The sequence below is a fragment of the Hibiscus syriacus genome, unplaced genomic scaffold (genome assembly GCF_006381635.1).
Source record: "Hibiscus syriacus cultivar Baekdansim isolate YM2019G1 unplaced genomic scaffold, ASM638163v2 tig00110895_pilon, whole genome shotgun sequence".
Taxonomy (NCBI): Eukaryota; Viridiplantae; Streptophyta; class Magnoliopsida; order Malvales; family Malvaceae; genus Hibiscus; species Hibiscus syriacus.
In genome coordinates this window covers 3,552,489-3,696,667 of record NW_024062903.1, presented here as the reverse complement: position 1 = coordinate 3,696,667, position 144,179 = coordinate 3,552,489, and the positions used below count along the sequence as shown (strand labels likewise).

Here is a 144,179-nt window from a genome sequence, read left to right as displayed (position 1 = left end):
GCACGACTGAAACGTGTTCAAAATGAACCTTTGCTTACATCTACATCAACTCCTGGACCACTGAACTTGCACAACAAAATTTTTGCCATGGATAATACTGATGTAGACAATGTTAAGCCAACCGAGGAATGCCATGAAGTACATAATGTTGATGAATCTGACAGATTGGTTGGTCAGCTCTTCTGTTCACGTGATCAAGCTTGGTACTTTTACAAGGGATTCGCACGGGAACATGGGTTTAGTGCACGTAAGGGAACAACACGGCTTGACGTGGAAGGGAATGTGAAGACACAAGTTTTTTGTTGTTCCAAAGAAGGGTTTCGAGTATCAAAAGTCAATACTGTTGATCGTCAACGTGCTCATACGCCAGTCACAAGAACAGGATGTAAGGCTAGAGTCGTAGTTACAGCAACAAATACAAACGATCAGTGGGTTATAAGTAAGTCTGATCAGAAACATAATCATGCATTGTGCACACCTGCTATGACACCATTTATGCGTTCTAATAGAGCTATAAGTAAGGCTGATATCGATGAGGCAACAACATTGAAAGAGGTCGGTGTTGGCACGTCACAAGTAATGAACTATTTAACGCAGCAGGCATGGGGCTATCATAATGTTGGATTTACACATAAAGACCTCTACAATGCACTTCAAAGAGGTAAAGCAAAGGAAATCGTCGATGGGGATGTGAATGCGCTTATTGCCTACTTTGATTATAAGAAACATGATGATCCCGGGTTTTTTATGACATACTCGGTAGACGAATCGGGAGCATTGTATAATCTTATTTGGTCGGATTCTACATCGAGATCGGATTACACATGCTTCGGTGATGTAATTGCGTTCGACACAACGTACAAAGATAATTTGTATAGTCGACCAATTATGCCTATTGTTGGTGTCAATCATCACCATAACACAATTGTGTTTGCCACTGCCATAATCGCTGACGAGACGTCTCAATCTTTCGAGTGGGTGCTACAGAATTTTTTAGAAGCCATGATGAATAAATCACCTATTTCCGTTGTAACCGATGAGGATAGAGCAATGCAGAGGGCTATCAAATCTGTTATCCCTTATGCTAAGCACATATTATGTTCTTGGCATCTTTCTCGTAATGCACAAGCTAACATTGGTGACCTAAAGTTTACAGCAACATTCTCAAAATGCATGGCTTCCTGGTGGACAACCAAGGAATTTGATATTCAATGGCGTTCGGTTGTTTCAGAATTCAACGTCCAAAAGCATCCATGGGTGATTGAGAAGGGAAATACACGACACTTATGGGCACAAGCATATCTAACCGGTCATTTCTTTGCCAATATTCGCTCAACACAAAGGTGCGAGTCTATGAATGCTTCACTAGCTATTGCACTGAAACACAAGAAGACATATTTAGATGTTGTTCGTGCAATTGAAGATGGAATTAGTAGAATGCGTATGAACGAGTTGAAAGCAGATTACTTAAGTTCCCATACGAAGCCCTTCCAGATCACAAAACTGGTCGACCTTGAAAGCCATGCCGCTGCGATTTTTACCCGCGAATCTTTTCGTGTGTTCCAAGATGAACTTATACGGGAGACATTGTACCGGATTGAGGCAGAGATTAAGTCCTTATCAGATGAATGTCAACATTATATTTTGTCAAAGTACGCAGAAAAAAATAGGAAATTTGAAATTAGTTTTGATTCTCGTACGAAAACTCTAATTTGCTCCTGCAAAAAATTCGAGACCGTTGGACTTCCGTGTCGCCATAAACTTCACATTTTGAAGCAATTGGACTACACATATTTGCCCGGGACCTTGATTCAAAGTAGGTGGACTAATGATGCGAAGGCTTCTGCACCCAGCTATGTTGATTTGAATGTGTCTCCAGAAGTGATGCAAATGGCAAGGTTCGCTGCTCTACGTTCAACGTCAAGTAGGTTATGCTACATTGCATCAAAGACAGACGAGTCTTTCAAAACCGCAAGAGATGAGATGAAAAAACTAATAGAAGAATTAGAAAACTCGTTTAGTTTGAATGATTCAGTCAACCAGAGCATTGTAGTAAACAATGTTCGTGACCCTCAACGAAAACAACGCAAGCGAAAAGAAGTGCCGAAGAACAAGGTCGAGAAGAAAATTAGGCGATGTGGGTACTGCAACGGTGAGGGACATAACAAACTAACATGTCCTCAAGTTAAGCTCAGTTTGAGTACAAGCACACAGCCTACATCAACTGATTTTTTCGAAGACGGAATGGAATGACAACGATCTCCATATATCGTAAAATTCAACATGACTCCTATTGTATGTACATATAAATATTTTGAATGAAGGAAGAAAAACCGCGTTACTTAAAATTACCGACACAATATTAAAACGTGTCGATATAGGTTGTAAGATCTATTCGCTCATAAAACCGGTATATTTATACCGGTTATATTACAAAATTATCTATTACATTATAATTCTGGGTTCCGATTTGTAAATGTCGACACTTTTTTAAATGGTATCGACACATTTTTCTTCCAATCTGACATAAAGTACCGACACAATATTAGAAAGTGTCGATATAGGTTGTAGACCTATTCGCTCATAAAACCGGTATATTTATACCGGTTATATTACAAAATTATCTATTACATTATAAATCTAGGTTCCGATGTGTAAATGTCGACACTTTTTTAAATGGTATCGACACATTTTTCTTCCAATCTGGACATAAAGTACCGACACAATATTAGAAAGTGTCGATATAGGTTGTAGACATATTCGCTCATAAACCGGTATATTTATACCGGTTATATTACAAAATTATCTATTACATTATAATTCTGGGTTCCGATTTGTAAATGTCGACACTTTTTGACAATGTATCGACACATTTTTCTTTCAATCTGGACATAAAGTACCGACACAATATTAGAAAGTGTCGATATAGGTTGTAGACCTATTCGCTCATAAAACCGGTATATTTATACCGGTTATATTACAAAATTATCTATTACATTATAAATCTGGGTTCCGATGTGTAAATGTCGACACTTTTTTAAATGGTATCGACACATTTTTCTTCCAATCTGGACATAAAGTACCAATACAATATTAGAAAGTGTCGATATAGGTTGTAGACATATTCGCTCATAAAACCGGTATATTTATACCGGTTATATTACAAAATTATCTATTACATTATAATTCTGGGTTCCGATGTTTTTTCAATCGACACTTTTTTAAATGGTATCGACACATTTTTCTTCCATTCTGGACATAAAGTACAGACACAATATTAAAAACTGTAAAACTTTGTTGTGGATATCATCGAAAACAATGCTATAGTCATGTGTTTCGATACATTTGCAAGCAGATGTAAAATACATTAGTATTGATATTTCAACAATCCTCAAATGTATATGTACACATAGAAGCAAATATGGAATAATTAATGAAAATATACACACAATATAATCACACTAAAATATAAATACACAAGAATGTTCAAATAATGTACCGACAAACAAAATTAATCCGATGAAAAAGGGTTATTTCTAATGAAGTCAGGAACATTAGAGGCCTTCAACAAATTTTCCAAATACTCTCGTATGTTTCCGCCTTTTTCTGAGGACATACATAAATAATTTCAATTATCAAACTAATGAGGTGCAATTTTACTAACAATAAACTAAATTCGCATAAGCATGAATAAATTTGTGTCATACCTAGAGCATTGTCGTTCGAATGGGAAGCATCGTCAAAGGTATGTGGACATATGTAATTGTATTTCTATATAAACACATAAGTTGTTAAAATAATCAATGTCTGAACACCTGTTCAACTGGAAAAACATATTGCATAAATGCAACTTACTGGATTATAAAACATTTTTTCCGCTGAATCATTGACCAAAAGTGTATTTAGCTCGTTAAAATCTGGACACGCGTTCCAAACATCATTGAGATCTTTACAGTAGGTAACAGAATCGTATGTTTTGCATTTTTTTTGATCCTGTTCACAAACAGTCGAACATAAATATGTAGGAATCATAGACAACGAAAAGTCAGCAAACTGTAATGACATTCATCTTACCCACACGAATAGAAAATGCTCAGAAAATACAGGTAGTTTCTCAAGTACACGGTCGACGTTATGCCTGAGATTGTAATCAAGTTTGAATGTTAACATTCAAATGTATATTAACGATTTTGACTACAGTAATTCAATTGTTCCAAAAATGTTCTAACCTCATCTTTAAAGTCCAAAGGGCAACAACAAAATTGTCGACACAAAATTGCATAAATTCAAATAATCCTCTTCTGAGGACAACATCTACAACATGAAGAAAATGAGATTAAATTTCTACGCTTATATGTTAAAATAATGGATACAAAAGAATAGAATTAAAACCTGCAGGCAGTCTTGGGATGTAGGCAAGGACACCATTGAGATCAAAAATTAAAAGTTTTCTTGAAGGCGACGTTGCAAACACGATATACTTGTTTGGATCATCATCATCATCATCATCATCTTCATCGTCAGCTTCATCATCATCATCATCGTCATCTTCATCGTCAGCTTCATCTTCATTGACCATTTGGTTGTCCACATCTGTTAAAAGAAAATAAAATACAGTTCAGAACGTGTAAATGTTTAGAAACATAAATAATGAGTTACCTAACTCGTTTGATGTCGTTGACGTAATTCGTTACGCAACATGGAGACTTCATGTTGCAATGATGAAATATCGGATTGCATTCCACTCACAAGGGAATCAATATGCTCCCGAAAATTGACCATGTATTCCATCACGGTCTTAATTGTGACATACTCTGCAACTGGAGCTTCTTCCATCATTGCGTCTCCACTTGGTTGCTCTTCTTCATGGCCAACGGGGTCCATTTCCTCCCTCTCTTGATCTAATCTGACCTCCTTGACACGCTTCCAACCGAGTTTTTCAATAAAATCATATCCCTCTTTTTTAATAAATACCATGTCAATCTTGCGGTTTAATCGAACAGGGGCATCATGCGAAAAATCAACTTCCTTCTTCTTCAACAGATGGGTGATGACACATCCATATGGTAGTGTAGTTGAAATTGTTGCTCCCTTTGTGACCATATATACAATTGTATTAAATATGAGTTTTGCAATGTTTGGAGCCGTTTTGGATTTATACTTTCCTATCCACCAATAATCGTTGTCTCGAAGCGTTGAATGTTTTCCCCCACTAGGCCGGATATACCATGTGAGCATTTTGTGAAACACTCTCGACTCTACATCGAGGTGAATTGGGCTATTTCTAGCAACCCGTTTAATTGTAGACCAATCTACACCATTTTCATCTGAATCCCCTTTATTCGCTACACCTAAACCCTCCGCAATAGTTTCTGGAGATATATATATCCTTCCCCATGACATGTGTATTAATTCCTATTATATTAGTCTTATTAGGCTCGTGCTGTAAGGAAGCATTGTTGTAGAAGACTCTAACTAGGTTGGGATAATATCTTGGTTCTACACCAAGGAATTCAAGCCAACCCCAAGATGTAAATGTGGATTTAAAACTAAATGCATATTTATCATCAAACAAGAAACCCAGGTCAATGACACGTTCGGGACGAATCTTCCTTACTTTAAAACTCGTCTGCCATCTTTGTTTCTCCATATCGGATCTAAAGTTCAGAGTTTCGAAGGACTTGATTTCCTCAGAAGAATCGTTTGTTACAGAAGGAGGTTGTGGTTGAGAAGAACTGGGTTGAGAAGAGCTTTGAGAAAGACCGCGCTTCTGACGCTGACGTTTTGGAGCCATTTTGGTTGGATGCTATTACAATGGAACACAAACACATTCAGGAAAAAAACTCCAATATAGAAATCAATCAAACCCATAAAATATCGATAAATTTACCTGAATATCTGATCGTCACTTATGATAACGCTAGAAGAGAGAGGAAGAGTTATTTTCTGCCTGCTTGCCTTTATGTTTAGGGTTTTTCGATTTAGAGTACTATATATAGTGAACGGTGGAAAAACACTTGATATTTAAATTAGTATCGACAAAACATTAAACAGTGTCGATACATATTATATACCAATTCTCTCATAAAACTGGTATACTTGTACCAGTTAGATTGAAAAATTACATATTACATTGTACTTTTGGTTTTCGATGTTTTTGGGATCGACACTTTCTATATATGGATCGACACTTTATGGTTGCACCATGTTTTCCATTCATTCTGGACCAAAAATATCGACACAAACTAAAAAAGTGTCGATACATTATTTAGACATATTTTCTCATAAAACCTGTATACTTGTACCGGTTAGATTGAAAAATTACATATTACATTATACTTTTGGTTTTCGATGTTTTTGGGATCGACACTTTTTATATATGGATCGACACTTTATGGTTGCACCTTGTTTTCCATTCATTCTGGACCAAAAATATCGACACAAACTAAAAAAGTGTTGACACATTATTTAGACATATTCTCTCATAAAACCGGTATACTTGTACCGGTTAGATTGAAAAATTACATATTACATTATACTTTTGGTTTTTGATGTTTTTGGGATCGACACTTTTTATATATGGATCGACACTTTATGGTTGCACCATGTTTTCCATTCATTCTGGACCAAAAATATCGACACAAACTAAAAAAGTGTCGACAAATTATTTAGACATATTCTCTCATAAAACCGGTAAACTTGTACCGGTTAGATTGAAAAATTACATATTACATTATACTTTTGGTTTTCGATGTTTTTGGGATCGACACTTTTTATATATGGATCGACACTTTATGGTTGCACCCTGTTTTCCATTCATTCTGGACCAAAAATATCGACACAAACTAAAAAAGTGTCGACACATTATTTAGACATATTCTCTCATAAAACCGGTATACTTGTACCAGTTAGATTGAAAAATTACATATTACATTATACTTTTGGTTTTCGATGTTTTTGGGATCGACACTTTTTTTATATGGATCGACAGTTTATGGTTGCACCCTGTTTTCCATTCATTCTGGACCAAAAATATCGACACAAACTAAAAAAGTGTCGACACATTATTTAGACATATTCTCTCATAAAACCGGTATACTTGTACCGGTTAGATTGAAAAATTACATATTACATTATACTTTTGGTTTTCGAAGTTTTTGGGATCGACACTTTTTATATATGGTTTGACACTTTATGGTTGCACCCTGTTGGCCATATTGTAAATTTGCCTTTTACTTTAAAGTATCAACATGACCCTTAATGTGTATAAGAAACATGTACAACAACATACTGCTAACTTTTCTCATCTCATTCATAATTATATTCACATACAAAATTATAAATCGTATACAAAATTATAAATCTTATACAAAATTAACCCTACATTTACATCATTGCATCCTTTTGTTATTCTTATGTATCATGGTAGCTTTTGTTATCTCCTGTCTTCGTTCATTTTGATTGTGGCTTACGAGATCGTTTAATATTCGCGATCGATCCCACTCTCCAACAACCTATATTCAAATTGTCAGAACGTTAAGTATTGTAAACTACAACATTCAATCTACGACTTTTAACAATTTTACCACAAACGAATTATTTTTTCCACTTACAAAATCACCAGTTGCCCCTGTAGAACCGATCGATTCCATCCACATCATCACATACATGCCGCAATCATGTCTGTTACAAAATTTGAAAACCACACATGTCAATTATGATGAATACTGCATAAATTAAGCTTTCTATTTGTGATAACATCTCATACCCATTCAATTGCTTATTCTTCTTATGCTCCACAAATTTGAAATTTTTCAAGGGATACTTTCCTAGAGATCCACAGGATTCAACCCAAATGCGTTTCTTATTATAAGAATCTAATATTTTAATCTGCATTGAAATAGAAGAAGTTATGATCCAAAAAAATTATGCATTATAATTTACATAATGTCCTTTCATACATACATACCAATCTCTTAGCATCCTTCACTCTCTGTTTAGCTGCTTCAGTTGTAAACATACTATCATATATTGTTGCAACACGATCTACCATATCCAACACCAACATATACCAATGTGAATTATGGTAGTTTATTGTGATCATGATCTGTAACAAATTTCACACCCAATTTGACAAAATTCAACATTCTATATCCGAAAACATCATTTTCAATTGGTATGGTGTCTTACCTTCTCACAGTCGGTGAATTTCACATAGTTATTCAGTATGGGACCCCAGAAGGTAGCAATACTCTCAACACTTTCTTTGTTGTTGGCATCCAACGCCTGCTGCTGTAATTACGCAACAAACATTATTAATTTATCGTCTATAACACTACTTATCTCCATTTATTAATTTAACTCACCGCTAAGTGGTATGGAAGGTAGCCAATCCTCCGGAATGACTTCTGAGAATCGTAGCATATTGTCCAGGCGAGCAAATCAATAACCTAACAAAACTAATTACACAATCAGAACATATTCAATAAGTTTTAACATTTTCTACTTTCTACTTACCACACCGCCAACCCATTCCGTAGGCTTCAACGTTGCAACGTCGTATACACTAGCGAATTGATTTCCCATTGAGATTACAGAATATCTGTATGAATCATTAGGATTAATATGTTGTCATGAAATATTTAAATATAACCCACAAACCAATATATTTCACTTACTCCGATTCTAACTCACTATTCCATAAATAATCACAAATTGCAGCTTCGATGTCATCAATTCCGCTTGGAATATCCGCTTTTTCAACATACAATTTTGCATACAAATTTTTGTCACAACAACATAATAAAAATCAAATTAAGTTTTCTTTTATTCAACTTACATTCTGCTTCTTCTTCTGGGGTGCAGGACATTCCGAATCCAAATCTGCTGCTATAACACTCTCCGGTGTATAAATGACATCGACTTCCTTCCTCCTCATTTCTTCATCTCTTCTTCTTCCTCCTCCCTATTTTCTTATTCATATTTTTTCAGTTCATCGTATTTTTTTTCTACATAGCTCTTCATCTCTTTTATTTCACCCTTCAATTGATCTCCTTCATCCAAGTATTTATCAACCACCCCCTTCACCCCCGTAAGTTCACTCCTCAATTCCACAACCTCCTTCACCACTCCCTCAAATTTTTCACCCGTCACCATCTTAATATCACCCCTTAACACCCTAACTTCTTTCACCACTTCACCCCTCAACACCTCTACTTCTTTCACCACTCCATCTATTTTTCCTTCCACTACCCCCTTATGCCTCTCAAGTGTATCTTCGACTCTCTCAAGTTTCTCTTCGACTCTTGATTGTCTTTGCATGATATCAAATTGGATTTTTTTTATATCAGCCAATTCAGACATCAAAATGTCGAAGTTACTATGTTTTCCCTCACCGTCGTCCCACTCACCGTCATCCCCCAATACAACCATCCCTTCTTTCTTCTCCTATGCCTCGACTGCCTCCTCTACATCCTTGCCAATAACCTTCAAAATTAAATTACAGTATTAAGACATTGATTATATTCTTAATATTATTTAATTACATTTATTACCCTTTCTTGCTTCTTCGCTCTATCCAGCTTCAACTTCACCATCACTCTAACCACCTCTTCCTTCCCCCATGCATGGATGCGTGCCACTCCGGTTCTTTCATAAGCCGGCATTGCCTCACAGCTCGACCAAAAATCGAACAGTGCAACCTGCATTTATAATAAAATTTATATTTTTATATAAAAACACAAAAAAGTTATTCAACTCATTTACCTCTAAGATTGCTATGCACCCTTTGAGGTATCTCTGACTGCCCTTTTTAAAGGTGATTATTGATTCAATCAATCTCGAATGGATATATTCAGCCCAATTGAATTCACCCTTCAAGCCTTCATCACAAATGAGCTTCATATGTTCCTTGTTCGTTGACGTATTACCCGTTGGACAAAGAAAGATACCGACAAGGTATAATAGAACTCTGGCCTTCAGCTCATCCCCAACGTAAGATCCACTTTTTATTTCCTCTTCAATTTCAGCATATGTCACCTTATTCTTCAAACCATATTTGGAGGCAAGTGCTTTCCAGTCCTTACTCTTACAGACTTCTACAACACTTTTGCCTTCATTTTCTACCCCCAATACGGCTGCAGCACATGGGATCCCGAGAGGAAATGAAAAATCACCATACTTAGTAATACATTGTCTGACATCAAATTGCGCCATCAAGGATCGACATAATTCCCTCCGAATAGGTCGATCCCTTACTCCTACCAACGATCCAAAACCTATTTCTCCCAGCACATTCAACTAACCCTTCTCCTTAAGGTGTTTAATTAATAAATTCACCTTTTTAATGCTGCATCTTGTCGACACTTCCTACATTTTTTAACAATATATAATGTTATAGTTCTTATATATTTTGTATCAACGTATTTACAAGTTTAATGAATACCTTATTTTCATGTGCTTTCCTCCGTTCTTTGTATTCTTTACTATCATTCCTTGACTGTGTGATGTAAGGTTCCTTTTCAGCATCACTCATTGAATTCCATTTGGACCTCACATCTTTTGTCACCTAATATTAAACATAAACGTTTCTTAATCAATACATTAACACTAAATACTACTCAATGTCAATTTCATTTTACATACCAAACCGCTCTGTGTGCCATCTTCCTTCATCCTTTTGCATTCGGCCATACTGTCAACATTTAAAATTTGTAATCAATTTAAAGTTTATCGATACTTTAATCCAATTACCATTTCAACAATAATAACAAAAAGACATTGATACTTACTAGAAGTACATATATCCACCCTTTGGTTGCTTTAGAGTCTCGGCCTCAATTTCAAAGTCATCTGCTCCACCAACAATTTTCCAACCCATTGACTCCATTTTTCCTTCATATATCAGTTTACGCAAATCAAATTATTTTGTTACATACACTTTATTCAATATACAAATATAGATAACTACTCTTGTGGTAAAACGGTTTTCTTCAAAAGAATTTGAATGGCCACACCAAAATGTGTCGGCACATTTATAAAAACCTATAATATCATTTTCTACCTATAATATTTAATAAAAGTATCGACATTTATATTTTTCCTTGAATATCACTTTCTACCTGCAATCGGTCCCAAATGCTTCTTTACTCCAAAACCCCAAACAACACATAAAAACCCTATCGCGATTACTGTAATAATAAAAAATTAGGGTTTCGACAACATACTTTTCGATTCGACTGCAGCAACAAACAAACAAACTTCGCTTTAGAAACGCCTTCTGAAATGCAGCAACAATTACGCTTCAATTTCAAAAACTCGTCCGTTCTATCTATTTTCAGAGGATATTTAGCTTATATTTTCATCGGATATGTTATTTATATTTAATCGATACAAATACAAAAGTGTCGATACTTTTATGTCAGGTGTCGATACTTTCGAAAGGATAATTACCTATTTCTTTGAAAGTGTCGATAATTTATTACACGTACTTACGAAAGTATCGACACTTTCAATATATCCGGTATCATTTTACCGGTTTTATCATTTTGATACATGTTTTATCATATTTTTACCTGTTATATCGTTGTGGATCGATATATTTTTTTAAAGTATCGACACATTATAGGCGCTAAAACTGCTTCTCTTTTAAATTCACAAAGTGTCGATCCTTATATAAAGTATCGACACTTTCAATATATCCGGTAACGTTTTACTAGTTTTATCATTTTCTTACCGGTTTTATCATATTTTTACCTGGTATATCGTTTTGGATCGATACATTTTTTAAAAGTATCGATACTTTATAGGACTTAAAACTGCTTCTCTTTTAAATTCACGAAGTGTCGATCCTTATATTAAAGTACCGCCACTTTAAATGTATCCGGTAGCGCTTTACCGATTTTATCATTTCAATACTGGTTTTGTCATAGTTTTACCTGTTATATCGTTTTGGATCGACACATTTTTAATTTGGATCGACACGAACCGACAAGTTAAGTTTGCCGGTTGCACAATTTTTTAATATTTCTTCATGACTTAGACCTACTACATTATTATTAGACAACATTTCCAATAGCGCTAAACCGAATTTGTTAAATATCTTTTAATGTATCCGGTAACGCCGTATATTAGCCGTATATTAACTTGCCTTTCCTGAGATATTCCGGAGAGAAGAGAGGAGAAAAAAAAGAGTTTGATTGGGAAGTTTTATAGTGGAACATTTTTAATATAAAACTAAAAAAGAAGTTATTGATTTTGTTATTATTTAAATAATAAAATTGATAAAAAATTATTTAAAATATTATTATTTATACATAAAATATTAATATTTTTTAATATTTACAGTAAAATGTCAAATAATAATGAAAATTGTAGAAAAAATAACAAAACTGATAGTATTTTATCTGTTTTGTTAATAAAATCGTTAAAACACTCAATAATAACAAAATCGATAGAAATAATAATATTTTTGATAATTTTTATTGATTTTATTATTTAAATAATAATAAAACCGATAACATTTTTTTTAATTATATATTAAGACTGTTACACGTGATTTTATCTAATTTGTTTTAAATAGAAAATCAAGTTAAAGAAAAGAGGGTCCCACTAAGAAAGAGAAAGCTGGTTATTTGGGTCCCACCGGAAGACCAATTGAATCACGTGCTCTCCTCAATAATTATCGCCATCTCTGCAAGGCACCGCGTTACGCCTTTACTTCCCCAGTCGCTTCTCTCTGCGCGTGCAAACCACTCCCTCGACTCCGTCTTCAAGTTCAAAAAACCAAGTTCACGTTTTGTTGATTGTTTGTTTATTGGGTAAACTACATGCTTAGTGCCTACATTATTACTTTTATTTCATTTTAATATATAAACTTTATTTTATTTTAAATCATACATAACGTTTAGTTAATGTTTTATTTTAGTAGTTGTTAAAAACTTTATGAAATTGTTTTACATGATATTTTTTTATGGGTAATTTATATCGTTCATCAATCAACCATCTTTTTACTTCTATTTTTGTCAGTGAAATTTATTTTTTTTAATTTAATCACTTAATTTTCAAATTACTCATAGTTTAATCATTTTAACTTATTTTATTAATATATGAGGGGTTTGTTTTATAATTTTTGGGTTTGAATATAATCTTAAATTTATTTTTTTATTTTAATTATATATCAATAAAATAATAATAATAATACTGTAATATCACAAAAATATTAATAAAATAAATTAGAATGATTAAAACATAAACAATTTGAAAGTTGAATAATTAAATTGAATTTTTTTAACTTTAATGACCAAAATAAGAGTGAGAAGATAATTGAGTGGTGAATAATATATTTTACCCATAAAAAAAGTCTAGTTTCGTTAAGTTTTCACACTGAATCCAAATAAAACCTAAATTAAATGTTAGGTATCGTTTTGTAAAATATAAAGTTTAAATATCAAAATAGAATAAAAGTAATAATATATGGACTAAACATGTAGTTTACCATTGTTTATTTTGTGTAAGCAATTTCCCGCTCAAAAAAAATTGATTTCTTTCTTTACCTAATCTCCTTTTGTATCTCATTAAGTAATCTTCTCCTCTTGGTCATTGGGTGTTGCAGTGCAGTCGTCACTTTCTTTTCCCTGCAAAGTATTCTTCTCTTTTCTTCAATCAAACCCCTCTTCTTCTTCCTTATATACTACTCATTGCAAACAAATCCCTTGCACACAAAACTCTTTCGTTTCTGTAGAGATTCCATCCCGGTTTCTCTCATAATGGAGAATGCACACTCGCCCGTTTCCATTCCTGAGGCCTCTCCCAAGCCTTATAAGAAAAGCTTTGTTGCTACTTTAATGGAGGCCACCAGCTTCCGCTCCCCTTTCAAGGAAGACACCTACTTCATCTCCCATTTGAAGTCTTCCGAGAAGAAGGCGTTGCAAGAGCTCAAGGACGAGCTCATGGCTTCTTATGGCCCGGACGGGGAATGCACCATGTGGGGTGTCCCTCTTCTTGCCGAAGATGAGAAAGCGGATGTCGTTTTGTTGAAGTTCTTGCGAGCCAGGGACTTCAGGGTTTCGGATTCCTTCAACATGTTGCAAAAGTGTCTTGCTTGGAGGAAAGAGTTCAAGGCCGACGGTGTTGGGGAAGAAGAGTTGGGATTCAAGGAGCTGGATGGCGTTGTTGCTTATATGCATGGCTACGACAGGGAAGGCCACCCTGTTTGCTACAATGCTTATGGAGTTTTTAAAGATAAGGAAATGTATGAGAGAATCTTCGGCGATGAAGAGAAGTTGAACAAGTTTTTGAGATGGAGAATTCAAGTTCTGGAGAGAGGAATCGGTCTCTTGCACTTCAAGCCTGGCGGGGTTAACTCTATTGTTCAGGTCACTGATCTCAAAGACATGCCCAAGAGGGAGCTTAGGCTTGCCTCCAATCACCTCCTCTCCCTCTTTCAAGACAATTACCCTGAAATGGTGGCTCGAAAGGTTATATAATCAGGATTTAAATTATTTTCGATTGAGTTGTTTTTATCGTGACGGTGAACATAAATCCATGATAGATAGTCAGAGAAATGCGTCTCTCTTTCTCTTCTAACTGTTGTGGAGATTCCTTTTGTTTTTCTTAGATTTTCATCAATGTCCCATGGTACTTCAGTGCACTGTACTCGATGTTCAGTCCGTTTCTAACTCAGCGAACTAAGAGCAAGTTTGTGATTTCCAGAGAAGGATACGCTGCCGAAACGCTCTACAAGTGAGTTTTTTTCCCTCCGTTTACTTGTTTACCTTGGGGAACTCGTATGGTAAAATGCTCAAGTTTTGGACAGGTTTATAAGGTCTGAAGATGTTCCAGTGCAGTATGGTGGTCTGAGTGGACCCAACGATTTGCAGAAACCGGCATCGGAGTTCACAGTCAAAGGAGGAGAGAAAGTGAACATCCAAATCCAAGGGATTGAGGGTGGAGCAACCATAACATGGGAGCTGGTAGTGGGGGGATGGGACTTGCAATATAGTGCAGAGTTCGTCCCCTACGCAGAAGGAAGCTACACCATTGCAGTGGAGAAGACGAGGAAAGTAAGTGCTTCAGAGGTGGCCATTCACAACTCCTTCACCTCAAGAGAAGCAGGCAAAATGGTGCTGTCCGTGGAAAATACAACTTCCAGGAGAAAGAAGGCTGGTGCTTATCGATATATTGTACGCAAATGAGGGTTGGAGTAGGTTCAATGAGTAATTTTGGTTAATGGTTTAGAGAAGTACAGTCGTAATGTGATGTATAAATATTGTATGACTTAACATGTAGTTTAAGATGCAGCTGCGATTTCACTTTTGGTTTACAAAGATTGTGTTTTTTTCATCAAGAAAAGGAAGAGGAGAGGATCTCATCTATGTGTAAAGGACTATATCTAGACCTGTTACACGTCATCCTAATATAATTATCTGAATTGGTTTATATTTATTTGAATATGTATGGATGCATGCATGCTATTGCTTTGCAGGACAGCAAAAGACAGACTGTATTGTTAAGAATTGCAAACATGTCAGGAAGTGTTGCCCTTGAATCAGATTTAGAGTTAACGAAGAGGCGAGGAAGGTCCTGCTGTGTGCAACACAACTCACTCACAGGCTCTAGTTTGGACACCGCCCACGCCACCTCATTTATCTCAAACACTCAATTCAGCTATAATCAACACCTCAATTATAATAATAAGTATTATATCATGAATAAGTATTTGAAATGTATTATTTTTTATTTAAATATTTTTAATTAAATAAATGTAACAATCTCAATCTGTACTCGATCTAGATACGGATATGAGGTATCACATTGACTTTTCAAAACTTTGACTCTTTGAAAATTCGTTGAAAATTTAAACTTTTACTTGTATTTTAGTGGTGAACTCATATACAACCGTTAATATTGGAAATTCATAATTCACAATGAATAAATATTTTATATATATTCATAAAACTTAAAATAGTATGGTTACAAAACTGATCAGAGCATTACGATTTAAAACTTTATGATACATGCCAACAAAATTTCAAAATAAAAAAAACACCTACAATTCAAATCGTTTTGATCTGATCGTCTTCAATTGTATGTTGTCATTTACTAGCTTTACTCTTAGCTTTATTCGGATCTCTTTGAACCTACGTGTGAAAACACTCACATTTCATAAACATACTTTTAATGTTATACATTGTTCAATTCATATTAATTTGTTTAAATAGCCCAACACATATCACTAAAAACTCAAGGTATGTGAGTACATTGAGGTTGTGCACTGTAATTGCAGTCGAAATTGTCGCGTAGAATTTGCACCGAAGTGCCACATAGATTTGTCCCAAAGGACCGCGTAGAATTTGTCCTGAAGGACCACATAGAATTGTTCGAAGGGACCGTATAGAACCCTCGACTCTTGACATGCTAACTATATCTCTAATTCTCATAACATATACTTTGGACTTTAACCATATTGGTATTTCATATTACATTATTAAAGTATCATTTATCCACATATAACACATTCACATAGAATATATTCGCATAGAAACTTTTCACGTAAAACACATTCACATATATCATATTCACATACTAATAAAAATCATAACAGTGCTTCAGAAATACAATTATATAAAACATCATAAAAAATATTGCATAAATAAATAAAATTGTTTTCGATTGAAAACCTTCGAGGTTGGCTTATCGCAAGCCATCCTCATATCTAATATAAAATAAATAAATTGCACTCACCTTTGCCTCACGTAAGTCCTACATGAAATCCTTTCAACTTTCGTTCAATCTATTTACTACGTTGATTCGCTCGGTACGTTTTCGATCCAAATCTACACATTAACATGTCCAAGATAAATACCGAATCTCAATTAACAGCTAACTAATTAGCATTTACATAAACGAAATAAAACCCAAAATTTAAATTTTCAGACTGAATAGTATCGGTACTCTACACATTGTACTGATACTTCTCTTCTATGGTACCGATACCTACTTCAGTATCGATACCATTATGATATTCTTGAATTTCATCTTCAATTACAGTATCGATACTGTCGCAATCGTATTGGTATTTCATTTTACATTATTAAAGTATCATTTATCCACATATAACACATTCACATAGAATATATTCGCATAGAAACTTTTCACGTAAAACACATTCACATATATCATATTCACATACTAATAAAAATCATAACAGTGCTTCAGAAATACAATTTATATAAAACATCATAAAAAATATTGCATAAATAAATAAAATTGTTTTCGATTGAAAACCTTCGAGGTTGGCTTATCGCAAGCCATCCTCATATCTAATATAAAATAAATAAATTGCACTCACCTTTGCCTCACGTAAGTCCTACACGAAATCCTTTCAACTTTCGTTCAATCTATTTACTACGTCGATTCGCTCAGTATGTTTTCGATCCAAATCTACACATCAACATGTCCAAGATAAATACCGAATCTCAATTAACAGCTAACTAATTAGCATTTACATAAACGAAATAAAACCCAGAATTTAAATTTTCAGACTGAATAGTATCGGTACTCTACACATTGCACTGATACTTCTCTTCTATGGTACCGATACCTACTTCAGTATCGATACCATTATGATATTCTGGAATTTCATCTTCAATTACAGTATCGATACTGTCGCAATCGTCTTTCGGGTGGGCCCGAAATTGGGCTTCGACTTGAAAAAATGTTAGAGCCGCCACCGACCATTTTAAAAACAATATTTAGGTTGATCGGACACCATTTTACCTGATCTACATTTTACCAGAAATATGTCAGATTCAGGAGTCAGTTACAGTCAATGAAGGGTTAACACCCTTGAACTGTCCTTTTGGTACCATTTAATTTGTCGGTTGTCTTAATTGCGAAAAGTTAAAATTTAAATTTAAATTTGAAAACTCGATTTAAATTACTTACCTTCGATTGATTAAAGTTGTCCCTATTAACCTTTTGTATTTCGGCATTCTCGTTCCTCACGGTGGTGCTTTTCCTCGTGCTAACAGATCTCCTTGTATCTTGATTTTTGCGAAGGATCCTTTGTTATTTTGTTTGTGTAACTTTGATTGGCTTCGATTTTTTTTTGCTTTATATATCTTGCTTTTTATTTTGCTTGTGAAATTGGTGGTTTGGTTGCCTTTTTTCTATTCGATCTTCGATGTGTTGTGTTGTTTTTTCGTTTTCGGATCCCTCTTCAGATCGTTGGTTGTGTGTGTCTTGTTTGACAGATTTGGTGGGGTATTTATACCCCACCGCCGGTGGTTTGTTTTCGCCCTCAACGGGCTGTTCCCGTTCTTTTCGGGCCGTTGCTTGTTTGATCGGCTAAAACGGGATGGGTCAGTCCCGGCTAAGCCGGGACTCACTGCCTTGATTATTTTGTGACTGGTTTTCGATTGGATTTCTCGCTTGGTCTCTCGGTGTTTTCTGACTGCCTTTGTGACCGTTAGATCGGGTGGCCAGATCCAACTATCCTCATGCAAGCGTCACCCTTGCTGAACGTGTAACCCTAATTTTTGGGTTTAGCTCTGAATCGGGTCTGCTGGGTATTCGGGCTTGACCCGATCTTGGCATGCTAGGTTAGGCAGGCCCTGACTTGGACCCTTATTGGACCTTAAACAAAACAAAAAAATAAAATCAGAGAAAGAGAAGGAATAAAAAGGAAAAATATTAATAAAATAATAAATAAAAACAAATAATATTAATATAATATATAATAAAAATAAAAATCATTTTAAAACTATATATTATATATGCTTTTAAAAATTGTTTTCAAAACCATATAATATATATATTTTCAAAAATTGTTTTTAAAACTATATAATATATTTTCAAAAATATTTTCAAAACTATATATTATATACATTTTCAAAAATATTTTTCAAAACTATATATTATATACATTTTCAAAACTATTTTCCAAAACTATATATTATATATATTTTCAAAATATTTTTAAAACTATATATTATATATATTTTTTTTCAAAATGTTTTCAAAAACTATATATTATATATGTTTTCAAAATGCTTTCAAAACTATATAATATATATATTTTCAAAAATGTTTTCAAAACTATATATTATATATATTTTCAAAATGTTTTCAATATATATATATATATATATATATATATATATATATATATATGTTTCAAAAATCGATTTTTTAAAAAAAACTATATTTTTCAAAAAAATTCTTTCAAAAACTATACGATAAAAAAAACTCCGGACAAAAATGAGTGTTTACAGTTGCCCCTATTTGTCCTTTTTTGTGTAACGAAAAATAGGACAAAGATAAAATGACACAAATTTTCATTCGGTATAAAGGGGTCCCTGAGTCTAATATCCTCCATTGTAGAGTTGAAATTGACTCTGATATTGTAATTAAGAATAACTCCCTGTTAAATTGAGCTGCGGATGACTATTCCGTCACGAAGTTGAGTCAGTCTTGAAATGATATACTCTTTCATGAAATTGAAATCGTAGTTTGAAATTTGAATCGAAAGGTGGCTTATTGTAGTCAACCTTGATATTTTTCTCGGTTTAAAGACCTCGGTTTCGAAATTCAATCGAAAGTAGTTCCTTGATGCTACCATGTGGTTGACATTCCCTCGAACTCGAAGGTTTTTGTTGACATATAACTCTTATCACCTTGAGTTATGTTGTACTAAGCTGAGAGATTGCCCCAAATATTTTTCTTGACTTTAAAGACCCTGGTTTAAACTTTAATCGGAAAGTAGTTCCTCGATGCTACCATGTCGTTGATATGCCCTCGAGCTGAATGTAATTGAACTTGAAGGTTTTTGTTGACAGATAACCCTTATCGCCCTGAGTTATTTTGTACTAAGCTGTTGAGTTAATCGATCGGAAGAAATAACCAACATGGGGTGAATTGGCAATTAAAGTTTTGGTGGAAGCTTGGATAGAAAATAGAAAAGATTTGCACGACGATTTAGAGTGGTTCAACTTTCTCAACCAAAGTCTACGTCCACTACCTTAGCTATCCACACTAAGGATTTTCCACAAATTCACTAATTTGTCTTTCTTTTGAGGACAAAGAGTAACCTTACAACTCCCTCAATAATTATACCCCAAATTCTTGAGACACTCTCTTCTCAAAGAGAAAATTACAAACTTTACAAACTTACAAAAAAATCTCACAAGGTAAGATGTTTGCACAATTCTAGAACAAAGAAAGAACACTCAAAGATGAATACGATTGAGCATAAATTGTGTTCTTGAAATCAAAATGAATATTGAATGGATTTTGGCTTGAATTGCTCAAACTTGATGTTTAAGGCTTTCTCTTTTGTTACTCTAGCTTCTCTTGTTTCTTGTTGTTCATCAATGGCTTCAAAACTTGTTTAAATACACCTCTGATCAATTCTAGACGTTGGGGATGATCATTGAGTCAATAGTGCCGTTGTAGTGTGAAATCCATTTGAAAAGGCTGCTGGGAGCGTATGGGTATCAGTACCCCTTTATAGGGGTATCGATACTACCTGTATAAAATTCAAATATTTTGACCGTTGCAAACTTAACGATATCGATACCTCTCATGGTATAGGTACCCATTTTGCATTAGATGTTTGTCTCGGAGTCAAAATTACATAAGTAGTATTGGTACCCATAACCATGGTATCGGTACTACTATATAAGGGTATCAATACCCTATAGGTTATTGGTACCTCTTTTGTATTCGATGTTTGGGGGGTATCAATACTGTCCAAGGAGGTATCAGTACTACCTTATTTAAAACTCAATTTTGACTTGATTATGGTTCGAAATACTTTGTAAAAATTATTTTAAAAATATTTTAAGAGTGAAACATAATTTTTCATTTAAGTAAGGAGTAAAATTGAAATTTGAAGACTTGGAGTAATATTTGTAATAATTGAATAATTGAATCGGATATAATATTTAAATTGAATATAAAATCTTAAAATTACTTAACACTTTATTTGTTATATCGAAATATCAAAATGTTTTCAACAATCTCCCCCTTTTTGATATAACAAAACATTTTTGAAATTTTAAGATTTTCTTTTGAAAAATCATTTTGTAAAATTTACTACTCCCCCTTACTATATTCTCTCCCTTTTTGTTAAATCAAAAAAACTTTATAAATTTTTAAAACAAGATAGCCAATGGATATATATATATATAGCTACTAAGATCAAGCCAAGAGAAATATTAGCCATTAGTCCACATAATCAATATTCATAAACAATATGCAATAGGGATTGGTCATAAGATTTCTAATATGAAATATGCATAAGTGCAATACTAAATTAAACATTTAATTAAGTTCAAAAATACTAATCATTCAAGATCAAACATCCAAAACACAAAATATCCAAACAACATAAATCCATCAAAATGTTAAGACAATGTTTAGGTTCAAAACAAAGATCAACTAAAAGAAAACTAGCAAGAGTGGTCAATCATCCGTAGGAAGATCGAGATCGAATCGATGTGCTCTAAGGAAAGCAACATCGCGAGTGAGTGCGTCAAGCCTCTTATCTACTACATTGAATCTATTTTCCATTGCTTCGCGGTGAGCTCAAATTTCCCTTTGATTCTCCAACTGTTGAGTTCCCATAGCAGTCAAATGGGGCTCTAAGGATACGAACCTCAAGTCCAATATCTCCATAAAAGACTGAAAGTATAGAGGCATTGTACTTTCTTGCCTAGCTGGCTCGTCTTCGGGTTGATTTACGGGATCGTCAACATCCCGTATGAGGTCTTCAAGCTCTTGAGCAGGAGCAGGAGCCGAAGCAGCTCGTGAAGAGCTAGCACCGAGAGTTTTCTTTGTTGAACGAACCTAGTGATCTTTGTCTCCAATCCATCCCAATTTTCGAAGAGATGTGAAGTTGATTTCAGAGGTTAGTGGGATGGCTACATCTAAGTCTACAACATATTACTAAGTAGGCAACCATAAACTAACGTTTCTACTCGCTTTGAAGGAATATTATTTACGGTGTCTACTAGTTCCCCAAAGATAATTTGAGGGAGATTTATTTTCTTATTATGTTGGATACAATGTATCCACCATAAGTCAAGAGCTCTAAACGTGGAGTATTTTCCTCCGGATGGTCTAAACCACCAAGAGATTAAAAGATGAAGGAAACGTTCTTGGTATTCTAAAACACTCGCACTAGACTTGACTTCATAAGGTTAAGGCACTAAATCTCGCTCATTATCTAACCCTCGTTTATCTAGTCCAAATGCACTAGCTATATAGTCTGAGTCTATATTAATGTATTGCCCCAAGAGATAGGAGTGAATACTTTCGGTCGCGGTTTGAGACTCATTTTGTACACACACAACATTTGAATAGAAAATACAAACAAGTTGCTGATAAACAACTGGTTTTACCTTAAAAAGGTTATCGAATTTCCAAGATTTGAGGTTAGGGAGGTATTTAAATTTCATTTCTACCATAGCCTTAAGAGATGGGATACATTCTTCCCTAATGTTATAAGAATCAAAATGGGTAATGTACCTTTCATAGAGACCTCTATGGTTAGGTTCGTTAAAGCAAGAGTTAAGGATGGTTATTTTGAGTTCATTAGGGATAGGATTTTGAGGTGGAATAGGATGTGTATTTTGTGGTTGGTTTGATCGACTAAAGGAAGACCTAGCTCATTTAGACATGATTTAGGAAATCACAATGGTAAACCTGCAATTAAACAAAATATGTATGCAACACAATTAATCCAAAAACTCAATATGAGTCCTCAATATTCAAGGTTTTCTAACTTAGTGTATAATGGGCAATATTGAAAACTATTTTGAAAACTAAGTTTGAAAACTATTTTGAAAACTAAGTTTGAAAAATCATAATATGTATAGTATTCATGAAAATAATGATTAGATCAAAACAACAATTAAATCAAAAACATTTTTTTTAATTTTGAAATTCAAAAATATTTGAAAAATCTTGTGTTTTTGACAAAATTAGTTGTAGATTCTAGTGTAAAACCATAATCTACTAAATGCCCGATCACTAATTTGAACTAGAACTAACCAAAACTAGTCCTATGTTCAAAAATCAATAAAATAGTGTTTTAGAAAAATTTACCTTGAAAAATCAGATTGAGATGGAATAAAGTGTTGTTTGCACTAATTTGATGATCTTGGCAGGATTAGAAGTTGAAAAATAGTTGAATTCCGACTTGTATATGTTAGAATGAAGCAATTTTGAGATTTGGTAGAGGAGAGGGAAGGAACGACGAGTATGAGTGATTTTGGGGTTTTTAGTAAAATAATGAAATTTTAGGGATTTTAAAGCCTAAACTCAATAGGAGGTATCGGTACCCTCTAGGGGTATCGATACACATTCAAGGAGTATCGGTACCGTGAAGAACAATATCAATACTATGCTAGTAGTATCGTAGTATCGATACCTAGCAAGAGGAGTATCGATACTGGGTGACCAGTATCGATACCGAGTGCACAAAATTGTCAAAAACCTGTATTTAAACACTTAGCATGCAAAATTAATCAGCTCTAGTGGTATTGACTAATTATATTATGAAAATTAATTATGTTTAATCAATAAAATCAAATTTAAACCTAATTTGAACATATTATTAATTTTTATTAAAGATCATAAACTCCCCCCAACTATTAAAATAGAAGGAATTCAAAAATGTCATTTTTGCATGCATTTTTCCTTTATCATTAAAAGTGCTAAAATTATTTTAAACATTAAATCAAGGTAGGTTTGTAAGACCTAATTCTCTCCTAAGTGTCCAAAATCTTTCTTTGTCTAAAGGTTTTGTAAAAATGTCCACTAATTGATGCAAAGTATCTACAAATTCTAGAACTACATCTCCCTTTGTGACATGATCTCTAATGAAATGATGTCTAATTTCAATGTGTTTAGTTCTAGAGTGTTGGATGGGATTTTTAGTGAGACAAATAGCACTAGTATTATCAAACTTGATAGGTATAGTACCAACTTCAATTCCATAGTCTAAAAGTTATTTCATCCATAAAACTTGTGTGCAACAACTACCGGCTAAAATGTATTCCGATTCAGTGGTAGATAATGCAACACTATTTTGCTTCTTTGAAAACCAAGAAATTATCATATTTCCTAGGAATTGACAAGTACCAGAGGTGCTCTTCCTATATATTTTGCATCATCTATAATCCGCATCCGAGAAGGCATGCAAGCTAAAGCTAGAGTCTCTAGGATATCAAGTCCTAAACTAGAAGTGTCCTTAAGTTATCTAAAGATTCTCTTAATGGCTTGTAGATGTGATTCCATAGGGCATGATTGAAATCTAGCACATAAGCAAACACTAAACATAATGTCCGTTCTACTTTCGGTTAGATAAATTAAAGAGCCAATCATAGACCTATAAAGTTTAACATCTGCACATTTACCTTCTTCATCTTTGTCAAGCTTTGTAGATGAGCTCATAGGAGTGGCTTGGGGTTTGACATTTTCCAATCCGTACTTCTTGAGCATATCCTTGATGTACTTTGCTTGATTGATGAAGATGTCATCTTTCCTTTGCTTGATTTGGAGACCCAAGAAAAATGAAAGCTCCCCCATCATGCTCATCTCAAATTCACCTTGCATTAGCTTAGAAAATTCTTGGCAAAGAGCATCATTAGTATAACCAAATATTATTTCATCAACATAAATTTGAACTACTAATAAATATTTACCTTTTCGTTTTAAAAACAATTTAGTTTTTCCCTTTTGAAAAACCTTTTTCAATTTAAAAATTTGACAATCTTTCATACCAAGCTCTAGAAGCTTGTTTTAAACCATATAGTGCTTTTGTCAATTTAAAAACATGATTTGAAAATTTTGAATATTCAAAACCAGGAGGTTGTTCCACATACATTTCTTATTTTATAAAACCATTTAAAATGCACTTTTAACATCCATTTGATATAATTTAAATTCATTGAAACATGCAAATGCCAACAACATTCTAATAGCTTCCATCCTAGCTACGGGAGCATATGTTTCATCAAAATCTATTCCCTCTTCTTGAGTATAGCCTTGAGCAACAAGTCTAGTCTTGTTCCCCACTATGTTACCACTTTCATCAAGCTTATTCCTAAACACTCATTTAGTACCTATAGTAGATTTATTACCAGGCCTTTCAACTAATGTCCATACTTTACTTCTCTCAAATTGATTTAACTCTTCTTGCATAGCCATAATCCAATTTTCATCGGTTAATGCTTCTTTAATATTTTTAGGCTCTATGCATGAGATAAATGCAACATAATTACAAATATTCCTAAGATAAGATCGAGTAGTTACCCCTTTGGATGAATAACCTAAAATCTCACCATCCGTGACATATTTATACTCTCTTGGGTATGTGACTTCCTTTTCTTCAATGGTTACATTCTTGAAGGTATCTTGAGTTTCCTCATCCTTCACTTCTTCCTTTGATGATGGTTCTCTCACGTCATTTGCATTTATAATACCTACGTCATCATCAACACAAGAATCCTTCCTCGGAAGGGGATTATCATTGAAAACAACATGGATAGACTATTTTACCACTAAAGTTCTTTTATTAAATACTCGATAAGCTTTATAATTTAAGGAATAACCCAAAACAATTCCTTCATCACTTTTAACATCAAATTTTCCAATATTGTCTTTACCGTTGTTTAAAATAAAACATTTACATCCAAAAGGATGAAAATAACTAATGTTAGGCTTTTTATTTTTGAAAATTTCATATGGAGTTTTCTTTAAAATAAGCCTAATCATTACTTGGTTAATAACATAACAAGCGGTATTTGTGGCTTCCACCCAAAAATATTTTGGCAAATTGTTTTCACAAAGCATGGTTCTAGCCATTTCTTCTAAAGTTTGATTTTTCCTCTCAACAACTCCATTTTGTTGAGGGGTTCTAGGAGCTGAAAAATTATGGCTAATCATATTTGAATTACAAAAATTAGTAAATTCTAGATTTTTAAATTCAGTACCATGATCACTCCTAACACTTGAAATGGAATAACCTTTTTCATTTTGGATTACTTTTGAAAACATGATAAAATTTTCTAATGATTCATCTTTACTACTTAAAAATAGAACCCAAGTAAATCTAGAATAGACATCTACCAATACAAAGGCAAATTGTTTTCCACCCAAGCTAGTAGTTTTAATTGGCCCAAAAAGATCTATATGGATCAATTTTAATACTCTACTAGTTGATACATCATTAATGGATTTAAAGGAAGCTTTCTTATGTTTTCCTTTCGCACATACATCACATATTTTATCTTTATCAAATTTTAGCTTTGTCAAACCTCTCTCTAAATTGCCTTGAATAAGTCTTTGCAAAACACTCATGCTTGTATGTCCTAGTCTCCTATGCCATAACCAAGTATCATGCTCATCCTTGACAGCTAGGCATAAATTAGTCATATTAATTAAATTTAAATGTACCATGTATATGTTTCCTATTCTATGACCAATAAGCGTAATCATATTAGATGCAATGTCAACAACTTTACAACCATTTGTTTCAAACAAGACATTGTATCCTTTATCACACAATTGACTAATACTTAATAGATTATGCTTTAACCCATTTACATATAAAACATTTTCTACTTGTATGGAAGAGGTATTATGTATAGTACTTATACCTTCTATGTAACCTTTTGAGTTGTCACCAAAGGTAACCACTCCTCTATTTTTGTCATTAAGCTCAGTAAATCGGCTCTTGTCTCCGGTCATATGTCTTGAGCATCCACTATCAAGGTACCATGTATTTGAGCTTGTATTTCGTGCCTTGAAGCAATGCTCCTTTTCCTACAAACATAGATTAATTTTTTATTTTTGATACCTAAATTCTTTTGGGTTCATATTCATTAGTTCCTAAAATCCTTGTCCCCTTAGGTATCCATTTGTTTAGAATATCCTTATCTTTAGTAGTATTGAGTCCTTTAGGAACCCATATACTCCTAATGATTTTACCATTAGAGGTTTTTTGGGGGACCTCTATGATTGTAGGATTTAAAATTCTTTCTAATATAGTTGGATTTTGAACTTTCTCCTTTTTCAAAACGTTTTGATCCAACTTTATTGAAAGAAGTTTAAGATCATCAATTTCCTTTTGATGATCATCATAAACTCTAGAAAGTAAGTTTTGCAAATCATAAATTTTCTTTTCAAAATCATCGATTTTGACTTGCAAATCTTTAATCTTAGTTTCGAGTTCAATGTTGGACTTGGATATGAGATTTTTTCATTTTTCAATTTTGAAATATATTTCTTGTATTTTGAAAATAATTTCTCATAATCTGAAGTCAAACCATTATATTCCTCTAATAACTCATCAAATGAATAATATTCTAAATTAGATGAGTTAAAGGTTACCTGAGAATCCTCCCCGAAGGCAATTAAGCACAAGTTTACTACTTCTTGTTCTTCTTCATCGGATGATTCGCCATCGTTCCAAGCAGCCACATGTGCTTTATGCTTCTTCTTTGAAAGACTCTTCTTATTCAATTGTGGGCAATCGTATTTAACATGCCCAAACTTTTTGCACTTATTACAAATGATTGGGTCCTTCTCCTTGGACTCATTTTTGAAGCCTTCATTTCGTTGGAATTTTCTTCTTCTTTTTGGCTTCATTAATTTTCTGTGTCTTCTAGAAAGTAAGGCCATTTCTTTATCCTCGTTATCATCAGAATCACTCTCATCTTTGGTGGATTTGAGAGCAACACCAACGCTATTCTTCTTCTCCATCTCATTCTTTATGTCATCTTTTTTCTCATGCTCTACCTCATCTTGAATCATCATTTCATGATTGTGGAGAGAACCAATGAGCTCATCGAGAGAACCAATGAGCTCATCGAGAGTTAAAGACTTTAGGTCTTTAGCTTCGATAATTGCAATCTTCTTTGATTGCTAAGCTTTTGGAAGAGAATAAATTATCTTCCTCATAATTTTCTCATTAGGGATTATTTCTCCGAATCCCTTGAGACCATTAACAATCATGGAAAATCTATTCGTCATAGCTTTGATGTCTTCATCTGATTTCATCTTGAAATTTCATAGCTATGAGTAAGAAGACTAATTTTGGTTTCTTTTACCTCGTCGGTTCCTTTATGTGTAACATGAAGTTTATCCCATATCTCCTTGGTGGTTGAACAAGATGATATTCTCCCATATTCATCTGGTCCAAGTGCACAGAAAACAATATGGATTGCTTTTGAGTTGAGTTGGAATAATCTCATCTCTTCTTCACTCCACATGTCTGATTCTGTGGATGGTTCGGAGTATCCTCTCATCATGATTTTACATGTTCCCATGTCACTAGCTTGAATGAAGAAATTCATCTTATTCTTCTAATAGACATAGTTAGCTCCATTGAAGAAAAGAGGCTTATTGACGGGCTGAGAATCAAGAACGAAGTCCAAGTTTGATGTAGAGGCCATTGATGACTTAAATATCGATTGAACTTTTCCTGAATCTTCTCAAGAGGTGGTAAAACCTTCAAATTAGTGTAGCTCTAATACCAATTGTTGAGTTAATCGATTGGATGAAATAGCCAAGAGGGTGTGAATTGGCAATTAAAATTTTGGTGGAAGATTTGACAGAAAATAAAAACGATTTGCACAGCGATTTAGAGTGGTTCGACTTCTCAACCAAAGTCTACGTCCACTAACTTAACTATCCACACTAAGGATTTTCCACAAATTCACTAATTTATCTTTATTTTGAGGAAAAAGAGTAACCTTACAACTCCATCAAGAATTATACCCCAAATTCTTGAGACACTCTTCTCAAAGAGAATTACAAACTTTGCAAACTTACAGATAAACCTCACAAGGTAAGATGTTTGCACAATTCTAGAACAAAGAAATAACACTCAAAGATGAATACGATTGAGCACAAATTGTGTTCTTGAAAGCAAAATGAATATTGAATGGATTTTGGCTTGAATTGCTCAAACTTGATGTTTAAGGCTTTCTCTTTTGTTACTCTAGCTTCTATTGTTTCTTGTTGTTCACCAATGGCTTCAAGACTTGTTTAAATACACCTCTGATCAATTCTAGATGTTGGGGATGATCATGGAGTCAATAGAGCTGTTGTAGTGTGAAATCCATTTGAAAAGGCTGCTGGGAGTGTATGGGTATCAATACTCTTTCATAGGGGTATCGATAGTACCTGTATAAAATTCAAATATTTCGACCATTGCAAACTTAACGGTATCGATACCACTCATGGTATCGGTACCCATTTTTCATTCGATGTTTGTCTCGGAGTCAAAATTACATAAGTAGTATCGGTACCCATAACCATGGTATCAGTACTACTATATAAGGGTATCGGTACCTCTTTTGTATTCAATGTTTGGGGGTATTGATACTGTCTACCCTATTTAAAACTCAATTTTGACTCGATTATAGTTCAAAATACTTTGTAAAAATTGTTTTAAAAATATTTTAAGAGTGAAACACAATTTTTCATTTAAGTAATGAGTAAAATTGAAATTTGAAGACTTGGATTAATATTTGTAATAATTGAATCGAATATAATATTTAAATCAAATATAAAATCTTAAAATTACTTAACACTTTATTTGTTATAGCGAAATATCAAAATGTTTTCAACATAAGCTGAGAGATTGCCCATATCATCTTCTTGACTTTAAAGACCTCAGTTTAAACTTCAACCCGAAAGTAGTTCCTCGATGCTACCATGTGGTTGATATGTCATCAAGCTGAATGGAATCGAACTCAAGAGTTTTTCGTTGACAGATAGCTCTTCTCGCCTTGAGTTATACTGTAATAGACTGTGAGACAATCCCTTATTATTACGGATGACTCATTTACTGTGAAACTAAGTCAATCCATTTGGGCACGATATTCTTCTTCGTGAAGTAGAAATCATGGATGGCTCATTCGCTGTGAAGTTAAGCTTTGAATTGGATATCATTCGTTATGAAGTTGAAATCCAATCTCGAGTTGTAGTGCTTCGCCAAATTGCCTTTGGGTTGGATATCATTCGTTGTGAAGTTGAAATCCAATATTGTATAAGTTGCGTCATTTCGAGTTCAAAATCTTTCACCGTGAAGTTGAAATCTAACTCGAAATCGGAGTTGGAAAGTTATTTGTTGACAGATAGCTTTTCTCGACTTAAGCTATGTTGTAAATTTGATTAAATAAAGGATGACCCCCTTTGCGGGTCTAAGATTCTTTAGATGACTCCCCTTCACGGGAAAGCCAAGTGGTATATTCTGTCAGACGGATATCATCCGTCGTGGAGTTTAAATCTGGCTTGAAAACGTTAATTGGAAACTAGCCACTTGTCGTTAAGTTAAGCTAAACTGGATCTGTTCTGAATTGGCTCTTGAACCCGTCTGAAGTTGATTCTAAGATTTATCGATCTTTAAATATGTCAAGTTGGTTTAGGTGTAGCTCCTCGCCGCTAAGTTAAGCAACCACCATCAATTTTTGAAGGTGTTTTTGAATTAAGTATATTTCGTCTTGAGTTGAAACTTGACTCTAAAGCTGGAAAAAATTATGTATGCGAAAAATGATAAATGTGATGCTCTTAAGTATGTCTAAGATATATGCAACATGAGTTAGTTCTTGTTCTATCTCCTAGATGGAGCCTCATTTTTTGTTTGCCAGTTTTCTCCTTGGAATCGATTATGCCCCATTTTCTTCTCGGGTTGTTGACAATGTCACAAGTTCTATATGATCACTCGCACTATTTGCTTTCAAGAATGTGAAATGCTCCATTATTCTGGCATTGTTTATCTTTTCTTCAATAGAGGCAAAATGAGCCTCACCAGCTTCAAGGACCTTTCACATTTGAGAATGTCCTGTTTGAAAATGTTTTTCTCATTTCTTTTATTTAGAAATCAAATAATATGAGAATATAAGAATTTTGTAAAGCATTGCCCTTTAATTCAGGCTCACAATCGAATCAAATCATAAACATGAGTTCACGGAAAATCAAAAGAATCAATAGCTCTTTAATACTTTCAGAGTTGTAACTCTTTGACAAATATTCAAATTGATGAGCTGGCTTCAGGTTAGCTTCCTATTTTCTAAGGTTTTGGCCACCAAAATGTTATTTTTTTCTCGGTCCTTTTGAACATTGCAATATGCCCCTCTTTCTTGGCTTCATATTTTAATCGAATGCGGATAAAATGACGCAACAAGCGTAATCAATTATTATACCTTCTATTTCAGTTCTCTGAAATCTTCCATTTGTTCAAGTTTCGTAGACTCCTCTAACAAAGGTAGTGCCAAAATATCGATCTAAAAGTGAAATTCCTGAGTGCTCGTGTGAAATCGACTACAACATGTGTTCCATAACTCCCTTAGTTCATATTTATTGAAACTCCTTATTTAAATGAATTTGATTTAATTTGCTATTGTCTGGCTAGCTGAATTAAGCTTTATTGTATATAAAACGCCTTTATCGGGCTAACTGAATGGTTCATCTCATCACAAAGTCTTTAACCTGACAATTGCAATGGAGCAAACACCGAATTGCCAAGTACTCGAGCAATGTCATTATTTGAATGCAATCTATTCATAAAGCCAGGGCTTTTGAGTTTCCTCTATAACCAATTGCCTTATTGGAATAGCTCAGCTTTATTGTATACATATATAATTGTGTTCTGGGTATACAGATTCAATTTCTTAAGCTTGTCAAGAAGAACCTGTTATAGTCTAGGTGTTGTAAACAGTCAAAAATTTTATCTTTAAAGTTCAATTTCTAAGCAACTGACCTAAACTAGATTCACCTACTCGACTATTCCATTTGTAAAGATCATAATCATCATTGAAAGTCCTCAACAAAAGTATAGTAATGTCACACGCAAGGGATGCCCCATGTTGTCTGCTCCTATACATACCTAATACCAAGCCTCTTATTCATTCCCTTATGAGAGAAGAAATCTATATCGGTTCTTGCAAGAGAAGGGTATTGTGTTTGAGCGTATCTTCTGAGGTAAGGTCAAGGTCCTTGTTTTATCAAATTTTAATCATGTCACTTTGTCAAAGATCTATAACTCCAATCATTTACAAAGTTTTTGAATTCATTTGATATTCAAAGAATTTCAAGTTGTAAATTTGATTCAATGCTCTTCATCTTTAAAGTATCATAAATTCATTTAAATTTCCTTACAAAAAAAAACTGAGAAAAGATTAAAAACAAATTCAAACAAAATACTAAAAATGGAATAAAGCTTCATGATGGAATGAAATGATCTTCGCGATGATATTCGCGATGAGCATTCTCATTATACCACCTGGGGTATGGGGGCTTCATGGGTTCCACCGGGAATAGTGACACTACGTGGGTGTCAAAAAGATATTGATACAATTCTTTGTAAGTCATGGGAATAGGATCGAAATGTTCCCTTTCCCTTTCTTTCTTGGGTTCCCTAGAATCTTGTCTAGAAGTACCTAACGGTACAGCTGCAGTTGATTTTGGGTTGGAGATTGTAACACCTTTATTGGCGTTGTAGGTATTGACGTTGTTAATCTCTCCATCCCTCTTCTTCATAGGAGGATTCTTACTGGCCTCCCCTTCTTCGATCTTTCCTTGCCTTATGGCCATTTATACCATTTCCCCGACCATGACTAAGTCAGAGAAATTTCCAGATGTGATTGCAACCAGGTGCACAAAGTTAGGAGCCTTCATTTTTGTGCATATTGCCTGAAACTTTCGTTATGCTTCTTCTCCATACTTTGTAGAGTAACTCGGTCTGGTCTCATCTCGTTGACATGCTTATATTGCTCCAGAAATGACTTGGCTAAATCCTTCCATGTCTTGATATAGGATCGGCTTAGCTGATTGTACCACCGGATGACTGTGCCCTACAGACTCTCCTAGAAGCAATGGATCAGGAGTTGGTCGTTTCCTACATGCCTTGTCATCTTTCAACAAAACATGGTAATATGGGCTGACGGGTAACTGTTCCAATCAAACTTCTTAAATTTCGGGGACTTGAATTTCAGAGGAAGACCCAAATATGGGACTAAAGTGAGTTATGCGACATCAACTCCATAATAATCATGGTCGCCCTTAACCACTTTCATTTGGTCTTCCAGTAGCTTGATCTTCTCTTCCATCTTCTTTGTCTTATCTTCCTAATCAAAATCTGGTATATGGTAATCATCCAAATTATTCTCAGCGTCGGATACAAAAGTCTGTACCTTTACAGCAGATGAGGCTTTCACTTTTGCAGCGGATGAGTCCCCTTATAGTCTTGGTAAATTTCCAGGTGAGATAACCAACTACGGGGTAGGAGGCATAGCTAACCCATCAAACGAAACTACCCCAGGCGCACTTGCTTGATGTAAGCTAGCTAACATGGCAACAATCTGATCGACCAAGGACTCTTGGCTCTTAGTGATCGTATCCAGAGTACTTTGATTATTTTGGCTCATCTTTTCTTCTAACTCCCTCTGTAATCTCAACATGTTCTCTTCGAGTTGAGCGATCTTGGCTTCCATCTTTTTCTTTTCTGAACGAGTGTTATGTGGATGAGGTGTGTCCAATGCTTGGGGCGGTATGTACAGTATTTGTTCCACTTTTTGATGATACATTTTTCTGTTAGTTAATGCGAATGTAAAGAAATGAAAATAATAAAATGCAAAATATGTCTGAATGCATGATACATGAAATCTTAGAGGTATTGATCCAAAAACGAGTATGTTATTATAAATAATCTTTATTGGGGACAAAAGTGTTATTTCTTAAGAGACAAAAACATTTTAAAGGTATATTCTGACTAAGTCCTCTAAACCCCGAATGACTTCTAACAGGTTGACTAGTCTTCTGCCTTCGTCTGTCACTGGTTAAATACCCTGTCGAACCACTATGACTTCTCTGGTTAAAACGTGCAAGTGACGAGCCACTTTTTGTACTTGCTCCAAGAAGTCTAGAATGACTGTATCTCTACGTGACGAGCCACTTTTTGTACTTGCTCTAAGAAGTCTCGAATGACTGCATCTCTAGCTTTCACTCTTTGCTGAGCCTATTCCCTAACGGAAACACCATGTCTTCTTGATTGAATGTGACACATAGTTGCCTTGCAGGTTGTCCTTCTTTTCTTTCTGAGTCTTTTCTGACCATAACCAGACCTTTGCGTTTTTCATCTCTTGTATTACAACCCCTTTGTCCATTAATATGAACTATTTACATTTAAAGAACACGTTTTTGTTGATCAACACCTCTTTTGGATAATGTAAATGATAAAAAAATAAAATAGAATAAAATAAAAGGATAAAAAAATGAAAGTAGAAAAAAAGAAAAAGTTCATGAGATAAGGATAATAAAAAAAATAATGAAAATAAAAAGTCCTACCTCACATGATATCTACACCACATGTTTATTATTCCTACCCGGGCATGATCTATATCCGACATATTAATTTTGAACAAATCTTAACCACATATCTTTCTAGCTCGCATGCTTTGAACAGAAAGTATAACAGAAAAGAATTTAAGATAACCTAGGTTTTGAAATGGGGTTTCGAGGTGGGCTTTAATTCCATATAGTATCCCGGTTTAGGTTATAAAAAAGGTACCCGAGTTCTCCTTGCTGATGCCCCCTTGGGATTGACAGACCCTTAGTCTTAAGCCCATTAGAATCTTATGTGGACTAAGTTAAACTCGAGAGGATAAATCCCCTTATGTTTGCACGGAGAATAAATTCACACGAAGCCATAAGGAATATGAATACTGAAGGTTACTTGCTAGGCCTACACGGAGAATAAATTCTCATGAAGGCGTCGCTTTCACCTCCACTTAAAAAAAGGATTGGAGCTCGGGTATAGAGCCTTAGATGGAAATTTTAAAAATCTGAAATCATTGAAAAAAACAACTATTAATTTGAAAAATAATCAAAGATAAATAATTAGAATCGAATAAATAAATTAAAACTTAAATTTGATATTTTCACTTAAAAGACAACAAAAAATTAATTAGCTAGACTCAGTTACCTGATCCCCAATAGAGTCGCCAAACTATCGCAATCGTCTTTCGGGTGAGCCAGTAATTGGGCTTCGACTTGAAAAAATGTTAGAACCGCACGACCATTTTAAAAACAATATTTAGGTTGATCGGACACCATCTTACCTGATCTGCATTTTACCAGAAATATGTCAGATTCGGGAGTCGGTTACAGTCAAAGAAGAATTAGCACCCTTGAACTGCCCTTTCGGTATTATTTAATTTGTCGGTTGTCTTAATTGCAAAAAATTAAAATTAAAATTAAAATTAAAATTTGAAAACTCAATTTAAATTACTTACCTTCGATTCATTAAAGTTGTCCCTATTAACCTTTCTTATTACGGTGTTCTAGTTCCTCACGGTTGTGCTTTTCCTCGCGCCAACAGATCTCCTTGTATCTTGATTTTTGCGAAATATGCTTCGTTATTTTGTTTGTGTAACTTTGGTTGGCTTCAATTTTTTTTCTTGTTATATCTTGCTTTGTATTTTGCTTGTGATATTAGTGGTTTGGTTTCCTTTTTTTGTTCGATCTCCGACGTGTTGTGTTGTTTTGTCTTTGGATCCCTCTTCAGATCTTTGGTTGTGTGTGTCTTGTTTGACAGATTTGGTGGGGTATTTATACCCCACCACCGGTGGTTTGTTTCCGCCCTCAACTGGATGTTCTCGTTCTTTTTGGGTTGTTGTTTCTTTGACCGGCTAAAACAGGATGGGTCAGTCCCGATTTAGTCGGGACTCATTGCCTTGGTTATTTTGTGACCGCTTTTTAGCCGGATTTCTCGCCTGGTCGCTCGGTGTTTTCTGACTACCCTTGTGGCCGTTGGATTGGGTGGCCAGATTCAACGATCCTCATGCACGCGACACCCTTGCTGAATGTATAACCCTAATTTTCGGGATTAGCTCTGAATTGAGTCTGTTAGGTATTCAGGATTGACCCGATCTTGGCTTACTGGGTCAGGCATGCCCTGACTTGAACCCTTATTGGACCTTAAACAAAACAAAAAATAAAATCAGAGAAAGAAAAGGAAAAAAAAGAGAAAATATTAATAAAATAATAAATGAAAACAAATAATATTAATATAATATATAATAAAAATAAAAATAAAAATAAAAATCATTTTAAAAATATATATTATATATACTTTTAAAAATTGTTTTCAAAACCATATAATATATATTTTTCAAAAATTGTTTTTAAAACTATATAATATATTTTTAAAAATATTTTCAAAACTATGTATTATATACATTTTCAAAAATATTTTTCAAAACTATATATTATATACATTTTCAAAAATATTTTCCAAAACTATATTATATATATATATATATATATATATATTTCAAAATATTTTTTTAAAAACTATTTATTATATATATATTTTCAAAATGTTTTCAAAAACTATATATTATATATGTTTTCAAAACTATATAATATATATATTTTTAAAAATGTTTTCTAAACTATATATTATATATATTTTCAAAATGTTTTCAAAAACTATATATTATATATAAGTTTCAAAAACCGCTTTTAAAAAAATTATATGTTTCAAAAAAACAAAAAATTCTTTCAAAAACTATACGATATTAAAAAAACTCCAGACGAAAATGAGTGTCTACAGATATCTTACTCTTGGTATCGATACCTCTGCATTAGCATCGATACTACTTCAATCAGTATCTATATTATTCATCTGATTCATACAATTTCCTTCAATTTAACCTTATAGTATCGATATAGTTTTTCCAATACCGATACCCTTGCCCATAATTCACTTATTTTAAATCGAATTTTACCTAAAATTCACTTAAATCTCTTACTATTTACTTCATTCATGCCCTCAAACTTATTATCACTTATCCCAACTAACTTACATCCATTAATCCCCTTTTAACATCCAAATTTCTCCATAGAACACTTAAAACTTAAAATCATACCCATTATTGAAACATGTTCTCAATCATTTCTAAAACTTCAAACACCTTAATTAGACCTTTGACAAGTCAAATATATCTTTAAAAATCCAAATAATAATCAGTCTCATCAAATTCCTTGAAAACCTCATTTTACTAATTCACCATAAATTCCTCAATCTCTTAGCTTCTTTTCATTTTTAAGCTTCTATACCAACCAAAGATTCAAAACCAAGCCAAAATTAAAGAAACAACCCACTTGAAAAATAACTCACCTTATATTTTTCCTTCTTTGATAATAAGTCCTAGACAAAAATTTCTAAATCAGTCCTTGAATTTTTTAATTTATCAAAATTAAACCACTAAATTATAAATTCTTACACTTTATTCACTGACCCCATATTTGGGGAATTAAAATTATCCCCCTTAAAAAATCTTCCTTGAATATTTCAATGCACAAAGAGATGAGGAAATTATCTTCTTGTGTCCTCTTCACGTTCCCATGTCGTCTCTTCCACTTTGTGATTTCTCCAAAGAACTTTAAATAACGGAATCGCCTTGTTCCTTAGTTGTTTGACCTCATGTGCTAAAATCTGCATTGGTTCTTCCTCATAGGTTAGGTCATATTGGGCTTCTATCAATTAAAGTGCTATGATGTGAGAAGGATATGATCGACATCTTCTGAGTATCGAAACATGAAAAACATCATGGATCTTATTCATTTCTGGTGGCAATGTTAACTGATATGCCACTGATCCAACTCTTTTTAAGATCTCATAGGGTCCAATAAATCTAGGACTAAGCTTTTTTTTTGCGTCCAAAACGGAGAATCTTCTTCCAAGGTGATACTTTGAGAAACATTTTATAACCCACTTAGTATTCAATTTCCTTTCCTTTTCAAGTTTGAGTAAGACTTATGTCGATCAACATCTATCTTTAGATTATTTTGAATAATCTTCATTTTCTCTTCAACTTCTTTGATCAGATATGGCCCTATTAAGTCTTGATCTTTTAATTCAAACCAATTTAATGGTGTTCGTCACTTTCTTCCATATAAAGCTTCGTAGGGTGCCATCTTGATACTCGATTGATAACTATTATTATAAGCAAACTCTGCGAGTGACAAATACTTCTCCCACGATCCATGGAAATCTATCACACATACCCTTAACATATCTTCCAGAATCTGAATAGTCTGTTCAGATTTACCATCTGTATGTGAGTGAAAAGATGTGCTAAATTTCAATCAGGTACCTAATGCTCCATGTAAAGACTTTCAAAATCTTGAAGTGAACCTTGGATCTCTATCAGATACTATTGAAATCAGTAATCCATGAAGTCGAATTATCTCCTTAATGTATAAATCAACATACTTATCCATTGAATAATCAGTTAGAACATGAATAAATTACGCAGTCTTCGTCAATCTATCAATAATTACCCAAATTGAATCTTTTTTATTTGGTGTCAATGGTAAATCTATTACGAAATCCATCATAACTCTTTCCCATTTCCATTGAGGAATAGAGATCAGTTGTAAAAGTCCTGAATGCACTTGATGTTCAGCTTTCACTTGTTGATAGGTTAGACACTTTGCAACAAACTCTGTAATAGCTCTTTTCATGTCTGGCCACCAATATCAACTCTTTAAATCTTGATACATTTTGTTTCCTTCTGGATGCACAGTCAACGGGCTAAAATGCGCTTTAGAAAGTATATCTTTCTTTAGCTCTTCATCACTTGGAACATAAACTTGGTCTCTGTAGTATAAGCATCCATCTGACTTTACTTCAAAGTCTTTGGTTCCACCTTTTTCCACTTGTTCTATTCTTGCTAAATAATTATCATCTCTCATTTGCAATTCCTTTATTCACTCCAATAATAAAGGCTTTAACTTCAATTCAGCCACAAGAGCACCACTGTCCTTTAAAGAAAATTGAGCATCTAACATGTGTAAAGCTGTAAAAGTCTTATGGCTAAGTGCATCAGTTACCACGATAGCCTTCCCGGGATAATAGTCTATGATTGCATCATAGTTTTTAAGTAGCTTGATCCATCTCTTTTGTCTCAGGTTTAGCTCATTTTGAGTCAGCAAGTACTTTAAACTTTTGTGATCAATGTAACTATAACATCACTCACCATATAAATAGTGGTTTCATATCTTCAGTGTAAACACCACCACTGCTAACTCAAGATCATGTGTCAGATAGTTCCTTTCATGTGGCTTAAGTTGTCTCTAAGCATAGGTTACTAGTTTTCTATCTTGCATCAAAACACATCTCAGACCATTCTTGTAACACCCTTGATCCGTACCCTACCTGTATACGAATCCAAGGTGTTAAATTATCTTTTCAAGACATTTACATTTACAAAATAGTGAAAATTTATTCTGTTATTAAATAAAAGTGCATAATTTATACAATTTCCACTAAAGAGTTTACAAAACTTATCAAAGCATATATTATTCAAATCTTTTAGTTATATGCCAACTACATTCCATATAACAAAATACATATTATTCAAATACTTTTCTGATTTGCTCTTTGAAATGAGAAACTGACCTGACTTGCCTATCCTTACTCCTCTTCTTGCTTCTCGGAACCTACGTGTGAAACCCTCACACGCTAAGTCTATGACTTAGTGAGGCATATAACACGTATAATAACAACTCTAGATACTTAACAATGCATGAACATTTCACATTTCATATAATAATATCATACAAACATCATATAACAGTTCATATAACAAACTATATATGTTCACATATATCATCATATCCTAATCACATCATTGTCATTATCATTAATCCATTTATAACATATAATCTTGTAGTTAACATTTGTGCACTTCATATCATACCTTTTACAAGAAAAACACTTAACATCACACAAGGTTTTTTTATGTTATCTTTTTATTAACCCATGTGTATTTTTGAAAACTAAAGATATATAAGTACATTGAGGTTGTGCACATATGTTGTCACCATAGCTCGTATAAATTCCTACTAGGGGCACATAAAATTTGTCACGAAAGACCACATATATGTCCCGAAGGACCACTCCTTAAGGATTACATATATATTCCAAATGACCAAATATGTGTCCCGAAGAACCGCATATATGTTCCAAAGGATTACATATATATCCTGAAGGACCACATAGAACTCTCGACTCTTGGTATGCCAACTATACTCCTAGCTCTCGTATCACATAGCATGGGCATTATCATTTATGTTTGTCACATATTCACATATTCATATCACATAGGCATATATCTTATGATCATTTAATCACTTAACTTCTGATCACATAGCTCATAGTCACATGGCTTATCTCATAGACATGTATTCACATGTTCACATAGTCGCATAGCTCATTTACATATACATATTCTCATATAGTTCATATTCTTTCTCATACAATCACATATGTCATATCATATGGCTTATTTTTCATGTTTATATAATCATTTATATTTATACTACATAGCTTATATTCCAGGTTCACGTCATCATATCATTCAATTATATCATTCAATTATATCATTTAACATAGATTATCACACCAACATGCATTCATATATAACTCATTTAACATACATAGCATAACATGTAACTCATGCAATAACATATGACACATACACTCATATTCATATGCTCTAATATGGAAAATAGACTTATCACAAGTCTTATTTCCATCAAATATCATATATCTAGTATTATGCTCTCACTAGTCCAATTAAACACGTACAACTCTTTCTTGGTCGATCTTATCTCGTTGACTCATTCGATACTTGCTTCCGATCTATATCTACACAATTATATGACTTATATGAATATTGGAGTTCGAATTACTTATAACCAATCAATATAACATAGGCTAAAAGAACCACTTAATTAAACACTTGAAGCTTAATAGTAGCGATACTCTTACTATAGTACTGATACAACCCTCTTATGGTATCGATGCCCCTTAGGTACCGATACCATTTTTACATTATGCTTTTATAACTAAATAATGGTATCGATACTATACACTTGGTATCGATACCCCTTTAACCAGTACAGATACCACCCTTTAGGTATCGATACTTCTTAAAGATTTCATCCAATTTTTCCTTATGGTATCGATATTGTTCCTTCAGTATCGATATCCCAAGCTCATATTCAACTCATTTGCTTTGAAAGTATCGGTACTGGATTAATAGTACCGATACCCCATGCCCAGAACTTATTCATTTTACCACCGAAAATCGACCATACTCAGCTAAATTCCTTATTTTACTTTTCTTTCATGACTTTAAACTTAACCACACCTATTCAAATCAATTTATCTCACTTTAACTCATCTTAATATCCCATATATAATTGTCAAACTTAAAATCAATAAGCTTTCCAATTAATCAGCATGTTCCAAATTCAGTTCTAACACTTTGAATTTCTTATTTCAGCACTTGACAAGTCAAATTTCACTTCAAAACTTATTTACTAACTCTTTCTCAATAATTCCCTTAAAAACTCTTTACCTTCAATCCTTCATAACTTTTTTATCTTTGAGTTTTAAGCCACCCTAAGCTTCACTTAAGCTTTCTTATCATCCCAAAAAATAAAAACTAACCTTAAAATGAAAGAATTAATCCATAGAAAGCATACTCACCTTTAAAACTAGAGCTCTCAGCAACGAGGATGAAGATAACAATGTTCTAGACTTCTCTTTCATTTTCTCCCATTTTCCACGTGTTATATATCGCTTAATAAGGGAAGATACAAATCTTTCCTTTGAAAATACCATAATACCCTTCTAATAATCTAACTTTGATATCAAATCCTAAACAAAAAAAATTTAAAATAGATCCTTAAACTTTTCAATTTTCTTAAATTGATCACTAAATTTCAAAAACTTTCATTTTAGTCACTAACCCGGTTTTTGGGATGTTACAATTCTGGGAAGCGTCACTATAGATTGTATAATCCTTGCTCGATTCTGGTTGCACTAGCATTGGATCCTCTGTTAAAACCTTCTTTAAAGATTCAAAACTCTCTTGGCATTTATCCGTCCAAATGAATGGCACATATTTCCTTAATAGCTTTGTCAAAGGGGAGGCAATCATCGAAAAGTCCTTTATAAACCTTCGATAATATCCAGCCAATCCCAAGAAACTCTCTACTTCAGAAACATTTCTTGGAACTTCCTAATCTATAATAGCCTTAATATTCTGAGGATCCACCCAAATCCCCTCTACAGATACCACATGTCCAAGGAATGCCACTTCAGGTAACCAAAATTCACACTTAGACAATTTAGCATAAAGTTTTTTTATTACGAAATGTTTGAAGAGTCACTCAAATGTGGGCGTCATGCCTCTCATTTGTCTTTGAATAAACCAAAATATCATCAATGAAAACGACTACAAACTGATCGAGGTACAATTGGAATATCATATTCATGAGGTCCATAAACGTTGCAGGTGCATTAGTTAATCCAAAAGACATTACCATAAACTCATAATGACCATATCGGGTCCTAAAAACTATTTTTTTTGGAAAATCCTCTTCTTGTATCTTCAGCTGATGATAGCCAGAGAGCAAATGAATTTTGGAGAATACCAAAGCTCCCTTGAGTTGATCAAATAAATCGTCGATTCTCAGGAGATGATACTTATTCTTTATTGTCACCTTGTTGAGCTATCAATAATCAATACATAGATGCATAGAACCATATTTTTTCTTTAAAAATAACACCGGCGTACCCCAAGGTGATGCAATAGGTCTGGTGAATCCTTTATCCAATAGCTATTGTAACTGAGCCTTTAACTCACTCAGTTTCTTGGGGGTCATTCTATAAGGAGCCATCAAAATTAGTGTCATTCCAGGCATTACCTCAATTTAAAACTCCACCTCTCTATCTGGAGGTAATCCTGGTAACTCATCTGGAAACACGTCTGAAAATTCTCGGACTGTTGGAATGTCCTTCAATCTCATCTCCTTGGCTCGAGTATCGATCACATTGGCGATGAAAGCTTGACATCCTTGTAACATTAGCTTCTTGGCTGACATTACTGATATCATATTAGCTAATGAATTAAATCTTTCGCTGACCACTAGTACTTCTGATCCATCAGAACTTCTCAAAACTACTCGCTTCAATCGACAATCGCATTGGCATGGTAATGATACAACCAATCCATTCCCAAAATAATTTCGAACTCGTCAAAGGGTAATTCCATTAGATTAGTAGGAAATTCAATTCATTGAATCTTTATAGGGCATCCTCGACAAATCTGATTCACCCGAGCACTATGCCCTAACGGGTTAGTCACAATCACCTCATTATTTATAGCTTATAACTGGATTCTCAAATCTTTCACCAATTTATTACTAATATAAAAATAAGTTGATCCCGGGTCAATCAATACCAAAACAAGTTTATCAACTAACTGGAAAGTACCTACAATAATCTTCGGATCATCACGATCTTCATTAGTCTTAAGGTTGTAAACCCTAGCAGTTGAGCGCATTTCAGGTGAAGTGGATGATTCAGATTGATTCTTTCATCTGCCTCTTCCTCCAACTCCCAGACGGTCATTAAAGGGTGATCCCAGATAAAATGTACAGTGTTCCCACATATGAAACATGCTCCCGAGACCACTCGACAAATGCCACTATGATTTTTGCCATAATACTAACATTGACTTGGCCTTCCAATTCCTGATTCAGTTGATTGAGTCTGCTTAGCTCTCACCGAGTTTGATCCTCTACCTGAGGATGCATTTGATTCAGATCTAGATTGAGGTCGAAAACCCGAACCTTAACTTTTCTTCGATTATGATGCACTCGACGAGGCACCCGCTCTCTTGGTTAACTGGGTCTTTTGCTCCCCATTTCTTTCATTCTAAGTTGGCTCCAAGGCTTTAGCTCGATTCACCACCTATTATAATGTAGAAAGGTTCAGCACTATCAATAGCTCCTTCAATATGGGGCGCAAACCTCCACGAACCAATCACATGAGTCTTTTTCCATCGGGACCAAGTCAGCTGTAAATCTGCTCAATTTATTAAACTCGCACTCGTACTCATACACAATGTGATTCCCTTACATCAAATTCATGAATTCCTGCTCCATTTTTCTGATGAACTGATCACCGATGTATTTATTCTTGAACTCGTCTAAAAAGAATGACCATGTGACTTGGTCCCTTAAAGCTCGCATTGTCACATTAGTCTACCATATACGCACTTGACCTCATAGAAATGAGACTACTCCATCCAGCTTCTCCATTTCAGAACAATAGAGACCCTCAAACATAATATTTACATCATTTAACCAAAGATCCGCTGAAATGGGACATTCCTCAGCTTCTCCTCTAAACTTCGGTGCTCCTAAACTTTTTAGCTCTTTAGTCACATTCATCCTAGGAGCTAGGGGGATCATGTAACACATATTTCTCGTATATGTTTCTGTTGAACTATGTTTCGATATAACAATTTAAGGCAAAATGGTTTTTGGACTTGAATTGAATTTAAAAAATGTTTTTGGACTTAATTGAATTTATTCAAAGTTTTTAAAAGGTTTCAAAAATAATTCAAAATCAATTAAAATTCGGATTTGAGCCAAAAATATTTTAAGGGGTTTCAAGATTGCCCAGGGGGTATAGATTCCCCCCCAGGGGGTACAGATACCCCGGGTACAGATACCCCCCCAGGGGGTACAGATACCCCCCTGCAGGTTTTTGCCTCCGAGAAAAACAGAATGTCCAGGGGGTACCGATTCCCCCCCAGGGGGTACTGATTCCCCCCTGTTCAACAGCCCAATAGTCATAATATTTGAATATTATGAAGGGGTATCGATTCCCTATGAAGGGGTACCGATTCCCTCTATTCTGGGCAACCATTTTGAGTATAAAAATCATCCCCAAACAGCTCCAAAACATCCCCAACGGCTATATACGACTTCAAACTCATTCCAAGCTATAAATACAAGCTGAGGACACTTGAAGAAGTAAGAGAACAACTATCCAAGCAATCAAACACAAGAGAAGAATTTTTCATTCTTATTTCATCTTTCTCTTGTATATATTTTGTTCTTGTGAGCTCAATCTTGTAAACACCTACCTTAGAGAGGTTTTCTTGTTTACTTATTTTATCCTTTTGTAAAGGGGAAAGGTTCTAGCTTATCCCGTGTAAAAGCTAGGGAAAGGTTCTAGTTTAGCCCGGAAAAACTAGGGAGTTTGTAAGGTTACTCTTTATCCTCAAAAGAAAGAACAAATTAGTGAATTTGTTGGAAAATCCTTGGTGAGGAGCTAAGGTAGTAGACGCAGACTTTGTTTGAGAAAGTCGAACCACTATAAATCGCTGTGCAATTCTCTATCTTTCAATCTCCTTACTCCCCCTCTTTGCAAATCGTTCCAGTTGTCGTTTCGAGCTTCCAAAAATCCCAACAGTTTCCATACACAAATCACAGATGTCACTTAACTTTTAAAAACATTCCAAACATTTGAAAAAACAGTAAAACTTTTGTTTCTATTTATAAAATATTTTAATTTAATAATAATAAAACGCTCATTAACTTTTACTAAGTAAAAAAAATCTTAAAATTTAAACATATTAAATATTACATCATCATAAGTCAATTACTTTTGAGAGCATTATCATAAGCCTATTACATGCCAGCTAATAACATCAAAAGTAGACATAATTGTCGTACAGTTACTGATGAGGCGACACTTGATTGACGATGTCAGCTATACTCCTTACTCCACTTGTACTAATACCTACGCGTGAAATCAACACAACTAAGTAATCACTCAATGAGGCATAATAATAATGAGAAAAATTTAAAAACATAAGTATATCATAACTATCAAAATATGAATTAAATATTTCAACTCATTATGAATTACGTGGGTTGCACACATAGTGTCGATACAGTAATTAACAAACTCATTATGAATTACGTGGGTTGCACACATAGTACCGATACGATAATTCACAAACTTATTATAAATTACATGGGTTACACACATAGTGTCAATACGGTAATTCATAAACTCATTATGAATTACCTGGGTTGTACACATAGCGTCGATATGGTAATTACAACATATACATTTAACAAAATACATCTATGACTACCATAACATAGAAGTACATAACATAGAAGTACAGAACAAATACACTCACCTAGTTTGCCTCACTATTATGCCCAAAATGTAGTTCGACTATTCGACGACTTTATCATTGCCTTTCTGTTTGCTTGACTCAGGAGCTTGATTACTATCTTTGCTATGGAGGGCACGGGGACAACGGGAACAAGAAGAGAACAAAGTTTAAGCTTTTACCATTTTCCCCTTATCCCCTTAATAAATATCCTAAATAAAAATGAATATTAAATTTATTTTCTTCTAAAAGACCATAACGCCCCTCCAATTCTTCCATTCTTACTAATAAGTCTTAAACACAAATTTCTTAAATAATTCCTTGTACTTTTTAATTTATTTAAATTAACCTACCAAATTTTAAATCCTTTCACTATAGTCACTGACCCGATGTTTGGGGTATTACAAAGCAAACGGTTGGAAACGTGTCATAATCGCTTCTAATGTCCTGAAAAATACTCCCTGATCTTGCACAGGCACTCCCTGAGGTGTTTGTTCTTCACCTTGCCTAACTGGGGCAGGTGAATTACTACTTCTCTTATTTCCATCTTCCACTTCACTTCGGGAGCCTCCTAGTCTAACAACTATTAAGATATAATCACTAACTATATTAGCAATGACAACATACTAATTATCCTATTAGATCAGAAATTTTTAACATTTTGTTGGCATATACACTTTTTAAAATATAAATTGCTTTATTTCGAACTTAAAATCAATTAAATTATAACTCTGATACCAATAAATGTAACACCCAAACCCGTACCCGACCCTGATACAAATTTGAGGTATCACATTGACTTTTTAAAACTTTTACTTGTATTTTAGTTGTGAACTCTTATACAACAGTTAATATTGAAAATTCATAATTAACAATGATAAATACTTAATATATATTCATAAAACTTAAAATAGTATGGTTACAAAACTGATCAAAGCATTATGATTTAAAACTTTATGATACATGCCAACAAAATTTCAAAATAATAAAAAAACACCTACAATTCAAATCGTTTTAATCTGATTGTCTTCAATTATATGCTGTCATTTCCTAGGTTTACTCATCGGATCTCTTTGAACCTACGTGTGAAAACACTCACACGCTAAGTCATTGACTTAGTAAGGCAATAATGAGCATAATAAAACAATAAATCATTTACATAAACCTTTTCAAGAACATTGTATATGGAAACCATATAACATTTCATAAATATACTTTTAATGTTATACACTGTTGAATTCATATTAATTTGTTTAAATAGCCCAACGTAGGGATGGCAACGGGGCGGTTTTGGGTCGGTGATTGGTCCCCCCGACCTCATCCCGTTTAAAAAATCATACCCGTCCCCGCTTAAAAAATCATGGGGATTTAAACGGGGATCCCCATCGGGTAATCGGGGAAAACTGCGGGGAAACGGATATCCCCGTTTAGCATAAACGGATATTTAAATGGGTAATTTTCACCGCAGGGGGTTATTTTTCACTGCGGGGATCCCATTACCGTTTAAATTTCACACGATGACACGAGTTATTTAAAAAATATGCCATTATCGGATCTAAACTTACTTGAAACGCCAAACACCACCAAATGCATCCAAAATATAAAAACAAAACAACTCAAATAGACAAATATAATGACAAAGACTAATAATATAATGTTTCAACTTTCATAAACGAAATCATTCTTCCAAAGTTCCAACTTCCAAGTCACGTCAACACCACCACCACCGTCATCAAACAGTTGTGACCCCCGATTGCTACAATTACACAAAAAAAAATTTATAAGCCACCAAAATTTATATAAAAAAGTTAATGATATCACGTATAACTTGTATATCAATTTAGTACCTCGTCACCATCATCACGATCATATTCGATGCTTTTACAATATGCTTCGGACTCTTGTGAACAAGTTGTTGTATTTATTAATTTATATAACATATCATATCAACAATACAATTGAAAAAAATAAACTTATAAGTAAAAGAAATGATTGATTACCTTTTATTTCGTTTATTAACCAACTTTGGGCACACATTAGCGCTTTCAACGTCTTTGGATGAAGACAACTCCGATGATGACTCACCAATCTACCACTTGTACTAAAGGCAGACTCAGACGCAACAGTGGATATTGGAATTGCTAATATGTCTCGGGCAATTTTTTGTAATGTTGGATACTTGAAACCATTTGTTTTCCACCAAGACAAAATATCAAGTTCCGAATTTTGTGTCCTTACTTTCTCTTGAAGATAATGATCAAGCTCCGACGTGATACCTACAATTATAATTTTATACATTTAAAAGATAAATAAAACAATCAAAAGATAAATAAAACAAACTCATATAGTGATACATGTATGATTATCCTCTTCAATGAATGTAAAATAGTCGTTGAAAAACCCCCTCCACCTCCATGTCACTAGTGTTGCGACTTGAATCAACATCTCGATTCCGTGAGCTTTCATAACTACAAGTTTCATAATCTTAAAACAAACAAGACACAAGCTCCTTTAGTTTTACAATTTCAACGTCAGACTTTTCAGAACCATAAATCTTCGGGAAAGCATACTCCATCATTTTGAACTTGTATCTTGGATCTAATACAACTGCAACTCCCATAACTCCATGTATAACTGACCAATATTTATCAAACTTAACAAGCATCCCTCCCCCATTACTTTTATCACTTCATCTCGATCTTCACTCCACTTACTTAATGCAATTCTTATCTCATATATGGATGGGAAAAATACATTAGCCGTAGGATACTTGGTACCCGAAAACATCAAAGTCACTTTATAAAGCAGTTGCAATTTTCCACAAATACTTGAAGCTAACTCCCAATCTCTATATGTAGGTAAACTTCTATATTGTGCTTCTCGTTGCTTTAAACGTTTGAAAACATCCTTGTACACTATAGCAACATTCAACATTAAATGTGTCGAGTTCCAACGTGTTTTACAATCAAGAGACAATTTTTTGAGCAATCAACTGCCAAGTGACGAGCCGCTTCTTCAAACTTTTCTATTCTTTTTTGTGTTGCGCTCCAAAAATAAACATTATCCCTAATTCTCTCAATTCCATCCCCAATAATAGATAAACCATCTTGAACTATCAAGTTCAAGATGTGTGCACAACATCTCATATGAAATAACTCTCCTCTTAAAATCAACGAGTTCAAAGACAACTTGTCTAATAATAAATGAATCATCAGATCATTTGTGCTACAATTATCAACTGTAACTGTTGATATTTTTCTATCAATGTTCCTATCACATAGAGATTTATACAACACATCAGCAAGAACTTCAGTAGTATGAGGACAAGGCACGTATATAAACCTAGTAAATAAGTAATTAGAATCAATTTAGTTCTTATATTTAGTACCTAGCTAGCAAAGTTAAGTTTAAAGTACCTCATTATTCGGCTTTGCATCTCCCAGTTATCATCGATCAAATGCGATGTGATTGACATTAAACCTTTTTTTTGATTACTTGATGTCCACATATCTGTCGTAATGGCAATCTTGCTTCGATTCTTCTCCAATAGACTGAAATAAATACAACATACAAATTAGAAACCAAATAAATACAATATACAAATTAGAAACCGATTAAACAAATAAACATACCGCATTGTTTTTTCTTTCTCGAAGTCTTAAATCTTGAGAATATCATTTTTAAGGTATTTCTAGATGGAACCTTAAATAAAGGTTGAAGACCAACCACAAACTTTTGAAACCCATGATGTTCCACCATTACAAGTGGATATTCATGCACTATTACCATCTCTGCAATATCTTTTCTTGATTTTTCGGTGTCAAAATTTAATCATGATAGATTTGTTTGTCCATCCGTTTTTTTTGCCCCATCCCAATCACTTGTTGACGTATATCTCTACAAGTTCGCCTTGGACAACTCTTGAAATGATCATGCAAATGTCGTGTCCCATTCTTACTTTTTGCTCCTAATATTTTTTGCAATAACGACACTCTGCCTTATCCTCACCGTTAACATTCACCTTCTCAAAGTGATTCTATACAACTGAAGTAAGTTTTTGCTTTCTACTATTTGTACCAACATTGTTATCATCGATTTGTGTTTGTTCTTCTTCTATCGGTGAAATGGATGGGCCTTGGTTATTTGGCATCATAGATGATTAAGTCATGTTATTGCTTTCAGTTTGTGATTGTGCTTGTGCCCGTGCATTAGAATTATCATCTATGGGTCGTTGACCTTCTATTATTGCTTTGAAACAACCTTCATTAAGAAAAGTAGCTATTAATAATAAAAAATTGCAATTCTAGAGTCTGAAACTGACGGGACTGTTTCATAACCTTGAAAATTAAAGAGAAATAAAATCTACATATATGAATGATAATTAAAATTTGCAGTATTAAACCTAAAGATAACTATTTGCCTATATGAAGTCGAAGAAAAATTCAGCGAAAAAAAAAACAATCGAATCGCTTTCTCGGGTATCAAACGGAAGACATTTTCATTTGCATAAAATATATTTTATCAAATAGATAACAGAAAAATCAAACAAAATTATAATTACATACCTTCGGATATCCAATAGATCTCGACGAATTGATTTGAGAGAAAGAGAGGGGGAGGAGGGGGAAAAACGTTCTTAAGGAATTGGATTTTAATTTCGCTGGAAACCCTAAAACTTGGATTAACAAAATCAAACTGATTAATTGTTTTAATGAATTGAGAACCCGCCGTAATTTTTAGTAAATAAAGTACTGACACCAAGTACGATATAAACATTATAATATTGAGTATGGTATAATTATGTTTACTTATATAATATAAAATAACAAAAATATACAAATATGACAGAGTATTAATCTCCTTTATATATATATATATATATAATTTAAATTAAATTTATTAATATTATATATATATATATAATAATTATTTTTAATATTTATCAGGCCGAGTATCAGGCTGGGTATCGGGTAGTCGGGGCGGGGATTACCAAACCCGTCCCCGTTTAAAAAATTTAATTTTCCCCATCCCTGTCCCCGTTTATCATCCCCGAACCCGACCTGTTTAATTTGGTTTTCCCCAACGGGTTCATTTTTTTGTTATCCCTAGCCCAACGCATATCACTGAGAACTCAAGGTATGTGAGTACATTGAGGTTGTGCATTGTAACTGCAGTCGAAAATGCCGCGTAGAATTTGCATCGAAGTGCCACGTAGAATATGCACCGAAGTGCCACATATATTTGTCCTGAAGAACCGCGTAGAACCCTCGACTCTTGGCATGCCAACAATACCTCTGATTATCATTTATCCACATGTAACACATTCACATAGATCCTTTTCACGTAAAACACATTCACGTATATCATATTCACATACTAATAAAAAGCATAACAGTGCTTCAAAAATACTATTTATATAAAACATCATAAAAATATTGCATAAAATAAATAAAATTGTTTTCGATCGAAAATCTTCGAGGTTGACTTATCGCAAGCCATCCAAATATCTAATATAAAATAAATAAATTGCACTCACCTTTGTCTTATGTAAGTCCTAAATGAAATTCTTTTAACTTTCGTTCAATCTCTTTACTACGTCGATTCGCTCGGTACGCTTTCCATCCAAATCTACACATCAACATGTCCAAGATAAATATTGAATCTCAATTAACAGCTAACCTATTAGCATTTACATAAATGAAATAAAACCCGAATTTAAAATTTCAGACTGAATAGTATCAGTACTCTACACACAGTACCAATATTTCTCTTCTGTGGTACCCATACCTACTTCAATATCGATACCATTATGAGATTATGGAATTTCATCTTCAATTATAGTATCGATACCTTACTCTTGGTATCGATACCTCCACATCAGCATCGATACTACTTCAATAAGTATCGATATTGTTCATCCGATTCATAAAATTTCCTTCAATTTAACTTTATAGTATCGATACTGTTCTTACAGTACCGATACTCTTACCCATAATTCACTTATTTTAAATCGAATTTTACCCAAAATTCACTTAAACCTCTTACTATTAACTTCATTCATGCCCTCAAACTTATTATCACTTATCCCAACTAACTTACATCCATTAATCCCCTTTTAACATCCAAATTTCTCCATAGAACACTTAAAACTTAAAATCATACCCATTCTTGAAACATGTTCTCAATCATTTCTAAAACTTCAAACACCTTAATTAGACCTTTGACAAGTCAAATATATCTTTAAAAATCCAAATAATAATCAGTTTCATCAAATCCCTTAAAAACTCATTTTACTAATTCACCATAAATTCCTCAATCTCTTAGCTTCTTTTCATTTTTAAGCTTCCTTGAGCTTCTATACCAACCAAAGATTCAAAACCAACCCAAAATTCAAGAAACAACCCACTTGAAAAATAACTCACCTTGTCAATAGAGGTTTATGGTTGAAATTAAGAAGAAGATGGAGGCTTCTAGGCTTTTTTATACTCTTTCCTCTATTTCTCGCATGTTAAATATCCTTAAAATGAATTTTAAATTCATTTCATGTTAAAAGACTATTATGCCCTTTCATTATTCCTTCTTTTATAATCAGTCCTAGACAAAAAGTTCTAAATCAGTCCTTGAACTTTTCAATTTATCAAAATTAAATCACTAAATTATAAATTCTTACACTATATTCACTGACCTGATATTTGAGGTATTACAATAAATATCTATAATTATTATTTCAGTCAAAATAGATATATTCAAATTTAATTCCAACTCTTTTATTCACATTCGATTCAATTTAAATTTAAGAAGACACAACTCAAAATTTGGTTTGATTTTTTTAGGTGAAAACCTACATCCAATATGATCCTAATTATATATATATATATATATATATATATATAGTTATTTTTATTCGATTAAAAAAGAAAGACCTAATTCAAAAAAATAAACATTTTTTATAATTATCTTTAAATATAAAATAAATATTTATAGGGTAAATTACATATTTAGTAACTAAACTTTACTTCTCTCCTATTTCACTCACTGTACTTTAAATCTTTTCAATTTTCTCACTAAACTTAATACATTGGGCTTTTTTGATCACTCAATCATTTTATCACTAACGTCGTTATAAATGAGTTGTTATATAGATGCAAAACGACGTTGTTTTGATGAAAAAATTATTTTATTAAAACGGCATCGGCTTAACACCGTTAACTATTCGATGGTGGAGTAAAAAAATATAATGTATTAAGTTTAGTAAAAAAAATTAAAAAATTTTAAAACTAAGTGAGCAAAATATGAGAGAGTTCAGTGATTAAATTTTAATTTATCCATAATTATATTATTATATCGTAATAAATCAAGTCAGATTTTTTTACTATAAACTTGAAGCTAATTCAACTCGTTTATCCTTAAAAAAAATCTAACTCGAATTTAAACTTTCTAAAAATTTTCGATCAATTTAAATTGGAGCTATCAAACTGGGGTCTGCAAATATGAGGAAAACAAAATGTTTTACGTGAAACGAAAATAAAATTAATCACGTCTGCAATGAGTGTAACCTTATCTGAGTTATCAATACCTTCCTTCACAGAAATGGCGTCTTCCATTTCTGAAATCCATCAAGCCCATGCTCAGCTTCTCAAGACTGGTGATTTCTACCGCAATACCTTCGCTTCTAACAAGCTCATTTCTTTCGCTGTTTCAAATCCTGACCCATCACCCTCTCTTACGCTCACTCCATTTCTCTTACAATTCCCTCCTCAGAGCTTATGCTAATAGCCTCACCCCTCAAAATGTTCTCTTCCTCTTTTGCCAAATGCTTCAAGGTCCTGTTTTTCCTGACAAATACACTTTCACTTTTGCTTTGAAGGCCTGTGCTGGGTATGGTGGGGTTGAAGAAGGCAGGCAGATTCATGGTCAGGCGTTGAAACTGGGGATTGGGTTTGATGTTTTTGTGGCAAATACTTTGATCAATTTGTATGGCAAAAGTGGGTGCTTTGGGGTTGCACGGAATCTGCTCGATAGAATGACTAACAGGGATGTCATTTCCTGGAATGCTTTGTTGAGTGCTTATATTGAAAAAGGATCCATAAGTTCGGCTCGTAGATTCTTCGACGAAATGGAGCAAAGGAATGTAGAGTCATGGAATTTCATGATTTCAGGGTATTTAAGTTATGGGTTACTCGAAGAAGCTAAAATTATCTTTGATACAATGCCTGCCAAAGATGTGGTGTCTTGGAATGCAATGATTACGGGATATGCTCATGCAAGTTGTTTTGGTGAAGTTTTGAAGTTTTTTGAAGATATGCAGCGCGAGGAAGTGAGGCCAGATAGTTGCACATTGGTCGATGTGCTGTCTGCATGTGCTCATCTTGGAGCTTTGGGGCAAGGTGAATGGATTCATGGTTATATTGATAAGAATGGGATAGGCACCAATGGTTTTATAGCTACGGCTCTCGTTGACATGTATTCGAAATGTGGGAACATCAAAAGGGCTCTAAATGTGTTTAGAAATGCTTCAAAGAAGGATATTAGTACATGTAATTCCATAATTGTTGGTTTAGGGATGCATGGTTTTGGAGAAAATGCATTGGATGCTTTCTTAGAGATGCTTGTGGAAGGTTTTGAACCAAATGGGGTGACCTTCATTGCTGTTCTATCTGCTTGTAGTCGTTCAGGGTTGTTAAACGAGGGACATAAGATGTTCCAACTCATGGTCGATGATTATGGAATTGAACCAACTATTGAGCACTATGGTTGCATGGTCGATCTCCTTGGTCGGTTCGGGTTATTAGAAGAGGCTTTGGAGCTTGTGGAAACAAGGTCATTGCAAGAAGCTCATGTGCTATGGGAGTCCTTATTGAGTGCCTGCAAAAACCATGGTAATCTGGAAATGGCAGAGGATGTTGCTAGGAAGCTCTTAGAGTTTAATCCGCAAGATAGTACCTGCTATGTTCAGTTATCAAATGCACATGCAGCATTGAAAAGATGGGATGATGTTTCGAATGTTCGGCTAAAGATGAAGGCCCTGAAAATAAATAAGGAGCCTGGATGTAGCATGATTGAAGTAAATGGCGTTGTTCACGAGTTCTTAGTTGGTGAAGGTTTGATTAGTGAACAAATTTGACAGAAATTGACGTTTGCAGTTCCGAAATAGATGTTGAGGCCAGTCGAAAGAAATTACAGATTCATGAAATGTAATCCATTCTACTGGAAAGTAGGAATGAAGTTGCCGGTTGTATGATAGGGTTTCATGGGGAATCTTCAACATGTATGCTTGCTTTTGTGGATAAATCCGTGAGGCCTAATGAACCAAAGCGAAAAAGACCTTGCAGATTGGTATGGACTCTTTAAACTATAATTTTAAAGTTAAAATTTAACTTGATGCAAATTAGAATCATTGGAACATTGTTCACTCCTTGAATTGAATCATACCTACTGAAATACTTTGATGATGGACAGTGAGACCATTAACAAGCAAAAACGAATGCTCTCTCTATATTTTTTTCATTATTTGAAACTTCATGTACCATGAACTAGGATAGCCATGGATAGGTTAGGGTCAAATTTTTGGGCTATCCGACTCTGACTCGAGAAAAGATGATTTCATATGATTGAAGATGCTGGAATAAATGAAGAAAAGATGGGTTTTGGTACGAGAAATATGTGGCTAAGTCAATGGGAGAAAGAATGATTTTTCTTTATTTATTAATAAAACCATATAATAAATATAAATACAAGCAATTTTATAACATGAAACATTTGGCACTAATTCCCACTTAATATGTAAGACTAATTGTCATACAATGGCATTCTTCTTTCTCTCTTCTCAATTTGATCCTCAATTTTGCTGAGTTACTCATTTGATTATCAATTGAAATTTGGAAAGGATGATCGATCAATTTGACGTACCAGAGTTAATGGGGGTGTAAATCTTGAGTATTTTAAATAAATAAAATAATCATTCATAAACTTTTTAATCGACAGATTTAATTTTTTTATTCTAATCCAGAATTCAAGGATGTTACAAAAATTCATTTAAAAAAACGATAGAATGAAGAAAATAGCATGGAAACCCCTTATCTTCTTAAACCTCTCTAAAACCCCATTTCCCACTCATTCACCATTTTTGAAGCTTTCAAGATTTTTCTTAAAGCTCTTGATTGAAGAGGTGATGAGATTCTTTAGATTGTCTTGGAGGATTGGTTTTAACCCACAAGGTTACTCATTTTGATTCTAAATTTTAAACTTTAATATAGAAGAAAGGAGAAAAATGAAGAGATGAGAAAATTCGGATTGAGAACTTTTAACAATATGTTCTAAAGATTGTTGATAAAATAACATTAAGTTTATTTTTTGATTAGTCTAGGGTACTTACAAGTGGTAGTATATGTTATAAAAACTTTTAATTATTTGACAATGAGCGCTTAAATACCCCTGCTGTCGTTGGTGTTCGAATCTGGGACTTATAAGAATAATAACAATTCCTTTAACTACTAAAATCGCTTGGTTTGTGTAAAATAACATTAATTTTTTTTATTAATATGGGAAAAGTACAAGACAATATATGTTCAAAGATAAATCTCAATAATTTGATATTGAACGCACACACTCCTGACTTATGATGCTCGAACTTAATACCTTAAAGAATAACAATTCTTTTACTATTAAAGTAGCTTGATCCGGTTAGATAAAATTAATACATTTAAGTCATTAAACACTTTCATGGTAATGTAATAATAGTTTATCAAATTATCTTTATTTAATAAAATGTAATATTTATGTATTTTAAAAAGAGAAAATAACCTCAGTGACCAAAAATCCCATATAATATACGATTTTAACCAACTTTTTCCGGATTTGCCAAAATGACCAACAAAATCGCAATGCGATCGCTAATTCGCAACGCGATCTCCATTATCGCAAATTCGCGTTGCATTTTCGCAATGCGATAGTTGAAAATCGCGTTGCGATGGTCTACAGTATCGTTGCGATTTTCCCAATTTGCAATGCGAATAAGTAAATCGCAACGCGAATTGGGAAAATCGCAATGCGAATAAGTAAATCGCAACGCGAATTGGGAAAATTGCAATGCGATACTGACTATCGCAATGCGATAATAAAAAATCGCAACGAGATACTTACTTTCGCAACGCGATACTGACTTTCGCAACGCGATAATACATAATCGCAATGCGATTTTCAAAGCGCCATTAGTATCCTGGCCAAGTATTTTATTTTTAAATTCCAAACACGAATATTAATATATTGGAACACTGAACTGTCCACAGTATATCCCGTAATCGCAACTCATAACCTAAAACCTAAAATCACAACTCAGTCCCATCTCCATCTCTCACTCTCTCACCCATCTCCGACGAAATCCGTCCCCATCTCCGGCGAAATCCGTCTATCTCCATCTCTCAGAGCCACCCTCACAATCAGAAATGGAAAATCAACCAAATCAACCAACGAGGGTTAGTTTTTTTAATTATTTTCTTTTTGAAATTTTTGCATTATTATTAGGTTTTTCATATTGAAATTGATGATAAGTTTACTGGTAATTTCAATAATAGATTAACCATTTCACTTAGATTGCTTATTAAATCAACCGAGAATCGCAACGCGAAATGCAAATCGCAACGCGATTTTAGTTTCGCGTTGCGATTCTCTCGTTGCGATAGTCGAATTCGCGTTGCGATTTTCATTTTCGTGTTGCGGTTTTCATTTTCAGAAACTATTCTTCTTCTGCAAATTGAAACTTGAATGAATTGCATTACTTCAACCAAAAAACAAAGACAAATACGAAATTCACAGTGTTGCATATTTAAGTTTGAAGAATAAACTACTACTATTTATGTTTATTATTGTTTTTGGTATATCTTCACAGTGTAGTTTTTGGTATATCTAATTTAGTATGTTTATTGTTTTTGTATAACTTTTATTCGGCTTAATTGACCTTGAGAAATAAAGTCAGCCTGGCCAAAACAATTGCGTCGAAGCTTTCACCTGCACAAAGAAAAATGTTTGAGGATACATGCTTCGGGCCATGGCTGAAAGTACAACATCCCGGTGGAGATGCGATGTTGACACACCTGTTTCTTAAAACCATGACTAGCGATCTACCAGAGACTATACAACGTCGTGATGAAGAGATATGGTTTGATTTTCCATCGGCGTATATGTGTTTTGGGCGGGAGGAGTTTTGCTTAATCTCCGGTCTACGCTTCGGACACGATGATGTAGGTCGGTACACTAGACACATTACCCGCCCATCATGGCTATCCCGGGTTTTTCCTGAGCTGGAGTGGCCGAGTCTACACGTAGAAGACCTGACAAGATTTTTGAATAATAAAGATGGTTTTACTCAGATGGATGACGTCGACGTTGTCCGAGTATGCCTTCTAATTCTTTTGCATGCCGGCTTTTTAGGCAGAGAGGCCAGACAACCTATTCCAAATGATCTAATCAAATTGGTAGAAGACCTAAATGCGTGGAACCTGTTTCCGTGGGGCTCGTATTTATGGAAAGCTACATGGAATAAGTTATCGTCTGCCTTGGATGATCGAAAAAGTTTGCATGGCGATGGTTCCAAATACACTTTGACAGGCTTTATTTGGGCCTTTAAGGTAAGAATTTTTATATGATGTTTCCAAAATTATAAGTAATTATTTAACAATTACTAATGTTTGTTATTATATTGTTTGTAGATTTGGATATTTGAGGCCTTTCCCGCCATGAAGACATATGCAATAAAAACTTCAAATGATATTCCCAGGGCTATTTCCTGGAAGAGGAAACGGACCTTGCAATGGGAAGATTTACTATGGTATACGACAATAAATAATGTAAGTTAACATAAATACTACCATATGTTTATAAACAAGTTATTACTAGTACACGTTTAACTTTGTTTGAGCTTTTATATTGTTAGGAGGCCAACACTCCTCTACAGAGGCTGACACCCACGGAAGCTGAGCTTGCCACTGATTGGTGGCAAGCTAGTAAGCATTTTTTTGATGGAACGGTTGATGAGCAGCCTCCACTTCGGGAGCCATCACCTCGCCCAGAGCTATCACCTCACCCAGAGCCATCATCTGATCGACCCGACTATACACCTCCACAATGACAGCCATCACCTATTCTGTCACATCATCGAGCCTCTTCTCCACCATCACCGCAAGATAGGCGACCGGCAAAGATGCCACGACGTTTATCTCCCTGTTCTCCACCTCCACCTCAACGGGATGAGTTAGGGGAGTTACGTGATGAGGTCAATGCCTTACGTGAGGAGGTCGGTACTTTACGGAAAGACGATGGTGTATGGCGTGTTGAGGTGTCTACATTACGCGGTGAGGTAGCCGCTCTACGTGAGATGGTAGCATCGTTGCAGAATGAGGTTCATACTCTACGCAACGAGGTAAGTTTAAGATTTTTCATACTCGTAATTCATTCAGTTGCTGCCAATACTGCTAAACTGTTTTTGTTAGTATTTGTTTTTGGTTTTGTTTTTGTCTTTTGGTTGAAGTAATGCAATCCATTCAAGTTTCAATTTGCAGAAGAAGAATAGTTTACTTTCGCAACACGAAAATGACTATCGCAACGCGGAAATGGCTATCGCAATGAGAAATGAAAATCGCAACGAAAAAATCGCAATGCGAAATGAAATCGCAACGACAAAATCGCAACGCGAAATGAAAATCGCAATGCGATTTGTGTTTCGCGTTGCGATTTTGTCGTTGCGATTTTCATTTCGCATTGCGATAGCCATTTCCGCGTTGCGATAGTCATTTCGCGTTGCGATTTTAAGTTTCGTGTTGCGAAAGTAAACTATTCTTCTTCTGGAATGTTTATATATGTTGTCCTTTTAAATGTTTATATAAGTGCTTACTTCTGGAATGTTATCTGAGCATTTTGTGAAATATGATAGAATAATGATTTGGGTGAATACAATGCTAGTTTGAAACATATTTGTCTTTGTTTACTATCATGTCTGTTTATTTACTTATTTATGTATTAATTTTTTTTAGCGGCCCGATAAGGTGGATGCTTTACGTCGGGTTTTCCTTGCACGATGGAGTTCACGCATCAGACGGCGTGGACGTGCTATTACGTCTCTGTTCACCCCAATGGTGCGAAGACTCCGCAAGAAGAAGCCCGACTCACCGATCATCCCTCAAGAGTCCCCTCCAATCGTTCAAGAGGCCCCTATTCTCCCTCAAGATTCCCCCCTACCGTTCAAGAGGCCACTGTCATCGTTGAAGAGGTCCCTCCCACCATTCCAGAGCCCGATTCACATGGGGTAATATATCGAAGTATTGAGAAACCCCCACCGGTTCCGGACATGATGGATGAGAGTTGGTTCTCGTATGAGTTACCGGCTAGTACCCTTCCGGTATCTGAAGTGGAGAGGAGACAACTACCGGAAACAATTGTGGATAATACCCTTTGGGCTAAGACCGCAGTTGATTTTTATCTACATGAGCGGAGCCAAGGGTGTTACACTGACATCAGCAAACTCAACGATGAAATGTTTTTGTTGCTTGATCGGTCTTGGTGGGGTGTGCTATTAGGGGTTGAAGACAGTGGCTATTTGGATGGGGAGGTAAGTCTTATATTTGTCTTATATATGATTTTGATTAATTTGTTTAAAAATTAATGTAATTCACTAATATATGTATTTTTTTGTAAAACAGCATATCGATGCGTAGGTGTCACGTCTACTAATAATAAGGAAGCTTAGGAAAAATAAAAAAAATTCGCTATATACAATAATGCCAACGGCTTTTCACGCAGTTCACTTGAAGAATCAACGAGATGAATCATTTTTGTTGGGCAATGGACAAGCTAAACTTTATCCTGCATGGTGGGAGGTCGATAAGGTTAGTGTTTATTTTTTAAATTTTTTAAAGATGTTCATAAATAAGTGCGCAAATAAATGAATTATTACTTATGATTGCAGGTGTTTATCCCTGTTTTGGAACGTCGTCACTGGCTTCTCGTCCAACTTCAGCTCCCATCCCTGAAGATAATAGTGTATGACAGCATGATCAATTACATATCATTGTCTGATTTGAGAGATATTTTCAAGGGATGGAGCTCTCATTTGGCTAAATTCTTGGATGGGATTAAGTATTGGAGTCATTCTGGACACAATAAGCCAAAGAAGTTCAATGTCACAGTTGTCAGAGACGAGATCGCGCCACAGCAATCGCCGGGAGCCAGAGGGGATTGTGGTCCTCTCGTATGCCTTTGCTTGGCGCGTTTGACGACGGGAAGCACAGAGTTTTTACCTCCCACCGATAGAGATAGAGCTACAGTAGGCTTGTGGTTTCGGCATTATATGGCTAGAGCAATATATTCGAGACGCTGCCTACCTGCATCCGCGTTATGAAAGTGTTCATTGTTAATTGGTAAGTCAAATGCAAGTTTTGTTAACATATATACTCCTTTTGGTTTGAAAATGTTTGGTTAAGTACCTAGAATTCAATAATTTGTTGTTTGTAGGTTTTAGATGTGTAGGAAGTCTTGTTTGAGCAAATGTTTGGTTTCTCCAGGTTAATCCTTAAGTGAGCTGCGTGAAATGGATGTACGGGGTCATAAAGTTGTTGATTCATTGATTCAATAATTGATGAAGAAATAAGAATTATTATTATTTTTGATTGTTTAATTGATTTGTAAAAGATGATTTGTAAATGTTGATTTGTTTAATTGATGTGTACATAATTTGTGTTGAAATGTAATAGTTGATTTGTTGATTTTCAATCTGCTTTATGTTGAAGGCAAAATAGACTATCGCAACGCGAAATGGCTATCGCAACGAGAAAATCGTAATGCGAAATGAAAATCGCAATGCAAAATGAAAATCGCAACGAGAAAATCGTAATGCGATTTTCATTTCGCATTGCGATTTTCTCGTTGCGATAGCCATTTCGCGTTGCGATAGTCATTTTTGCGTTGCGATAGTCAAATGAATGTCTAATAAGTGATAACAACTGAACAGATCATAGCAATGTTCAAACTCAAGTTACTAATACATGCCTAACTGAAAATGTTAAAAGTGCACACATAAAATACACATAATGCAAGTTTTGTTAACATATATACTCCTTTTGGTTTGAAAATGTTTGGTTAAGTACCTAGAATTCAATAATTGTTAAAAGTTTATGCATGTTAATCCTCGTTGCCTTTTTCATTTCGCATTGCGATTCTATCGTTGCGATTTGCATTTCGCATTGCGATGGTCAAATGATTGCCTTTCGCAACGCGATTCTGACTTTCGCAACGAGATAATACAGAATCGCAATGCGAGTTTCAAAGTTCGCAACAGGTTTTAGTTTCGCAAGCCAAATTTTTTGTGTATATATATACGCAGCAGCAACAACTCATAACCTAAATCCCTAAATCGCAACTCATTCCATCTCCATCTATCACTCTCTCCGGCGACATCCGTTCCAATATCCAACGACATCCTTCCCCATCCGGCAACAGGTCTTAGTTTTGCATCTCGTTTGTTTAGTTACAACCATGAAATCATCTAATGTTGATCATGTTTGGATAGATTTGTGTTTTGGAGGGTCATGGGAGAATGTTCATGGTGTTTTACAATATATGCCTTTACCCATGAATCTTCAACTAAAACTGTCATTAAAGAAGTTAACTTATGAAACCCTAATGTTACGTGTTTCAAAGAAATTGAATTTAGAGCCCCTAAGTGGATTTAGGCTATCTTATCAGAGAAATGGTAAAGTTTATTTGTTAACCGACAATGAAGATGTTGAATGATTCATTGCTTACATTAATGTTTCAAGTGATGATGTTACATTGTATGTTGTTGAACCTAGAAGTAGTATTGTTGGGTCAGTAGCGGGTAGTAATCAACTAAGTGGGTCTCAAAACCCACAGCCTTTCTCTAATCCAAATCCAAATCAACTTTCAGCACCAAATTCCGGTTTTCGTATTGACCAATTAGACGATGATGAGCCAAGAGAAAAAATTGTGAGTACTAGTCAGTATTCGAAATTTGATCTTGGTCAATACCCGGACTTTGATATTGGTCAATACACGGATTTTGATGATGTTTCAGAAGAAGAAACAGACCCTGCGTGTAATGATTTTGATATTGGTCAATACCCGAATTTTGATGATGAAACACCTGTTGCCGAGGAAGATGTTGTTGATGATAATGAGGAGGAAGTTACGACTGTGAATGAACATGTTGAACATCCATTCTGTAATTCATATAATCCTGAAGAAGAAAAAGAAGAAGAAAAAGTCCCCGAAGAAAAGAAAATGCCACGGGAGTATAACTGGAATATGCCAGAATTACTTCAGTTACCGGAAGAAGAGTTGGCAAAGAAAGTAGTTGATTGTTACACAAAAGTTATTCGTATCAAGAAAGATGATTGTTTTGATACAAAGGAAGACTTGAAGATAGATTTGTATACGAAATGTGTGGAAGATGGCTATCAACTAAAAGTTAACAAATCAAGTAAAGATCGTTTCGAAACAAGGTGTACAATTGACAAAAACTGTACGTGGCGTATGATTGCAAAGAGGATAAAAGATTGCGCAATGTTTCAAGTTAGGACTTTTATTGATAAACATACATGTTCAAGAACCCAAGTTTTTCCTCACCATAGACAGGCAAACAAAAAGGTGTTGGGTGGTTTTCTGGCTGAGTTAATGTTTTTGAATGGCAGGGTATATCGGGGACATGAAATTATGACTGACATGAATGCTCGGTTCAATATTAGTATATCATATTCTCAAGCTTGGAGAGCCAAATGTTATGCCTTGGAATTGTTGAGGGGGTCGCCAGAAGCATCGTTTGCCCAACTGTCGGCTTATTGTCACAATTTAAAGCTGAAAAATCCTGGGTCGGTAACTCATATCAAAACAGATAGAGATGGATGCTTTGAGTTGCTGTTTATCGCCATTGGTGCTGCGGTTAGTAAATCAATATAATTCTGTTGACTCATTTCTGTTAGTTACATGCATTTCACATTTAAATGATTATATTTCTTGTGTATATTATTTTGTAGATTCGTTCGTTTATTACTTGCATGCGCCCAATTATTATAGTTGACGGAGCACATTTGAAAGGTCGATACCTTGGAGTAAACTTATTAGCAGTAGCCATGGATGCTAACAATGGGATATTGCCAATAGCTTACGGGGTTGGCAAATCTGAAACCTCTGATTCATGGACATGGTTTATGGGGCATCTTAGGGATTGCATAGGTCCTATTAGCAATCTGACAATCATATCCGATAGGGCAAACTCAATTGACAACGCTGTTAGAAGGTGTTTCCTAGATGCTTTTCATGGACTTTGTGGTGTTCATTTGTATAGAAATCTAAAATCAAGGTCTGCTGGTATAAAAAAGCACAAATGGACATACTGGAAGGCTGTAAAGGCTTATCGGGAAGTGGATTTCAATAAGCATATAAACTGTTTAAGACGTGTTTTGCCTCAGTGTGCTCAAACACTAGAAGATGTCGGGTTTGAAAGATGGTCAAGAGTACATCAACTTGGAGCAAAGATATGGTTTCATGACGTCTAATAGTGCAGAATCAATTAACACTCTAAGTCGTCATTCCCGGAAATTACCCATTACTATGTTAATGGAGTTTTTTCGAGCCTCTATTCAACAGTGGTACTACAAGAAAAGAAACCATGCAGGTATTATTTCTTTGAATTCGTAACTTATCATATATTTTACTAAGTATTATTTATTTAAATTTACAGGAACATTGGAACATCGTGTTACACCATGGACTGAAAAAAAGATAACGAAACGTGTTGTGAAGTCAACGTCATGGAGAGTTGAACCATGTTCAAACACTTTGTTTGAAGTACTGGATAATAACTTAAATGGGCTTGTCGATCTAAATGCAAGGACGTGTAGTTGTATGAAATGGCAAACATCTGGTTATCCATGTGGCCATGTTATAAAAGTTGCTCTTCATCTAAACCAAGATGATTCAAGCACATACGCTATGGATTGCTACACTACAGAAGTATATCGACAGACTTATGCCGAGATTGTCTACCCTATTTCACATCCTTCTGAGTGGGACATACCAGATGACTTACAAACAGTTTTGCCACCAGCCATGGACAGAAGGCTACCTGGCCGACCAAAAAGTCACGATCGTATACCGTCTAAGGGTGAAGAGAAGAAGAGATCGACATGTAGTCGGTGCAAGGAAAGTGGTCATACAAGGTTGACATGTGGATCACCAGTGCCATCACAATCATCTTTTCCTCTACCAAAATATGGATCATCATCAAAATCCAAAGCTCATATGGTGTCAAGAAAAAGGCAATCAAAATCGCAATCATCTTTAAAATCCCAATCACAACTGGCTTCACCTTTTGGGACTGTTAACTTAGGTGATTTTTAAATGCAAACGTTGTATTATGTAGATTTTATGTGTGAACTTTTAACATTTTCAGTTAGGCATGTATTAGTAACTTGAGTTTGAAAATTGCTATGATCTGTTCCAGTTGTTATCACTTAATAGGCAATCATCTTAATGTCTATCGCAACGCGGAAATTACTATCGCAATGCGAAATGAAAATTGCAACGAGAGAATCGCAATGCGAAATGAAAATCGCAACGCTAATTTCGCAATGCGAAATGAAAATCGCAACGAGGGAATCGCAATGCGAAATGAAAATCGCAACGCGAATTCGAGTTTCGCGTTGCGATTCTCTCGTTGCGATTTTCATTTCGCATTACGATAGTACTTTTTGCCTTCAACATAATGCAGATTGAAATCAACAAAATCAACCATTACATTTCAATCAATTAAACAAGCACAAATAAGAATTATGTTAACATCAATTAAACAAATCAACTTTTACAAATCACCTTTTACAAATCAATTAAACAATAAAAAAATAAGCAATAATTATTAGAGAAAATAACACTTCTACTATTGAATCAACTTTTGCAGCCATACATCATTTTCACGCAGCTCACTTCTGAGATTAACCTGCATAAACCAAACATTTGCTCAAACAACAATTTCTACACATCTAAAACCTACAAACAGCAAATTATTGAATTCTAGGTACTTAACCAAACATTTTCAAACCACAAGCCTATAAACATACCAATTGTTTATGGACATTTTTATAACGCGGATGCAGGTAGGCAGCGTCTCGTATATATCGATCTAGCCATATAATGTCGAAACCACAAGCCTACTGCAGCTCTATCTATATCGGTGGGAGGTAGATACTTTATACTTCCTGTGATCAAACGGTCCAACGCCAAGCATACGAGAGGACCACAATCCCCTCTGGGTCCTTTCGATTGTTGTGGTGCGGTCTCGTCTCTGCTAACTGTAATATTGAGCTTCTTTGGCTTCTTGTTTCCAGAACGAGTCCAATAATTTATCGCATCCAAGTATTTAGCCAAATAAGAGCTCCATCCCTTAATAATATCTCTTAAATCAGCCAATGATATGTAATTTATCATGCTGTCATATACTATTGCCTTAAGGGATGGGATCTGAAGCTCGACGAGAAGCCAATGGTTACGTTCCAAAACAGGGATAAACACCTGCAATCATAAGTGATAATTCATTCATTTGTGCACTTATTTATGAATACCTTTAAACTCAATCTAAAATAAACACTAACCTTATCGACCTCCCACCATGCAGGATAAAGTTTAGCTTGTCCATTGCCCAACGCAAATGATTCATCTCGTTGATTCTTCAAGTGAACGGCGTTAAAAGACGTCGGCATAATTGTATACCGTGTATTTCTTTTATTTTCCTTAAGTTTCCTAATTATTAGAAGACGTGACACCCACACATCGATATGTTGTTTTACAAAAAAAGACATATATTAGTAACTTACATAAATTTACAAAAAAAATAATCAAATGAAAATATAAGAAAAATATAAGACTTACCCCTCCATCGAAATAGCCATTGTCTTCGACCCCTAATAATACGCCCCACCAAGACCGATCAAGCAACAAATAGATATCATCATTGAGCTTGCATATGTCAGTGAAACACCCCTGGCTTCGCTCATGTAGATAAAAATCAACTGCGGTCTTAGCCCAAAGGGTGTTATCCAGAATTGTGTCCGGTAGTTGTTTCCTCTCCTCTTCAGATACCGGTATGGTACTGGCCGGTAACTCATACGAGAGCCAACTTGAATCCATCATGTCCGGTACGTCAGAGGGTTTCTCAAGAATCCTACATATGACGCCATGTGAATCGGGCTCTTGAATGGTGGGAGGGACCTCTTCAACGATGACAGTGGCCTCTTGAACGGTGGGAGGGGACTCTCGAGGAATGATAGGGGCCTCTGCAACGATAGGAGTGGACTCTTGAGGGATGATAGATGAGTCGGGCTTCTTCTTGCAGTGTCTTCGCACTATTGGGGTATACAGAGACTTAATAGCACGTGCACGCCGTCTGATGCGTGAACTCTGTCGTGCAAGAAAAACCCGACGTAAAGCATCCACCTTATCGGTCCGCTAAATAAAAATACAAATATCAGTAAATAAACAGACATGATATTTAAACAGTGAAAACAAAGATAAATATATTTCAAACTTTCAACCAAAAGACAAAACAAAGACAAATACTAACTTCACAGTGTTAAAGTAAAAAGTTTAGCAGTTTTGGCAGCAACCGAATAAATTTACTAAGCAATCTAAGTGAAATGGTTAATTTAAGTGAAATTACGAGTAAATTTATCATCAAGTTAAATATGGAAAATCTTAAACTTACCTCGTTGCGTAGAGTATGAACCTCATTCTGTAACGATACTACCATCTCACGTAGAGCGGCAACCTCACCACGTAAAGTAGACACCTCCACACGCCATGCACCATCGTTATCAAGTAAAGTACCGATCTCCTCACGCAAGGCATTGACCTCATCACGTAACTCCCTTGACTCATCCCGTGGAGGTGGAGAATAGGGAGATAGAAGTCGTGGCATCTTTGCCGGTCGCCTATCATGAGGTGATGGTGGAGAAGAGGCTCGATGATGTGACGGGATAGGTGATGGCTCTCGTTGTAGAGGTGTATAGTCGGGTCGATCAGGTGATGGCTCTAGGTGAGGTGATGGCTCTCGAAGTGGAGGAAGTGGAGGCTGCTCATCATTCGTTCCATCAAGAAAACGCTGACTAGCTTGCCACCAATCAGTGGCAAGCTCAGCCTCCGTGGGTGTCAGTCTCATTAATGGAATGTTGGCCTCCTAAAAATATAAAAACTCAAACAAAGTTAAACGTCTAATATTAATAACTTGTTTATATATGATAGTATTTGTGTTAACTTACATTATTTATTGTCGCATATGGTATTAAGTCTTCCCAATCCAACAGACGTTTCCTCTTCCAGGAAATAGCCCTGGGAATATCATTTGAAGTTTTTATTGCATATGTCTTCATGGCGGGAAAGGCCTCGAATATCCAAATCTACAAACAATATAATAACAAACATTAGTAATTGTTAAATAATTAATTATAATTTTGAAAACATTATATAGAAATTCTTACCTTAAAGGCCCAAACAAAGCCTGACAAAGTGTATTTCGACCCATCGCCCCGCAAACTTTTGCGATCATCAAAGGCAGACGACAACTTAGTCCAGGTAGCTTTCCATATATACGAACCCCACGAAAACAGATTCCATGCATTTAGGTCCTCTACCAATAATATTAGCTCCTGAGGAATAGGTTGTTTGGCCTCTCTGCCTAAAAAGCCGGCATACAAAAGTAGTAGAAGGCATACTCGGACAACATCGACGTCATTCATCCGAGTAAAACCATCTTTCTTATTAAATAATTTCTTCATGTCGTCGACGTGTAAGTTCGGCTTCTCTATTGACTCATCAGGAAAAACCCTGGATAACCATGATGGGCGGGTGATATGACGAGTGTACCGGCCTACATCATCGTGTCCGAATTGTAGACCAGTGATTAAACAGAACTCCTTCCGCCCAAAACAAGTATACGCCGGTGGAAAATGAAACCATATCTCTTCCTCACCACGTTGTATACTGTCGGGTAGATCGCTAGTCATGGTCTGAAGCCACAAATGGGTCAAACTAGCATCTCCACTCGGATGCTGTACTCTCAGCCATGGCCCGAAGCAGGTTTCTTCAAACAATTTTCTTTGTGCAGGTGAAAGCTTCGAAGCAATTGTAGTGGCTAGGCTAACTTTATTCCTTAATGTCAATGAAGCCGAAAAAAATTTCTACAAAAAAACAACAAACATACCAAGTTAGATATACCAAAAATTACACTGTCAAGATATACCAAAAACAAAACAATAAACATAAATAGTAGTTTATTCTTGAAACTAAAATTTGCAACACTGTTTTTATCTTTTGGTTGAAATGAAAATCGCAACGAGATAATAAGAATCGCAACGCGGAAATGACTATCGCAACGAGAGAATCGCAACGCGAAATGACTATCGCGACCAGACAATCGCAACGCGAAATGAAAATCGCAACCGCGAAATAAAAATCGCAACGCGAAATAAAATCGTAATGCGATTTTTGTTTCGCGTTGCGTTTTTTATTTCGCGTTGCAATTATCTCGCTGCGATAGTTATTTCCGCGTTGCGATTTTCATTCTCGAAACTATTCTTCTTCTGCATTACTTCAACCAAAAGACAAAGCAAAGACAAATACTAACTTCACAGGCTAAACAGTTTAGCAGTATTGGCAGCAATCGAATGAATTTAATAAGAAATCTAAGTGAAATGGTTAATCTATTATTGAAATTACCAGTAAACTTATCATCAATCTCAATATGAAAAACCTAAAATAATGTAAAAATTTCAAAATAAAAATAAAAAAACTAACCCTCGGAGGTTGATTTTCCATTTCTGAATGATTGGGAGGGATTTTTTGACTGTGAATGGTTGTGAGGGATTTCGCCGGCGATGGGGACGGAAATCTTCGGAGATGGAGACGGATTTCGCCGTAGAGAGTGAGAGATGGAGATGGGACTGAGTGTTGTGTTTTTGGGTTTGAGGTTATGAGTTGCAATTACTGTGGACGGTTCAGTTTCCGATTTATTAAGAAAAAATTCGTGTTTGGAATTTGAAAAAAAAATACGTGTTAATACGAATGGCGCTATGTAAATCGCGTTGCGAAAGTCAGAATCGCGTTGCGAAAGTCAGTATCTCGTTGCGATTTTGTATTATCGCATTGCGATAGTAAGTATCGCATTGCGATTTTCCCAATTCGCGTTGCGATTTACTTATTCGCATTGCGAATTGGGAAAATCGCAACGACATTGTATACCATCGCAATGCGATTTCCAACTATCGCAACGCGAAATGCAACGCGAATTTGCGATAATGGAGATCGCGTTGCGAATTAGCGATCGCATTGCGATTTTGTTGGTCATTTTGACAAATCCGGAAAAAATTGGTTAAAATCATATATTATATGGGATTTTTGGTCACTGAGGTTATTTTCTCTTTTAAAAATTTCAATAATTATTATCAAAAACAAATATCTGAGAACAATATGTTTAGCAATAAAATAATTTTTATAGTTTATTGGCGTCTTCGAGTCATCAATTCATCCAGTCTGGTCCACCCACACGAAAAGAGATTCAAGATTCGATATCTAAAGTTTCGATTTTGATCTGAATCGAAACAGGCTGATACATGAGTCCCTCCTATTATTCTCTGTGTTTCACATAAATAAGATCTCAACAAGTCTGTTCCTTGATCCATCTTTTTATTTGGATTTGGAGTCAGATGGCTTCTTCCGGGAATCCCAATCTGCAACCCCAAAGCGGCGGCGGAGGGTTCGGTTTGAATAAACTGTTCAAACCCAGTTCCGGTCCTATGCCGCAGCATCTTCAAAACATGAACGTAGTAGCAACTCCTCCAAGTCCCAACACTACCAACCTACTACATCACCTTCTTTCCCGGCCCAATCCTCTGCGCCGCCTCCGTCGCCGTACTTCACGCCTTCCTCCTCTTTCCCTCCACCTACTGGGACGTACCCTTTCCACCACCACTACCTTCCCTACCCTCCTCCCCCTCAGCACCAATACCCCTTGCATCCTAACCCAAATCCACCACAGCCTCATATTAATGGACCCATTCCTTTTCAACCCCAACCCTCAGCACCCGCCACTTCCACTTCAGGAAGCAACGTTTTAATGCCTTTCTCGGTACTCGATCCCAGTCACAAGCTCCTTCACTTCCCGCTTCTGCCCCACCTCTTACTATAGATATCAACCCATCTGCTCCTTCGTCTCCCTCACCTGCGCGACTGTTGAGTAGCAAGGTCCCCAAGGGCAGGCGTCTAAATGGAACCAATCTCGTTTATGATATTAATGTGAGGCTGCCAAGTGAAGTACAGCCCCAACTTGAGGTCACTCCTATTACCAAGTATGCTTCTGATCCCGACCTTGTTCTTGGTAGTCAGATTGCTGTTAATAGGAATTACATTTGCTATGGTCTCAAGTTTGGGAACATTCGTATCCTCAACATCAACACCGCCCTCCGATCCTTGCTTCGTGGTCACACTCAGGTATATCTACTTCGTAGATGCCTCCTTTTCTTCTATCAGGTTTCTATTTTCAACCATCTTATTATCGGCTTAATCCTGTCATTTAATTTGTGTCTACAAATATAGAGAGTAACTGATATGGCTTTTTTTTTTGCCGAGGATGTCCACCTTTTGGCTAGGTAGGCTTGGAATAAATTGACTTCATTTGTGACATCAAAAAGTGCGCATCTTTCATTTTCTGCAGTGCAAGTGTTGATGGCCAGTTTTTTGTATGGAAGATCAATGAAGGCCCTGATGATGAAGATAAGCCGCAAATTTTTGGCAAAGTTGTTATTGCCATTCAGATTGTGGGGCAAGAAGAACCGAAGCATCCACGAGTCTGTTGGCATCCTCACAAACAAGTAATGAAAAATCGGTTTGTATTTTATATTATCAAATAGTAACTGTTATCTGTTATGCCAAGTCTCTGTATTTCTTCTATGGTTTCGCTTTCCCTGTCCATTTGTTTTTATTCCTTGTTGTAAATGTTCAACAAATATTATTAAACAGGAGATCTTGATGGTTGCTATTGGAAATCGTATCCTGAAAATTGATACAATGAAATTCACAAAAATTGAAGGTTTTTCAGCTAAGTAACCTCTTAATTGCACTGTTGATAAGCTTATTGATGGAGTTCAGTTTGTTGGTAAACATGATGGTGAGATTACAGAATTGTTGATGTGTCAATGGTTGACCACCCGTTTAGCTTCAGCTTCTATGGATGGCACGATTTGTACCGAATCTTTTCCTCATTTCCTGCTTTCGTGGTTTATATTGTTTTTTTATAAGAAGTGGAGGCCTCGTTAAAAACCCCCCTTCATGATTAATGGAACGCCAAAAGGTGCTCCTTAATCAGCGGAAGGAGGAAAAGAGTGCCTCAAAATTCATTAATAACAGAAAGATACATAATGTTTAAAAACAACCAAGATCATCCCCTTACAATGAACAACCCAAATCTGAAAAATAAACAACCTAAACAAAACATTGAAACTAGCCAATACCAGCCTTAGCTAAACCATCAGCTTCAATATTTGTTGTCCTAGCTACCCATCGAATTACGCCCTCCAAAGCTCTTAACCTAACGTCTTTAACAATAGAAACATAAACATTAGGACATCTATCTATATTCTTAACCCACACAACTGTTAATTTACTATCACTTTCAATGATCAAACGTTTCTTAAAACGTTGTCGAAGAGAATCAAAGAAAGTTAAACCCTTCTTAATAGCCTTCAGCTCCAACAAAGTAGGAGGACCTGGGCCAGTAGCCTCTTGGAAAGAACCCAGCACCGAACCAACATCATCTCTTAAGATTCCACCTATTCCACTTTTCTTCCAATCACCACTAACAACTGCATCCACATTCTTGAAATAAACACATCCTTGAACTTAGCTAAGTACCAAGAAGCAAGCCTAAATCTTGCCGTGAAAAAATAAATCAGCTTGATCTAACAATCCCCTTCAAACACAATGGCGCTTCTAAATTTTCAAATTGTCCAAAGAACAACGCCCAATATAAAGGACCAAATAGATGAATAAGACTCCAAATCTTCCCAAGCTTACAAAAAATGTAACCCCCTAGACCCGGCCTATGCGTTTCGACTAAGTCTAGTGGATCACATACATGATTCTTAAAGACATTTTCTGAAACCGTTATCCAATCAATGTAAAACCACATTATTCATGACATGAAATTATAATAAATTATACTATTAAAACTCAACTCTTAAATATAAAACCAATCAGTAATAAATTAATTTAAAACATATCTTAAAAATCAAAACCACGATAAACTGAATAGTAATAGCAAAAGTATCATCATTATAAAATCCAATACTTTAAAATAGATCCATGTCACCAGAATAAAGTCAACTTGCAAGTTTAAAATATTACAATCAGATATACTTCAAGAGATATGTTGATCCTTCAAGTGCTCGAACTGAGGTATCTAACCAACAGTATCTGAAAGGGGAAAAACATTTTCGAAAGGTGAGCTAGGCTCAGTGTGTCCCAACATTACCATAAAATCACAGTAGGTACATTAAACAAATCATAGTCCAGTAAATCTCACAAATTCGTAAAAGAGTTTAACTTTTGAAAATTATAGTTTAAACCCTTTTCTGGTACACCATCAGTAGTTCCCAAAATTATTTTCCATATAGCTTACTTTATGCACATAGCAAAAAGAAAGCCGACTTAAGGATAGGCTATGATGCTTGTATCCTTAAGCCCAAGTCAATAAGTCCATATAGCTTACCCTAAGCACACAGCAAAGGAAAGCCGACCTAATGAAACATCCTGGGGCCCTCAAGAGTCACATTAGGCCCGTTTATTAGCTTGATCAGAGCTATACAATTGTAGTTCAATCCATCCCAAAATCAATATCCATATACCAGTCATCAAAGTTCATAAATCATCAACAATAAATCGGTGTACCAACAATAATAATCCATAGATTTCAATGTACCATATTTCAAAACATATAAAACCATTATGTAGTAAACAGAAACACACCTCGATAATGGGTTCAGATAGTAGATATACTGATTGTTGGTTTCACCACGCTCTGTTACAATTTTCGAACGGGTGAATACTGGTATACGTGGTTTAACTGATCTAGAAGAGCTGGGTCGAGCTGTCGAACGATCAGAAGAGTCTCTTGTACTTTCAAACAATAATAATTAATCAACCCCAAATTTTACTTAATTGTTCAAAGCTAAAATTCTTAAGTATATAAGCATTTTTCGGGTTTGACTATCATTTTAGGGTATTTCGAGTCTGAATTTGGCCAAACGGATTGCGGAATCAGAATCAGGACGTCGAAAAACATAAAGTATGACTTTTCGAAAATTCAAATTCTTGGTCAAAGTCAAAGTCAACCACTTTGACCGTCGATTTGGAGGCCTTCGGGTTCGAATTTGACGAAACGGACTTCGGAAACGGATTCGAGACGTCGAAAACTATCAGAATAGGTATACTCGGAAAAGATTTACGGTCGTTTAAGGGTCGGTCAAAGCCATTTTAAGTTTTGGTAAAAGGAAGTCAACGGTCAACGGTCAACGGTCGGGTCGGGTCAACGGTCAACGGTCGGGTCGGGTTAGTCGGGTCGGGTCAGACCGGTCAAACCGGTTCAGACCGGTCAAAACCGGTTGAAAACCGATTTTTCCAGCAGCTCACTCTCGATTTTGAGCGATTTTGAGATACTTACAACGATCGGTTCAAATTTTTGAACGGAGGAGAGCTCGAATTTCAACTCGACCGAATCTTTGACTGCTCCACCTTCTCACGCGCCGCCATCGACGGTGAACAAGGTTGACACCGGCGAACTCGCAACGACACAAGGAACACGATGGTGCAGGAGGTGTCGTAAACGGAGCAACGATCGGTGGTTAATTTAAGATTTTCCCGACGATAGAGCTAAATAAACGTCGAGACTTTGACTCGAAATTCACGTCGTTTGGCAGCGTTTCGCTATAATTGATTTACTGGGTTTTGTTCACGGGTCGAAGATGAACACGACGGTGGTTTCAATTTTTCGATTGGAGGTCGAACGGCGTCGGAATCGGGCTTGGAAGTAAGGGTACGGGAGGAGGAAAACTTAAGAAATTATCATTTGTGTTTTCTGGTTTTGTGTTTTCTGGTTTAAAACCAGAAAACAAGCTTATAACACCAATTCTGCTGACAGTTTTAGGGGAAATTAAGGGTTTGATCCCTAAATTTCCTTTACTTCGAAAATGGCATACAAGTTTTCATAAATTTTAATTTAGTCACTTAATTTCACCCATTTTCACAATTTACCTTCAATTTCAATTAATACCTTTTTTTTAAATATTCGGGTTGTTACAGAAAACTTTGAGCATTTCCATGTAAAACCGAAGTTCCATAAGAGTAGCCCGCTTGTATTCACAATCCAGATTTACCTTGTGTTTATTCAACCAATCCATCCCAAGAATTAGATCGAACTCCTCTAAAGGAAGTTCCATAAGATCAGCGAGAAAAATTTCTCCCTGAACCTCGAGAGGACAACGCCGAAATACTTTATTCACTAATACCGCTTGTCCTACTGGACTCGTAACTGTAACAGTATTTTCTGTGTTCTCGATCGGAATCTGAAGGTTTCGAGATACTGAGCTCGATACATAGGAGTGAGTGGAGCCATTGTCTAGTAATGCAAAGTATGGGATAGAGTAAATAGTAAATGTACCTGCAATAACTTCAGGCTCATCTCTGTCATCCCGACGTCTAGTGGCATAAACCAAAGCTGGCTGTCTAGCCTCAGAAATTGTTGGCCCTCTATTTTGCTGAGGTTGGGCTCTACTGTCAGTCCTGGACGCTGAACCACGAGCCTTTACTTGGCTACGATCTCTAATTGGAGTCTGTACTGTAGTCTGAGAACGCATAGGAGTCTGAGTAGCGGTCTGCTCAAACGAAGCTAGCTGAGGACAATCTCTCCGAAAATGACCACTAGATCCACACTGATAGCAAAGACCCATCTTCTTACGACACTCTCCTGTGTGTTGTTTACCACAAAACTCACAGAGGAACCCATGATAATACGACGAGGAACCGCCTCGACTGCCAATTAACGGTGAAGATGCTGCAGGCCTAAAACGTGTATTGATTCTCTAAGGGACTGCAGTACGAGTCCTTTTCCCGGACTGTGCTGATGACTCCATCGGGCCTGAAAATTTCTTAGATCGTTCCTATTCAACACGCTCTCTACCAGAAGCTAAAACCTCCACCTCTTCAGCATCTTTGCCTCTGCCCACCAGCACATCAAATATCTCATCCTGATGAGTTACAACTTGTCTACGTAGCTCGTATCTGAGTCCAAGGGTAAATTTAAGACATCGATCTCTCTCAGTAGGTACCATACTGAATCCATACTTCAGCAACTTCAAGAACTCGATCTCATACTTAGAAACAGTCATGTCTCCCTGAACCATGCCTTGAAACTGCTGACGTCTCTGAGCTAAGTAGCACTCTCCCAGAAAACGACTCCGAAAGCGATCCTTAAAGAAATTCCAGGTCAAACGATCGGTAGGAACACTACTGGTCACTGACTCCCACCAAGTGTAGGCATTGCCATCTAACATTGCCACAGTACCCTGATATCTCTTAGTTGAGTCTAAACCCAACTGATCCATGCGTCTCTCTGTATCCTGGAGACAATCCTCAGCTTCAATAGGAGTTCCACCAATCTGTCCCCCAAAAGGTCTAACTCCATTGGCAATCAAAGTCTGCGAAATAAGAACCTCTGATACAACACTAGTAGCTCTGACTGCTCCCTGTATCAACTGCAGAGATTGTCTACCAAAATTCTCATCCAAAGCAATTCCATGTAAAACTTTAGAGTAGCCCGCTTGTATTCACAATCCAGATTTACCTTGTGTTTATTCAACCAAATCATCCCAAGAATTAGATCGAACTCCTCTAAAGGAAGTTCCATAAGATCAGCGAGAAAAATTTCTCCCTGAACCTCGAGAGGACAACGCCGAAATACTTTATTCACTAGTACCGCTTGTCCTACTGGACTCGTAACTGTAACAGTATTTTCTGTGTTCTCGATCGGAATCTGAAGGTTTCGAGATACTGAGCTCGATACATAGGAGTGAGTGGGGCCATTTTCCAGTAATGCAAAGTATGGGATAGAATAAATAGTAAATGTACCTGCAATAACTTCAGGCTCATCTCTGTCATCCCGACGTCTAGTGGCATAAACCAAAGCTGGCTGTCTAGCCTCAGAAACTGTTGGCCCTCTATTTTGCTGAGGTTGGGCTCTACTGTCAGTCCTGGACGCTGAACCACGAGCCTTTACTTGGCTACGATCTCTAATTGGAGTCTGTACTGTAGTCTGAGAACGCACATGAGTCTGAGTAATTGTCTGCTCAAACGAAGCTAGCTGAGGACAATCTCTCCGAAAATGACCACTAGATCCACACTGATAGCAAAGACCCATCTTCTTACGACACTCTCCTGTGTGTTGTTTACCACAAAACTCACAGAGGAACCCATGATAATACGACGAGGAACCGCCTCGACTGCCAGTTAACGGTGAAGATGCTGCAGGCCTGAAACGTGTATTGCTTCTCTGAGGGACTGCAGTACGAGTCCTTTTCTCGGACTGTGCTGATGACTCCATCGGGCTTGAAAATTTCTTAGATCGTTCCTGTTCAACACACTCTCTACCAGAAGCTAAAACCTCCACCTCTTCAGCATCTTTGGCTCTGCCCACCAGCACATCAAATATAAGATCCTGATGGGTTACAACTTGTCTACGCAGCTCGTATCTGAAGTTGAGGGTGTTGTGGACGAAGATAAACTTCAAGTGTTGACTAACTGTCTTGTGGAGTGGTACAAGAACTCTATCAAAATTGGTATTCTTGCTAACCAAATACAAGCCAAAAGACTAGCTGGTTTCACGCTAATGAGAGCTGCTGGAAATGTAGTTCTAATGGTTTTTGAAGACTTTGATTCGTTGAGAAGCATGAAGGATGACAAGTTAGAGACTCTTGCAGAATGGTTTTCCAGAGTGGAAACTTGGTCAGAGAGTCTTGTAGTGGAGTGCCGGTTTGTGTGGTTAGTTTGCGAAGGTATTCCTTTTCACGCTTGGAATTTGGATACCTTCAAAAACATTGCATCTAAGTGGGGCAAGTTAATAGCAATTGACAACAGTTGTGAGTTCCCTTCGTCTTTTGATCGGGCTAAAATTCAAATACTCACAAATGCTAAAGGGAGAATTGATGAGTTGTTGGAGTTGAAGGTCGGGGATAATTTATTCAAAATCTTGGTGCATGAAGTTGATCATTCCTTCAAACCTAACTCTTGGGTCCCTGAAGATTGCGATATTTCTTTAGAACTTGTTCCTCCAATTGGATCGTGACTGTTCGGCAATTGTTTTCAGGGGCGTTTTTTAGTTTGTGGTTGTAATTGTTGGTTTTTATTTTGCTATGTTATCTTATATCTTGAGGTGTATTTTAGAAATAGGGTTATTGTCTTAGGGGTTTTTTGTTTGAAGATGTAATATTTTTAGGTGATATGGTTTGTAATGGTGTATATTCCCATATGAGGGGTCGGGTTACCACTTGGTCTTCTATTTAATAAAATATGAGGCACTCTTTTCTTCCTTCCAAAGTTCTTCGACATACTTCTGAGTATGTGGAAGAATACGAAGGGAGTTTTTAATGAGACCTCCAATTTCTATCAAAAAAATAATCTAGTTTCCAGATTGTATTTGCTACAAACCATCTTCTTCCAAACGAACTCCTTATCATTAGCGAACCTCCAAGACCATTTTCCTAATAGAGCTTTATTTATGAAATTGAGGTCCAACACACCCATACCACCATTATTTTTGGCTTTACACTATGTCGACCAGTTGACCCAATGAATCTTATTCAACTTTATACCTCCTCCCCCATAAAAACTTTACCATGATGGAATTGAGTTTTAAATTCACAGAGGAAGGAATCTTAAATAAAGACAAATAATAAATAAGTAGATAGTGAGCACAATACTGCCTTCAACAAGACCAATCTCCCTGTCAAAGAAAGGGTAGTTGCCTTCCAACCGGCCAGCTTCTTGTAAAATTTTTGAACAACCGGATCCCAAAGAACTATAGAATTTTTGTTAGCACCAAGTGGCAGCCCAAGATAATCAGAAGCGAATCTTCCAACTGAGCAATCGATAGCCCCCGCCCACTCCTTAACCTCATCTTCACTAGTGTTGATGGAAAATAATTTACTTTTATTGAGGTTCAATTGAAGACCAGACATTACTTCAAAAACTCATAAAACTCTCTTTACATTTAAAATTTGCGTCTTTTTGAGGCATTACATAAAATGATGAGATCATCTGCAAATTGTAGATGTGATAAATTAAAAGAACCCTCATCTATGCCTATAACCAAACCACAGAACAGACCCGAAGAAACCACTTTAAGAAGCAATAAGTTAAGAAGTTCCTCAATAAAATTAAACAGTAGTGGGGAAAGGGAGCAGTCCTATCTAAGACCTATTGCCATTGGAAATTCCTCAGTAGGAACCCCATTAACCAAAACTGACACCGAGGCGGTTGTAACACAATTTCTTATCCAACTGCACCATTTGGTTCCAAAACCCATTTTCTCCATCACTTTAGTTCTTAATATAGCGTCTTTTTTTTTGGTGGTGGTGGTGTTGGGGTGGGACAAGTGAAAATGAAAATTGAATAATGCAAATCAAATACCTGGTTGCCATATCTTGAAGCAGAAAACCTCTTTGAAGTTCACCGTAGAACTTGACATGTAAACATGATATGTTCTATTTCCATCTAACATGACGCTGATGCATGTAAAAGATCTTTTGCAGTCCAAAGTATTTTCTCATTATAACTATTTAGTATTTTAGTGTGGGAATACTGGGAATCAAATACCTGACAGCCATTGACCTTTTAATGCCTGTAAAACTAAAGATTTTGGTTTGTCTTGTGTCAGTTGTTCTATCAGGCTTGTATGCTTGGATTCAGAGTACAACGTTTTTTATTCATTCTTCAATCAGATATTGATATTTGTGGAAACTGTAAATTTCTGTGACAGATGAAAATTTGGGATGATCGTAAGCCCTTACCACTTGCAGTGTTGAGACCACACAATGGACATCCTGTTAGCTCAGCAATATTCTTGACTGCCCCACACCGCCCTGATCATATTGTTCTTATCACAGGAGTAAGCTTCCGTTTCTTTTTTTTTTTATAAATAGATAATTTCTATGACCATGTTAAACTTATGTGATTTTGAAAGAAAAATCACTTCTCCTTTTGTGCTACTAATGTGGCATAAATTCACTTTTCATTATGTTAAATGTCTAATTTGCTACTTTCCTTTTACTTACAAGGCCCATGTTAAGCTTATGTGATTTTGACTGAAAATCAGTTTTTCTTTTGTGCTACTAATGTGGCATAAATTCACTTTTCATTATGTTTAATGTCTAAGTTGCTACTTTCCTTTTATTTATAGTGCCCACTAAACCGTGAAGTGAAGATGTGGTCCTCTTCAAGTGAAGAAGGCTGGCTGTTGCCCAGTGATGATGAATCATGGCAGTGTACCCAGATACTGGAACTGAGGTGTTCTGCTGAGTCTGAGATTGACAATGCATTCTTTAACCAAGTTGTGGCACTGCCCGTGCAGGCCTGTTTCTGCTTGCAAATGCGAAGAAGCATGCTATATATGCTGTACACATAGACTATGGGCCTTATCCAGCAGCTACCTGCATGGATTACATAGCTGAATTCACTGTCACAATACCTATATTGAGTCTCACTGTAATAAGTGATAATTTGTCGGGTGGAGAATCTTTCCAAGTCTACTGCGTTCAAACACAGGCTATTCAGCAATATGCTTTGGAATTGTCTCAATGCCTGTCACCACCCTTGGAAAAGACAGACTTGGATAAAACAGGTTCCAATATTGCTCATGTTTTTGATGCCACGAACTCTGATGGTTCTGCTTCTCTGGAATCAGCTCATGGATATAAAGCAACTGACATGAGTCTAAATTCCTCAGCTCCATGTCATCTATAAACACAAGTAGCCCTGAAGGTGCCGCCCTGTCGAGCAGTTCACAAAAAACCAGCTTCTCCAGAGGTGACTTTCGTTTCCGAGAGTGCTGTGTTTGGTATGGAAAGTAAGCCAAGTGCTTTGCCGACTTGTAGTAGTGCTGAAAATATGCACACTGCATCACCTCCACTTCCATTAACTACAAGGTTATCACGAGAGTCTTCTGGTTTTAGAAGTCCATCAAGTGCTGGTCATGTTAACCATTCTGCACATGATCATTCTGTAGAACACAAAGTGGATATGGTCAAAGAGAATAAGACTGAAACCCCTACTCAGGTGATCACGTGCAGAAAGGTGAAGATATTGCTCAAAACGACATTTCAACTGTCCTGATCCTCATACAGTGTTCAAACATCCAACCCATCTGGTTACACCATCGGAGATTTTGTCTATTGTGTCTTCATCAACAGAGAATGCACATATTAGTCAGGTTACTAACGGGGATGAGACAACAGTTGAAGATGTGGTTAAGAATGATGCTGAAAGTATAGAGGTAGATGATGAAGTTCATGGTGAGACGGGACTTTGTCAAAGTAATGAAACTAAATGTCCACAAAGCTCTCATACTACTTTTGAAGATAACAAAGAAAAGGCATTCCACTCGCAGGCATCAGATCTTGGCATTCAGATGGCTAGAGATTTTTGTGCGGAGAGTTATGATGTTGAGGGAGATCAACAAGCTAATCACATGGGTGTTTCAGTTCGAGCAGATAGACTTACTAATGGTGGTGATGGGGGTGACCAGAATGTAAGACGCCCTCCAAAGGTTGGTGAAACACACTTCTATCACTGTTTCCCCATCTCCTTCTTCTGCTAAAGGGAAAAAGCAGAAGAAGAAAACTTCTCAATTATCTATCCTCTCTTCCCCTTCAGTGAGCCCATATGATTCCACAGATTCATCTAATGAACCAGGGTGCAATTCCAGGGCTCTGTCAGCTGATGCTATTTCCCCTCAATTGCTGGCCATGCAGGATGTGCTTGACCAGCTAGTTTTTTTTAAAAAAAATACTATAAACAGCTTTTTGAAAAAAAAGGTATTATTTCCTTTAGAAAGAGTATTAAAGAATCTCCTCGATACACTTGTGTTTGTATGTTAACGTTTGTGCTATAATCTTCTTAATATAATTATTTTGTTGCACCGAGCAGTCCCTTAGTATGCAGAAGGAAATGCAGAAGCAGATGAATGCAATTGTCTCCGCTCCAGTTAACAAAGAAGGGAAAAGACTGGAAACATCCCTGGGCAGGAGCATTGAGAAAGCCGTAAAGGAAAATACAGATGCTTTGTGGGCTTGTTTCCAAGATGAAAATGCAAGAAAAGAGAAGTTAGAAAGAGACCGCATGCAGAAGATAACAAATTTGATCTCCAGCTGTATTAATAAGGACTTGCCATTCGTGTTTGAGAAATCCTTAAAGAAGGAAATAACTGCAGTTGGTTCTGTTGTGGCTCGGGCTATTAGTCCCACTCTGGAGAAAAGTATATATTCTGCCATTACAGTCATTCCAGGTAAATAAAGAAAGGTCAAATTGTGGTGACATATCAGAGTGTTTTGTGTCCTATATGAGTGTTCATTTATTTGGACAGATGAATCAGTATAGCATTAACAGTTGCGTCGTGGCACAAGTCAATTTGATATTCAGAGAAAGAATTTTGTATTTAGTGTATTGTGTTCTCTTGAATTTGATGAAACTGGTGAATTAAAAAAAAATCCTAAACACGGCCTTCAATATGTTTTGTTATGTAATTATTGAGTTCAAAAAGCTTATAAATTTATGAAATAGTGTATTTGTGTTTTAGATTCGTAGGACCCTCAATAAACAATCTCACCAGCTTGCCAACTTGTCTGTTCCTTTTCATGATTTTATCTTTTAGATGTGATTTTGAATATTTTAAGTGATTAATAAATAACATTATTTTTATAAAAAGATATTATGTTTTTAAGAATAAGTATGAATCCAATTCAGAATAATATACATAATGATGCCTTCCTTAACTAAAATAGCTGCGAGGCGAATCATGCGTGGGCGGCCTGTTTTCAGCTGAACTTTAAATCACAATCCAAAAAAAGAAAACACAATTAACGTCTAAAACGTCAATGGTTTTGCAGATATTCCCTAATGTCAGCCACATTTTTGTTTTTCTCTTCATTTTATGTATTCAAGTGGCTGTGCCATGACCATTCAACCACTAACTACAAGCTTCATTTTGCCTCATCTTATCATATTTTACTTAATACAATAAAAAAAAAGCCGAGTTTAAAAGAACGAATAATAAAAGTTAAAAAAAGAAAAAAAAAGAAAAGAAAAAACCCTATAAAACGGGCTAATTCTCCACTTAAAGTTTGTGTGATTGAAGCTGCGGAATTAATAGCATCATGCAAATATAAAGCAGCAGGCCATCTTAAAAGAATTAAATGTAAAAGCAGCCTTCTTAAATTTCATCATCCACTAGTGAAGTTCATGAGAACAAGGAATAGTACCCAAAAACATAATATTTCACCTAATATTAAAGGCCATCATTCAACGGTTCAGTTCTGTGCATGTCAGTGTAAAAGCACCAGGCTATGATACTATATTCTTAGAAATCTCCCATTCAAACACAAATCCTAACATTGGGCACAAATATCTTCCTTCAGAACTTGTCTTGCTAATTTACAAGGATAATCAGGCAACCAGATGTTGAAAATGTTCGGTTAAGGCCACCTCTATCACCGTATAAAACTCATTATGCAACACCAATCAATCAATAAAATTATTAATCACTTAAAATATTCAAAATTACATCTAAAAGATAAACATCATGAAAAGAAACGGATAAGTTGGCAAGCTGGTGAGCTTGCTTATTGAAGGTCCCACGAATCTAAAACACAAATACATAACAAAACATATTCATACTATTTATTAAGTTTTGAGATTCATTTTAATATATCTATTTTTCATCGTATCTTTATTTTATTATTTTTATTTGAACTCATTAAGTGGTCTCAATCTTAGGGAAAAAATTAATATTCTTTTTAGAGGATTCAAATTCGAGCAATTTCATCTGCACAGATTATATATATATTTTAATAAATTTTAAATTTAATTCTAATCATATTTAGAAGGGGAGGAGAAGGAAAAACTCTAAGGAAAGAAAAAATACTCTCAATAAATTTAAAATTCATAACTTTAAAAAAATGTGAGGACACAAAGATGAATTTTTTTTAAGTTAAGTATCAGACCAAATTTACTTGCTAGAAAAATGTTAATCGCCTTATCTTACAGTACTATGAATTTTCAATTGATAGCTGCACCAAGATTTTTATTTTCTTCAACAAGTCTTATCCTATTGTCCGGTGTGGAAAAAAGAAATGGGAAAATCATTGTTCATTTCCTTTGTTTACAAAGTAGATTAGGAAGTAAATTAATTTATTTTTAAAATATGAATTAGGTCAATATAACCCATTTCTACTTGTATTTAAATTAAATTTAAGATTTAATTTCTATAATTAAAAAATTATAAATTAAAATCTTTTATTTCTATTCAAAATTTAAATCCAATCATTGACACAATCAATCTTTTTTCAAAAATACAACAATGGGTTTTGAAAACAAATTATTATAAAGACAATAAATATCTTTTATAATAAACAAATTATAATATAATATATTAATAATTTCAATAACTAGATTAAAATCTTAATTAAAAGAGAGATATTTAATTTATAACTTTCAATTATAAAATATTAAATCTCAAATTTTGTTAAATTAGAAACCGAAGACAAATTTGGAAATAAAATTAAACAGAAAATTGAAACTCGTTAATCCTTAATCTACACAAATTCAATGTTTTGGTATACCGTTTGATTAACAACTTTGCAGTGTACATTTGATTCGAACATTAAAAATCAAATATAGAAATGGAACTGTGATTGATTTGTTTTGGTAGATATTCTTCTTCTTTTTTCATATTGTAGTAACACCTTTTCTCAGGTGGGCCTAGAATCGAGTTTCGACTTAATTTCGATGTGATGGAACCGCCACCGATCATTTAAAATTAAGTTGATCGATACCATTTTACCCTATTTGCATTTTTACCAGAATTAAATCGGATTCGGGAGTCGATTACAGTCAGGGAAGGATTAGCACCCCCATACTGCCCTTTCGGTACTAATTTAATTTCTTGGTTGTCTTAATTGTGAAAATTAAAAGTTAAATTAAAATTTAAAATTGTCCTAAAAAGATCACAAATGAAGCAAAAAATAAATAAAATAAAAAAAGAGTTAGTATTAAGATCGAAATGAAGTAAATAAAAAATAAAAAAATAAGTAAATAAAATGAATAAAAGAAAATTCAAATTAAAGAATTAAAGTGGAAATAATTAAAAGTTAAGGATTGAATTGATGTTAATTGAAACTGCAAAGGAAAAATGAAAGTTAGGAGGACAATTTGCAAAATATAAGAAATATAAACGGGGACTAAATTAAATTAATTCAAAATTCGAGGGTAAAATTACAGTAGGTGACCAAAATGAACTACGCATCAAACCTTCAGGGACTGAGTAATAATTTAACTATTACGTAATTGCTCAATGGCCCTCCCTATAAATACTCTCCAAATCACAAAAAATAACATTTCACTCATTTCTTTAAAAAACAAACCCTCTCCCTTCTCTTTAAAATCTCTCTACACTTCCCCCAATCGGCCTACATCACTCCGGTGAAGCCCCGCAGCGCCGACCACTGCTTCAACCGCCACCACCGGTGGCCGAAAACCTAAGAACCTACCCAAAATGATCTCCACACCACTCTAACGCTAAAACTGAACCGCAAATCCCCTAAAAGGCCCCTAAACAGCGTAGATCTAAGGTGAAAGATTCAATTTTTTTTACCTATTTCCGTCGAAGCTCCTTTGTTCTTGATGACCGTTCTTCCCCCGGGCCTATTTCGATGCTGGCATTGTTTTTTGTTACGCTATTTTCGTATATTTTTGCTCGGTTGTTTCTGCCGAGTACTGTATATTGCGTGGTGATTTTTTGTTATTTTGGCGCTCTTTTCGGTGATTGTTTCTATGTGTTTTTTGTTGGTTCTCCCGACATTTTTTTGATGTTGTTTGCTGGGTTTTTTTTCGTGGCTACCATTATGTCCTTAACAGATTGGGTGGGGCGGTATTTATACCCCATCGCCGGTGATTGTTGTTTCAGCTCCCAACGGACTGTTTCCCTCGTTCCTATTATTTTCAAGCCGTTCGGTCATTCGTGTGACCGACCATCATGGGAAGGTTCAGTCCCGAGTCGTTTGACCAGGAATCTCAGCCGGTTGGTAACCACGTTGGTGCGTGGCATTCACGCGCTGCTCCTGATGCTTCTTGACCGTTGGATCAAAGGGCCAAATCCAACGACTCTCGATCTTGCGGCATTGGTGCTAAACACGAAACCCTAGCTTCTGTTGGGTTAGGCAGTTGGGCTCGGATCCCGAGTCAGATCAGGCCTGCTTCGGTTGGGCCTTACTGGGCTTGCTGGGTCAAGCACCCTGTTGGGCTCCTTTACCCCCTTACTGGACCTGATTTCACTTTGGACCTAAAAATGAAATAAAAAGTAAAAAATAAAATGAAATAAATAAATAAATAAATAAATAACCAATATTATATTTTCAAAAGAATATGTTTTCAAAAATCAATTTTTTAAATATATATTATACGTTTCCAAAAATATTTTTAAAAACTATATATTATACGTTTTCAAAAGTATTTTTAAAAAAATATATATTATACGTTTTCAAAAGTATTTTTAAAAAAATATATATTATACGTTTTCAAAAATATTTTTAAAAATTATATATTATACGTTTTTAAAGGTATTTTTTAAAAACTATATATTATACTTTTTCAATTTTTTTTAAAAACTATATATTATACGTTTTTAAAAATATATATATTTTTAAAAAAAACCATATATTATACGTTTTCAAAAATATTTTTTAAAAAACTATATATTATGATTTTTCAATTTTTTAAAAAACTATATATTATACATTTTCAAAACTATATTTTTTTTAAAACTATTTATTATACTTTTTAAAAAAAATATTTTAAAGACTATCTACTATACGTTTTTAAAAATTGATTTTTAAAAAACTATATATTATATGTTTTCAAAACAATTTTTTAAGAAAACTATATATTATATGTTTTAAAAAATACGACTTCAAAGCATATACTATATACTTTCAAAAATTATGTTTGAAATTATTATATATATATTATATACTATATAATAATAAAAAATAAAACCCTTAATGTCCCGAACAAAAATAAGTGTCTAGAGCTGCCCCTCTTTGCCCATTTATCGTGTAACGAAAAAAAGGGCAAAGATAGAAGGACACAAATTTTCGTTCGGTAAGAAGAAAGTCCAAAAATGAATTTGCTTCTATGAGTCTAATATATTTCTCTGTGATTGAAATCTGATTCAATGTATGTCGACTCTCTTATCAAATATCTTCCGTCGCGGAGTTGAAATTCGATTTAAAAATTCTAATGGCTTATTGCTGTAGAGCTGAATTACGGGTGGCTCACTCGTCATGAAGTTAAGTTTATCTTTGATGTTTTGAGCATTATATGATTCTCTATGAAGTTGAAATCTAGTTCGAAATTTGAACTGGAAATGACTTCTTATTGCCAAATCGTAGTCAACCTTGGTCTTCTTCTTGGCTTAAAGACTTCGGTTTGAAAATTCGACTGGAAAGTAGTTCCTCGTTGCTACCATGCGATTGACATACCCTTGAGCTGAATGGAATCGAACTTGAAGGTTTTCGTTGATAGATAACCCTTCTCGCCTTGAGCTATGCTGTAAATTAGGCTGGGAGATAGTTTATGGTTGTTGCAGATGACTCATTTGTTGTGAAATTAAGTCGATCTATTGGGCGCGATATCCTTCTTCGTGAAGTTGAAATCGTGAGTGTCTCATTCATTGTGAAGTTGAGACTAGATTGAATAAATTTGCCTTGGGTCAGATATCCTTTATTGTGAAGTTGAAATCTAACTTGGATAGACTGCATTGTTTTTAATTTTGAGTTTCATTCGAATTCAGTAGTCTTGAAATTGACTCTGACATAAATATGAAAAATTACACATATATACGATGCTATGGATGCAAGGTTCTTATGTACGCCTAAAATGCATATGCAACATTATGTTATTTTAGGATTTATAGAGAAATATCAATCTCTTGCCGTCAGTCTTGATTCTCGCCACTCTTGGATTTCCGATTCTTGATTTTAGATCCTCTGATCTTCAATGGGTTTTGACCCGATATACACTCTGTGAACTTGCAAAAAGAAGCTTTACTTCTAGTCTTGATTTAATCAATGCTTTTTTTTTCAACAAACTAGCATTCAAGTCATTCTTTCGAGTATGATGCAAGGACCTTTATTAGCTTCCGAACACCTGTACCTTTTGAAAAAACTTTGTACAGTAATGTACAATTATCTTTTCAAAAATGAATAAATCATCCCTATTTTAATTCAATCTAATATGCTTGAAAGGAATTGATTTTTTTAGAGAAATGACCATGTTTATTTATGAGGAAAAAGAACGAAGAGTACATGGAAAACATTCTGAAAAGTCAATACATAAAAAAAATACAAGTAGATGCCCTAGATCTCGACAATGCGGACACCTTTGAACTGACAAACTGTTAGATGACTTTTGAGTACAACTTCTGTCAAGGGGACTTCGAAGATGTGACAACGTTCGAGAGAGTGCAAATCTCATCCGAATTGATAAGTCTATAGAAGACTTGGATGCCATACTTCTTTACTGCCTTGACCCGGTACCTTTTCCATGCGTGAATCCTGGATCATTATCCAAGCCACCCTTTCGAGTTTTCAACTTGGATCCATACTTGGTCTCAAGATGCCCTTTTCGGGTTTTCATCTTGGAACCGCCTTATTTTTTCATTCTTGTTTTTCCTTTTATTTTTCAATTTAGACTGCCCTTTCAGGTTTTCACTCTAAACATTTTTTTGTTTGTTTCAACTTATGATGCCCTTTCGAGTTTTTACCCTAAACAAAATATTTCTTGACTACATCTGAATTAACGGGATTAGGTAGTTTCAACCCATCCATTTTAGTTAAGATCAGTGCTCTCCGGAGAAGGCATTTTTTACGACATAAAACCCTTCCCAAATTGACATCCATTTTCCTCTGAAGTCTTTTTGAATTGGCCAAATCCTCTTTAGTAAAAGATCTCCTTCACAGAATACTCTTGGGCGCACCTTCTTATTATGTGCTCGAATCATTTGTTTTTGGTAGAGTTGACCATGATGAATGACTTTCATCCTTTTTTCTTCTATTAAGTTCAATTGATCATATCGAGTTTTCTCCCATTCTGCATCATCCAGTTCAACTTCTGACAAAACCCGGAGTGACGAGATCTCCACCTCAATAGGCAAAACTGCCTCTATCTCATATGCTAACGGAAATAGGGTTTCACTAGTCGAAGTTCGTACCGAAGTTCAGTAAGCAAACAAAGCCAAAGGTAATTTCTCGTGCCAATCCTTGTATGTCTCGGTCGTTTTCTCTACTATTTTCTTGATATTTTTGTTTACTCATTCTACTGCTCTATTCATCTTCGGTCTAAAAGTAGTAGAGTTGTGATGATTTATGTTAAATTGTTCACAAGCAGCATCCATCATCTTGTTGTTCAAGTTTGTTGCATTATCAGTAATGATTTTTTCGGGTAATCCATACTGACATATGATCTCTTTTTTCAATAACTTATAAATAGTGGAATAAGTGAAACTGGCATATGACACAACTTCCACCCATTTGGAAAAATAGTCAATTGCTACAAGAATGAACCAATGACCATTTGAAGCTTTTGGATGGATTTTTCTAATGACATCCATACCCCACATAGAAAAGGGCCATAGTGCCATCATCATGTGAATAGGGTGAGACGGAACATTTATTTTATCCCCATAGATTTGGCACTTATGATATCTTCTAGCATAGTTCATGCAGTCACTCTCTAATGTGGATCAGAAGTATCCATATCTCATAACTTGTCTTTCCATCATATGTATGTTTGTATGAGTTCCACAAACTCCGTCATGTACCTCCTTCAATATCATCTTTGCTTCTTCTGTATCTACACATCTTGACAAGACTTGATCATGACTTTTCTTGTATAAGATTTCTCCATCAAAAACATATCCGACCGCCATCCTTCTAATTGTTTTTTTATCAGTTTCGGTGGCTTCTTCTGGATAGCTTTGACTCTTAATGTATTACAGGATGTCGTGGTACCACGGTTTGGTATCTTTTATCTCTTTAATTTGGTAACAATGAGCCGGGTACTCATATGACTGCATGTCAATTGGCATCATGTTAGACTCCTCGCCAGCCTTGAATGCTGCTGCCAAGGTAGCTAAGACATCGACCATTTGATTTTCTTCTCTAGGCACGTAATGGAAAGTGACTTCATCAAACTCTTTGAGTATATCCAGTATGAGCTTTCAATATTCCACTACATTTACATCTTTTGTCTCTCACTCTCCTCGAAGCTGATAGATTACTAAGGCAGAATCTCCATATACCCGTTAGGTCTTTATATTTTGTCCAATAGTAGCTCGAATCCCTAAAACACAAGCTTCATACCCTGTCATGTTGTTAGTGCAATTGAAGTTGAATCTGATGGTGAACGGATAATGATTTCCTTTTGGTGAGACCAAGATAGCTCTAATGCCATGCCCTAACGCATTTGATGCACCATCGAAATGATTTTCCAGGTGTCACATGTGGAGGTGATCATTTTTTCTAAAGTTATGGCCATCAAATCTTTATATAGGAACTCAAAGTCTAGTGGTTCATAGTTTTTAGAGATTCCGCTTGCCAAGAAGTCAGATATGTCACTTTCCTTTATAACCTTTTGGATCATATATTCGATGTCAAATTCAGATAATAACATATGTCATCGGGCTAACCTTCCAGAGAGAGCAGGCACACCCATCATGTACTTTAGCATATCTAACTTGAAAATCAACCAAGTGGTGTGGTACAATATGTATTGTCTGAATCTTCATGTAGCCCAAATTAAAGCTCATCAAACTTTTTCAATGGGTGAATATATAACCTCACAATCAGTGAATTTCTTGCTCAGGTAGTAAATGACTTTCTCTTTCCTTCTAGACTCATCATGTTGGCCCATGACACATCCCATTGAATTCTCAAAGATGGAAAAATACAGGAATAAAACTTTTCCTGGGATGGGAGACATTAAGACAGGATTGCGAGATAAATACTCTTTTATTTGCTCGAATACAGTCTGGTAGTCCTCATCCTATGTTCCAAAGTTGTTCTTTTGAAGAAGATGGAAAATTAGGTCACCCTTGTTGGTTAGCTGAGATATGAACCATGCAATATAATTCAATCTACCAAGAAAACCTCGAACTTCTTTTTGTGTTCATGGGGGAGATAAATTCTAGATGGCTTTGACTTTATTTGGATCAATCTCGATGCCTTTCCTTCTAACCACAAAGCCTAATAACTTTCCAGATGTTACCCCGAAGGTACACTTGTTGGGATTCAGTCTCAACTGAAAATTTCTTAATCTTTGGAAGAGTTTTCTCAGATTCTCAACATGTTCATTTTCAGTTTTTGCATTGACAATCATGTTATCAATATAAACTTCAATTTCCTTGTACATCATGTCATGAAACAAGGTCACCATAGCTCTTTGGTACGTTGCCCCAACATTGTTTAATCCGAAGGGCATCACCTTGTAGCAGAAATTTCCCCATATTGTGACGAATGTGGTTTTTTCCATGTCATCTGGATGCATTTTAATCTGGTTGTATCTTGAGAATCTGTCCATGAATGAAAATAAAGCATTCCTACCGTGTTGTCCACCAGAGTATCTATGTGCGGTAAGGGGAAGTTGTCTTTAGGACTTGCTTTGTTTAGGTATCGGTAGTCGACGCATATGCACACTTTTCCATCCTTCTTTGGCACTGACACTATGTTAACCATATATTCCAGATACTTGGCCACTTGAAGAATGCCCCTTAGTTTTTGTTGGACAGGTTTGCATTCTGGCTTGATGGGTAGTTTTTGGACTACCATATCCATATCTAGCCCAGGAATGTCTTGATAAGACCATGCAAACATGTCCTTGTACTCTTGAAGTAAGTCTATCAAGCTTTTCCTTGCTTCAAACAAAAGCATTCTTCCAATTTTAACTTCCTTCTTTTCCTCTTCTGTGTCCAAATTCAAAACTTCAATTTTCTCTTCATATGACAATACTTTCTTGTCTTCTCTTTCTACCATCCTTAAAAATTCAGAAGGTAAATTGCACTCTTCTTCATTGTCACTTTCATCAATTTCCCTAAGACAATTGAGCTATTCAAAATCCACCTCTGGGTCAGAATCACCATTGTTTACATCATCAATATATGGGGACTTGAAAGGGAAGGGAGAAGAGAAATGTGTATATGCAAGAGAAAGGTATCCCAGACAGAATAAAGAAAAATTAAATACAAAAGAAAAAAGAAATGAAGAAAGAAAAAATGTTTGTCGGAAAAGAAACTGCATCTTTTATTGATTATGAATAAAAACAATTTATTAACCCTTATAAAAGATCATCCACCTGTTTGATTTTTTCCTCCATTTTCTTTGCCTATTTGCTTCATCTAAATCTGGTATGTGGTAGTCATCCAGATTATTTTGAGGATTGGATATAGAAGTTTGTACTTTATAGCAGACGAGGCTTGTGCTTTTGCAGCGGATGAGTCCCCTTGAAGTCCTAGTAGGATTCCTGATGAGATAACCACCTGTGGGGTAGGTGGCACAGTTACTCCTTTAGATGTCCCTGCCCCAGGAGTACTTGCCTGATTCAAACATGAATAACTTTGCGATAATTTGATTAACCAAAGATTCTTAGCTTTTAGTGATTGATTCTAGAGTGCTTTGATTATTCAGATTTATTTTTTCTTCAAGCTTCCTTTGTAACCTCAACATATTCTCTTCAAGTTGGGCAATCTTAGCTTCCATTTTCTTCTTCTTTGAACGAGTATTATGAAGATGGTGTATCCAATGCTTGGGGTGGTATGTCAAGTGTTTGTTCATTTTTTAAGAGACATTTTCTGTTAGTTAATGTGAATGTAAAGAAATCAAGGGAAAAATAACAAATGCAAAGTGTGTAAAAATGCATGATGTATGAAATTTTTGTGGCACTGATCCAAAATTACGTATGTGATTAAAAATAATTTTTATTGGGACAAAAGTGTTATTTCTTAAGAGACTAAAACATCTCAAAGGTACATTATGACTAAGTCCTCTAGAACCCAAATGACTTCTAACAGGTTGACATGTCTTATTCCTTCATCTGTGATCGACTGAATACCTTTTCGGACTACTATAGCTTCTCTCGCCAAACCATGCAAGTGATGTGTCACTTTCTGTACTTTCTCTAAGAAGTCTCGAATGACCATATCTCTGGCTTTCACCCTTTGCTGAGCTTGCTCTCAACGAAAACACCATTGAAATCCTCTATCAAAGGGAACTATCTAAAGCTCACTTGCTTGTTTCTTAAACTTGTCCACAATGGCCTCCAACTCAGCTATGGTTTTGCCATCTTGTTCTTTCTGTCTTTGAAGAGACCTCTCCAGATCAACTACCTTATTATTCAACCGTTTGTTCTGGTGTTGATGTTCTAAGAAACATCTTTGGGAAGTTTTTTTACTATTCTTTCAGTGTCTCTTTTTTATCTTTCCTTTCGAACTTCCTTTTCAGGTTGTTGGCTTCACCTTTCCAGTATTCGGAAGATCTTTTCAGACTGGATTTGCTCTGGACTTGCTCCTAATATCCATTTCTTAAATCTTCCAACTCAAAACAAAATTTCTTCTGTTCTTTTTTTAATCTGTCTACCCGATCCTTCTGAGTATCAGCACCTAACTTCCACTGGAATCTTTCTGCCTCGAGTTCCCTTAGCCTTTGTTTCAGCTCTTTTTTTTAGCTTCGAATTCTTTATTTGCTATCTCTAATTCGGAGGGAACTGGTTTAAGATGCTTTCTATGGTCCGAGTATCTTCATGATCTAGTACAAGAATGGTGTCATTCTTTCTTAACTTCTACCATTTCAATTAATCTGGAGTAAGCATGTCTTTAGCAGCCACGACATCCATACATAATATCTTCTTCCATGACTCAGCTACATCTTTGACATTATACTTGTAGTTGTCCTCATGGTATGGAAATTCTGATCAAAATATTCTATGTGCAGTTGGGACAAACTGGCGTGCCCCATACTGCCGAAGTGCCAAAAGTGGAGAATATCCGACTCCTCACCATAATCCAAGTAACATTATGATTTCTAAGTCTCCACATCGATAAAGGATGTCACTATGGGTTAACCAATGGGCTCTCCAGGTAATGTTCTTATCTTTAAGGTGTGTGAATACCTTTACCCATTTTTCTTTTGGGATGCCTTATTGCCACTTTAATGTAAGGAATCCCCCCAAAGGAGAGTAAGTGGTCCTGAATCGGCAGTAAGAAATCCCGTTTGTCTTCCAGAAGTGACTATGGATCTAGACTTGAAGAAGTTGTGTGCACCCTATAAATCTTCTTCCACCAGTCTTTCTGTAATGTCTGAGTGAATCAAAAGTTTTGGCTAATATTGTTGGTGTTGGATTCACTCGTTTCGTGAGTTGTTCGAATAGTTCCACCACAGGCGCCTCGATGAATCCCAAAGTTTTTGGGAAGATAACTAAGCCGTAGAGACCTAGTGCAAAAAGGTTTATCACCTTCCATTCATCTGGGTGATTCTTCATTAGTTGCTTGATTTGGGTCCAAGAAATTTCCTCTCCTTTACCCTTGTGCTGAATACGGTCAGTTATCCACTTTTTATCTACCCCTACAACATTTGACAACCCATTCTTGAAAAGTTGACCTTTGATATGCTTGGTGTAGACCTGGTTAATTCTGATTCCTTCACAATGTAGTAAAGTCGTATACTCTTCAATTGTGGGTACCATGTCTTCTTGATTAAATGTAAAATAGTTATAACCCAGATTCCAGAATTGTACTAAGGCTCAGATTAGGGGCTCATCTATCTTGACATAGAGTAGAAGTGAAATATCACCATATCGCTGGTAGAATTTTCGTTTCTGGTCGCTTTTCCAACAGTCCAAAATGCTCTGCAATTCTTGAACATCATTCTGCTTAAGGCTGACAGAAGCATAACCAACCAGATCTGACACATAGTTGCCTTGCAGACTGTCTCCCTTTTTATTCTGAGTATTTTCTGACCATAGCCGGATCTCTGCTTTTTTCACCTCTTGCATTACAACCCCTTTGTCCATTAATGCAAATTATTTGTGTTTAACGAACACTTTTTGTGAATCAGTCACCTCTATTAGATGATGCAAATGATAAAATAAAAGAAAACAAAAAAATGAAAGGGAAACAAGTTAGTAAGATAAAAAATAATAATCAAAATAATAATGAAAGTAAAAATTCCTACCCTACATGATATCTACCCCCACATGCTTTTATTCTTACCTATACATGATTTCTATCTCGTATATTAATATTTGAGCACACCCTAACCACATATTTTTCTAGTTCACATGCTTTGAACAGAAAATAAAACAGGAAATAACTCAAGCATCCTAGGTTTTTGAAATGGAGTTTCGGGGTGGGCTCTAATTCCTTGCAAATCTCCCAGTTTATGTTCTAAAAAAAAGTTACCCAAGTTCTCTTTGCTGGTGCCCCTTGGGCTTGCCAAACCCTCAGTCCTAAGCCCATTACAAGCTTATGTGTACTGAGTTAAACTCGAGATGACACATTCCCTTATGCCTGTACGGAGAATAAATCACACGAAGACATAAGGTATATGAATCCCGAAGGTTACTTGTTAGGCCTATACAAAGAATAAATTCCCACGAAGGCATCACTTTCACCTCCACTTACTAAAGGGTTTGGAGCTCGGGTATAGAGCTTGAGATGAATTTTTGAAAAGCTGAAATCATTAGAAAACATCAGCACATCTATTTATTTGAAAAATAATAATCAAAGATGAAGAATAAAGGTCGACAAGTTAAATTAAAATTTAAACTTACAATTTTGACTTAAAAAGACAACCGAAAATTAATTTTAGCCTGACTCACTTACCTGTCCCCAACGGAGTCGCCTAGCTGTAGTAACACCTTCCCTCGGGTGGGCCCAGAATCGGGTTCCGACTTAATTTCGATGTGATGGAGCCACCTCCGATCATTTAAAATTAGGTTGATTGGATATTATTTTACTTGATCTGTGTTTTTACCATAATTGAATCAGATTCGGGAGTCGATTACAGTCAAGGAAGGATTAGCACCCCGTACTGCCCTTTTGGTACTAATTTAGTTTCTTGGTTATCTTAATTGTGAAAATTAAAAATTAAATTAAAAATTGAAATTTGATTCGAGTTACTTACCTTTGTTAAATTAAAATTGTACTGAAAAGATCACAAATGAAGTAAAAAAACAAAAAAAAAACAAAGAGTTAGTATTAAGATCGAAATAAAGTAAATAAAAATAAGTAAATAAAAGGAATAAAATAAAATTCAAATTAAAGAATTAAAATGGAAAAAATTAAAAGTTAAGGGTTGAATTGATGTTAATTGAAAGCTGCAAAAGAAAAATGAAAGTTAATAGGCCAATTTGCAAAATATAAGAAATACAAACATGAACTAAATTAAATTAATTCAAAATTCGAGGGTAAATTTACAATAGGTGACTAAAATGAACTACTCATCAAACCTTTAGGGACTACGGAAATAATTTAACTATTTCATAATTACATAATGACCCTCCCTATAAATACTCCCCAAATAAAAAAAAATAACATTTCACTCATTTCTCCCAAAAACAAACCCTCTCATTTCTCTCAAAACTCTCTCTACACTTTCCCCCAAATTGACCTATGGTCGATCATCACTCCGGCGAAGCCCCGCCGCGCTGACTTTCGCTCCGACTGCCATCACCAGTGGGCAAAAACCTAAGAACTTACCCAAAATATTCTTCACACTACCCTAACGCCAAAACTGAACCTCAAATTCACTAAAAGACCCCTATAAGGCGTAGATCTAAGGTGAAAGATTCGATTTTTTACCTATTTCCGTCGAAGCTCCTTTGTTCTTGATGATCGTTCTTCCCCCGGGCCTATTCCGATGCTTTCCTTGTTTTTTGTTACACTATTTTCGTGTATTTTTGCTCGATTGTTTATGCCAAGTACTGGATATTGCGTCGTTTTTTTTTTGTTGCTTCGATGCTCTTTTCGGTGATGGTTTCTGTGTTTTTTTGTTGGTTCTCCTGGTATTTTTTTGCTATTGTTTGCTGGGTTTTTTCGTGGCTATCGTTGTGTCCTTGACAATTGGGTGGGGGGTATTTATACCCCACCGCCGGTGATTGTTGTTTCCGCTCCCAATGACCTGTTTCCCTCGTTCCTATTATTTTTGGGTCGTTCGATCGTTCGTGTGACCGACCATCCCGGGATGTTTAAGTTCCGGGTCGTTTGACCAGGAATCTCGGCCGGTTGGTAACCACGTTGGCGTGTGCCCTTCACGCACTGCTCCTGATGCTTCCTGGCCTTTGGATCAAAGGGCCAGATCCAACGGCTCTCGGTCTTGTGGCACTGGTGCTAAACACGAAACCCTAAACCCTAGCTTCTTCTGGGTCAGGCAGCTGGGCTCAGGTCACAGTTCAAATCAGGCCTGCTTTGGTTGGGCCTTACTGGGCTAGCTGGGTCAGGCACTCGATTGGGCTCCCTTACCCCCTTGCTAGACCTGATTTCACTTTGAACCTAAAAATGAAATAAAAAATAAAAAATAAAAAATAAAATGAAATAAATAAATAAATAAAATGACCAATAATATATTTTCAAAAATATGTTTTCAAAAATCATTTTTTTAAAATATATATTATACATTTTCAAAAATATTTTTAAAAACCATATATTATACGTTTTCAAAAGTATTTTTTTAAAAACTATATATTATATGTTTTCAAAAATATTTTGAAAAATTATATATTATACGTTTTCAAAAATATTTTTAAAAACTGTATATTATTTTCTTTCAAAAGTATTTAAAAAAAAACTATATATTATACATTTTAAAAAATATATATATATATATTTTAAAAATCATGTATTATACGTTTTCAAAAATATTTTTTAAAAACTGTATGTTATACGCTTTCAAAAATATTTTTAAAAAAAAACCATATATTAAACGTTTTCAAAAATATTTTTTAAAATCTATATATTATACGTTTTCAAAAAATATTTTTTAAAAACTATATATTATACGTTTTAAAACTATATTTTTTTAAAACTATATATTATATTTTTTTAAAAATATTTTTAAAGACTATATACTGTACGTTTTCAAAAACCGTTTTTTAAAAAAATTATATATTATACGTCTTTAAAACCGTTTTTAAAAACTATATATTATATATTTTCAAATATACGACTTCAAAGCATATACTATATACTTTTAAAAATTACGTTTGAAATCATTATTATTATTATTATTATTATATATACTATATAATAATAATAAAAAATAGAACCCTTAATGTCTCGGACGAAAATAGGTGTCTACACATATTTTTAAGATAATCTCTTTGTTATATTATATATATATATATATATATATGACCCTTTGTTTTCAACCTTGAATCTCTCGAACTTTTCTATGAACTGCCTTTCCTTCTATTTGTGATATGAACTGCCTCTCATCATTCTCACATACTCTTTTCTTTCATTCAATTTCGGTTGTCATTCTTCATTGGTTTTATGTCTTCTCTTCCATCTTGGGTTGATCTGCAAAAAATGTCCAACGTTACGCCGATGACGAGTTTGATGTCTGAGGCCGACGAGGCATGAATGTAGACGAAAAGAAGAGAAAACGGATGATATCGAACCGAGTTTCGGCTCGACGGTCACAAATGAAGAAGCAAAAGCTCTTGGAACATTCGGTAACCAAAATTGCATCATTGAAGATTGAAATTCATGAAAACAGTAACAGATACAAAGTTTTAATGCAAAAGACTTGCTTTGGAGTCTGAAAACAAGGCTTTGAAGGTTCAACAAATGGAATTGGATCAATATTTAAGGAAGCTGGAAATGATGCAAACTCAGATGGAATTATTGCAATTGAATTTTATGAATCAGACAGGAAGAAGCTTTTGGGATCAAATTGTTGACACTAATGAACCCACAATAGTTCAGTCTTGGCAATGCCATGGTTCAAATCAGCCTGCCATGCTTCCGACCTCCACTGAAATGTTCAACTGTTAATGTACAGACGATCACTATATTCATCGGCTTCCGGGAATGTTTGTTTTTCATCTTGTAAAAAAACATGGAATAAATATTTGTTTAGTATTGTTTTTTTTATAGAAGTGTGGGCCTCGTTAAAAACCCATTCATACCAGGAGACCAGATAACGGAAGAAGGAAAAAGTGCCCCTAAATTTTATTAAATCAGAAACAGTTTACAAAGTGCCCAATATCATTGAAACTACACCAAAAGCTCTACTCAAAGGAAACATAATACCACCCGATTACAATCATAACATTGACTCATTCACTTACCCTATCCCTTTTTTTCCAAGGCATCAGCCTCCCTGTTACACTCTCGAGGGATGTGGCGAATAGTAACACAAAAACAAGACAAAACCGTATCAATACTTTTAACTAGCTCGGAGAAGCAAGCAGGGCAGCTCCCTTGATTAAGAACCCACTCCACGGCCACCTTACAGTCGCTTTCCATTATGACTCGCAACGGGGAGTTGTTTCCCGCTTGAAGGAAGGCTTCTAACCCAACCTTTATCGCAAGCAGCTCCGCGAGGACGGGAGTCCCGAATCCAATACTTTTTGAGAACGTCCCCAAACATACTCCTCTGTCATTCCTGCGTAACCCTCCTATTCCACCTCTCAGCCCCGAAACTGGCATGGCACCATCCACGTTAATCTTTATATACCCCACAGGAGGGGCTTTCCAGACCACTAGTGGAGACCTTAGTTTATTATTCGAATATTTATCAACCACAGGTGGAGACAACACTATATCCTCCAAAGATATGGCAATCTCTTGGTTTTTCGCTTTGAACCAAGAAGCAAGGTGAAATCTAGCAACAAAGAATAATTGCGGCAAATCCATTCTTTTGTTTTGAAACACCAATTCATTTCTGTACAACCAAATGGACCACAATATAGCAGCAGGGATTAGATGCCAAATGGAGTTTACCGGAAAGGAAAAACTAACCTCATGCCATGCAATGATAACGGCGGTCGGGTTATCGTGAAGCACCAGTGAGAGGTTCCAGAAGCTTACAAACTTCATCCATAATGCCCATGAATTTCTGCAAGAGAACAAAAGGTGGTTTACGGTTTCCACTTCACTAACACAAAGAGGGCATAGCTCATTTAACATTGTAGTGATCCCCCTTTTCAATAATTCTGATTTCACTGATATCCTTCCTTGGAATTGCCAACCATAAGAAAACCTCCACCTTAGGAGGGGCAGAACCTAACCAAACAGTGCTGTCCCAATCGAAGTCTCCCACCTTGGTCTTGAGGAGGGCCTTTTTAAAGGAACTTGTCGAGTAAATCCCATCTCCAGAACCTTTCCAGCATACCCAGTCCTTATTGGATTTCCCAGATGTTAGAGTTCAAACTTAATTTTACATTGTGGATATCGGCAAATTATGCATGTTTATGAATTACCCAGTTGGTAATTGAAGAAAGAGGACAGCAAATAAGGGAATTTAATCATGGCAATGCAATGTATATAATCACATGGAAGATTAAACGGAAGCAACTTGAACCATAAATTAAAGGAGGCAACAACTATGTGGTAAAGGAAGCAAACACATATAAACTGCAAGAAACATGTGGCAGCAACAAGTAAGATACTTGTTGGAGAAGAACTGAGGTGGAAAAACAAGATAATATTGAAAGCATAGAATTTTACTACGGCAAGGAACAATGGAGACGGTTACTAATGCTTATATATAGGCTTTGTTGATGTATGTATTGTATGAAATATGAGAGTGAAAGAAAAAAAATACGAGTGATAACTTAGCAAAGCTTTTGATAGCAGGGTTGTGTTTGTAAACTAGCCGCAGCTAGTGTTTGTATCATATTTGTATTTTAGTTCGAATCAATAATAGTGTGGGTTATAAATTACCGAGAGTCCACCTATGCTTTCAACAAGTGGTATCTAGAGCTTGGTTCGAGTTTAACATGGTGGAGAAGATGACCAACATGATTCAACCACAAATCCTGAGATAGACAAAGACGAAATATGGAAAATAGAGTATTCAAATGAAAGCCCTACTTGGTTCCCAATTTTTTGGGACATCGTCGAGGAAGGTTACGTCAAACCTGAAAATGTAACAGCAAAAACAACCTTGACCAATGAAGAAAAGAAGGCACTGAAGGAATCCCGCAAGAAAGACAAGAGGGCGTTGTTTTTTATTTTTCAAGGAGTAGATGAATCTACTTTTAAAAAAATTTCATTGCGAAAACTATAAAACAAGCATGGGAGATTTTGTAAAAATCTCTCCAAGGTGCCGAAAAGAAAAAAAAAGGTACGTTTACAATCTCTTAGAGTTGAGTTTGAAATGTTAAAAATGAAAAATACGGAAAACATCGATGCTTATGTTAGCCATATGAAAGCTGTAGTAAATGAAATAAAGAAGAATGGTGAATCACTCGATGAAGTCAGAGTGATGGAAAAAATATTATGGTCGTTGAAACGAAAATTTGATTATGTGGTCATGGCAATTGAAGAATCAAAAGATTTGTCTCAAATTTCGATTGATGAGCTTGTGGGTTCACTTCAAGCCCATGAGAAGAAAATGAAGCAAAATGAAGATCTTGAAAATTTAGAGCAAACTTTGCAAAGCAAGATGAATGTCAATGAAGGTGAAGCTAGTAGAAGCTATATACGAGGTCGAGGGAATCATGGTAGTTACCGTTGAAGAAAGAGAGGTGGATGAGGAGCACGAGGACGTGGTAGTCGATCATATGACACCACTCAAACTAGTGAAAATTACCAAACATTAGGTTGTGGACGAGGATTTAGAGGCCGAGGCCGAGGTAGAGGCATATATCAACAAGGAAATAATCACAAGTACAATGTTATAATTGCAAAAAGTATGGTCACTATAGTTATGAGTGTAGATCAACTCCTAAACAAGAAGAAAGAAATAACGTAGCAGCAGCTGAAGAAGAAGAAAATTGAAAAATCTCATGTATTCCTCACTTATAAAGGAAATGAAGAATTCAAGAAAAATATTTGATATCTCAATAATTGTGTTAGGAACCACATGTGTGGTCGAAAGGAGCTGTTCGTGAAATTAGATGAAAAATCCATGGTTGAGAAACTTTTGGTGACGACTCTCACGCAAAAGTCAAAGGAAAAGGAGAAGTCGTGATTACTCAGAAAAATGGTGAAAACAAGTACATCTCATATCTTTATTAGTACCTGCTTTGAAAAGCAATATCATCAGTCTTGGTAACCTCTTGCAAAAAGTGATACGAAGTGAAGATGAATAATCACTCTCTTGCCATAAAAAATAAAGAAGGAGAATTGATTGCCTAGGTTGATATGACTCAGAATCTCCTCTTTATCATGAATATCGAGTCAGGTGAAGTTAGATGCATGAAGGCTACAATTAAAGATGATTTGTGGCTGTGGCACCTAAGATATGTACATCTTAGTTTTTCGGGCCTGAAACTATTATAAAAAACAAGTATAGTGAAAGGAATGCTAAATATCAACCCTCCAAATCAATTATGTGAGGATTTCATTAAAGGAAAGCAACACAAACAAAGCTTTGAAGTTCGTAGATCATGACGTACCCGAAGGCCATTGGAGATAGTACATACAAATATAGTTGGTCCTTTTGACATATCATCACTTGGAGGTAACATGTACTATCTAACTTTTATTGATGATTTTAGTAGAAAATGTTGGATTTATATCTTGAAAGAAAAATTAAAAGAATTTAAAGAAATGGCAGAAAAGCAAAGCGGACAATATTTGAAGATACTTAGATCAGATAGAGGAGGCGAGTATACATCAAATTTATTTGAAGACTTCTGTAAAGAGCATGGAATTATCCATCAACTAATAGTCAGATACACACCACAACAAAATGGAGTTGCAGAAAGGAAGAATCGAACAATCATAGACATGGCAAGAAGCATGATAAAAGGTAAACATCTACTAAGAAATTTTTGGGCAAAAGTAGTACAATGTGCAGTTTACCTGCTAAACCGATGTCAAACAAAAAGTGTAAAATATATGACATCAAATGAAGCATGAAGCGGTCAAAAACAAGGAGTTGGACACCTCAAGATTCTTGGGTGCATTGCATACACCCATATTCCAGAACATACTAGAAAGAAGCTTGACGATAAAGGAGAAAAATGTATTTTTATATGTTATGATGAAAGAAGAAAAGCGTACAAACTATATAATCCTCTTACCAATAAGGTAATAATTTCAAGAGATGTCGAGTTTGATGAAGGAGAATACTAGAGATGGAGCAAAGAAGAAAAGAAAGTCAAAGGACTATTTTTAATGAATATAAAGATAATGATGATCTTATCAATTAAGAAGAACAAAATGATGATCAAGGTCCTCGACAAATACACCATCATCATCAAGTAGCAAAAGTGGTGGTAGCAACATAATAGAAAATCCTGAAGTACCTCCCATGGAAGTTCAAAGATCTACAAGAGAGAGAAGGATATCGGAAATGTATAATGATTATGAATTACAAAATGTTTCACTTTTCTTCTTACTTGTAAATAGTGATCCAATAACAAACGAAGAAGCGATTAAAGATGACAAATGGAAGAATGCAATGGATGAAGAAATTGCATCAATAGAAAGAAATGATGCATGGGAGCTAATAAGCCAACCAGAAGGTCACAACCCATTTGGAGTCAAATGAGTTTATAAGACTAAGATCAATAAAGAAAGAAAGGTAAAGAAACACAAATCAAATCTAGTTGCCAAAGGCTACAAACAAAGACAAGGAATAGACTATGACGAAGTATTTGCTCCAGTGGCAAAGATCGAGACCATCAGACTTCTCACAGCTGTTGCAGCATAAAACAAATGGAAGATTTATCAGATGGATGTGAAGTCATCATTTTTTAATGGCTACTTAGAAGAAGAAGTTTATATTGAACAACCACCTGGATACATTAAAAAAGGGCAGGAAGATAAAGTTTATCGATTGAAGAAAGCTCTATATGGATTAAAGCAAGCTCCAAGAGCGTTGAACACGAGAATAGATGAATACTTCCAGAGAAATGGATTCATGAAGAGTCCATACGAGCATGTCTTATACACGAAGAAAAATTAAGACGATGATATCATGATAGTGTGCTTATATGTGGATGACGGGAAATAATCCAGGTATGTTCAATGATTTCACGAAAGCTATGACTAAAGAATTTGAATGACATATATTGGTGAAATGTCATATTTTCTTGGAGTTGAAGTAAAGCAAATGCAAGATGGAATATTTATATGACAAAAGAAGTACGCAAAGGAAATTTTAAGAAAATTCAGAATGGAAGATTACAAGCCGGTAGTCACTCCTGCAGAACTAAGAATGAAATTAAGTGTGAATTCAACAAGAGAGTCAGTGAATCCGGCGTTCAAAAGCATCGTTGAAAGTCTAAGGTATCTGATTATCACACGACCAGACATAACATACGCTGTGAGATTGGTAAGCATATTCATGAAGAATCTGAAACAAGATTATTGTATTGCGGCCAAGAGAATTTTGAGATATGTCAAAGGTATGACAAATCATGGTTTATTCTACACGCATTCAGAAAATTTGAAGTTGTTTGGTTATTCTGATAGTGATTACGGGGGAGACTTAGATGATCAAAAAACTACTTCTGGGTATCTATTTCACATTGGTTCAGCAACATTTTCATGGTTTTCAAAGAACCAACAAACGGTAGCTCTTTCAACATGTGAAGCTGAATATATAGCCGTAGCAGCGTGCACTTACCAAGCAATGTGGTTAAAGAATATTTTTGAATGAGCTAAATTTTGTACAAGAAGAACCGACTACAATTTATGTTGACAACAAGTCTACGATATCACTTGCCAAGAATCCAATCTCCCATAGTCGAAGCAAGTATATCGATGCAAAGTATCATTTTATACGAGAGAAGGTAAAGAACAAAAATGTGGAGTTAATCTATTTCCAAACCGAAGATCGATTAGCAAACATTTTCACTAAACCATTGAAATCTGACGTATTCAACAGAATAAAAAAAAAGCTTGGTATGAAAAATCAAGTTTGAGGGGGAGTGTTAGAGTTCAAACTTAATTTTACAGTGTGGATATCGACAAGCCATGCATGTTTATGAATTACCCACTTGGTAATTGAAGAAAGAGGACAACAAATAAGGGAATTTAATCACGTCAATGCAATGTAAATAATCACATTAAAGATTAAATGGAACCAACTTGAACCATAAATTAAAGGAGGCAACAACTATGTGGTAAAGGAAGCAAACACATATAAATTGCAAGAAACATGTGGCAGCAACAAGTAAGATACTTGATGGGGCAAGGAACAATGGAGCCGATTACTAATGCTTATGTATAGGCTTAATGGTTGATGTATGTATTGTATGAAATATGATAAGTGTGCGAGTGAAAGAGTGAAAGAAAAAAAAAATACAAGTGATAACTTAGCAAAGCTTTTGATAGTGGGGTTGTGTTTGTAAATTAGCCGTAGCTAATGTTTGTATCATATTTGTATTTTAGTTCGTATCAATAATAGTGTAAATTATAAATTACCGAGAATCTACCTACACTTTTAACACCGAATCTAAAGTTGTTAAGCATCGATAAGAGTTCCTCCCATTGGTTTTGTTCCCAATCGAACGACTGTCTCCGTAGTGAGATGTTCCAAATCCACCCGTTTTCATCTTTAGACTCCATCTCTGCCAAGCTACCGACTTTTGAGCGCGTCAAGGAATATATGGAGGAAACTTAAGTTTTAAAGGTACATCTCCCAACTAAATATCATCCCAGAACCGAATTGATCTCCCATTCCCAACTACAATCGAGAAATTATTCGAGAAGCATTCTCCTTTCTCATCATTCGTGGAGGAGTTTACAAGATCTCTCCATAACCAGGATACTCTATTCTTCAGTGGAACCAGTGGGAGGATTTGATCTTGCGGGTAATTATACTTATGGCTTATCACTTCCTGCCAAAAACTTCCTTTCTCATCAGCATATTTCCAAATCCATTTCCGGATTAGAGCTCTGTTTTGTGTTGCTAAATTATTGATTCCAAGCCCCCTAGCCTTTTCGGTTGACAAATATCACTCCACTTAATACAGTGAATCTTTCTCTGGTTATTTGAACCACCCCAGAGAAAATTAGGCATCAGGCTAGAGAGTCTTCGATTGAATGCTTCTGGTAACCTGAGCAAAGAGAGAAAAAAAGTTGGAAGAGATGAAAGCACTGATTTCACAAGTAGCAGCCCCCCCAAGGATAATTCCTTGGCCTTCCAGCTTGCCAAACGGTTGTTAAACTTTTGGACTATCGGTTCCCAAAGGGAGGGTGCATTTCTCCTAGGGCCTAATGGTAGACCCAAATACTCGACTGGGAGCTGTCCACCTCACAGCCCACCGAATCTGCCCACACCACCATTTCATCCCCTGGAACATTGATCCCATATATTCGGCTCTTCAAATTCAACTGTAGTCCCGATGCTAACTCAAAGACCCTCAATATCCTCTTGAGATTCTTTAGCTGCTCTAACGAGGCTTGATAAAATATTAACAAATCATCTGCAAATTGTAAGTGCGTGACATTTATCAATCTATCCCCTCTACTATTTGTTTATTATTTTAAATTTGCTTTTGAATTTCAAAGCCATATAAGATAAGGTGTTTATGATTGGTTATCTTATTCTTATCCTTTTTATTTCTTTTATCTTGATCACTACTATTCAATTTATCGAAGATTAATTCAAATTGAATTTTATAAAAAATTATTATGGGACGATCCTTTTAATAATGATGACCAGTATCTACCTACAAACTTTCATTGCGGGAGAGGAAAAGAAAACTGTCGGGTTTTCCCTTCTCATAAAATTGTTTTTTCTTAAACATGAACCATTGGATGATAAATTCCGGCTCAAGTTGAACTCAAAACATGACTCATTATTGATTTGAGTTCGATTGATTTATTATTTATTAAGTTTTTATTAGATGTATATTTAAAATTTAATTAGTAACTAAAATAGATTTATTGAATTTGAATAGAATTCTTTCCAAGTTCCGCCGATGATTCACTAATTGTATCGGCTCGTATTAACACTCTCAATGCCATAAAAAATTGATAGATATTGAAAGTGGTGGGGAAGTGTTACAGTAAGAGGCTTTGTAGAAGATGGAAGGGTCACAAGAATAATTAAAACCAACTGGGCATATCTATGACTTGTCAAACCATTCGATAGAAGCGAAAGGATCCATCAGGTTACTGTTGAAATTGAAAGTGGATTTCTAATGTTGTGATGGTTAAGAATGTGAATTGAAATTGAAGGATGTGCATTGACTTCATCAAAACATGTCCAAAAGATGTTTTCCACTCCCTTCTTTTGAAAGGTTGTTAGACTCCACAATACGATACAAGTATATGAGTTTTATGGGTTCCTTTTCAGGCTATAATCAAATTCAGATAAGCCATCGAGTTTTGTTATAGAGGATGACCTTTTTTGCTAAAAGCTCATGCCTTTTGGGTTGAAAAATGATGAAGCCACCTTCTAGTGCATCGTCAATAAAATTTTCAAGAAACAAATCCACAGAAATCTGGATACGTATGTAGAGGAACATCCATGCAGCGGCGGACCCATAATATAATTAGGGTAGGTATGTATCCGCCCTTAAATCTGAATTTTATTCAATTAGTTACCTATTTTATTGATGGTGTTCATCCTAAAATATTATTTGTGCTCATCCCATACAAAAATTTTGTATTGTTAATATATGCGTGCATACCTCTCAAAATATTTTTGGATTTGTCATTGCATCCATGGAGCAACATGTGAATGATTTAGCTGAAGTTTTTTCCGGTCTTCTGACTATACGATATGCACCTCAACCCCTCTAAATGCGTTTTCTAAGTAGTGTAGACAATCAGCTAAAAAAAGCATAAAGAGTGTAAAGGTTAAATTGATATTTTGCCTAAAGTTTAGAGGTTAAATTAAAAAATTATCATTCTTAACATGTCACATTATCAAATTAACAGAAGCCAACTGCTTAATGAACAAAATGTAATGAATCGATGACATATGTGATTGAAATGTAATTTTTTCAAAATCGATGATCAAAATAAGATAAACCGAAAACAAAAGAGACCTTGAGTGTAGTTTACCCTTTATTTTAAGAACTATATTGTTGAGATAGAAACTTTCGATGGTGGTAGACTTGTAAATTTTGAATCAAATTAAAAAAAATGATCCTATTAATTTTAATCTAATCCAATCCCATTTGACACTAAAATTAACAATCTGAACCTGATCAATTGTTACTCGAAATGATCCAAACAAGTAATTGAGTGTCAAGAAAAAAAAAAAAAACCCCAAAACAGCTTGAATCTAAAAATTCAATCGGGAAACTCTAATGGTCCAAATCCGAAACAATATGATCTCAAAATGACCTAAATTTGGCAGTTCGGAACGCAAAAACTTTTTGATGAGGTGAGTGTTTTTACTCGGATTGCAACGCTGATAAGTTGATTTTGGTCCTCTGTTAATGGAGCTTTTGGTGGCACAGATTTAAGAATGTTGAGGGTTTTTGATTAAATTCCATAATTGTGGGCACATTTATATAATATATAATACTGTCATAAAATATGATATAAGATTAAGTGACTAAGTATGTTATACATGTTATAAGTATTAAATGTATCATAGAAATAAAAGTGTAGATATCATTGAGTTGAATTTATAATTTGATGAACGACATAGTTACACATACAATAATTAGTTTAATAATTAGTTATATAAATAGGTAGTGATCCAACTAGGAACATGTTAACTTATATTTTCTCTTCTCTCTTCAAAGAATTTATACTCAAGAAAAACTTACAAACGGACCAAGTATTCAGCTACTGGGAAGGCCGAAAATGAGGGTTCGGAGATCTCCCAATGACTGCATGTTTACATGGACTGCTGTTGGATTTTCTGTTGCCATTTTTGTTCTTTTGCTCAAGAAGTTTACGAAAGCCAGTGGAGCGGATGGTTCGTAGTTCCAACGGCTACCAATAATTTGATGTGCTATAACAAATTCAACGATCTATTTTTACACGGATCAAACAACTTGAGTAGTTAAGAAATTTGTTGTTATCCCTTAAAGTCTTGGATCTAAACAACGTGCATACAAGGGTATGACCGTATAAATTGTCAAATGGTTAAATTTTTGAACAAATACTGCCTTATATTTACTCAAAGTTACAGAGAAAAATTAAACAATCTGTACACTCTTCTTATTTAGTTTATGTAATAAATGGTATATGGCAGCAACTGTATCATGTTATGTAAGCATGCTGTTAGGTATGGCTCATAAATATATCAGTAAAGAGGACAGGAGATGGAGCGGAGTGAGCGAAGCGAACATTAACTGTCCTTACAAAGAAAGTCTCGTTGTGGGGTTACAAATTATGTGGGTTGGGGGTGCGGGGGCTACGCCCCCGCGGTATGGTACAGGGTTGATTTTGTAATTATGTACCAGGGTTTTCTATTATAAATAGAGATGTAACCTAGACCTAAAATATTATTGAATAAAATTCTAGCGCCGCCTAGGCACCGAGGACGTAAGCACATTGTCGAACCTCGTAAAATTCTCGTGTTCTTTCGTTTTCTTTACCCGTTTTCGTCAACAATTGGTATCAGATGTCAGGAGCAAAATTCGAAGTCGCGAAATTCGATGGTCAGGGTAACTTCGGATTATGGCAAACGAGGGTGAAGGATCTATTGGCGCAGCAAGGGATCTTGAAGGCTTTGCGACCTATAAAGCCGGCGTCGATGGATGAGGAAGAATGGGAAGAATTGCAGCAGCGAGCGGCAGGAACCATACGATTATGCTTGGCGGACGAGGTCATGTATCACGTCATGCATCTATCGTCTCCAGACGAAATTTGGAGGAAGTTGGAAAGTCAGTTTATGTCCAAATCCTTAACGACAAAACTGTATCTGAAGCAGCGGCTGTATGGGCTGAAGATGCAGGACGATCACGATTTGGCGCAACACGTGAATGTCTTCAATCAAATCGTTTCTGATCTGGCTCGGCTTGATGTGAAAATTGAGGATGAAGACAGAGCGATGATTCTGTTGTGTTCGTTGCCTTCCTCTTACGAACACATGGTGACTACTCTTACATATGGGAAAGAGACTATCAACGTTGAGGAGATTACTGCAGCCTTGTTGGCTCACAACCAGCGGAAGCAGAATGCAGGGGAAAGCTCTCAAGCCGATAGCTTATATGTCAAGGGTAATCGAGATCGTGGACGGAAGCCAGAGAAGGCAGGGTCCGGGAAGCGGAATTCCAGATCCAAATCCAGGGATAAGAAGACGATTCACTGTTACAAGTGCAAGGAGGCGGGACATATGAAGCGAGACTGTCCGAAGTTGAAAAAATAGACTGATGAGAAGCGTGATGGCTCATCCAAGTCTGTGAACGTGGTCGAGGATGATACTTCTGATTGCAGTGAGGGTGATATGCTTTCTATTTCAACGACACAATTGACGGATGCTTGGATTCTTGATTCTGGATGTTCTTATCACATCACGCCAAATAGGGAATGGTTTTCGACGTACAGGCCGGTTAATTCTGGTTCGGTTTATTTGGGTGATGATCGATGTTGAAATATTGTTGGTATTGGTGATGTCAGAATTAAGATGCACGATGGCTCCGTTCGGACGTTGAGTGGTGTTCGACATATCCCAGACTTGAAGAAGAATTTGATTTCCTTGGGCACTTTGCACAAGAATGGTTTTATCCCTAAGGCTGACGAGGATAGGGAAACCATTCGGATTGTTAAAGGAGCATTGACTGTGATGAAAGGCAAGATGACTGCAGGGAATATCTACAGATTGTTAGGGAGTACCGTTGCAGGTGGAGTTCACTCTGTTGAGTCCTGTGATGATACGACAAAATTGTGGCATATGCGCCTTGCTCATCTTAGTGAACGTGGTATGGCAGAATTACACAAGAGAAACTTGTTGCATGGTGTCAAAAGCTGTAAGCTCAATTTTTGCAAGTATTGTGTTCTTGGTAAACAGACTAAAGTCCGTTTCAAGACTGCGAAGCACACAACTCAAGGGATTCTTGATTATGTGCATTCTGATGTATGGGGGCCTTCCACGACATCGTCTTTGGGTGGATCTAGGTACTATGTTACTTTTATTGATGATTTTTCACGGAAAGTTTGGGTGTATTTTTTGAAACAGAAATCTGAAGTTTTTGAGAAGTTCAAGCTGTGGAAAGCTGAGGTAGAAAACCAAACAGGACGAAAAATCAAGTGTTTGCGGTCTGACAATGGTACGGAGTACACAGATTCACAGTTCCTACAATTCTGTAAGGAGCATGGGATTAAGAGGCATTTTACAGTGCGCAAGACACCACAACAGAATGGTGTTGCGGAACGAATGAACAGGTCGTTGAATGAAAGAGCCAGATGTTTGCGGTTGAATGCGGGGCTTCCCAAACACTTCTGGGCTGAGGCTGTTAACATGGCGTGTTACCTTATCAACAGATCGCCAAGGGCATCGCTGGCTGGGAAAGTTGCAGAAGAGGTATGGACTGGTCATGATGTTAGTTTTGATAACTTACGGATTTTTGGTTGTCCTGCTTATGTGCATGTACCTGCTGATGAGAGATCCAAACTTGATGCAAAATCGAAGGAGTGCATTTTTCTGGGTTACAAGAAAGGTGTCAAAGGATTCAAGTTCTGGGATCCAGTTGCGAAGAAAGTTGTGATTAGTAGAGATGTCGTTTTTGATGAACAGTCTATGTTGCAGCAGAAGCAAGACACGACAGTGGTAGATTTCGAGCAGTTTCCAGTTGAGAAACCAGAAACTTCTCAACCGACTTCTGGTGGTTCCACTACGGATGATTTGCAGGATTATAGTCTCGCCAGAGACAGGGTGAGACGGACGAATATAAAGCCTCCGAACAGATTGGGTTTTGAAGACTTGGTATCTTTTGCACTTACTGTTAGCAGTGATGATCCAGTTATTTTTCATGATGCCGTTACTAGTCAGGAAAACGACAAGTGGATGGCAGCCATGGTTGAGGAGATGGAGTCTTTGAATCACAATCGCACATGGGAGTTAGTTCCCCTTCCTGAGGGTAAGAAGCCGATTGGTTGCAAATGGGTGTATAAGAAGAAACCAGCAGTAACAGAAAAAGAGGGGGAGAAGTTCAAGGCTCGTTTGGTAGCGAAGGGTTTTTCACAGCAGAAAGGAGTTGATTATGATGAAATCTTTTCTCCTGTGGTCAGGCACACTTCAATCCGAGCAGTACTTGCATTGGTGGCTAGTTGGGATTTGCATTTAGAGCAGATGGATGTTAAAACTGCTTTTTTGCATGGTGATTTAGAGGAGCAGATCTACATGCGGCAACCTGAAGGTTTCACTCAACCTGGAAACGAGCATTTAGTTTGCAGATTGAAGAAATCTTTGTACGGGTTAAAACAGTCTCCGAGACAGTGGTATAAATGGTTTGACTCCTATATGATCAAGATTGGCTACAACCGATGTGAGTATGATTGTTGTGTCTATGTTAAGAGCCTTGATGATGGTTCTTTTATTTTTCTATTACTGTATGTTGATGATATGTTGATTGCTGCGAAGAACATGGATGATGTTATCGGTTTGAAAACTTTATTGAGTCAGGAATTTGATATGAAAGATTTAGGTGCTGCAAAGAAAATTCTTGGAATGGAAATTTGCAGGGACAGAGACTCAAGGAAACTGCGGCTATCTCAACGGGGTTATGTTGAGAAAATGCTAGAAAGGTTTGCGATGAGCAGCGCGAAACCAGTTAGCACTCCATTGGCGAATCACTTTAAGCTCTCATCTGAACAGTGCCCTAAGACAGATAAGGAAGCTGAAAATATGGCAAAGGTTCCGTATTCTAATGCTGTTGGTTGCTTGATGTATGCGATGGTATGTACTCGTCCTGATTTAGCTCATGCTGTTAGTCAAGTTTGTAAGTACATGTCTAAACCTGGTAAGCAACATTGGGATGCAGTCAAGTGGATCTTTCGGTACTTAAAGGGTACTGTGGGACATGGAATTGTTTTTGGGAGTCAGCGGGATAATCCTTTGGTTGTAGGATATGTGGATTCAGATTATGCAGGTGACTTGGATAATAGAAGATCTACGACAGGGTATGTGTTTACTCTTGGTGGAGGGCCTATTTGCTGGAAGTCTACTGTTCAATCTGTCGTGGCACTATCTACAACTGAAGCTGAATACATGGCAGCGGCTGAAGCTGCAAAAGAAGCTTTATGGCTTACTGGTTTAGTGAAGGAGTTGGGTGTTCAACAAGGTGGAGTTCAGTTGCTTTGTGATAATCAAAGTGCTATTCACTTGGCTAAGAATCAGGTGTATCGTGCTAGAACTAAACATATTGATGTAAGGTTCCACAAGATCAGAGAGTTGGTTGCATCTGGAGAGGTTTTGTTTCAGAAGGTACATACTGATGAGAATGCCGCTGATATGTTCACCAAGCCAGTTACGACAGACAAGTTCAAGCATTGCTTGGACTTGTTGAATGTTTCGAGTTGTTAAAGAAGCAAGGTAACCCAACCCACATTGAAGTTTCCAAGGGGCAGGATATTCGCCAAGGTGGAGATTTGTTAGGTATGGCTCATAAATATATCAGTAAAGAGGACAGGAGATGGAGCGGAGTGAGCGAAGCGAACATCAACTGTCCTTACAAAGAAAGTCTCGTTGTGGGGTTACAAATTATGTGGGTTGGGGGTGCGGGGGCTACGCCCCCGCGGTATGGTACAGGGTTGATTTTGTAATTATGTACCAGAGTTTTCTATTATAAATAGAGATGTAACCTAGACCTAAAATATTATTGAATAAAATTCTAGCGCCGCCTAGGCACCGAGGACGTAAGCACATTGTCGAACCTCGTAAAATTCTCGTGTTCTTTCGTTTTCTTTACCCGTTTTCGTCAACACATGCTTAATACAGGAAGTTTGAATATTCATTTATTTCTGGAACCCTTTCACCTTCAAAATCAAATGCTCAATCAGAGAAATTACAAAGTACTCAATCTGTAACATAAAACAGGGACAAAAAAGAAGTGATAAAGATGTTTAAATCGACGAACACAAGCACACAAATTTATTCTCAGATTACACAACAAGTTTAACTTACAGAAATACCCATCTGAATATACAAGATGGAGGTTGAAGAAAGGTTTAAATGGACAAATATAGTTCAGACATACAGCATGATATAGTAACATAAAGCAGGGTAGATGGAAGTGAAATAAGTCATCAATGAGATTATATGCACTTTAGGCTTCATGGTCACGGGGTCTTCACCACAGTAACAGGGCAGGAACCATTATTCACCAGATAATTGCTTACACTGCCCAATAGAACCCTGCACACATTTTAATAAATAAGGACATCAACCACAAATAATATATTTTCTCACATGCATGCGTGCTATAAAGTACCAGTATGTAACCACACCATACAAATACATTAACACAATAATTCTTTTTTTTTAAATATAGGACACAAGTACGATAGGACATGACAGTAAAAAATGTTTTTATATTAAAATACTTCATATAAAAAGAGGTTGATACTTCGTATAAATCATCGATCCGTCATGATTGTCTTTCGCGGAAGGATCAATACCAAAATGTGTGTATATATATATATATATTAAGATTGATTTGCTACGAAATCCACTTAGAATCGATGAAGTTAAACAAAATAATATATACTAATTTTTGGGTTTTAGGGGTTTTCTTAGATTTGAGAGGTTTGATGTGTTTGTTCGAAAATCCGAACGAGGAGAAATATAATTTCCAGAAGACGAGCAACATAGCTCAAAACTAGCTTCAATGGACAACCGTCAAAGGAGATCGAAGTATCAGCACATCAAACCTTCAAATAAATGTTCATTGATTGAGTGAGTTTCGTGGAAAATCAATAGAAGAAAGAGGAGTGAAGTACAAACATTTTGATACCGATCTTACTGCGAAAAACGAGAGGTTACGAGCGGCGATTGGCAACCACCGACGGCTGAAAAAGTATAAAGCGAAAAACTGAACTTTTTAAAAATTAGTGACAAAATCAAGTCACCACAGTGACAGAAAGATCCATCCATGCCAAAACAACATACTTGAAGTCAAAATCAAAATTGAGTGTTATAATTAGAGAAATTAAAAGTTAAGTGGTATAAGCAATACAGCTAAAATTCAATGGTATCTAGTGTAATTTATCCTTTAAAAAAACACGTGATTCACATAATAGATGATAATGATAAAGCAGTAAGAAACTCTATCAGTACTTCGGTTAAAATAATGCAAGGGTAAAGAAGCTTTGATACAATTATTTAATCAATGAGAAGAACAAGAAATTTCAAACTATTGATTTCAACCAAATTTAACGAAATAGATCTCCCAATACACAGGATTCTCATGTGAACAAGCAGTTGTTTGAAGAGGAAAGTAAAGCAAAGATTATGATTGGAAAGAAAGAGATATAATGATGGAATACTCACCTCTTAAGTTTGCTAAGGCCTCTGTTTCCAACAATTAAGCAGCTGAGAGGGATCTTATCAATGGCCTCACATAACTTCTCACGAGGATCACCCCAGTATATCTTCATCAGCACCTCAACCTCAACATTCCCAAGCAAAGAGAATTTTAAAAGGTAAAAGATGATATTAATAGCTTTATGTGCTTCAAATTCTTCTTTTCTTTAGAAAACAACTAATCGGTAGTTTTGAATTTCATGGATTATGGAGTGGGAGAAATAAGAGTACTTGTTTCTGCTTAGCAGCCGTGGAGACAATGTCCAAAGTTTCAGGGTCAACCTCTACTCTACTCTCTTCTCTTCTTTCTAAGAAAATGTGATATATAAATATTGTGATTTTAATAGTTATTCTTTTAATAGAATGTTTAATTTACCCACAAACTTAACACCTTTAATTAGTATAATTGTAACTATATTTTATTATTTTTTATCTTAACCGTTAAAAAAATATTATTCTTTTTTGGAGATTTTGAATACGGATAGTTGTATCTGTATATGTATTATTAAAAGATTATGAACATATATTATTTTATAATTATCTCATATTATTTCAAATTTTTTTCTAGTTTGACCTTGTAATTTGTTTTTTTTTATAAAAACTATTATTTAAATGTATAAGTATTTTTTTGGCATAATGTATAAGTATTTTTTCAATATATTTAATAATATTTTAATTAATTTGTATGAGATATTATATGAATTTATTATATGTTCTGTTCATATCAATTTAACTTTTTTTACGGTAAACTAATTATTTAATCATCCAACTATTCGAATGATTTTATTTTGATCATTTAACTATTATTTTTTCAAAATTATATATAACTTTATGTTTTGGTTATTTTGATCACCTGTCGTTAAAAATTAATAATTATGTTGATATGTCACCATAAGGTAATTTCATGTCATTATTGAAAAAATAAAAATATAATAATAGTAATTTTGTTAATTTTTTAACGATAAGATGATAAAAATGAAATTAAAACATAATATTATGTATGCTTTTAAGAAAAAATTAATTATATGATCAAAACAAACTGCACGAATAATAGAATGATTAAATAATTAGTTTATATGTTATGGTATAATATTTGAATAAAAAGATCTCAGATTCTTTTTTAGTAAGGACTTTAGCTTTATTCATTCATTTTTTAAAGGAATAAGACCAGAACTTTAAAGAAAGGGCCAGAAAAGTTTGTACATGGAGTCCACTGTTATGCCTTTGATGGATGAGCACAATGGATTCTGATGAAGATTAACGGTGAGTGTGAAGGTTTTAGACATAAGGTGAGAAGCATAGGATTGTTTTCTTGTTGTTGGGCAGTGACCCCACGTGTATATTTTTTATTTGAGGTGAATATTTGTGAAGTTGGCCACTACGGAATGATTGTCTGGTGCATAGCACATTTAGCCACTTGTTAGAATAATCATAATTAACAAACTATTCAAAGAATGTTAACTACAAAATGGCCACTGCTACACTTTTGCCTTTTTTTTAATATAATATTAATAATTTTGTATTGCTTAAAACCGAAAAGGAATTTGAGTCATAAAACAACCATATAGAGAGAAAAACCACAGCAGTACATATCTAATGCGTTTATCTTATTCTTATACTGGTTAGTCGAGATGTCTTCGCCTCAAACTTGACTTATGAAAACTACTCAATACGATAGAGAGTTGGAGTGATTTCATTTTGCCTTAAAAAGCGTCCAAATGTCCTTTACATAGTGAGAGATATTTCAACTCTTCACTTCTACCAAGATAAATTTTAAGGCGAGAAATTAAAGTTTGAAAGCGATCAAATGGAGTTTAATTGGTTAACCGATATGACTCAAAAATCAAGGTAATACCTTATTACCCTAAGCGTGTTTTATGATACATGTTGGTAATTTGTTGATGCATGATTGAAGTTATTGGTCAATTACATAGAGTTAATTATTGATGGACTCGAATTGAATACAATATAAAGACAATAAACCCAATAAGACTCAATTGACTCGTGTAAGGAACTAGAAGATCGTTAAGAGATAAATCTAAGTTTAGTGATTTAATCAGTATCAGTTAATCTCAGGACTCTTAAATTTTGATTAATCTCGTTAAAGGTTAAATGTCGGAAATACTTGGATAAGAAACTACGAAAATACATGTATGATGTAAAAGACAAGGATTGTCCCTGAAAGTAAAAATAACTCTGTTAATCGATCATAACCTTTGAGATGGTAAAATACTTAGAATTCTGATTCTTAAATAAACACCTAAAGACTAATTTTCCATAAGTAATGTATATGTCAAAATTAAATGAAATGATTGAAATATCTCGAAATGAGAAAATGACCTAGAATTTCTAATTCCTAAGCCAACACCCAGATGCTAAATTATCGAAAGTACTTTACACATATGAATTATTCAAAATGACTATATTATATGACAAAGTTGAACTGAATGGAAGTATTATACGTATTTGAATTGTTGAAATGATCGAATTACTCTGGAACCTCCAAAATGAATGGGATAAACTTGAATACTAAATGACCTAAGTACCTTCAATGACCTAGAATTAAGTGGATGATTTGGATAAGTCTGGAAACGCTGATGAAATTATATGTTATACCATCCATAAGGGTTAGGAATACAAAAATGGAATAAATATCATTGGACTACCTGTTCGTCTCCCTAAGATCCATTCAACGATGACTCTGAAGGTGATCAGTTAAACTAGAGTAATCAGTATTAAGAAATGAATAATGGTGAAGTACCTCAGTCTGAATGATTGGCAAGTATCACAGTGTTGGGATTGGTTAGTTTAATTTGACTCGAAATCCTGATAATTCGATATAAATCCTAAATACTATAAATTGATGTTTTGCACTCATTAGGTTAAATTACTAAGAATTCTTCAAGAAACCAAAATGTCTAAAATGGCTCCGATTGCCTGAATAATGGAATCACTCCTGTCATATATGAAATCTCAAGTAACTCTGATATAAAAGATTCTGAATACCTTCCTGATTACTTAGTGCATTCACAAAATATCCGAATACTATATGATCTGGATAAATCACTTTTCGAATGATTGATGAATCTGTTAGCTATCAAACCCCTTTTTATATAGATCTCATTTATGAAATTCAACTAGTTTGTAGAAGTTTCGTGTTTCTCCCGCTTGACAAATACTAAGAACCTCTGGAAAATAATTGGATCCTCTAGTGTGTTTCTTATGTGCCATATAATTGTTTTACCTGTTTTAAAATGTGATTTTCTGAAATTACAGATTTTTACTGATTTATTGATTTACTACTTATGAACTATGGCTACATGATATATGTTCTATGGTTACCTGTTTTGACTAGAAAATATAATCGTTCCTCATTTATGGATCATGGAATCTACTGTTGACTGTATGAAACGATTATTAGGATACTGCCTGGGTAGGATTCTGGAGTATTAGGTTCAGCTCCGATCAAGCTGGTAATCCCTCATGTAGGTTCAACTCCGATCAAGCTAGTAAATTCTCATGCAAGTTCAACACCGATCAAGATGGTAATTCCTTAAGGTGGCTCATCTACTGTGTGCATTGGGTAAGTCCTTATGGGCCTTAGGGAACACCTCTCAGGTGGGCACCTGTCACACCTATCTCCCGTATATGAGATACATATGTCACATCACTTTTAAAACATTTTCTCATTTGAAAACTTGTAAAATTTTATTTCAAATTTTAAAACCACACAATTTAACACAATGATAATGTAACATCCCAAACACCGAGTTAGTGACCAAATTGTAAAATTTTAGAATTTAGTGACCAAATTAGATAAATTGAAAAGTTTAGGAACTTAAGTAGAATATCTTTGTATATGACTGAATTGCAAAGAAGGATTAATGGAAGGGTAAAATGGTCTTTTGACAAGTAAGTGAATTAAAAATTAATTGTGGTTATCTTATAACCACGTGGAGCATGTGGGAGGGAAAAACAAAGAATTCCATAGAACTCTCTACCTTTCTTCCTCATTCAGTCCTGAATCCCATTTGACAAGGTGAGTTTCATATCAGCTTTTTATTTATTGAAATTAAGCTTGGTTTAGGTTCTTTAGGTAATACTTAAGCTTAAGGAAAACTTAAGTTCTCTTAAAACTAAAAGACGAAGAAATTATGGAGGATTTAAAATAAAAGGTTGTTAAGTGAAATTGTGGAAATGAGTTAGTAAATGAGTTTTGAGATTAAATTTGACTTGTCATCAGTTAGAATAAGAAGTATAGAAATGAATTAGAACATGCTGGAAATTTAGTAAGATTATTGGTCTCAAAATATATGATGAGATTTTTGAAGATGATGATGTGTTATATGGATATAAGATGATTTGAGTAAGTGTAGTCAAGTTTAATGGCATGAAAAGAGTTCAAAATGGAAGGTTTAAGTAGGTATTGGTAAATTTTCGGGTTAAAGGAGTGAATTATGGGCAAGGGGTATCGGTACTGTTCATCCAGTACCGATACTTCAAAGAGAAATGGATGATATTTGGGGTAAGGGTATTGATACTGTATGAACAGTATCAATACCATAAGCTAAAAGTTGATAATTTATTCAAGGGGTATCGATATTGAAGAGGTAGTATCGATACCAATAGTACCGATACCATTATGCAAGTATCGATATCATTTTTAGAAGGGAATTTCATAACCGAGAAAGGGTATCGATACTATACCAAAGCATAGTATCGTTACCACAATAAAGCAAGTATCTGTACTGTATCTTGGGTATCGATACTACTCAAAGTAAAAATGTGAACTAAGTACTTCTTTTAGTTTATATTATTAAGGATCAAATTATAATGCTTAGAATTCTAATTTTCATATCAAATGTATAATTGTGTAGATATCGAACATAAGTAAGTTCTGAAACAGTCGAAGAGTTAAGATCGATCGAGAGAGAGGGAAAATGAGTTATAGGAGTTAATTGGACTAAGTGAGGCTAAGGTGAGTGCATACTATATTATAGATAGTGTTTTATGGAAATAAAACTTGTGATAATTCTATTTCCTATGTTGATTCCATGAGTATATAGTTATAAGCATGTTGATGTCATGATTATTATGAGCACATGCATAAGTGATATATGTTTATATGTTATGATACATATGTTACGCGATCTATATGGACATAAGAGAACAAAACATAAGCTATATGATATAATATAAGTAGTTATATGGCCATATGATATATGATATGAGACAGAACCTATGTGATATATGAGAAATAATATGAGTTGTATGAGTATATGTATATATGATGATTTGGTTGACTATGGGAACATATGAAACATATAAATGTTAAATCCCATGTTATGTGATATGAAAGCTATGGGTATAATTGGCATGCCAAAAGTCGAGGGTTCTACAAGGTCCTTTGGGACATAAATGTGGTCATTCGGGACAATTTTATACGACACTCAATGCAAATTTATACGAGCCGTGGTGACATCATTTGTCCATAACCTCAATGCACTCACATACCTTAAGTTCTCAGTAATGTACATAGGCACGTAAAAGATATAAAAACATTAACCTTCTTATAAGATAACATGTTATTATTCATTAAATGCATGATCATATATATTATTGTTGAATAGATATATGATGATTGTGATTTGTGTTATATGCCTTACTAAGTCTGTAACTTAGCGTGTGAGTGTTTCACACGTAGGACCAAGAAACAAGAAGATCAGAGTTAGGATCTATCAAGGCAACATATTTTTACAGAAGATCAGATCAGAAGTGATTCAAACAGTATGTCATTTTGTTATATAAATTATGTTGGAATGTAATAAAAGTTCCAATCACATATGTTCTGATCAATTTTGTAAATATATTTATTATATCTATGTAAATTATTTCACTTTTATTTTAATGAAATTTTAAATATTTCAACAATTTTATAAGAGTAAACGTTTTGAAAAGTCAATGTGACACCTTGGATTCGTATCCGGTTCAAGTACGGGTTGGGGGTGTTACATTCAAAACATTCATTGAAACATATTACTAAAACTAGAATAATGTTGGATGGACCTTTGGTTGCGGCGGACCTCTGGTTGAATGATGTAAAGATAATACTGGATGGACTCCACAGTTCTGAGGTGGAGAAGTTGGATGGAGTGGTCTCATTGCTCCGTGGGCAAGCTAGAATATGGTGGACGAATGTCACCATGAGAATGACAAGTGACCAAGTGACATGGTATTTGTTTTTGGAAGAATTCAAACACAAGTATATTGGAGAATAGTTTGTAAAGCAGATGAAACAACAATTTATGTGTATGAAGTAGTTGAATCACATTGTGTATGAATACGAGTGCGAGTTCAATAAGTTAAGCAGTTTTGTTGCTGAACTTGTTCGACCGAGAAGGATGCATAAGAATGGTTTGTTGAGGGCTTGCGTTAGAGATTGAAAGAAATATATATTATATTGAGTCTATTATCGTTCTAGAAAGTGGTTAATCGTGCTAAAGCTCTAGAGAGAGCTCAAAATGAGAGGTTTGGAGAACAAAAAGCTCAAATGTCTAAGAGAACGGGTGCTTTCTCGAGTTCTGCACCATCAAAGAGGGGCAGAGATTCTGGTTTTCTATCTCAGGCGAGGTCTGAGTCAGTTGCATCATCTTCTAGAGGATCAAATCAGATGAGAGCCAGACATACTCTATAACATACTAAAAACTAGGCTAGTGACTAAAATAAAAAGTTGTTGAAACTTTGTGATCAATTTTGAAAAATTGAAAAGTTTAAGGACTTAATTGGAATTTCTTGGAACATGATTGAATAACAAAGTTTGGAATTGGAAAAGGCATAATGGTCATTTGACAAGAAAATAATTAAAAATTCTTTAGTGGAAGTGTTATATATACACGTGGAGCAGGGGAATGAAAAAAAAGGAAATATTCTAGAGACTCTTGGTTCAACTATTCTCTTCTTCTTCTCTTCCCGTGTAACCATGAAAAGGTAAGTTGGTCTCTAGTTAAGGTTTCTTTTCGTTTTTTAAGTTGGTTTTAATTCTAGAGATGATAGAAAAACTTAAGGAAGTTTAAAGAGAATTAGAAACTAAAAAATTTACAAGTTATAAGAGATTAAGTAAAATGAGTTTCTGAGTGAATTATTGAAAAAGAAGAAGTAAATGGATTTTGAAGTTGAATTTGACTTGTCATGAGTTGAAATAAGAGATTCAAAGTGTTAGAAATGAATTTAGAACATGTTGATAAATTGGTAAGATTTTTAGTTTCAAGTGTTCTAATGAGATATTGAATGTTTGGATGTGTTAAAGTGATATAAGATGGTTTGAGTAAGTATATTTGAATTTAATGAACCGAAAAAAGTTAGTAGAGTGGAAGTTAAGTAAGTTTTGGAAAATTTTTCGGGAAAAATAAGTAAGTCCTGGGCATGGGGTATCGGTACTGTTCATCTAGTACTGATACTTCAAAGCTAAAGGAGTATAAGTTGAGCTTAAGGTATCGATACTAAAGGAACAATATCGATACCATATGATATAATCTGATAAAATCTTTAAAAAATTATCGATACTTAAGGAGTATTATCGGTACTGGTTAAAGGGATATTGATACCAAGGGTCTAGTATCGATATAATTAACGAGTTAAAATTCCAGAATGACCAAATGGTATCGGTACCAAGAGGGGGTATCGATATCATAGAGGAGTAGTATCGGTACTATAGTGGGAGTACCGATACTATTGAGACCGAAATGTTAACTTAAGAGTTTCTTTTAGCTTAAGTTATATTGATTGGTTATAAGCGATTTGAATTTCGATATTCATATAAGTTGTATAATTGTGTAGATAACAATTGGAAGCAAGTATCTGATGAGTCAACGAGATAAGATTGAGCAAGAAAGAGATAAGTACATGACTTGGACTAACGAGGCTAAGGTGAGTGCATATTAGGTTGAAATATGACTTGATGGAAATTTGACTTGCAACAAGTCTGTTTCCGACATTTTGAGTATATGATTGTATGAGTAGAATAATGATTATGATTGTACTGTGTGAATATGCCTTGTATGCATTATTATATGTTATGTGATTTATATGAATATAAGAGAATAAAACATAAGCTATATTATATGATATAAGTTATTATAGGCATATATGATATATGATATATGATAGGACATATGTGGTTATATGAGAAATGATATTAGATATATAAATAAAGGTATATGTGATGATCTAAGTGACCATATGAGATTATATGTTTATGTAATAACATGAGAAAGTGAAATAAGTTCAATAACAGTGATTTATGTGATTATGTGAAGAAGAATATAAGCTATGTAATTATGAACTATGTGAATACAAGTATAGTATATGTGATATGTAATATATAACAATGAGCTTTGAGAATATACGAGAATGTTATATGATCTACGTGATAAGAAGTTTTGAGACTACATGTGAAATGATATAAGTTATGTGATGATTTGTGTGACTATGTGAATATGTGACAAACATAAATGATAATGCCCATGTTATGTGATATGAAAACTAGGGGTATAGTTGGCATGCCATGAGTCGAGGGTTCTATGTGGTCCTTCGGGACATATATGTACATATATGCAGTTCTTTGGGACACATATTTGGTCATTTGGAATATATATGTGGTCCTTAAGGAGAATTCTATGTGGTCTTTCGGGACATATTTGTGGTCATTCGGGACATTTCTACGTGGTCTTTCAAGACAATTTTATATGCCTCTCAATGGGAATTTATAAGAGCTGTGGTGACAACATATGTGTACAACCTCAATGTACTCACATATCTTTAGTTCTCACAAGTTTACCATGGGCTAATAAAAGAGATATCATAAATAAACTAAATATGATGTTATTTGTTTGCTTTGTGAAATTTTATTATATGATGTCTATGAGTGTTAATGACAATATTATAGGATTAAAGGGATTAATGATAATAATATATGATAATGCCAAGAATGTAGATGATGATATATGTGCATGTATGTATTTGTTACATGAAAGGGTATATGATTTTGTATGATATGATAGTATTAAATGTTCATACATTTTTAGGAGTTAAAGTTTACATTATATGTTTTATATGCCTCACAAAGTCAACGACTTAGCGTGTGAGTGTTTCACACGTAGGTTCCAAGAAGATTAAGGAGCAAAGAGGAACAAGACAGGTTAGCTTCTTCTTTCTAAAGATAAGATCGAAAAAGTATTTGAATAGTATATATTTTGTTAAAAGGAATATAGTTGGCATATAAATAAAAGATTTGAATTGTATACGTTCTGATAAGTTTTGTAAACCTTTTTTTGTTGAAATTGTATAAATTATACAATTTATTTAATAAAAGTTGAAATTTTTATTATCTTGTACAAGTATATGATTTAAAAAGTCAATGTGACACCGCAGACTCGTATCCGGGTCGGGTATGGGTTGGGGTGTTACATTTAATTGTATCAGAGCTAAGGTTTAGTCGATTCTAGGCTCAAACTGAAGTCAAGTGTGTTTTAAAAAGTATACATGCCAACAAAAAGTGGAAAAGTTCTAATCTGATAGTGTAAGAGTGTGTTGTCTAGTTAATAAGAGTTGAATTGTTAGGTTATAATAGATGTCTGACCATGAGAGCTTTCTAAAGAAAGCGGGAGGCAATATACGTGAAGGTAGTAGAGATTCATCTGCCCTGACCAGACAGGGAGAAGAGTGAATACCTCAGAGAGTGCCTGTAGAAAGAGGAAAAGGATTAGAAACACCCAAATTTAATAGTGAAATTGAGGAATGTCCTGTTGTTACGGATCATTAGTTAACTGACGTGAAGATATGGTTGAAAGGTATCCACTATTCTGAAGCAGAGAAGTTATATGAAGTAGTTTAGTTATTATGCTGACAAGTTAGAGTAGAGTGAACAGATGTTATCAAGAGAATGTTAAAAGATCAGGTGATGTGGTTATTGTTTTTAGAAAAGTTCAAGAATAAGTACATCGGTGACAAGTTTATAAGACAAATGAAGCTAGAGTTTATGAGTTTGAAACAGGGGAAATCGTACTGTGTATGAGTAAAAGTGTGGGTTTAATAAGTTGAGTGAATTTTCGAAGAGTTAATTCAGACTGAAAAGGATTTATGTGCTTGGTAATTAAGGGTTGTACCTAAATTAAAAGATTGTTATTGATTTTGAAACTATTTTTTTCAAGAAATGGTTAATCACACTAAAGCTCTAGAGAGAGAGTTCATAATGAGAGGTTTGCAGAACAAAAATTTCATATGATTAAGAGAATTCGTGCTTCATAAAGTTCAGCATCATCGAAGAGAGTAAAAAATTTTGGTTTTAAACTTCAAACTAAGTATGAATAAGCTGCATTCTCCATCAGATGATCAAATTTGATGAAAGCCAAACAAACTCAAATAATAGGGCATGGTACTGAAGATTAAATACGAAGTTTTAATAATGGTTAATTAATAAGAAGTTAAGTTAAAAATAAGTTTTGTATATTGGATTAAAAGTTCTATTAGACATTGTGTAAATTGAGGTAGAAGAAGTATTTAAATAGATTAGGTGAGTATTTGAATCTGGTACTTGATGAATCAAGTGGAGAAAAAACAAGTATAAGAAATGATAAAGAATAAGGTTTTTGTGCAAGAAGTGTTGATTAGCAAGGCTATGAAGAAAAATAATATGATCTATGTTGAAAGGATATTTTGGATTTGTGAAGGAATAAAGAGATAAGGAAATAACATGATGGAGTTTAAAGTATCATGTATGACAAGGGCTATATGAGGTGTAGATTATAAGTTGATATAGAAGTAAGAAAATTTTTAATTCTCAGTGGTAATGAGAAAGAGTTGTTATGAATTTTATATTAGAATTTATGTGAAGACTAAATTTGGACGTTTATGATGAATGGATTAAATTAGGATCCTTTATTTTAATGAGGTGAATGTTCCTTGGAAAAGTACGTAAGGTTATATGAAAAGATTGTTTGATTTTGTGAAGTATATGTTTTGATTATATCTGATGAAGGTTTAAGGTTACCTTAAAATTATGGAAACCTTTGAATAAGGTCTTAGGAATTCGAATTCACTGTAACGTTTATCTCCATGCATAGACAGATAGTTATATTAAACAGATTATGCTGGTATTACAAAGGTTATGTAAATTTGGGTGGATTAGAGTTTAAAAGATCAGAAGAAAAATGCTAGAAGAAGTTAGCTAAGTGTAACATGTATTGGTTCAAGGTTGTGTTTCTTAGCCATGTAAGTGTAATCAAAGAGATAAGGATTTATTTATAGGTATGAAGGAAGTTTTAAATACAATTCAAAGATTATATTTCTTTTGATTAAATTGTTAAAGATAAGAGTGTTACATTTTAGATGATAAAAAGAATACGAGTATTGTAATTCGGATGAAGATGGTACAAGAACAAAAGTTTGGTTGATATTGCAAATCAATTAGAGATTGATAAAGGAAATCAATGGGTTTGTGATCTTGAGTGATAAGAATTGAGGTTATTATCTACATGATAAGTGACATGATATGGATGTATAAAGGAATAAAAGGCAAGTTTATTAACGGTAACACAAAAGATTAAATTGAGGAGGCAACATGAGAAAATTAAAATATATGTGTAGAAAGTATCCTCATCTATATGTGCAGTGAAAATTCGAGGATGAATTTTCTTAAAGGGGGGAGAGTTGTAACATCCCAAAAACTAGGCTAATGACTAAAATAAAAGTTGTTGAAACTTTGTGATCAATTTTAGAAAATTGAAAGTTTAGGGACTTAATTAGAATTTTTTGGAACATGATTGAATAAAAAAGTTTAGAATTGGAAAGGGTATAATGGTCATTTGACAAGGAAATAATTAAAAATTCTATAGTAGATGTATTATATATATACGTGGAGAAGGGGAAGAAAAAGAGAAGGAAAAATATGGAGACTCTTGGTTCATCTATTCCCTTATTCTTATCTTCCCGTGTAACCATGAATAAGAAAAGTTGGTCTCCAGTTAAGGTTTTCTTTCACTTTTAAGTTGGGTTTAATTATAGAGATGATAGAAAAGCATAAGAAGGTTTAAAGAGACTTAGAATCTAAAAGATTTACAAGTTATGAGAGATTAAGTAAAACAAGTTTCTAAGTGAATTGTTGAAAAATGAGTAAATGGATTTTGAATTTGAATTTGACTTGTTATGAGTTGAAATAAGAGATTCAAAGTGTTAGAAATGAATTTGGAACATGTTGATAAATTGGTAAGATTTTTAGTTTCAAATGTTCTAATGAGATATTAAATGTTTGGATGTGTTAAAGTGATATAAGATGGTTTGAGTAAGTATATTTGAATTTAATGAATCAAAAGAAGTTAGTAGAGTGGAATTTAAGTAAGTTTTAGAAAATTTTCAGGTAAAATAAGTAAGTTCTGGGCATGGGGTATCGGTATTGTTCATCCAATACTGATACTTCAAAGCTATAGGAGTATAAGTTTAGCTTAGGGCATCAATACTGAAAGAATAATATCGATGCCATATGATATAATCTGTAAAATCTTTAAAGAAATATCGATACTTAAGGAGTATTATCGATACTGGTTAAAGGGGGTATCGATACCAAGGGTTTAGTATCGATACCATTAACAAGTTAAAATTCCATAATGACCAAATGGTATCGATACCTAGAAGGGTTATTGATACCATAGAAGAGTAGTATCGGTACTATAGTGGGAGTACCGATACTATTGAGACTGAAATCTTAAATTAAGAGTTTCTTTCAGCTTAAGTAATATTGATTGGTTATAAGCGATTTGAATTCCAATATTCGTATAAGTTGTATAATTATGTAGATAACGATCGAAACCAAGTATCTGATGAGTCAACGAGATAAGATCGAGCAAGAAAGAGATAAGGTGATTTATGTGAATATATGACTTGATGGAAATTTGACTTGCAAAAAGTATGTTTCCGACATTTTGAGTATATGATTGTATGAGTAGATTACTTATTATGATTGTATTGTGTGAATATGCCTTGTATTCATTATATGTTATGTGATTTATGTGAATATAAGAGAATAAAACATAAGCTATATTACATGATACAAGTTATTATAGGCATATATGATATATGATAAGACATATTTGGTTGTATGAGAAAGTGAAATAAGTTAAATGACAGTGATTTTTGTGATTGTGTGAAGAAGAATATAAGATATGTAATTATGAACTATGTGAATACAAGTATATGTGATATGCAATATATGAAAATGATCTATGAGAATATTGGAGAATGTTATATAATCTACGTGATAAGAAGTTATGAGACTATATGTGAAATGATATAAGTTATGTGATGATTTGTGTGACTATGTGAATATGTGACAAACATAAATGATAATGCCCATGTTATGTGATATGAGAGCTAGAGGTATAGTTGGCATGCCAAGAGTCGAGGGTTCTATGTGGTCCTTGAGGACATATATGTAATCCTTTGGAACATATATGCGGTTCTTCGGGACACATATTTGGTCCTTTGGAATATATATGTGGTCTTTCGGGACATATACGTGGTCCTTCGGGACATTTCTACGTGGTCCTTCAGGACAATTTTATATCCCCCTCAGTGGGAATTTATAAGAGCTGTGGTGACAACATATATGCACAACCTCAATGTACTCACATATCTTTAGGTCTCACAAGTGTACCACGGGCTAATAAAAGAGATAACATGAATAAACTAAATATGATGTTATGTGTTTGAGTTGTCAAATTGTATTATATGATGTGTATGTGTCTTAAGGACAAGATTATAGGATTAAAGGGATTAATGATAATAATATATGATAATGCTAAGAATGTAGATAACGATATATATGCATGTGTGTATTTGTTACATAAAAGGGTATATGGTTTTGTATGATATGATAGTATTAAATGTTCATATATTGTTAGGAGTTAAAGCTTACATTATATGTTTTATATGCCTTACCAAGTCAACGACTTAGCGTGTGAGTGTTTCACATTAGGTTCCGAGAAGATTAAAGAGTAAAGAGGAACAAGACAAGTTAGCTTCTCCTTTCCAAATATCAGATCAAAAAATTATTTGAATAGTATGTATTTTGTTAGAAGGAATATAATTGGCATGTTAATAAAAGATTTGAATTGTATATGCTCTGATAAGTTTTGTAAACCTTTTTGGTTGAAATTGTATAAATTATGCAGTTTATTTAATAAATGTTGAAATTTTCATTATCTTGCACAAGTATATGATTTGAAAAGTCAATGTGACACCTCAGACTCATATCTGGGTTGGGTACGGGTTGGGGTGTTACAGACTCAATCTGTAGGGTCTGGAATTGGGAGATCTAATCAGGGTCAAGCTAGACAGTACCAGCTATGTGGAGGAAGCCATACCAGAGTATGTCGAATAATCTCTAGAGCTTGTTTTCATTACGGGGACACCAGACATTTTATCTGGGATTGCCCAATGATGGCTGGAGAGCCTGCACAGTCGGATCAATCTGCTTCAGCATCCTTGAGAGGACGAGGTAGAGGTAGAGGAAGGAATCAACCTAAATCCTCTACTCAACAGGAAGTACGCTCAACTTCCTGAGTATATAACATAAAGACGAGCGAAGAATGTGATGATCCAAAGATAATTACAAGTACTTTCCAGTTGTATGATAAATATGTGTTGGTATTGATGGATTCGAGTTTCACTTATTCATACATTAGTAGTAAATTGGTGAAAGAGTTGAGAATTCAACTAGAAGCAACCAGTAGTGATGTGATAGCTACAAACCCATTAGGGCACAGTGCTCGGGTAAATCGAGTGTGTCGAGGGTGTCTCATCAGGATTCAGGGAATTGAATTCCCTACTTATCTGATGGAATTACCCTTTGAAAAATTTGAAGTGATATTGGGAATGGACTGGTTATATCATTATTATGCCAATGTTGATTGTTGATTGTAGATTGAAAAGAATAACTTTGATTAGTTCTGATGGAGTAGAAGTGATTGTGATCAGTAAAAGATGGGATCTGTTAGCAAACGTAATATCAGCAATGGCAGCAAAGATGTTATTGTTATAAGGATGTCAGAGTTTCATTGCTAATGTGATAGATACCAGAGCCAAGGAGAAAGGGATTGAATAGATCCCCATAGTAAGAGAGTTCCCCGATGTCTTTCCTACAGAGTTGTCAGGATTACCTCCAGATAGAGAGGTAGAATTTCAAATTGAAGTAATGCCTAGAACAGTGCCGATTGCAATGACACCTTATCAAATGACACCCAAAGAGTTGATTGAATTAAATATTTAGTTACAAGAATTATTGGACAAAGGATTTATCAGACCAAGTGTGTCACCTTGGGGACCTCTGAAATTATTTGTAAATAAGAAGTATGGTTCAATGCGTCTCTGCATAGAATATATATAGCTCAACAAGATGACCATAAATAATAAATATCCTTTCCCTAGAATCGATGATTTGTTTGATCAGTTGAAGGGGGCTTCAGTTTTCTCTAAGATTGATTTGCGGTATGGATATCACCAGTTGAAGATTCAGGAGAAAGATATTCTGAAAACGGTTTAGAACGAGATATGGTCACTATGAGTTTATTGTTATGCCATTTGGGGCAACGAATGCACCTGCTACTTTTATGGATCTTATGAATAGAATGTTTCAACCTTATCTGGACCAGTTTGTAGTTGTTTTCATTGACGACATACTGGTGTATTCGAAGTTTAATGAAGAGCACAATGCACATCTGAGCATAGTTTTGCAAACTCTACGTGATAAGAAACTATATGCCAAACTGTCTAAGTGCGAGTTTTGGTTAAATGAAGTGGCATTTCTAGGAAATTTGATTTATGCAGAGGGAATTTGGGTTGATCCACAATAGATAAAAGCCATTGTAGAATAAGAAGTTCTAAAGAATGTGTCTGAAGTTCAGAGTTTTCTGAGACTTACGAGTTATTATCGAATGCTTGTTAAGAACTTATCGATGATAGCTTTGCCTTTGACTAAATTTATGAGGAAAAATGTAACGTTTTCTTGGACTTTCAAGTGTCAAAAGAGTTTTGAAACATTAAAGAGAATTTTTACAGAAGCTCCAATGTTGGTCCAACCCGAATCTGGTAAGAACTATGTGGTTTACAATGACATGTCCCATAATGGCTTGGGATGTGTATTGATGCAAGAAAGGAGAGTGGTAGCTTATGCCTCTAGACAATTGAAACCACATGAGAAGAACTATCCGATGCATGATTTGGAATTGGCTGCAGTAGTGTTCGCTCTCAAGATTTGGCATCACTACTTATACGGGGAACGTTGCTATCTCTATACGGATCATAAGAGCTTAAAATATCTGATGACTTAGAAAGAATTAAATTTAAGGCAAAAAAGATGGGTTGAATTTCTAAAGGATTATGATATGATAATTGATTTCCATCTCGAAAAAACAAATATAGTAGTTGATGCCTTAAGTCGAAAGACGTTTGTAGCCTTACGAGCTTTAGATGCGCAAACCAAAGATGAAAAGTGCTTGAAGAGATTGAAGCAAGTAAAAAATGAAGAAAATAAAGATTTTGAGATTAAATTTGAAAGGAATTTATATTATCGATGGAGACTGGTAATTCCAGATGATGAGGAATTGAAGAGTGATTTGTTGCCAGGAGCTCACTGTAATCTGTTGACAACGCGCCCTGGTGGAAACAAGATGTATATGGATATCAAGAGTCGGTATTGGTGGCCGGGAATAAAAAGAAGTATCACATAATTTATGTCTAAATGTTTGACATGTCAACAAGTCAAAGCCGAGCATGAAGTTCCTTCAGGATTATTGCAACCACTTTTCATTCCTCAGTAGAAGTGGGAGAATGTGACAATGGATTTTGTAACAGGGTTACCCCTGACTCTAAATAAAAGAGATTCGATTTGGATAGTAGTGTATCGATTAACCAAGTTAGCACATTTCATTCCGATTCAAACTGGTTTCTCCATGGAAAAGTATGTTGAGCTATACATTAGAAAGATTATTCGATTTCATGGCGTACCTATTTCGTTAGTTTCTGACCGAGATCCTTGATTCACATCGAGATTTTGGAAATCTTTACATGGAGCGTTAGGAACTCGACTGAACTTTAGCACATCCTTTTACCCTCAGACGGATGGACAATTCGAGCAGACTATCCAAATTCTGGAGGACATGTTACAAGCTTGTGTAATAGAGTTCAAAGGATCTTGGGAGAAGTATTTACCACTTGCTGAATTTGCTTACAACAATAGCTACCAATCAAGCATCAATATGGCTCCTTATGAGGCTTTATATGGGAGAAAGTTCCATATTCCCTTGAATTGGTACGAGCTTAAAGATCGGGAAGTTCATGGTCCCGAATTGATCAAGGAAGTAGAGGAGAAAATTCAAATAATTCAGAACAATCTCAAACTGAGATCCGATAGACAAAAGTCGTATGCTGATCTTATGAGAAAAAAGATTGAATTTCAAGTTAGAGATAAAGTATTCCTGAAAGTGTCTTATTGGAATAAGGTGATAAGGTTTGGACGAAAAATGAAAACTTAGCGTATCAGTTAGCCTTGCCACTGGAAATGGAAAAGATTCATAATGTTTTTCATGCTTCCATGCTTCGGAGATATAGATCTGATCCCTCTCATATCGTTACACCAGAAGTTATAGAAGTTCAAACTGATTTGACCTATGAGGAGGAATCACAAAGTAGAGGCAACAACGTGGGAACGTGAAGAGGATATGCATAATAAGTACCACCATCTATTTGTGCAGTGAAAATTCGAGGACAAATATTTTTAAAAGGGGAGATTTGTAACATCTCAAACATCGGGTTAGTGACCAAATTATAAAATTTTAGAATTTAGTGACCAAATTAGATAAATTGAAAAGTTTAGGAACTTAAGTAGAATATCTTTGTATAGGACTGAATTGCAAAGAATGATTAATGGAAGGGTAAAATGGTCTTTTGACAAGTAAGTGAATTAAAAATTAATTGTGGTTATCTTATAAACCACGTGGAGCACGTGGGAGGGAAAAACAAAGAATTCCATAGAACTGTCTACCTTTCTTCCTCATTCAGTCCTAAATCCCATTTGACAAGGTGAGTTTCATATCAGCTTTTTATTTATTGAAATTAAGCTTGGTTTAGATTCTTTAGGTAATACTTAAGCTTAAGGAAAACTTAAGTTCTCTTAAAACTAACAGATGAGGAAGTTATGGAGGATTTAAAATAAAAGGTTGTTAAGAGAAATTGTGGAAAGGAGTTAGTAAATGAGTTTTTGAGATTAAATTTGACTTTTCATCAGTTAGAATAAGAAGTACAAAGTGTTAGAAATGAATTACAATATGTTGGAAATTTAGTAAGATTCTTGGTCTCAAAATATATAATGAGATTTTTGAAGATGATGATGTGTTATATGGATATAAGATGATTTGAGTAAGTGTAGTCAAGTTTAATGGCATGAAAGGAGTTCAAAATGGAAGGTTTAAGTAGGTAATGGTAAATTTTCTGGTTAAAGGAGTGAATTCTAGGCAAGGGGTATTGGTATTGTTCATCCAGTACCGATACTTCAAAGAGGAATGGATGATATCTAGGATAAGGGTATCGATACTGCATGAACAATATCGATACCATAAGCTAAAAGTTGATAATTTATTCAAGGGGTATCGATACTGAAGAGTTAGTATCGATAGCAATAGTACCGATACCATTATGCAAGTACCGATACCATTTTTAGAAGGGAATTTCATAGTCAAGAAAGGGTATCGATACCAAAGCATAGTATCGATACCACAGTAAAGGAAGTATATGTACTGTATCTTGGGTACTGATACTACTCAAAGTAAAAATGTGAACTAAGTACTTCTTTTAGTTTATATTATTAAGGTTATAGTTATAATGCTTAGAATTCTAATTTTCATATCAAATGTATAATTGTGTAGTTATCGAACATAAGCAAGTTTTGAAATAGTCGAAGAGTTAAGACCGATTGAGAGAGAGGGAAAATGAGTTATAGGAGTTAATTGGACTAAGTGAGGCTAAGGTGAGTGCATACTATATTATAGGTAGTGTTTTATGGAAATAAAACTTGTGATAAGTCTATTTCCTATGTTGATTTCATGAGTATATAGTTTATAAGCATGTTGATGTCATGATTATTATGAGTACATGCATAAATGATATATGTTTATATGTTATGATACATATGTTACGTGATCTATGTGAACATAAAAGAACAAAAATAAGCTATATGATATAATATAAGTAGTTATATGCCTATGTGATATATGATATGAAACAGAACCTTTGTGATATATGAGAAATGATATGTGTTATATGAGTATATGTATATATTATGATTTTGTTGACTATGGTTTATATGAAATATATAAATTTTAAAGCCCATTGTAACACCCCCAACCCGTACCCGACTCAGATACAAGTCCGAGATGTCACATTGACTTCTTAAAACCATATTTTAATAAAATAACTGAACATTTAGACTTATATTAAGAAAATAAGATGATATACATAGGTTTATACAAAAACAAAATTCCCAAAATACTCAGAGCATATACAACTTAAACATTTGATTACATGCCAACATTAATTCACATAACAAAATGACATACTATTTAAGTTGCTTATGATCTAATAGTTGTAGGAGTAATGATGTCCCAGCTACCTAACTTTGCTTGTCAACATTCCCATATCCTACGTGTTAAACACTTACACACTAAGTCATTGACTTAGTGAGGCATAATAATAATAATAAAAATAAAATATAATAAAAAGGACATAATGAAATGAAATGTAATGAAATCACATATTTAATCCATGCAAGTTACATAACCATGTATCTTACCCATAATCTTATCAAATTAACCATCTTGAATTCATATTAATAAGTTCACTAGCCCATGATACACTATTGAGAACCTAAGGTATACGAGTACAATGAGGTTGTGCACTATACTGTCACTACAGCTCGTATAAATGCACCGAAGTGCCACGTAGATTTGCACCAAAGTGTCGCATAGAAATGCACTGAAGTGCCCGATAACATGTCCCTAAGGACCACATAGAAATTCCTTAAAAATCATATATACATATGCCAAGGATCAAGTATGTGTCTCAAAAGACCTCATACATGTTCCAAAGAATACATATATGTGCCAAAGGACAACGTAGACCCTCTACTCTTGGCATGCCAACTATACCTACAGTTCTCATCTATATAACATGGGTTTTTCACCGCATAGGGTATCTCATAGACATATAATTTCTTACCTTTATCCCATAACTTATGTAACTTTTCATGCATATTCATTTAAACATGTCACCTAATGCATATGGTATGAATTCATATCATGTATCATAATATAAAATGAATCATTTACTAAGGTATTGAATCTAGACTTATCACAAGTCTAAAGTTTGATATATTATTATAATCATGCTATGCTTATGCACTCACCTAGATCTTTTTGCCTTTCCCTCGATCGCTCTTACTTGCAAATGGTCCCCGGAACTCGTGTAGGCTCAGTATCTACGAAAATATAATTTTTAAGACAATTATCAGATGCGTAAACCTTATAAGTCAATACTAATAACTTAAGCTAATTTAATAAACCAAAACTCATTTTTCCCTTTAGGAGGGTATCGATACACTACGAGTGTATCGGTACCCAAATTTCTTTCGAAATTCATAGGTATCGATACCTACTTGTGTGTATCGATACACAAGTATCGATACACTCCTCAATATATCGATACACCATGAAGATATTCTTCAAAATTGGTCTTAGTGTATCGGTACCTATTCATAGTGTATCGATACACCCTGCTTAGTACAAACTTTTTTCACCCGAAAATTCATCATGTAACACCCATAACCCGTTTAATTATACCTATACAGATTATAGATGTCACTCGAATTTACGAAAACCATTTTCAATTCAAAATCGATTTTAAAATTTATTTTCTTAAAATGATAAATGATATTATAAAAATTATCATATCATATTAATTAATATTTGATTATAACAAGTTTAAAACAAAAGATTTTTTTATGAATAGTGATGAACACTACCGAGAACAGTGAAGAATAATACATGTGAACAGTGAACAGTATACCGATGCACTGCTACAGTAACATGAACAGTGCATCGATGAACCAAAATTTCGAATTAAATTTGTGCATCGATGCACTGCTACAGTGACTACTACAGTAATCCCAGCATTATTTATAAAACTCATAAAATTACCATTTTGTTTCCAAATTTGTTCAACAAAGTAAATAAAACATTAATAATTACATGCCACTAATAAAGTCAACATTACATCTGAGAATGTCTTACTGATATAGAAATATACTTCTTGATGCTTGATGTCTCCTGGAACTCTTTATTCCTCTACTGGCTTTTTACCTATGCGTGAAAATCATCACATGCTAAGTATAAACTTAGTGAGGCAATTTCCATAAACTGTGCAATACAAATCATGTGTGAAATTTAATATCATTTTTAAAGGTCCAAAATCAAAACAACATAATATAATAAAATTATTTTATCCACAACTATTGCCCATAATTCTCAATCTATGAGGAACCCAATATAGGAGTCAAATAGTGCACAAAAGTGCTGAGGTCGAGCTTCGCTCACCTAATAATGCACCGTAGTGCTGAGGTTGGGTTTTATCCACCTAACTTGTACTATATATCTTGTTTGACACTATAGTACTACTTAATTCTGCAGTTGCTAGACTCTATGACATGGCATTAATACCACTGAACCTCAATAACATATTTGGGCATATGGTCATCAATTAAATCATCCATGGAAACGTATAACCATGTATAAACATTAAGGCAGTTCATACCCAAAATAACTTCCATATCAAATCTCATGTTGATAAAACAAGGTCGACTTATCGCAAGTCTTCCATATGATGTATAAAACATCTATGTACACGATGTATAAAAAATCTATGTACCATGACATGCATGTATTGCACTCACCTTGACACTTTATATAATCCACAATATGTATGCCTCACTAATTGTTCACAATAGACCCTTTATTTGACTTGCTTCAATCACAAATCAATCACAATTTGTATAAAATCACAAATTCATAACAATATTTATGTTAGTATTATACTAACATAACACATTTCCCCAAAAAAAATCCATAATATACTTGGAACTCATTTTCCACCAAATCTTTAACACTTAATAATTCATTTTTAACATTGGAACCAACTTTTCCAATTTACACAAAATGGTCCTTCACCATTTTATCACATATAACACTCATTTAAAATCCCAATCAACAATTTCCAACATAGTACATCAATTATACAATACTTATACAAGAACCTCTCAATTTTCCAAAATTTACGAATTGATCTCCAACTTCTCAAAAATTATGAAATGGTCCTTAATTTTTTTTCTAAGACTTGTAGAATACTTCCTTCATCATTTCCAACCCATATATAATTTTTCCATAATTTTTCTCCCTCAAATAATCCATGGCCAAAACTTAAAGAACGAGTTCTAGAAAAATTAAACATGTTCTAATCATCATACATGCTTAAATATGAATCTACTACCTCACAAACATCCATATTCATCATCAATTTCGAAATCCCTTATATGAACACAAACCCTTAAATTTGGGATCTTTGAACACCAACAATATTACCATACAATATTGGTACCAAAAGATAGAGTTTTTCGCGTATAACGATTTTCTATTTACAACTTACTCAAAATCCTAAGTAAATTACTTGAAAATTGAGTTGAAGCTTTCTCTTACCTTTGAAGAAGCCCACGTCTGGTTGGAGAAGAAGATAAAAAATTTGGGTGAAATGTTGGGTTCATTTCATCTTATTTTACACTACATTCCACTATAAATGAATCTAATATTCATTTAATTGGGATATAACCAAAGCACCCTCAATGAATCTTCTTATTCATCATAAAACCATGACAACTCATCCTTATCATATTTCAAAGTCAAAGTTGAATTATTTTGACTTTAATTTCCAAAATTTCCCATGAAATTTCAAAACTTTCATTTTAGTCACTAAATTCCACTGTTTCGATTAAATCTGAAAAAATTGCACATTTCCAGACCAAATTTCTCTGATCCAAAATATTAAAATAATATTTCCAACCATTTTATAACATCCTTGAAATTTTTGTAAAATTCCAAGTCAATATGAAATTTTTCCTTACCGGTTTTAACCCTTTCTAATTTTTCTTTACTAAAATTCCAAATCCAAAATATAATTTCCATAAAACCCCACTCTCAAGAGTAAACTATCTATTTATGGAATAAAATTCTTTTTAGGAACTTTATCACTTAATTCCCTAAAATTTCTTTCAAATTTTTACTTTGACCATCAAACTTTCAAAAGTTACATTTTGGTCATTACCAAAATTTGGGGTATTACACATCAACTCTTCACTAAATTACATAACATAAAGCTCCTTTCATACAATTAAACTCAACAACAACTATTTTAACTAACTTCTATCATTCTAACAACTTATAATCTACCATATCTCATCTTAATTCTTAAAGCTAAGAATCTTACCAAATTTTCCATGTTATCCAAACTTAATTCTAACACTTATAACTTCTTATTCTCATATATGAGAAGTCCAATTCAACATCTAAATTCATTTAAATCCTCTTATTCAAATTTTCACCTAAATGCTTCATATCTTCAATTCTCCATAACTTGTTATTCTTTGGATGTTAAACTACTTTAAATCTTCCTTTATGTTTCCTAATCTTCTAAGAATTCATAGCATATCAAATTTTACAAGAATTATTCAACTAGAGGAATCCTTACCTTAGCTCAGAATGCTTCACGTTTGGAGAAGGAAAGGTTGAAGAAGAATTGTCTCGAAACATTTGTTTCCACATATGCTCCACGTGGATAATAAATAATTCCCACAAATATTAATTTATTCCAAAGCTCAAATGACTCATTGCCCTTTCAATTCCTCCTTCTGTGCTAAACCATCCTACATAAAAAATTTCAATCAAGTCCTTGAACTTTTTCCATTTATCTAATTTAGTCATTAAATTTTAAAATCTCATAATTTGATCACTAACCCGGTATTGAGGATGTTATAAATCTCCCCCTTAAGAAAATTCATCCTCAAATTTTCATTATAGGAACAAATGAGGGTATTATTGTCTCATATCCTCTTCACGTTCCCACGTGGTTTCCTCTACTTTGTGATTCCTCCATAGAACTTTAACCAATTTGAACCGCTTTATTTCTTAATTACTTTACTTAATGAGCTAATATTTGCACTGGTTCTTCTTCATAGGTCAGATCAGGTTGAACTTCTATTTGCTATGGTGCCACAATATGAGAGGGTTCTAACCTATACCTCCTCAACATGGACACATGGAAGAAGTTATGAATTTTCTCCATTTTCGGTGGCAAAGATAACTGATATGCTACTGATCCTATTCGTTTAACAACCTTATATGGCCCGATGAATCTCAGACTCAATTTTCTTTTCTGACCAAACTGTAATACTTTCTTCTAGTGAGATACTTTAAGGAAAACTTTATCTCTAACTTCAAATTCAATCTCTTTTCATTTAAGATAAGAATAGGACTTTTGCCAATCAAATGTCACTTTGAGGTTATACTGAATTTCCCGAACTTTCTCTTCCACATCTTGAATCAAATCCAGACCAAGAACGCTTCAATCTTTGAGCTCATACCATTTCAATGGAGTACGACGTTTCCTCCCATATAACGCCTCATAAGGTGCAATCTTGATACTAAAATGGTAAATATTGTTGTAAGCAAATTCTGCCAATGGTAGATACTTCTCCCACCACCCTTTGAACTCAATTATACATGCTCTTAACATATCTACCAAGATTTGAATTGTCCTCTCTGATTGCCCATCAGTCTGAGGGTGAAAGGCCGTACTAAAATTTAAGCGATTCCTCAACGCTCCATGCAAGGATTTCCATAATCTCGAAGTAAATCAAGGGTCTCGGTCAGAGACTATGGAAATAGGCACTCCATGCAATCTAATAATTTCTCTAATATATAATTCTGTATACTTTTCCATAGAGAAATCAGTCCTGACGGGAAGGAAATGTGCTGACTTGGTCAATCCATCAACAATTACCTAGATTGAATCTCTTTTGTTCAAAGTCAAAGGTAACCCCGAAACAAAATTCATCGTCACATTTTCCCACTTCCATTGAGGAATGGAAAATGGTTGCAATAATCCTGACGGAACTTGATGCTCGACTTTGATTTGTTGACATACCAAACACTTAGACACGAATTCAATGATACTTCTTTTCATCCCTGGCCACCAATACCGATCCTTCAAATCCATGTACATCTTAGTTCCACCCAGGTGTATCGTCAATGGACTGCAATGAGCCTCTATCAATAAATCTTTCTTCAACTCCTCATCGTCGGGTATCACAATTATTCCTTTATAATATAAATTCTCATCCGACTTAACCTTAAAATCTTTAATTTCTCCATTTTTCACTTGCTCTACTCTTTTCAAACACCATTCATCTTTACTTTGTAATTCTCCAATTCGATCCAACCATGCTGGTTTAAGCTTTAACTCTGTACATAGATCACCATCTTCAGTCAAAGATAACCTTGCATCCATAGCTCATAAGGCTGCAAACGTATTCCTACTCAAAGCATATGCTACCACGTTAGCCTTTCCAGGATGAAAACCAATGACGACGTCATAATCCTTTAAGAACTCTACCCATCTTCTCTGCCTCAAATTAAGTACTTTCTGAGACATCAGATATTTCAAGCTCTTATGATCGGTATAAAGTAACAACGCTCTTCGTACAGATAGTGATGCCAAATCTTGAAACCAAACACCACTACAACCATTTTTAAAACATGAGTGGGGTAATTCTTTTCATGGGGTTTCAATTATCTCGATGCATACGCGACCACTTTCCCTCTTACGTTAATACACACCCCAATCCATTATGGGATACGTCACTGTACACTACAAATTCTTTCCAGATTCAGGTTGAACCAACACGGGAGCTTTTGTCAAAATTCTATTTAAAGCTTCAAAACTCTCTTGACATTCAGGAGTCCAAACAAACGGTATATTCTTTCTCATCAACTTGGTTAAAGGTAAAACTATCATCAAATTTTTTTAACAAATCTTCGATAATAGCCCACAAGTCCAAGGAAACTCTGAACTTCTGATACATTCTTTAAACTTCCCAATCCATAATAGCCTTTATCTTGTGACGGTCCACCCGAATTCCATCTGCAGAAATAACATGCCCAAGGGAAATCACTTCATTAAGCCAAAACTCACATTTGGACAATTTGGCATAAAGCTTCTTATCTTTGAGAATTTACAAGACTATCCTTAGATATGTACTATGCTCTTCATTGGATTTCGAGTACACCAGTATATCATCGATAAATACCACTACAAATTGGTCCAAATAAGGTTGAAATATCCTATTCATGATATCCATGAAAGCAGCAGGTGCATTCGTTACTCCAAATGGTATGATGATAAACTCATAGTGACTATATCTCGTTCTAAAAACTGTCTTCGAAATGTCTTTCTCCTGAATCTTCAATTGATGATAACTAGAACATAAGTCAATCTTCGAGAATACCAAAGCTCCCTTTAACTGATCAAACAAGTTGTCAATTCGGGGGAGGGGATACTTATTTTTTATGGCCATCTTATTAAGTTATCAATAATCAATGCAGAGACGATTGAACCATCATTATTTTTAACAAATAATATTGGAGCTCCCCAAGGCGACTGACTGTGTCGAATAAATCCTTTCTCTAGAAACTCTTGCAATTGATTCTTTAACTCTTGTAGTTCTTTCGGAGCCATCCGATAAGGTGCCATTGCAATCGAAGTTGTTCCCGACATTACTTCTATTTGAACTTCTACCTCTCTATCTGGAGGTAATCCCGGTAACTCCGCAGGGAAAACATCAAGAAATTCTCTTACTATCGGAATCTCATTTAACCCTTTTTCTTTAACTCTTGCATCTACCACATTTGCAAGAAAACCCTGAAATCCTTATAGCATCAACTTCTTTGTAGACATCGCTGATATTAGATTTGCTAAAGGATTAAACCTTTCACTGATCACGTTTACTTTTATTCCTTCTGGACTCTTCAGAGTTATCTTTTTTCAATCTACAATCGACATTCCCATAATAACGAAACAACCAATCCATCCCCATAATCACTTCGAACTCAACAAAGGGTAGTTCTATCAGATTAATATGGAATTCAATTTCCTGAATCTTTATGGGACGCCCCTTACAGACCTTATTTACCTGAGCACTATACCTTAAAGGATTAGTTACTATCACCTCATTACTCGTAGATTCTAATGGAATTCTCAATTTCTTTACTAATTTACTGGTAATATAAGAATAAGTGGAACCCGGATCAATCAATACCAGTACTAATTTTATTAAAGAGCTAGAAAATACCTGCTATAATATTGGGATCATCATGGTCTTCACTTGTCTTTAGATTGTATACCCATGTAGTTGAGCAGACTTCAGGTTGTGCAGAGTATTCTTACTAGTTCCTCCCTATACCTCTTCCTCGTCCTCTCTGCGAGGCAGAAACATTCCTCTCAGATGGTGCAGGCTCACCAATCATTAATGGGCAATCCCAGATAAAATGTCTGGTATCATCTTATCGAAAACAAGCTCCAGAAGCCATCTGACATGTCCCAAAATGATTATTTCCGCAATGCTGACACTGTCTTGCTTGACCTTGATTGGATCTCCCAGCACCGGATCCCACTGATTCCGTCTGTCTAGCTCTCGCCTGACTTGCTCCTCTAGCAGAGGATTTAATAGATTCAGATCTAGCTTGAGGTATGAATCACAAATCTCTTCCTCTTTTCGGTGGTGCTGAGCTTGAAGAAGCTCATGTTCTCTTTGAAGTCTGAACTCTTTATTCCCCAAATCTTTCTATCTGAACTCTCTCAAGAGCTTTAG

General features: G+C 35.0%; 7 protein-coding genes across 9 annotated transcripts; 4 read left to right on the top strand and 3 right to left on the bottom strand.

Annotated features, from left to right (window-relative positions):
• Positions 1 to 13,681: 13,681 nt before the first annotated feature.
• Positions 13,682 to 15,229, top strand: LOC120145985 (patellin-6-like). The gene is made up of 3 exons (XM_039159665.1): positions 13,682 to 14,477; positions 14,618 to 14,742; positions 14,816 to 15,229. The coding sequence occupies exons 1-3, from the start codon at positions 13,767 to 13,769 to the stop codon at positions 15,192 to 15,194; spliced, it is 1,215 nt and encodes a 404-aa protein (XP_039015596.1). The 5' UTR covers positions 13,682 to 13,766; the 3' UTR covers positions 15,195 to 15,229.
• Positions 15,230 to 53,606: 38,377 nt separating this feature from the next.
• On the top strand, positions 53,607 to 55,343 carry LOC120145982 (pentatricopeptide repeat-containing protein At4g18840-like). The gene is given in 3 exon segments (XM_039159662.1): positions 53,607 to 53,790; positions 53,793 to 53,813; positions 53,816 to 55,343. Coding segments are annotated over 3 exon segments (1,575 nt in total). The 5' UTR covers positions 53,607 to 53,624; the 3' UTR covers positions 55,204 to 55,343.
• A 15,424-nt stretch (positions 55,344 to 70,767) lies between these two features.
• LOC120145833 (enhancer of mRNA-decapping protein 4-like) lies at positions 70,768 to 72,308 on the top strand. Of its 2 annotated transcripts, none has more exons than XM_039159559.1 (3): positions 70,768 to 71,621; positions 71,845 to 72,001; positions 72,150 to 72,308. In XM_039159559.1, exons 1-3 carry the CDS (start codon positions 71,482 to 71,484, stop codon positions 72,234 to 72,236), a joined length of 384 nt encoding a protein of 127 aa, XP_039015490.1. In that variant the 5' UTR covers positions 70,768 to 71,481; the 3' UTR covers positions 72,237 to 72,308. The 2 variants fall into 2 exon arrangements, with proteins under 2 accessions (XP_039015490.1, XP_039015491.1); XM_039159560.1 differs by lacking the exon at positions 70,768 to 71,621 and adding an exon at positions 71,724 to 71,779.
• A 321-nt stretch (positions 72,309 to 72,629) lies between these two features.
• On the bottom strand, positions 72,630 to 79,414 carry LOC120145964. Its single transcript, XM_039159651.1, has 2 exons — positions 79,157 to 79,414; positions 72,630 to 73,004 (listed from the first exon to the last, which is right to left on the bottom strand). The coding sequence occupies exons 1-2, from the start codon at positions 79,412 to 79,414 to the stop codon at positions 72,630 to 72,632; spliced, it is 633 nt and encodes a 210-aa protein (XP_039015582.1).
• Positions 79,415 to 80,132: 718 nt separating this feature from the next.
• LOC120145832 (enhancer of mRNA-decapping protein 4-like) lies at positions 80,133 to 82,946 on the top strand. 2 transcript variants are annotated; one of them, XM_039159558.1, is made up of 3 exons: positions 80,133 to 80,343; positions 80,635 to 82,267; positions 82,380 to 82,946. In XM_039159558.1, the coding sequence occupies exons 2-3, from the start codon at positions 82,199 to 82,201 to the stop codon at positions 82,743 to 82,745; spliced, it is 435 nt and encodes a 144-aa protein (XP_039015489.1). In that variant the 5' UTR covers positions 80,133 to 80,343; positions 80,635 to 82,198; the 3' UTR covers positions 82,746 to 82,946. The 2 variants fall into 2 exon arrangements, 1 of the variants encoding a protein (XP_039015489.1); XR_005518158.1 differs by having other exon boundaries at positions 80,143 to 80,343; positions 80,635 to 81,981; positions 82,738 to 82,748.
• A 16,897-nt stretch (positions 82,947 to 99,843) lies between these two features.
• Positions 99,844 to 100,683, bottom strand: LOC120145963. Its single transcript, XM_039159650.1, has one exon. The coding sequence runs from the start codon at positions 100,681 to 100,683 to the stop codon at positions 99,844 to 99,846; it is 840 nt and encodes a 279-aa protein (XP_039015581.1).
• A 13,985-nt stretch (positions 100,684 to 114,668) lies between these two features.
• On the bottom strand, positions 114,669 to 143,835 carry LOC120145962 (universal stress protein YxiE-like). Its single transcript, XM_039159649.1, has 4 exons — positions 143,772 to 143,835; positions 116,342 to 116,418; positions 116,078 to 116,196; positions 114,669 to 114,943 (listed from the first exon to the last, which is right to left on the bottom strand). Exons 1-4 carry the CDS (start codon positions 143,833 to 143,835, stop codon positions 114,868 to 114,870), a joined length of 336 nt encoding a protein of 111 aa, XP_039015580.1. The 3' UTR covers positions 114,669 to 114,867.
• Between the last annotated feature and the right edge of the window lie 344 nt (positions 143,836 to 144,179).

Bases quoted from the DNA above. Each gene is read 5' to 3' on its own strand.
- LOC120145985 (XM_039159665.1), top strand. From the start codon at position 13,767: ATGGAGAATGCACACTCGCCCGTTTCCATTCCTGAGGCCTCTCCCAAG. The intron at 14,478-14,617 runs GTTATATAATCA...TGTTTTTCTTAG, and splicing joins CTGAAATGGTGGCTCGAAAG to ATTTTCATCAATGTCCCATG. The intron at 14,743-14,815 runs GTGAGTTTTTTT...AGTTTTGGACAG, and splicing joins GCTGCCGAAACGCTCTACAA to GTTTATAAGGTCTGAAGATG.
- LOC120145833 (XM_039159559.1), top strand. From the start codon at position 71,482: ATGCTTCTGATCCCGACCTTGTTCTTGGTAGTCAGATTGCTGTTAATA. The intron at 71,622-71,844 runs GTATATCTACTT...CATTTTCTGCAG, and splicing joins TGCTTCGTGGTCACACTCAG to TGCAAGTGTTGATGGCCAGT. The intron at 72,002-72,149 runs GTAATGAAAAAT...ATTATTAAACAG, and splicing joins GTTGGCATCCTCACAAACAA to GAGATCTTGATGGTTGCTAT.
- LOC120145964 (XM_039159651.1), bottom strand. From the start codon at position 79,414: ATGTCTGGTCTTCAATTGAACCTCAATAAAAGTAAATTATTTTCCATC. The intron at 73,005-79,156 runs GTATTGTGCTCA...GTTTATTTCAAG, and splicing joins GATTGGTCTTGTTGAAGGCA to AATGTGGATGCAGTTGTTAG.
- LOC120145832 (XM_039159558.1), top strand. From the start codon at position 82,199: ATGCAGGATGTGCTTGACCAGCTAGTTTTTTTTAAAAAAAATACTATA. The intron at 82,268-82,379 runs GTATTATTTCCT...TGCACCGAGCAG, and splicing joins ACAGCTTTTTGAAAAAAAAG to TCCCTTAGTATGCAGAAGGA.
- LOC120145963 (XM_039159650.1), bottom strand. From the start codon at position 100,683: ATGTTAAATGAGCTATGCCCTCTTTGTGTTAGTGAAGTGGAAACCGTA.
- LOC120145962 (XM_039159649.1), bottom strand. From the start codon at position 143,835: ATGATTGGTGAGCCTGCACCATCTGAGAGGAATGTTTCTGCCTCGCAG. The intron at 116,419-143,771 runs GTATAGGGAGGA...ACATTTTCTTAG, and splicing joins GCAGAGAGGACGAGGAAGAG to AAAGAAGAGAAGAGAGTAGA. The intron at 114,944-116,077 runs GTGAGTATTCCA...AAATGTGTGCAG, and splicing joins GGCCTTAGCAAACTTAAGAG to GGTTCTATTGGGCAGTGTAA.